The following is a 144,179-nucleotide window of genomic DNA, read 5'->3' as shown; positions in this document are numbered from 1 at the left end:
CTCAATTCATCAATAACACTGCCTTATTATAGGACTTTGACAGCGAGCTAGGGCTTTTGATAAATTATACATCTCAAGCCAGATTTAAAATTTGAAGCTCAAGTGCTAATTATCTGTACAGGCCTAGTTAATAACGAGATTTCTTGTTAAGTATCTGATCACAGCATGGGCATCATTTGTCAAGAACCTCAAGTCTACCTTGGAGACTAGCTCTTCGAATTCTCCCTTGCCTACCATATGTAAAATTGGGATCTTTGTTTCTATAATAACCTTTTATTAGGAAGCTGACATAATGATTAAGTTCGCTGTAGACACATACAATGAGTTAGACAATTACCCTTGCTGCTTTAAACTACTCAGGCTCCTAGCAAGACAAAATAATTAATATTGAATTTTAATTTGATGTGTTCCACATTTAAACCCCAATTTGCAAAGTACACCTGGAAGGCTGCTGCTGTTTCCTTGCAGTTTGTGCTGATGAAATAAAGGCTCCTGCAGTTTGAATGTAAAAGCACAGAAGGCATGATGCACCACAATCACTTCTCAGTGGAGCAAAGAATTTTCGAGCATTAATGGGAAAGGTAATTACCTAGGTCTAACTTTATAGCCTTTTCTCTAATGAAACTATAATCTCCCAGGCCTACATGGTTTAAGCATTTCACTGCCATAACAGTTGTCACACGTGGTAATTTAAAAACTCAGTGCCTTAAAACAAAGATGCTAATTATATTTCTATATTTTTATTATTGAAATAAAACTGGACTGTGTGAAGTGACAGAACCATAATAAAAACAACCATGCGCTGCATTGCCTAAGTGGGGGGAAGCAGGGGGAGGCATATTTGTTTGCAGGAAAAAAGGCGCCCGAGAGCTTTCACAACTGTACCTGTTAACTGTGCCGAGCGGTTTAATTCCCCTGAGTTTTGGCAGTGGGGCGAAGCACGCCATATGCTCTGAGGACCTTTAGTCACTCCGACTTCAGGCAAAACTCCCATTGTGCCAACCTGGGTAGTCGTTCCCTTAGTAAAATACAAATGGTTCTCAATGATAATTACCTAAAGACATATCATGTACATACAGTATTGCCATTGTGTATCGCCATTGTAAGGTGGAGTCTTGGAGCCCTTCCCCTGTACTAGTCCAGTGCTCTCCTACAAGCGTTACTGCGGTCCTGACAGCAAAGCCTCCACCGCAACTGGCAAGTGCTTTCTCCCACATACAGATGAATTTGAGCTTGAGACATGTGGGGAAATGGGCTTATTGCCTGGAGGACTGGATGGACCAGCCATTTGCAGGGTGTATCCTGAAACACGGTTCCAGCTTTTCAGAGCGGTGCCTCCTGTGTCTGCTGGGGTGGGATGGGGCTCCCACCCGGCTCACATCATCTGCTATTCGCAGCTTTTGCAGCATCCCCTCTGCATCTCTCTGCTAGCCTCTGCTTTTACCATACTAAGGCAGCTTGGCTACTACCTCACCTCTGTGTCAGACATGCAGGCTGGCAGGGGTGTAACACCACTAGTAAAATCAGCTTTCCCAATGACCTCAGCTCTGGGGCTGGGACCCCAGCAAGCACCCTGCCTTTACTCAGCTCTAGTAGGGCTGGATGACTTCCTCCAGCGTTGGCTTTTGTCTATACTTGAGAACCTCACGTCTCTAAATGAGCTGAAGTCATCAGTGCTACAATTTCCAGGATAATCTAATTTGATGTTCATCATTATGGCACAGCTTTATTTTCCAAAACCTGCTCACATCCTCTAGCTGTGGGCCTCAGGTGCAAAGTTTGGATCCATATCAAAATATGAATTTCCCAAAAAGGCAGGTGTGCTCATGCCTAATGGAGATACCTTCTGATTATTATCAGCTTACAAGTGACACAAAATGATACATTTAAACAGAAAAATCAGAAGCTGCTTTGCTGATAGGAAGGTGAGTCTGAATGCTCATTTAGAGTGTCAGTGGGGAACCAGAATTACCATTTTGTAGAAAATTCAGAAATTTCAGATTTTTTCAATTCTTTACTGGAATGAAAAGCCAGGAGGATAAAAAAATATTTATCAAGATTATTTTTCTGGCAGAGTCACTCTTACTGGTCTGAAGAAGTAAGTCAAGACTGTAAGTAGTGTCTTTTGGGTCACAAATTCAAGTGACAGACACTGTAGGACATCTGGTAGAACAATCTTAGAGACATAAGCCCTGAAAAATCCCCGGGGAGTAACGGGCCTGAAGGATGAAGCCATGGACAAAGAAACATGGACAACTTAATATGGTGACTAAACACAGACTTCTACTTTGGCCCCTGTAACTACTGTTTCCCTCTTTGTGTTGGTATATGAACCACCAGGGAAGACCCTTGGATGAAACAGTATCAATCCTTTTAGCCTGGGGAGGAAAATATCATTAGTCAGCTTTGCACCAAAGCAAGAAGCAAACGAGCTGTCAAGCTGGGGAGGGGCAAGGATGTAGTGCTGGACTGTGGGGGTTTTGAGGTTTCCTTTTTCCCCCTTAGGAAAAGGAAGAATTAACATCACCTTCTCTGCCTCAGCTCAAGGGGGATGCTGCAGACCAGAGAGAGATCATGTGGCATAACAATGTGTGATGACGGGAGGTAAAAGCTTCTTTTATCAAAAGCTTAAACTTATCAGTGTCTGTAGATCAGCATTTACCATTATACATAAATTCAGAAAGATAATTTCCCATCCTTTAGAGATTTAAAATCCAAAGGTCCTCTCTGATGACTGACAAGGAAAAACCTTTTTGTAACACTTTTGTGGTGACTTTTTCAGCATACCCAAAGTGTTAAAACTGCTTTTGCTCCATTTGCATCAGCAACAGGGTAGACCGACTAACAAGAGACGTGGGCTGGGTAAGGCTGTCAGCTGCTTGTGTTTTTGTTGGCTCTCTTCCATTAAGGAAGGTCATTTACTCATCTTCTTCAACTAATGGGCAAAGTACCTAGAGCTACCTTGCATTTACACCAGGGAAAGAGTACAATGAAGAAGGCAGGAGCAATGAAGGTGTGGTGGGTTGTCACCAGTGAAAGCCTGTGGGGTCCTGGTGCAGATCCCAAGGCAGCCAGGAGGTGCTTTAGCACAGCAAGGACACGTCTGTGGATCTGCTCCAAATCACCCGTGTCCCTGTGCCACAGGCCAGAGTAGCATCTCTCCCACCATGTGTTACCAGGCATGTGTCCCAGGACACCCACAGGCACATGTGCAGACAGGCTTATTTAATTATCTACTGCTACGCACCTTGCTCTCATAACCCACTCCAGGTGTGTCCAGCAAGGCTGTTTACTGTGAGAAGGATTGCTGTGTCCACAAGGCTTCATGGAGCACAGTACAACCCCAGTCTTCTACTGCACGTGTTTAGTGTCACTTTTTGTGTAATAGAACAAAATAGGTGTCTCTGGAAAGGAAGGCAGCTGAATGACCCTCACACGTTGCAAGATTAAGATCTACAAACTCCCGTAATTCCAACAAGCTACAGACTCCTGCACTTTCCCCACTAAATTGTTCACACCAGAAAGCATTCATGAGCTATTTTGGTCCCCAGAAGACAGGTCATCCACACAGATCCCTGTGTTTCCAGCTCCTAAACTGGGCTATATCATTCAAGGGGGAAGACCTGTTAGTCTCCTCATCTCTTAGCGCTGTGAAGGAATACACCAGGATGCTGGATACTGAGGGAGAAGACTGGTACCCCAGTTTTAAGGATGTCAGCACTGGGAAAATCAAGTGTTTTATCAGTTACATCATTAGATGAGATTTTATGTTACTGGATCATTTTTTAATTTGAAGGCATAGGTGTAGATTTACAGTAATGGGCAGATGTTAGAAAAGATAAAATAAGAAGGTGCGTTATTAAGACGGTAAGTAATGACAGGCATCTTCCTTAGTTACTCCAGTATAGCCATTCACTAGTGATGTTGCCTAATTAGCCTCCACCACTTACCCCAGGGAGGGGAAGCTCTGAGAGCTGCCACTCTCCTGTTCCGCCTCTTGAAGATGACAAACAAAAGCAGCCAAAGCAGCTGCTCTGAGCCACTGGCTCCTTCAAAGCTGAGGACAGAATGAACTCTTTCTACTGCTTACTTACTCCTAGCTTATATATAATATAGTTTATATTATAAAATATATATGTAATTTCCTCCTTAGTCGCTAAAACATCTCGATTACCATTGCTACTGAATACTTTAAATAGTAGATTCCTCTCTTTTGAAGATGCTTTGGAAACCTTATGCATCATGGTATGAGAACTATGAAAACTATTCTTAGTAGATTCATGACTCTGTCTTTCTATAGGTTTTGTAGAAAGAAGAAAAATATGATTCTTCTAATACTGAAATTCAGAATGGGTTATTCAGATTAGGATTTTTGTAACAAAAATTTCTTTCAGTTTTAGAAGGGTCTCCTTTCAGGGTTCCCATCACAATTAAAGATTTCTTCACAGCCACAGATCTTGCTGAACTGAAAGTCAAAACCAGCATTTTTTGGCATGTATAAATGATGTAATACTCAGGCTCAAGATGTTAGATATAAAACAACACTGGGATAAAGTCTGCTTTAACTATATGAAAAAAATAGTAGAATTTCAACACTATGCAGCAATTTATAAAGTTCACAAATGTTTACTAATGCACACAGGCAACACAAATCAAACATCCCTTTTTTTTTTCTTTAGACACGCATTGGGTTTTCCAGACATTATATTACCATGCAATAAAAAAGCCCAAATCACTTATCAAAAATACTGCCAATGAAAAAACAGGATTGCCACTTTGCTGGTGGTCTTAGCAGATAAAGCAAAATTGCCACTATACATCATCCTTAAAAGAAAGACAATACCAAAGGGGAAGCTGCCAGAAGGTGCCATTTTCAGATGTCAAGATAAGGGATGGACGTCTGGATTAATGCAAGACTTGTTGCATGTTGTCTGTAACAGGCAACCTGGTGCCCTGCTAAAGCAGACAGCGATGCTTGCGCTTGGATGCATTTCTAGGGTGTATAACTGAAGGAACCTAAAAGAAACTTGAGAAAACAAATATGAGTCTTCAGACTACTCCTGAAGGCAACTGCTATGGACTCTTGATGGTGCTGTATGGAGCCCTTTAGGAGCTGTATGGAGAAACAATGCTGAGATTGGATCCTGGGGGGAAAAACCCACTGGAAAAATTCACTAACCTGAAGGGCATAAATCGAGAAGCCACCTTTGGCCTTCCTGGGACAAGGGCTTCTAGGAAAGAATCACTGGTGTCTGTATTGTGAAAAGACTGTGTAAGTACCGTATTTCAGATACTGAGGATGGGAATGTTGATGCCATTATGCAGGACAAACAAGGTTAGTGGGCACTGCAAGAAGGAATGACAATGTTAACAGTAATGCTAAGAACTACAGTGACTGTAGTGATGGGTAAGTATTTCATTGGCAAACTGAGTGCCTGCCAGGGCTGGGGCAGGTTTTGGAAACTAAGGAAGCACAGTTTTGGAGGGTTGTTTTTGTATTATGTATAATTGTGATAAGCGTCAAGATTACAAGGAGTGGTTGTCTGCAAAGCTAGCTGTACTCCAAGACTATCTGAAATCTCAGCTGTGTTTAAGGGTACATTTGCACCTATTATGGACTTCTGAAAATGGATGGGAATTAATCAATTTCATTTTGACAGGAAAATATACTTGGCTCAGTGTCCGAGAAATTAAAATTAATATTCTTCTGGCCATTAACTTTTCAAAGAAGTTACTTTCCAGCAACCTAGAGCCTCTTGAATGTGTCATTCTTAAGCTGAAGAGCGTATCTATACACTTTGCTTTCCTACGTCTCTACCTCGTTATGTTTTCAAGTTGTTGCGCTTTCTTTCACTGCCAGAATTGTATTTCTGGCACAAGCACAAACCTGCTGCCAGCTCATCGCCTTGCACTGGAGCCTCCTCATGGCAGAGCTACCAGAACACGGTGCTTCATTAAGTTCTTTGCGTACCTCATCTTATTTAGACAGATGAAGGGTCCAGACCAGAGGTATCTGCGAATAGGGTGCTTTGGTACCCTGTAGCTCAGAGCTGCTCATGCACCCTCTGCTGTGTCATCGGACCACTGCAGAGCCGGGAGAGACCTGCATGCTATAATTCTAAAATCAGTTCTGTGATGTTCCTGCCAATATTAAAGCTGTTATTCCTATAACGCCCTGATACTTTAAAAAAAAAAAAAAAAAAAAAAAGGAAAATCTAAAGATTTAACATCTGTTCCCTAACACAAGTGTAAATCCAGAAAACTCCTCTGATACTGGGAGTTGGGGGTGAGGGTGTCTGTGTCTATGCTGAGACAACTGAAGGCAGAATCTAAACGTTAGTCGTATTCCTTCACCTGTAACATGACCATGCCTGAGTTGGCCCTAGAGATGGTTTTAAGAAAAGAGTGTTGTAGTGCTAAATGTATTTAACTGTTAAATCTTTAACTGAATTTTCACCGGTCATTTACAAAGCCAGAGTAATACCTGAGTTACATTTCTACTGACTTACACTCCTCACAAATGAAAGAAGGTGAGATGACTTGCTAACTGGTGCAGCAATTAATCTTCAAGAGGGTAGAAGACACAGCATTAAATTGGAGCTCAGGTTACAGAGATGAAATCAAATGAACAAGTTCAGTGTGTCTAATATCTTACCACTTATTCCACAAGCTGTCTAAGTACATCAAGAGATTTAATTAATTCTGAGATTCTCTGATCAGTTGCAGAAAAAAGAGAAAACACAGTGTATGGCAAAAGAGTCCTAATCAGACTGACCTGCTATGTGGTACCAGAATTATCGGTGTACCCTACGTGCACGCTGCAGATGATATACTCTCTGGGCGTCAGACTGTGCTGAAATGCAGAGCTACGTGGCAAGTTCCTGTGCTCAGAAGGGCATTTGGAAGAATCTGAGATGACCTTAACTGATCAATTTGTCAAGGAAGAAATTTGCACCGTTAAGCTTTAAATACAAAAGGAGTTTCTCGCAAAATGCAGGGCTCCCCCAACACATACAAGCTCTTTTTACAGATTAGCTAAGATTTCTGTGCTGCCCACCTACTTGCCCAGTATAAACCTTGCTGAGGACAAGCCCTACAGCTCAAGGCCCTGTGGAGGAATGAGTGAAGCTTGAAACTGCTCTGGGTGGGAAAGGGGGACCTTCTCCCCTCCATGGTATCTGACTAGACACACAGGTTTGCTCTCTCCTGAACCAACAGCTCAGCAGAGAGCAGTGCCACACAGGCTCTGCATCCGTCCTGCGCCAGGGGCAGCTGCCCGAGCACCACAGGAGCAGCAGAGTCAGGCCTGGCATGGGGCAACCCCTTCAGATTCTGGTTTAATTACCTGCTTTTTTGACTTCTGCAAAGGAATGGAAGCATTTTTTTGAAAGCTGCCATGTTCAGAGAGAAATCATGGTGTGTGGGGGAGTTTAAGTGGAGTATGGTTTATTTAATTCTCTCTTCTCTGCATAGCAGCTGGGCTTTGTAACCCAACTAATTTAGGTAGGAAGCTTGTTTTTATTCCCTTAACTTGCAGCATGAATGTCACTAGCCATAGCTGATAGCAGTGACCAGTACCAGAAAGCCATCAACACTTTTATGTTTGTAGATTCACAGTACTCCTTATTATGCCTGCAAAACACACGGTACTGGATCCGCACAATTTATTCTAGAGCAGCTTCTTAATACTCCACTATGTTAAAAATGCAAAGTGAAAAAACCTGATTCTGCCTCCATTGCTCAGACAGCTGCCGTCACTGGGGAAGGACCGAATTCAGAGCGTGTGACAGTGTTTTCTGATGAGATATTGGCACATTAGAGACTTACCAGGTTCACCTGGGGAGGAGCACACCTGTTCAGTCAACCCGTGTGCATGATAACGTATGATAATCGTGCATCAGTGCTTCTGGGGACTCTGTCTTTGCACCCAGACTGCTGAGAGATCATGCCATGTATAATGCCTACATGAGTAAGCAGGGTCCTATGCATTGAATAATGTTGGAGCTTGTTTGTTACTCTTTCACATGCTCGGTTTGGCAAGGAGAAGTTGACAAGAACTTGGTCTAAATTCTCATTGATCTTTTGATTTCAGAAGAGCTGTAACAATCTGCGGTAGCTGAGAATTTGGCCAGTTTTCTACATCATGTTGGTTAAGGATCAGGCAGAATATTGTTTTTTTCTTTAGAGGTTGATAAGTTCAGTCCTCTGAAGAAGCTGTTGACTACCATTAGTAGTGGGTTCATTTGTTCTCTGCTGGACACTGTCAGCCAGCAGGGGTTTAGGCTGTTGTGCAGCTCCCAGCTCAATTATTTCTCAGGGCTCTTTGTTTAATATAATGGGGTCAAATTCAGACTGTAGGTGGCTGATGATTTCTAGTCCAATTTACAATAGCCTGTCTGCAAGCCCACCTTGAATCCAGTTAATCTCTTTTGTGAAATAAAGTGAAAACTCTGCAAAGTGTTCAGTGTTTTGGTCCAATATTTAGTTTTTATAATGTGAGCTGATTAGCACTTTTTCCTGTTCAGAGTGGCTCTGACATATTTATGCAGCTGTGTTGATAATTATTTTTATCTTCCATATTCTAATGCACTGCAATAGGAAGTCTTTCTGCTGAAAGATGAAATGAAGAAATGAAAATAGGTTTATGACTACCAATATCTACCATTAACTGTTTTGTGAACCTTAAGTTTACAACTAATCAAATATTACTGATCATTGTTAAGAGTGTGATTTGGTCTTTAGGAGGCCACAGTACTCTGGTTTGTCAATATACAGGCATTGTAGCTGACCAGTTGGCTTTTTACAGCAGGTATTAAGTTGCCAGCTTGGCTGACTCACAAACACTGAAAAGGACTGTGAGCCTTAACTGTTCCAGCTCATCCCACATCTTTAGGATTGAAGGACACAACTTCTGGAACATTATGGTGGGGAGTAGGTGTGATGCTTACCCTGGGGATCATGCAGAAAGTTCTGGGTCTTCAAGGACCTTTGTGGAATAAACTGCTCCATTTATTTTCATGCTTTATGGGAGGGCTGAAACAAAAGGCCTCAATCTCACACTATCTAAACAGAGTAGCAATGAGACTACTTATCTTCTTCTGGATTAAGACTCTAACCCAGACTGTAACTCAGTGCACAGAGATCCAGAGAACACTTGACATTTCATGATTTTTACAATGAGGCAAATAGATAAGACATTAGGAAAGCTTTAGCAATGGTGATCCAGAATGGAGGGTACACGCCTGTACCAGGCTATTTCCATTAGGAGATAAAGTGATTCAGATGGTCCTGATATAGTGTGTTTCAGATATTAGTTTTGCTGAAACAACAACATCTAACTACAGAGACAATTTATGGCAGATTTTGTGTATAGACCTAGTGGTAGACATAGCCACCTGCTTGCAAAAGAGGACCAGGGAGGCTTTGCAGTTTTCTGGCATATACCACCTTTTCCTCTTAAACAAGTGTCTGTCTTTCTATAGCAGTCTAAGTAGTAGAGACAACGCTGCACCACAGCAGCATCTTCGTTTAACCTGAACCGTGTGTCATATTACTCTTTATACTGCATTCACTTCAATCCATGCATGTCTGTTTCTTTGATGCGTATGCAGATCTGAGCACTTGCTGTTTATTTCCGGGCAGCAGAAAGTGGCTGATGTTGCTTATATTGCAATTATCTGGTTTTATTTGCTTACAAATAGAGAGGCTTCATTTTAGTGGCTGTACCAGGAACTTTTCAACTTAGAGATGCTTTTCAAACATAAAAAAACAGTTACCGGAGTATGTGACTTAAAATGTAAACTAATATTTAAGTATAGAATTCTAAATATGTTTGATTTTGTGATAAAATAAAGTAAGGTCCATTTGCTGATTCCACAGTTGGTGGACGAGGGTAGAAAAAAATTCCCCTTTATTTCCCTTTGTAGGTAAAGACTTGAGTGTTGATTCTTTGCTCATGAGATAAATCTTCTTTGTGGCAGTAATGGATGCAGCTCACAAACAGGAAAGGAGGTAAGTAGGAAAAAAACCACAAAGCTTACTATTCAGAAGGAAAACTAAAATAGGTATTTTATCTTTGTAAGTTATCTCACTATTGGGTAAATAAGATGTCAAAACTAACTGTAGTTCTGGGTTGGTTTCTGTTCAGTTCATTCTCAGGAAAATTGAATAAAAAGTTGAAACTGAATAAAGACTATGAGGACGTGAACAGATTCTTTAAGCTGCTGGAGGGCAGCAAGCTTGGAAAGACACTGGAGAAGTTTCCAAGTGATTCTATATATAATATTTACATTTTACATGTTTTCATTTCTTATATTTATTGTTATCTTTATTCCTTACTTCTACAGTTCTACTTTGAGCATTCATATTTGAGTTAAGTTCTAAAAACTTTCAGAATTTTGAAGAAAAAATATTTCCTTCCTTTTCCTTCTCCTTTTTTTTTTTTTCAGATGAGCACACTTTTGTTGTCCTTTTACTCTCCTCCAGTTCCAGTTGCTAATGCACAAGAAGTAGAACACAGTCTTAAGAAAAATTGAGAACCCTGAAGGTAAAAAGCCTGAAAAGTCCAATGTGGGACTGTGAGTAAAATGTATTGAAGTAGCAGTTCAGTCAAGGCTTTGGTAAAGTGTCTCGTGTAAACATTAGTTAATAGAGCATTGGGAAAAGTATAAGATGAGCAGGAAACTGGCTAAACTGTAGATACTTAGCTGAGACGAACAGGAAAGTTATTAGAAAGAGGGTACTGGTTCAAAGGCTGATCAAATCTAAAGAGTTGAAAAAAAGTTTTCATGATTGCCTTGACACAAAACTGAGGTGTTAATGAAGGTGATGCAAATTTGGAAGGCACTGATAGTTTGGAACAGGTCTGGAATATTATATAGGCAGAACTTAGGGGAAAAAAGTTTGAAATTTAACAAAACCAATTGCAACATTAAAAAGAACTCTGGCTGTAATCTGGAATTTCATCAGAAACATCAGATGAAGTGAAAGTTGTCCTTTAATCAGCCAGCATGTACAACTCCAAGCCACCAATGCAATAGATCTGGTAAAGGTGTAAACATTTGGGCCTCCCTCTAGGTTTCTGCACATCAGCGTATTTCAGAACACAGGTATGCTCCAGGTGTACAAGGCTTGTCTAGCCTACTAATAATAAAGCTGAGGAGGATATATGATACTGGCTTTGCCTATAGCAAAGAAATAAAAACAGTGAGAAAGAAGATTCCATTTAAAAATTGATGCCAAATAGAAAAAGACCAATTTCAGGCCAATCTAAAATGCAAATGGAAAATTAGAAACACACCAGAAACCTGAGTTTTAAATAACATTCTGCCAAAGGGAAGCAGAGTGTGGGGAACATGCATGATTTTAAGGTGGATCAGTTACAATGACATGATTATTTGTGGTATCAGAGACCTGTCTTCAAAGCCCTCTCCAGCGATGTTTTCTTCATTCAACAGTTTGGCTAAATTACAGTAGCACCTTTTCCTTGAGTGCATCTTCAGTTCCTATCAGAAATCAAAACTGACCACTAAACTCAGTGTCCAGAAAAGATTGTCAAAACTCCTGCATCTGCACACTGTGGTATTAACTTTCTGCAGACTTGCAGTCTCACAAATGCAGTTCCCAAGATCTCTTTTTTACCTTTTGGATCCTCTATTTGCATATCTTGGCAGAGAAAAGAGGGCTTTCCTGACTTCTAGACCTCAGTGTACTTTTCATGAATCCTTAGGCAAACTATCTGCAAGCACGAAATGGTTGAGAAAGAGAGTACACCAGCACTGGAGAAGGAGAATGCATTGCCATTAGGAAGGATGAAGTGTCATTGTTTTGCTGTTTTTATCAATAGATATCCATGAGCTGCCAGACCCTGTTCCTGGTACCTAAGAATGGCTCTTGTACACTGTGATTTTCAGGCCTCAGGGTAGAAGACATTCCCCTGAGATTTTATGTGTTTTCCATCAGTTTCTTTCTAGCTCATCTGAAGAAGTGGCAATGTCAAACAGCCAAAGAAGTTCTTGATTCTCCAGGGCGACTATGGAGATAGTAGGCTGCACAAGGTGCCTTCAGCTTAGTAAAACCCTCATGCTGCTTAACTGCTGGGTATCCCCTTGAGGAACAAGCTTAGTTGTTGGGGTTTTTTAATTGTCAGCCACTAAAACCAAAAAGCCACTGTCCATCTGAAGCACTTTGTATGCATGAGTCACCCTTCAGGCACTTGGTGAAGATAAACTTCTCAACTGTCAGAAAAAACTGCTGGACCTTTTGGTACAAAAGATCATCCTCTTAAGGATACTTAATGGCTGGGTAGCAGTCTCCTGTGTGAATGTATCCAAGTAATTATAGCTTAAAGTTATAATAATCACTCCTAATAAAGATGGACTGTTCCTCCTGCTGTGTCCCTCACTGCTCCCAGATGAGAACTATCCCACCAATTTGGGATTAGCAAAAACACTTGTTACACTATTAGCTTCATAACTTTATTAACATCTTTGATTATAGAACAGATGGATGAATCTTAATCATTCTATAATGGAAGATTAAATAGCTTAAGTTATATCAATCATATTTAAGCCTTTGCTTAATAAAACAACAGTTTAAGTTGGGTCATCAGTAAGGTTTGAACCCAGAGCCTTCAGATTAGCATCCAAGACTTCCTCCATTAAAAGAGTAAACCCATTAGCTGCTTGCAGTTTTACACTTATATCTATGTATGCTGGCCATTAAAATATATGACACATGCTGTGCCAGCAGATTACACATTGAATTTTGAGATTAAGAATTCCTAGGTTCCTTTTGTGCCTCTCAGAAGGAGTTTTGCCCCCTGAATAGAGTAGGCAATGAGAAATGGGTCAGCTGGTGACAGTGTTCAGTTATATTTTTACATAAAGCTTGTGTAAGTGTTCAGGTATCAAAATACTTTAGAAAAATATCTGGTTCAGTTATCTTCAGTTCAGAGACATGTCAGAGCCAAACATGCATATTTGGTGCATGCACTTTGAGATCCAGACAAAAAAGAGAGTTACTGAATCCCCATCCTGTCATTATGAGCAGAATATAACTATGAGAATACAGTAAAAACTCTAGGGATTGATCACAGTATACTTTTTGTCATCTATTTCAGGTAAACTGGTTCACTGTAAACAAAAGGTTTTAGAGGATTTTTTTTTCCTCTACATCAGTTTTGCTGTGCTACCTAAACCTTAGGTAACCTCAGACACTCTTCATGACCTCCCCTGAGGTCAACGCTGATTTGCACTGACCCACAATCCTAACTGCAGCTTATTAAAGCCCTTTATCTGCCACTTTATCAGTCGCCTTATCAGAGACAACACACCAAACTTTACTGAAGGTGGCAAATGACACCACTGCTGGAGATAAGATGTATTATTCTCTGAATATCTAATGCAAGATCCGGTGGAAAGTGGCTCAACAAATCTCATGTGAAAAAGAGATCTTCAATCTTAACTGTAAATTTGAATGCAATATGTTTACAATGCCAGCCTTCAGCAAGCTTTGATTTCATGACTTTGTGCAGAGAACTGATTTGTTAATTTTTGTAAATAAAGTTGGACTAACAGAAAACACATGACTGTTGCTTGACACTGTTAACACAGAGCTGCAACTCCAAGACTGAAGGTGGAGCACGGTAAATTACAGATCAGCCATTGATGTGGAGTTTGAGAATATCACTTCCAAAAGCAAAAAGCCCAAGAACACAGTGAGGAATGTGTTTGGCTCCAGCTTAGTGGGAGAAGAAACTACTAATTCCTCATCAGAAACACTTCCTGCGGCATCATTTGGCTTCCCTGGGGGAGGTCTAAAAGCAGGTTGATCTCTAGTTAACTTTGGAAAACTCACAGTAAAAGGTACAATTGCACAGTACCTCCATAGCTGTATATTAAGTATTATAATTCTGCAAACTTTGCAAGTTTGCCCATCAGTCTTCCTCAAAACTTTACATACATACTTAAGATTAAAATTTTATTTGGAGATGTCATTTCACTTTACTGTGAATCAGTACATCAGGTCTTCTGTAAGTGCACTCAGTTGCTCCCTGAAGAGAGAGGAACTTAGCAATGGTATATATATTTCCTGCTCATTACACTGTAAAAACCCTTGGAGAACTGATACATTGATTAGCACAAGTCAGAAGTGCATCTTTGACTTGATCAATACATTTGTGTGTTGTGGACTGGCTAATAGCAAGTGTCAAAGTGCCCACCTGTTTGAAAGAATTGCAGGATGCAAGCATTAACCTATTGAAAGAGCACATTTATTGGGCACAAAGAAAAAATTATGATCTTCAACTATACAGCCTGTGCAATAACACTGACTGCCAAGTAGAGAAGAGATAGTTCAGCTATATTAAAATAGCAGGTAAATCTGGAGTCTGGGGTTTGCTCCAGGTATTTAAAGACCTGAGCAGAGCATAATGAAGGAACAGATGTACCACTTCAAGCCAGTATGGTGCATGAGTAGCCTCAGAGGAGCCTTGGAACACAAAATGAAAAAAGATACAACTCTGATCAAGGGTATATATACAAAGGTTCAGAAAATACACACACTTGTTTACAGAGATCCTCTGTATGGAGTCTTCAAAGTTTGATATAGATGTGCCATAACTGTAATTCACGTCTCTCCCTCAGGATAGGGTACTTTTTATCCTCTTGTAAACTATTTTATTTCTTAAAATAGTTTTTCCAGGTGAACTGAAACACTTTGCAGGTTGCTTTTAAGTACTCTGATACTTGTGACTGGCCATGGTTTTCATTTTAAGCTTACAAAATGGAGAAGGAGCTCCTCTTTTTTTGTTAATCCTATAAACCAGTAGATACAAAGTTCTTGCTTGAGATTAAGTTAGGTTCCCTTGTTGGCATGCAGGAATTAAATATTCCCAGGAAAGCACCTAACCACCATGGTAAGGTTATTCTAAGATGAGCTGCGTTCAATATTTTCTACTGCTGCTATTCTACTCCAAATGGCATATTTCCATACTCAGCAGGAGATAACTACCATCTGGTGGTTCCGCATCTCATTTGGTAAAGGCCATGTCTAACTTCTGGTACTCCAAGGCACAAATAAGCATGACTTTCCAAGCAGAACAGAGGAGACTCAGAGCAGCTGAGCTGCAGAGAGCCCTGGACCAGACCTGCCCACTGGCCTTTCTTGGAGGGGACCAGAGATGGCTAAATGTGTCCTGATGTATGGAGATGGAAAGGGAGTGACTTATGATAAGAGACAGCCTCGTGTTGGACTGAGATACCCTGGATATTTTGTACAGTTTTAGTGTTGAGTTCTGAAACTCTACAGCTGCCAAAGCTGAATCACTATGGTCAGGGAAACACAAAGTGCAGGAAACTAGTTACCTGAGGAAAGCATATAGTCAGGTGCTGGTGCCCTGAGTTGGCGTCCTGACTTTCCTCAAAAGAGCCTGACCCAGAAATGAAGAGCTGTTTGATTTGAAGCCAGCTTAATTTGTATTGCTGCAAGAGGATTCCTTTCCATGCTGGAGCAGCTAAACTAATATCGTTCCCTGGTCTGTTTAAGACAAACTGTTTCTACAGCCCTGTCTCAGAGGCCATAACATTGTGGCTTTCTCCTGGCCCAGTCAGCTAGATCATGCTATCGGCATAGAGCAGGAAGACTAGGACTTGCATATCAATCTCTGGTTTTAGCGTGATTAAGACTCAGGGCCTCTACTAAGTTTGTCATATGCCTTTGTACAGGTGACAAACATGGGTATTTGAGATCATTCTCTGAAACCTGATGCATTGAGGTTTTGCAGTAGTTCCAAGGAGATGGAGGTAAAACCTGGGCTTGGGAGGAACCCTCTTAATTACAGGTTAAGAGCTGCCACCTGAATTTAGACCCAGCACCTTGATTTATTCCTTGAAATAGGGGCAAACAGGTGATAGTAACCCAAAAAGCTCATATAAGAGAAGTTAGTGGGGTGACTGTTCCTCCTATTGAAGTAAGAAAAGAGTGATTAGGAAGTGTAATATTGAGTTTTTCCTCCTCAGTTTCTGCAGTGCTGAGTTTGCAGAAGAGAGAATGTGTGCTTCTCAGGTGTCTGGGAAGTGCTTTAGACTGGTAAGGGTTGGGTTTTTTTTGTTTTTAACTTCTATTAGTACTCTGATAGCCTTTTCTATTCTTTTTAGTTTCCTGCAGTCACAATGAGGTTAGCTGTATAAATGACAGAAATTTACTCACCCTAATATGTCTTTTAAGAGAATATCAGAGGATAAGGTACTATTGCTGTAACACAGAAAAAAATGTAATGTCATTGTTAACAAGACGTAGTGCTCCTGCAGTCCACAAAGGTACAGAAAAATAAGGTGGATTTTAAACAATGATTAAAGGGGAACACTGAATTGATAAAGCAGCAAAGTGACTCCTTTACCCCATAGTCTTGCTGTTTACGTGAGAAAGCTTTTAAATACTAGTGTTAATCTAGCTCTGTTTTCACTAGCTGTAGGCTGATGCATTCATTATGAAGCAAAAGCCATCCCTTTTGGAGTGCTGTGGCAAGTGCCTGTGCTAATTGAAAAGAACCCTCTGGGATTTGCTCTCAGAGTACAACAACTGGCACTCCCAGTAAAAAGGAGAGCTCTGGGCTTTGAGGCAGCCTTTAATTAAATGTAAAAATGTTTCAGGAAGGTGGTGATAAGCAGCCCAAAGCAACTATATCCTGGACTTCACCGCTGAGCTAGATCAACTCTCTGATACATGCTAAAAGGACTTCTTGTGAATCCAAGAGGAGCAGCATAAGGTAAGACACTGGTGACACAGGTTCTGGGAGGACATTTCAGATGCATGGATTTGTCTGTAGACTTGGTCAGGTGAAATATTAATCTTTTGTCTTTAGGCTTTCCATAGTAGCATATCTAACACAGAAACTGTAATACTGACTTAGTATGCAATTGTTCATATGAAATTCAATACTTCTGTTTGGATGTTCTGCTTTACAGTAATGAGTATCATTTCAGATAGGAACTACGCTGTCCAGGTGGATGTAGAATCTGTCATGCACCTTCTGCATCTTAGCAGTTGTCACAAACTTATAAAAACCCTCTCTGGTTATGGAGGTAGAAAGCTCTGAGTTAAGAAGATGGGATTTTAGCACTGGTGTTTAGTTACAATAGGCCCAGCTTTTCATCGGGTAGGAGGAGATGGCTGTTCAGTTTGTCATGTGCACATCCTTCCTTTAATTGCAATTCTGTGGTCACTTCTACAGTTTAGTCTGTGTGAACGGGAATCAGGTGGTGCCTGGTGAAGACACCAGCAGACCACACTTGGGAATCAGTTAAGTATCCAGGGAGATCTAGCTTAGAATCCAGGCGTGGACTAAGTGGGATGTCAAACACTGAGATGCCCATTTCGTTGGTGTCTGTGGGTGATACCTGCCCAGGGAGAAGGCAGTCCAGGGACACAGGCCCTGCAGCCTGAAGGAGGAAAGTGTACTTGCAACCTCTTCTCAAATGCGCAGGAAGATATTTCCTGCTTGATGAGTACTGGGCATGGAAAAGCCTATTGTATGTGATGAAATTCCTACGCAGGTATCTATACCCTTCATGTTTAGAGTGTTTGCCTGCAGTACTTAGCTGTTCGTATACACCTGAAGTTACTGTATGAAATTGGAATTTGACAATGTACCGTAAATTTGACCCTTTTTCAGCCTGTACAATGTAATACACTCATCTGTTCTGTTACATTTGATTACGTTTTCTTACATATCTTTTACACAAAACCCAAATTTCACTGGATGGATGGTTCCCAAGAACCAAGACAACTTTTTAGTGTGCTTTTATTCTTGTTTTTCACTGTGTGGGTCCATGCCAGTCTGCTTGGTGTTCACCTCCCAGCTGAATAAGGAATCATTGCCATAGGGATTTTATAGCATTAGAACTTACTACTGATAATTTATTCATATTCAAATCTGACCCTTTTGGGACATGTCCCGTGTAACAGAATCTTTCATTACATTGTCTTACATACTTTTTACACAGAATACCAGCCCCACTGGATGGATGTTTCCCAAGGACTGGGACAAGTGCTTAACGAAGGAATTGTTGCCATAGGGGTTTTACAGAGTTACAGCTTGCTGTTAATGTATTCAGCTTGGAAATTGCCTTTATACTGTACACGCAGATAGGTAAGCTGAAGAAGGGAGACTAAATCTCAATTAATTTTGGACACTTCTGAAACATTCTTCTTTGGAAATGTAGAGCACTTTTATCTAAGCAAACCTTTGGACAAACTGAGACTCTGTGTTTAAAGCACTGTTTGAGCATCAGTTATTTAAGCTGCAATATAGCTCTGAAGGACAGGCTCATAAGCTTTATTTTCATCAATTTATACATAAGAGTACAAAGAAAGCACTAAGTGACTTACTGAGAAGAACACAAAAAACACATAGCAAAAAATCCCTCAAATTTAAACTTGGGGCTTCCTGTTCCTGGCAAGCCCTGCCCTTCCTTTTAAAGATCTTTTTACTCCAACTGCATGTATGTCTAACACATTCGGAATCTGCATGGTTCCCAAACTGGGAAAAATGAGAAATTGTGATCAGCAATTTGTGTTTTCTTGTGGAAACTTTTTTTTTTTCAAATGAGTTACTCAACACTTGCACTGTTGCTGAGACAACCATCAAACTGAGATGGAATATGCCATATGCAACTGTCTTAATTGTGAGACCATTCTCTTCAACATACGTTTAGAAAAACTGAATTCAGACTTTGTAGTAAATGAGCTATTCTCTGAATGTTGTCTACAGTGCAGTTCTGCAAAGATATCTTAGCATAGGGTATGTTTGTATGAATACATGCATACATACAAGTTAAAAATTCTTTTCTTAATTTTAAGATGAACTCAAACAATATTTCACAGCTTTTCTCTGTAATATTCTCCAAAACACTCTGGGCAGGAGTGGGAGGAAAATAAAAATACAGGAACTGCCAAATGAATGACTGTCCAACCTACCTCTGACAGTGGCCAATAATAGATGCTCAAGTGAGAATTAAAAGAAAAAGGACAGAAGTAATCCTGTCTAACAAATGAAGCAGCACAGGGACTCTTTGTGACAGATGTTTCTCTGATTAAAACATCAAATACTGTAAGATGCAAAAGAAAAATTTGGTGCAGTCAGTGATACTCTTTCACTAATGTGTACAGAAATAGATACATCATGTACAGTTTCTCTCTCCTGATTTCCATGGATTTTTAGCTTCTGAGCCTACAGTTGACAGATGCCCAGACTAATGTGAGGCATGTGGTCTTGCTCAGGCTTCTAGATCTGAGGGGACTGCAATAGTTAAAAGTCCAGAGTGCCAAGCTGTCATGAAGTTGGAAGGATGCTCTCACCTTCCCACTCAACATCATCTACGAGACACAAGGGGCTTATGCTGTTTGGGTCCAGGCAGGTCTGGAAATGCTGGAAGCTTGAAACGAAGAGGGCCACTGGAGGTCTATGCCCTCTCTGTCACCAGGTGACCTGCTCTGTCGAGGCTAGTAGAAGTTTTTAACATGGATGAGCATACTCTTCCTCAAAGCTGTAGAGTAAAGGGAATGGGAGGATTTTGTTTTGTAGGTGATGGAGTTGACTTGTTAACAAGGTCTTAATAGTTAAATCCTGTTTTGAAAATATTCATACCCATTCCCATGTCATCTGCTGACTTTCTTTCCACCTTCCATTCTTTGTTGACCAGAGTACTTTTTCCATTATTTATAGCCATGGCTAGCAAGCAACCATATCTGACAAGCAGTGGATAGAGGATCCCCCTACATACTAGCACAGAGAAAGGCCACTTTGAATGAGGGCACCAGTCACCCAACAGAGTATCAGCCTGTAGAGGAGCTGGGTTGGACACTGTTGAGCATGAGCACCCAGAGAACCCACAAGAGTGGTGACTCCAGAGTCTGCAAATGCATATACACTTTAGTCTGGTCACGCAGCCTTGCTGGAAGAGCTTGGTTCTGTCCTCAGGACAACTGTCTGCCAAGAGGATGATGCGATTCCTTAGGAAAACTCCTTTTTCGAGCTAAGATCTCTTTTAGGTCTGCCCCCTATTTTTTTTTTTTTTCCCCATACAAGGCTGTTTTCAGTCTAACCATAGCAAGTCTCAAGTAAGCTGTTTAGCAAATGGATGATAGTAAATGTTCTCCTGGATAACCCTGGTTAGAGATACAAAGTGGCAGTGCTGTTCACATAGGCAGGATTTCAAGTTGGTTCCAGCTATTGCGGGGAATTTTCCTCTCTGCCGTATTCCAGTGTTATGTTTCATGCAGCGGTACGGCTCTAGGTTGCAATACTATTTCCATTTCTCCCCCGCGTGAGAGAAACAACTAGAATCCTGGCTTGCAATCTGTCTCAGTAATGCCTAAGCTGGTGTTCACGGCCCTAAGGGCTTGTAGGCAATTTAATTACATTCATTTCGTAATTTCAAGTGATGGTATTTTGTAAACATTTTTAATGTATCATCATTAATATGCTAAAGAAAGAAATCTATTTCTGCCAGGAAAGAGGAAATAAATCTTCACTATCTCTTTGGTCCACTAGTTTACATTTAGAATAGAACACCTTTCCTGAAAAGCTGTTGGAGACATATGCTCCCATTATTATCTCACAGTGATTTATCACTAACTCTAAAATAAACATTATATCCAAGTTTCCTGCTTGCTACTGCCCTTACTATGCCATTTCAGAATGTCTTAAAGAACCAGTCTACAAACATTGATATGGGTTGGCTGTTCTGGGTTTTTTTCGCCTGCACTCAGTTTTTGTATTGTTGCCACCCTTATTTTTTCAAATTGTATGAAGTAAGAGGGAGAGAAGCAAATAAAAACAAAATTGCCAGCTGAAATCCTAGGTAGGGAAGGCAAACTCCCACATAGAAACCAATACTGAAATGTCCTCATTGGAAGGATGCAGAGTCGAAAAATTTTTGTATTCTAGGTGAAAGGGAAAACTCACTAAAATGTAAGGTATGCTATACCCTTAAGGCTGAGAGGATCTTTTCACCTACCGATTTGGGGCTGGGTGAGTCAGTGCAGCCCTCAATAGCCTGAAACAGGCACAGACCATGGTCTAAGCTGTAATTCTGCTATCAGCTGCCCAGCATCTCTCTGTTTGTGAAATGGGACATCTAGTCTCTGCTTTCCAGCCACTTTTGCAAGTAACGAATAGCACTATTTTCAGTAGAGTTGAGAAGAAGATATTTTCTTGTAGCTAGAAGATCAAGGTGACCCAGGGCATAAGACAAGTGGAACCTGTAGTTTTCTGCCTTAGCACGTGGGGCCTGCCTCTTGGCTAACAAATCACAGGCTGCACGTACTTCAGAGGAACAATTCCATTAAATTATGGATATTTACTTACATTTCAGATGAGATTCCAGTGTCCCTCTCGGTATAAGGGGTCCTATTATGCCAGAGCTGCATGAACCAAGAATAACTGACAATTCCAAAACAACTTACCTTGAGTTGAGGTTAAGGAAGAGAGTGTAACAAGGAATAGGGTGAGATTGGGGGAAGTAACACAGTTGTGTGGCTACACTTTAAAAGAAAAAAGATGACTAGAAGTCACTGGAGTGCTTCCTGAAGGTTAATCTTATTTATTTTGTTTCTGCAAGTTTGATCTATGTTGCAAATCCTCTAGTTCTAGCACTCTGTACAGAATTAGAGCTCAATTAAGGAACTTGGTCACAAGATGCATCATTGACCCAACTTGAAAGAGGAGGGGAAGGAGAGAGAAAGGTCACTACACAGCCCTTCATTACTGTACCATTTTCTCCTTTGTTTCTGGTGATCACTGCTGCAGTAAAATTTGTTAATAACTATGTGAGGAAAGGTAGCTGAGCTGAAGTATCTCTGCTCTTTCACTAAAAACTTCACCCAGCATCAGTAATTTTCCCTTTAAGCCTTTTTGTTAAATGTCTTGAGCAGTGGATTAATCCTGAACATGTAAGATACTTGTCTCCCTTTTGGAAAGGCTGTTTTAGACCCATAAATGTTTGTCACTGCAGGAAACTACTAAATCCTGCTCCATTCTGTGCTTCCTGCTTGTTCTGAGGTTGTGTGGTGGCAAAACTGTACAGAAATTCTGCGCCAGTTATTTTTTAAAATAATAATAAATAAATAAATAATCACTATCAAGTATAAAACTTTCATTGAGTGCAGTGGAGACTACTGCTTTGGGATTATTAGAATAGCACTTCTTGGTTTTAAAGCATTGAGAAGAATTTATTTAGTACCATGTTTATGAACTGATGTATGCAAATTCAAAACGTGAAGGATTGCCTATAGATATTTGCCAAATACAGTATAACTAACGTTAAGTTAGAGCAATGTTGCAGTTTATTCTGCAGAAGTAAGACCTGCATTACATATTTATTTTCTTCAAATGTTTTATATTTTTCAACATCATCTCTCCAGTTATTTTATCTGGTAGATTTTTAGTATAAAATATAGACATGCAGTGCAGAATACCACAGTAGGTTTTCCTGGCAAAAATGCATGTAGCCTGCTAGAAGACAGGGGCTGAGGTTAAAAATAGTTAGCATGTGGCAGTGCAAGATGGGGGTTTGGGACTTTAAGATCCACTCTAATTATTCACTAGACCAGTATGCTTCTGTCATCTTCACCAATTCAGAATAACACTTGGAAAAAACAAGTGACCCTCACTATCATACATAATGTGGCAGCTTAATTGGCAAGAAGAGGGTGAAAAGTAGGCTAGGAAAACCCTTTGAGACTGATGGAGCATATTTCAGTGGCTTCATCAAGGTAATGTTCCCCAGGTGATTGGAGGCAGCAAATATTTCATCAGGAAAAATATAAAGGTGCTTCAACTGCAGAACCCCAAACAAATTATTACAAACACATTTTTTTTTAAAGAGCCTTTCATATACTATGTATCTAGAGGAGAAGTAGAAGAAAATGATAAATTTTAATACTCATAAATTATGGTGTTAGTGCACCTGAAAATAACTTGCATTTGCAGTGAGGTTTAACTCAAATAGGTTTTCAGTTGTAATACGTTTGCTTTCATCAAAGGAGGGAAGCAGTCAATATGTATTTTTGTGCAGGGTAGCACATAGCATGCTCTTTTGCACATGTGCCTAGAACAGAAGTAATACCGAAGTGCCCTTAGTTTCATGGTCACAGAGCCTATTTAGACCCATCAGGCTCACAAAAGCTCACACTTATTCAATATTCAATTTATGGTCAGATTTTATAAAGATCCTTTTAAGTGAAAACAATGTAGCTACTATAAAAAGAATTTCAGAAAAAAAAATCTCAAATTAAATGAAGACTTTTTTTGTGTGTGTGTGTATTATGACTTTCTAGATAGCATAATAAAACTACAAAGAAAGGAACTTCTGGAGTTTCCAGGACAAGTATCCTGATTATGTTAAACCCAGATTTAAATAAATAGTCAAAACTTCAAATATCTATTTTAAACAAAATTCATAGCCCCATTATTAGAAGAGGTATGTGTCCCCACATCAATAGAAGGTTAATTATTTATATTTTCTCATTAATCTTTTCTGTCAAAAAGACATCATCCTGTGATTTTGCTTTTTTAACATTGCTAATGTGTACCATGGTAACTAACATAAGCTCCTGTTTTGACCTAACAAAATGCATGGGAAACTGGAAAACACTTTCTCATATTGTTATCTGTACACATAATGTATGTTGTTATCACCAAGGGTCCTGTGTTCAGATGAGCAGACTAGATCCTCTAGAAAGTCTAGATTAACTTCTGTACAGCTTTAAATGACTTAATCATATTTGAAATAGCAATGTGCTGCCTAGTTGTTAATTGCCAGTTAAAATAACTCCTGATCAGCAGAGACTAAAAATATGTGAGGGTAATGGTGTTAGTTCCAGTCTTTCAGATCATGTCTGTGGATCACAAAATCAGATATCCTTACATACACCCTAAGCAGAGGGAGTCAAGTAGCTGAATGGGCCCGGCCACAGTACTTCTTATTTTTAAGACAGGTCTACAGAAGATCTAAGCATGGATATTGTCTATGCTACTGGAAAAAGAGGAATTTGACTTCACATCCAGGAAAGAAAATTAAACAAGAGTTTTGTCTGATACCGAACTACAGATATTTATGATCAGCATGCCCAGTACTGAGATACAGTCAAGGATTTAGTACTTATACCTTACATACTTTCTCTAATGCCTACAGCTTCGATCTGAAAGAAAAGTGTCATTATAATGGGCCACACGCAATCAGAGATATCTCTTCCCAGTTAATTCTTCCAACAATTTTCAAGGCTGATAAAATTTTCATTCCTGAATCCAATAAACAAATAAAAAGTACAAGGGAATGTTTTAATTACACAAGTCTGTCAGCCTATACAAAGAACATAACATTTCTTAAACTGTCTGCTGTGCTATATATTAATTACTCATCACCAGAGATTGAAGGGCTCCATTAGCCGGCAGGTGCATGTGAGACGATGCTAAAGGAATATATATGCACAGATTCTCAAATCTAACCATCTTATTTGCAATCTGTTACTGAGCTGGAATTTAGTTAAACATCTTGAAGATGTACAAAATAGCTTGTAGAGGAGGCACTGGCTCTTAAGTAATTGGCAGCAGCTCTAGCTCATTAGAATAGCCTCTCATCTGACATGCCAAATGTGCCCTGTGTTGAGCTGTTCAATAATCAGCAACCAATCGTTCCTCTTTTCACATCACTCAGCATGACAAATCAGTGATATTAACCACATGGGTTAAGGCCAATGCCAGTCATTGTTTACATCTCAGGTTAGCCAATTCTCTTCCAATCAATACAATGTCTCTAAAAATACAATACGAATAGACTGGTGGTGTAGTCTTCATAAAAATCACATGACTTCCCCACGTTTTAAAAAGAAAACAATAAATTATAGATGTGCAATACAAACAGTGGTATGAAACTGGCTATATTTAACCTTAAGAATATAGGGACCATGTTGCTGAAAGGAAAGGGTTGCTGCATTTGCTAATACCCAACTTGTAGGAGATACCAAAACCTAGAGTTTCAGAGGAACACGTGATAAAAAGCCTATCTGGAGGAAGTCCCTTAGCTTTTCTCACACTGAATTGGCCTCTCAGTAGTGCGTTCACACTGATAATGCCCAAGCCCTTCTAAGTGATGGGAGTTAAATGATGAGAAGCCCAGGGTATCCTTTTCTGTGTGCATTACTTCCCATTGGTCAGCACTGAAATTCAACTGCTGCTGCACATCTCTTAGTCAGTTTAGTTAGGTTCCTCTCAACCTCACAGCCTTCCCTAGTCTTTACCAAGCTGAATAATTTAGTAATCTGTGCATTTTATCACCTCAGTGTTCACCTGTGGTCAAAGATCACTGATAAATAAGGAAAGCAATACAATATGGTCTTCAGACAGTACTATTTGCTGCCTTATTGTACTACCATTAGCCATGAGAGCAAGTGCCTGTTCACTCTTATCCACAGCATATTGCTGGTCATCCCTCAGTTCTGATGTAGAACAGCGCTGTGCTTTTCACTCTTTCACTTCCTAACTTGAGCATCTCATAAAAATGTAGCAATGAATCAGTGAGTCTAATATTTACTTGAGGCCAATTAAGCCCCGTATTCTCCTTATCTCATCACTAGTTTTGTAAGCAATAGCGATAGAAATCCACAAAGTACTGTGACTGTCACAAATTTTAAATGCTGATAATATGCCTGTACATGCTAAGCATACCAAGTCCTGCTGATTCTGCCAGTTTGGAAAGAGCTGCAGGCTAAGTGGAGCAGGGTGATGTGCTCTGAAGGTAGCTGAAAGGACATGAGTCATAATTCTAAAGAGGGAGGCTGAAGAAAAGGATAAGGAAAAGTAGCTGGTAATATTAGAAATTTCTTGAGCTCTCTGTTCCTAAATAATGTGTAAGATCTAACAAAGAGGTGTTTCTCTCGTTCTGCACATGACTTTTGTGATCTGCGGATCTTGTCCCTGCAGCCAAGGACACAGCAACATTTCAGCCTGCCTATTTTGATCCCTGGCTTTCCACTTTTAGCAGAAGTCCTGCAGCTGGTTACCTCCTGAAATGAGCACCTGCCAAAATTTTTTCTCCAGCTTTAATTTCACTGATAACAGAGCAACACATGAACAATGGAGGGCTCCTCAAGCAGTGCCTATGCATGAGGTCTGAGCGGTAAGACAGCACTGGTTACCCAGTGGGACACTCTCACTGCGGCTCCTTGTCTCTCCATTTTCTCCCTCTCCTCCCCCCCATTATGTATAAACATAGTAACTTGATTTCAAAAGTTTTGATAACATTGTGTTTTGTCTGAATTTTGGTTTTATTTCCCGTTTCATTTCTGGCATCCAAAGGTTTTGTTACACTGCTTTTGGTTATGCTTTCTTTTACATAGAAGGTGGTAAAAATCTATACACCATATTAAAATACATATTTCTATAGTATAGACACTAGAGAAATTAAAAGGCTGAACAAGGGATGCTCAAAAGATCCAGTAAATATGCATAGCAGCTATCATTGAATGTATGTTTATCCAGACTCCCACTGGTCTATCTGGGCGTAGCTAGGCTCCCTTGTGCAGTACACACTGTACCACTGTGGGAAAATATGGGGGGGGGGGGGGGGGGCGTTATTTGCTTATGATGGGAATCACATAATAAATATATCCTGAGATGGTCAGGATAGCTATTACTGTGCCTTGGAGAGCTTGGGCTTTTAAATGTCTAGCCATTTTTCTTTTTTTAACAGCTCATTCTATATACAGTACATCATTGTACCACTGACCTTTTCTCTTCTGACTTGTGCTGATGACATCATGAAAATGACAAGATTACTAGAAGCGATGGAAATAGGTGCTTATCATTGTACAAATTAGCAAAGAGCTGGCAGCAACGGGAACATGATAGGCTACTGCGTCTGCTCAGGTGCAGACAAAAAGACCACATCCCAGCCATCTAAAATCGGCAACTGGAATTAAGTCAGGGACAAAAGCTCCTGTTTGCCCAGGAGCTTCCCTCCATGTGGGAGCATCCAGATGAAAATGTCTGATTACCATCTATTAAAACATGGAGTTAAAGCTATTAAAAAGCCAATATTTACCAACATCAATAGATAAATAGCACACTTGCTATAAATATCTCCTATTTTAAGTGTGGAGCTTAGTCATGTTTTCTGGGCTGAATTTCAGTAATTACTTCCACATAACAACCTCTCCGCTCATTTTAATATCCTTATTCAGTTTTACAGTTATAGTAGGCACTGACATGCTTTAGCTGTATTTCATAAAGTTCTCATAAGAATATAGTGTTCTTGTACTATCATTTGAAATGCATTGGTATTCCTGAGATGTTAGTCTTGACTCAGTATAGTAATATTATTAGGTCTGTAGCAAAGCTTATTTAGTAGATTCACAGTCATGTTTGAAGTTAAGCATGTTCTTAGTACCATACTGGACTGGGGTCTTGGAAACATAACTATGCACGCTGATTTACTAGGATAGCACTGTAGAGTGAGTAAAATAGTTATATGGATGTCAGCTAGGGAAGAGATATGGAAGATCACATAGAAATGAATACTTGTGTAATCACACTCTGGCTACGATGGGAATGAAAAGGATATTTTGAGTTGTGTTACTTAGGTGATCTGCCAGCCCAACAGACCTCCTCTGGCTTCTATTCCTATCACCACCATCCCCCCAAAAAACCCAAACAAAAACCAAGAAAAACAAAACTGGACTGGATGCTGCTGTTTTCTGTTTACAAATTAGTTTTCTGTGCATTATCAGAAGTTGCAGATAACTATGAAATAGATGAGGTGAGGATTAGACTGCAGTGGGGGCCACTCAGGTGCAGCAGGTATTGGCAGGGGCCACTCAGGTGCAGGGGCCATGCAGGTGCAGCAGGTATTGGCACAGTGTTGTGATAACTGTAGGTGAAAAAGGAGATTTCTGTTTTCTTAACAACATTGCAATGGTTTTTTTTGTGGTGGTCGTCTTATACCGGCTGAGAATGTTGGCTTTTTATCATTCATGAACAAGTAAACATTTCTGTAAGAAAAGGCTTTTCCTTTATGCTCAAGAATGTAATAGTTTTTATTACCTTGAGACCCAGATTGAGGGAGGAAGTGAGGGCACAATCAAATACACAGGAAAAAGAATATTACCCTGGGAAGGTCACAATGTAGTAATAAGGCATGTCCTTCAATAATCATCATGACTTTAAGGGGAATAATGATTTAGGGTCATCCTTATTTGCTTTGTTGAATTTCCTGTAGCATTCTTTTGCCCTGTGTTCTCACCACTCTTGTGGCTCGTGCATGTGGTGTTAGCGAGATTGAATGAGCTGTACTGGATAGCCTGGTGCTCTATGTCTTTATCATCAGAAAAAGATGGCAGAACAGCATCTGTTTCCCTGACTGCAGGCATTCTGGTACTTTATCTGTATGTGCATAGCTGGAGGCTATACTAGATCTCTTTGCCTTTGTGGTTTGGTAATTCCAGTAGCAGGTAGCTTTGGCAGCATTTCATATCCGTAATGGTATCCGTGACTGTCTCTCAGTGAAGCGGATGTGCTCATTTCTATCCATGATTCTTTTATCCTAATTGAATTACTGGAGCACACTAATGTCAAACATGACTAAAACTACAGACTAGGTGATGGCCTTCATACCACTGTGCCATGTCATGGTTTTCCTACTGCTTCTAGATCTCCCTGTGGATAGCAAAAGAAATCTATAGGCTCCCTGCCTGGGTTGGCACCTCCCTGGGAAGTGGCTCCATGCAGCTGCTCAAATTAATTGGCATATACAGGGAGGGACAGAGCAAGGGATTTTTGGAGAGACACCAGCTTTAATGTAGGTAGGCTCATCTTTCTCTGCAGTCAGTGAAAAGGGAAAGGTGTTCTCTATATTCAGTTCCTGTTTCTCAAACTATTAAGTGACTACTCCAGGAGTCTCAATTCCCCTTGAGTTTTCAATCTTTTTTTTATCAAGTAGCTAAAAATTAGCTAGCTATGACTATGCAAACAACAATGAATATCAGCAGTCTTATTGCAAACAAGACTAGTAAGACCAAACAGGGAATTACCAAGAATTATCAGAGTACTGTAGTTAAATGCAAGGTAATCCCCAAATCCCCCAATACATGAAAGTCAGTAACTTTCAGAAAATGTGTCCAAATCCCTGGTCCACTCCCAACTTTCTGAACTCAGTCAAACCTGCTGTTGATTAAAGCGCTTAGAATAGCACATGTGGAAATTTTAATGCAGAGCACTTCAGCCTTTCATTCTGTATCATCTGACAGGAGATGCTTCAGTTTGTGCTCTTCATCTGTCTTCGGAAAAGTGTGGGTGTGAGTCTCTTCCCATCACACCCTGGATAGGCAGCCTGACCAGACTCACTTCCCAGGCTAGCATTAGGCTTTTGGAGATCCCTCACTGTATTTATGTCTTGTAAAGATCCTATTGCATTGTCAGCACTTAACACCAGATAATAATTCTGGAGCCAGACACTCCCATCACAGGCCACAAGTCACTTCTATTGATTTCAAATACAATGCTGCTTTTATCTCCACTCCATTCAGGAAAGAGTGTGGTTGGGTCACCCTCACTATATATATCATTTGAGTAATACAAGAAAAGTAACGTACTGGAGAAAACTCTTGTACGAAGGCAATGCATCTTTATACCAATTCCTAGAATGGTGCACATAAAAAGAAGGATATTTTTTTTCTTTGAAACTGAGATAATAATCCCAATAAAATGATGGGGGTATTATCACCACCTTCAATATGGGTATGAGAGAATAAATTTTCCTCTTCAATTTGTAAGTCTTTTGAGCAGCTGGTTAATATTTGCTAGCCTTCATTAGTGGCAAGTAACCAATAGTTAAGTCTTAACCCCAAATTAACTGTATAGAAAATAAACAATTTCAGTGAAGAAGATTGTCTTGAAGTCTAGTTTGATCAGGTTCCTTCACCACAATCAGAAGAAAAAGAAAAATGTATATGGAGTTAGCAACAGATACCACAGGTACCACACCACCACATGAGTCAATGAGGCTATTGAGGAGGGTAGATATTAGGACTTGGCACCTGGCTTGCTTTTGAAGCAATCTGAATGACTACATTGGGGGGGTGGGGGGGGGGTAGAAGGAACTTTTTATATATATGTATTTTACCAAAATAAAAATTGCTATTAATGCAGCAGTAGAACCTTAAGTCACAGACATTAGGCATGGCTGCTCATAGCAGGACCCAGATGCCAAACTAGAAAAGATACATAATGCTTCCCATAGCAGCATCTGGCTTTTTGGCAGAGTCTACACACTTGGGCATTGATGACTCTGGATTTGCTTCATAGTCTTTCAAACAGTTGGATTGCAGTGGCCCTGGGCAAAACTGCAGAACCTTTTCCTCCATCGTACATAATTTCACGTAGCATTTCCATTTTCCTAAATAAATTTTACAAGCAAAAAGTGAACTGCCCAGTCCTTTAATACAAGAATATTTTAGTGTTGGAAAAAAGCAGGCTCTTAAATGCTCACTCTTGTAGTTTTGGGGGTTTTTTGGGGGGTTGGGGTTTTTTTGCGGGGGTTGGGTTTTGGGTTTTTTTTGTTGTTGTTGCAGATCAATCACTGATCATGACTGTATGGAAAGACTTGGGAAATATCTAATGCGAGTATGCCCTGCCTGCAAATGAGAAAAGAGCTCAAAGTGCATACATATTCTTGCATGTTCTTAATGGATTTAAGCTAGTAGTATGTCAAACTAAAGTACACTATACTGATATATAATGAAGCTATCTCTTAAAGCAAGTTACGGTAAAGGATGGAATCACTATATTTTCATTCTATACCTTTCACCAAAGGCTTTTACAATTATATTAAAATATTAACTCTGTATAGGTTTAATCCCAAGCCACAGCAGCAGCCTTAAGGTTAATAGTCCTTTTAATTAAAGGATAAGTCAGTTATTGAACACAGAAGCTAATCACAAAAGGATTACCACTGAAAATTAACATAGTCTGTGCAATTAGTCTGATAATTAAGACTTAAGTACTGGACAGAGATCAAAGTGCTTGTAATCTGCAATAAAGTTCCTAGAGTTGTAAGGATTTTCAAAATGTTAGCTTGTGCTTTATTGCACCTTCCATTTATTGTGTACCCAAGATAGCAGCAAACACGTTTTCCCAATGGATATCAGCATGTATAACTGCAACAGCTGTTACTACATAAGCCTGGTGTTTCTCACAATATGATTACTCTGTCAACGACTACCATAAAAGGTGGCATCTGTATTCATCAAACAGAGTTATCAATAAATGTAAAGCCATACAACAATTAGAGATCTCCACGGAAGAACAAATCCAACCAAAAAAATGTCAACTACAGTATTTAATTACTAAGATTGTTAATCAATAAAATGCCTTCATAACTTTTAATTAAATTTTTATTTGAACTGGATGTTTAGAGAATCTGATTCTTTGTTTTCGTTTCATTTAACAGTTGCACTACTAAAGTACTGGTGGCATCTGTGAACAACCATCCTCGGGGGGACACTTCATGTCTGTAATTGCATTTTGTCACCTACAGAGGGTGTTAAGAATCTTGTTAAAAATAAAGGAAATAGTTAGGAGACATCTCACTGTAGCCATTATTACAGTGCAAATTACCAGGTAGAGCAATCCAGGAGCTGTCAGGAAAGGTTAGTAAGAAAGAGTGTCAGGAAATCAACCATTCAGCAATTCATCATGGCCTAATGCTAGCTCTAAAATGAAAGCTTTAAAAAAGGCATTGTTTTAGGAAGTAAGGGATTTTTTTTTTTTACAGCAGTGAATAAAGATAACAAGGAGAGTGGTTCTCTTATGAAAGATATAAAGACATAATGATGAAAAAATGTCGATTATTTTATCGCACAAATTTGCAGGCAAGGTAAAAACAAGAGAGAGGTTGTTAACAGTTGAAGGAGGCCATTGCTGTATATTACCTCACCTTTATTTTTATTTTAATTTTGGAATATGCAGTCTGGTTTTTGCAATCCTTGTTCAGGAAAAAAAATGACAGGCTTTCCAGGTCACTAGTCTGGTCCCTAAAGGCTCTGTAAGATGTCTTGAAAACATAAAATTTGGTTTTCAGGAAGTTTTCACAAGTACAGCCTTGATACTGATTGTAACACAGATTACCTTTGTTCTATTAAGGGATATTGGAAGAGTTTGTTGCCATTTGTCTCACTAGCAAATAAATGTTATCTGCCTCTTCCTTTGACTTTCGGATTTAGCTAGTCAGTAAGAACCTTCTGATGTTGACTATCAGTGATGATTCTCCACTGCTGTAATGCCACTGATGTGGCCATATCTGTTCTCTGTTATAGACTGCCGTTGTTATGGTGCACTCTCTGAGGAATGCCATCGCTGTTGTTTTGAGTTTTGTTGGTTCACATTCATAATTATGGCAAAGCACTGGACACAAAACTCAGTCTTCTATAAAGCAGCTAAAATTGTACTCTCTGGGGACAGGGTGAGAAAGAAAAAAAAAAAAAACCACACACCCCCCCAAACCACCAAAAGACTGAACTAGTACAATGTCAAGAAAGAACAGTTTGCACAGGATAGTAGCGTTTTCCTGGTTAATTCTGTCCAGGTGAAGTGGAAGAAAGGGAATACAGTTTGCTGGTGGGAGGGGAGAGCTCCCACAGGGCATGCAAAGAATAGAATCATAGAATCCTACAATTGTTTAGGTTGGAAAAGACCTTTAAGATCATCCAGTCCAACCATTAACCTAACAAAGAAATATATTATACATGTACTACAAATTCAAGTTACTGGAACAGCCTATCAGCATCAGAGGCATAAGGAAGGCATGTTTTATTTCATTATGTTGCTAAAGGGCCTGAAAAAGAAGATAGATGTAGTCAAGAAATGCCTGTGAACCAATGGGTTGCACGTGTAGATGTCTTCTGGTTCCAGTCCTAGGAATACATGAACAGTCATCAAACCACCCATCCTCCTGCAGGACCTGAATGGTGTTTGAAGGGGAAAAGCAGAGCATTCTGGATCACGTGATGATCCATAGGGTTACCTAGGAAAAAATCAAATATACCTAATTCAACCAGTGATAATGATGGCAAAATAAAGTATGAGGGAAGCAATTACAGATTACAAGTGTCACATGAAAATTCTGAAGGAAAGAAAGAGTCTTTAGCTGAACTGGGGGAGAAAGAAATCAAAAGTCAATAGTCAGTGAAGTATTTTAATGTTAATTGCTGCTTATGCCCTCTCTTTTCTAATTCTGTTGCTGTCATAACCATGATACCTTCTTGCCTAATGTAAAGGATAAACATAAAAATCTGAACCTTCAGTGACTAGAATTTTCTAAACAAATTTTATAAACATCTGAATTGTTAGTAAACCTTTTTTTTTCCTCAGCCTCTACATACAGACACCAAAAGGTAAGAAGATATTTAAAGCATGAAGACAGCAATCTCATAATTTAAATATCATGTTTTCTTGTATTTCTGAGGATCTATTCGCTTACATTCAATATTGTATAAAAAAATCAGCAGTTGCTTGGCAATTTCTTAGTCCTTTCTCAAAAACAAATCCCAGCACCCAGCTAATTTCTAGTGTTTTTAAATGGAAAAAATATTTGTAAAACTATAAAAACATCAAAAAAGGCTTTGTTTCACTATTAGTAGTAGAAAATTAATCAAATCCAAAAAGCAAAAGTATGAGGTCAACCACCTGAATTGCTCAAATTAAATGAATTATTTATCTCCTGATAAATAATTAAAAAGTACTCCTAAACTGACATATACATAAACACACATGTATCTTGATACTTTGGGGAAAAATATGTTTCAGGATCTCTTATTTTAACTTCACTGACACTGGAATATCTATAGGCTGCTTTGTGGAGTTTTCTGGAGTTACAATGATGTGAAAAAAAGCAAAATTGCATACCTTGTTTATGATCTTGTTTTACTGTTTCTGTGAAACAGGGAGGGCATCAACTTAAAGATGTTAGACTTCAATCCACTCTCTATTGACAAGAATGGCAAAATGACCATTCATTTCAGTGGTGGAGGACTGGGCTCTTTGCCAACAATTATGTTTTGATATTTTGGCCAAATCCTGGTACCACTAAAGTTGATGGCAACATTTGTATTGACATCTATAGGAGCAGAAGTTTAGGCAACATAATAATATTAATTTAATAGCCATGCTTAAAATTTCCTTTTGCTAAGAGAAAAAGTAGACAAAGGCATACTGTAAACGTGCTGTTCAGAGACCTGGTTACCTGCTAGCATCCACACAGTTCTAAAATAGTTTTGTAATACATTGCTTAAGAAGCAGAAATCCTGGCAGAAAAGAAGGTGACCAAAAAATCTGTCCTTGTGTTCCATATAAAAATGTCACAAGAACTACCAGTAGCAAGGGATTGCATTGGAGTTAATAAATAAATGTTAAAAGAAAGTTGCCTCAGACTGAGGGCATCCTGTAAGTGTAAGTGATAGCTGGAAGATCTGTGAAGATAATAACCAGGGATAGTAACAAGCAGAAGACTGTATAAGATGGAAAGTTGAAGCATACTGCACTTTACTGAAGTTTCTGAAAGCTCTTGGTGTGCTGTACTCTCCTATCTAAAATCATGTGGAAGAGTAATGCAATTATAAATTAATAATTTTTTAAATTGAGTTGATTGATGATTAAGTGGCAGAAAGTTTAACTACAAGCACAAACTCACATTAAGTTTGCATTCATGAAAAAGGGTTGTATTTTTATCCAGCCTTAATGCACTACCAAGAGCTAGTCTTCATTTGCAATGTTAGTGATATTTACTGAAGCCTTGTCAGAATGGAGCACTCGCTTTTCATAGATATAAAAATACCCTTATGAACAGATAATAGCATCAATCACTTTTAGTATTTGGATGTCAGACATGTATGAAAACCCTGCTAACTACCTTCAATAAAGAATTTTTAAAATTACTCCTCAAAATATATATACATGTATTTTAATTCACAGGAGAACAGATTAGGAGAACGCTCCTTCCATGACACATTGGATGAGAATCTGTCTTGTTGCAATGCTAAAAATTCTCAATCCATCAATTAAATGCAGATTCAGGGCACCATCTCATATTTCCTTGTCAAATAAATTATGTCTTACATCAAAGACCACACAGATTCCTACTTAACAAAACCAGGGGTATGTCTGAACATATCATAAATGTGAAATATGAAAGAGAACAAAATGAGACAGCCAATAAAATGTAAGATTTGTTAGTCAGATAGCATATACCTTAGAAACAGTGTTACCAGTACTCAGAATTTGTGATTAAAGAAATATTCATAATCTGTCACTAATTTTCCCCACGGATTGAAACTTTCTTATAATACAAACCAGCAAAAATCTGAGAGAAATTAAAAGAGGAAAAGTAGCAGATGAAATGGTGTTTAAATCTATACATTTCTATTTTTGCATATATATATATAAAAAAAGATATTTATCTTTTTCTCTCTTTTTTTCAATTAAACACTAAGCTGTAAAAAGGATGTGTATTGTCAAAGGACAAAGTCTGAAGATATAAAATCATTGAGGGTAGCCAAATGTAAAACCATAAGTAGAAATTGCCTACGGCTTTCATAATAGCTGTCTGGGCAATAAAATGGTAGCCGAAATTCATGTCAATAAGGGCAAAATAACATGGTAAAAAGAAGTATATGGAGAAATCAGCTCTAAGCAAGCTACTGCTCTCAAGAAGGAGATCTCAGATTGGGTTGCTTTATAAAACCATGAACTTGGTACTCCTCAGTTTTCATAAAGCAAATACTATCAGGAATAATTTGGAAAAAACTTTCAAAGAAAACACTGAACTGATGAGATCTCCAATGTGCCCATATCTTGGATACAGCTTATTGTTCTTGTCAGAGTATAATAGAAAGTTACAGCAAAGCTAGGAAAAATTCAAGGAAGTACAACAGGATGATCAGATATAGAGCAGTTCCATGCAAATAACAACTGAACAGATGGGGACTTGTTAAGTTTTTAAAAACTGCCTTAAAAGATGGCTGAAGGAGATCCAGTAGTAATCAATGATATTGTGAAGAAAGCAAAGCTTGTTCATATTGCTCATAACAGGAAGACTAGGCAGCATCCATTGAAATAAGGAGATGGTGCATTTAAAATAGACAATTAGACATCTTTGCAAAGTATAAATCTACTGCTGACTAGGAAATACATCCACCCAGATGCAACCTCCCTGGACATACCACGTGACAAATCACACTGTGCATGCCAGGCATCTGCTGCAAACAACTGTCTAGACTAGTAGGATGGGTGAACCTTTGGTCTGACCCAGGATGGAAACGGAAGTTTCACTGACAACCCTGATCTCCAAGGAAATGACTGCTCAGGGAATGCATCCCTGGGTTCCAATCAACATAAAAATACATTACTAATCTGTACTTTCTTTGCAGAACGAATGTTCCTCATTTTGTTTCCATTTTTTAAGAGCTCAGCGTACTGAAACAACTTTCGCAGATGAAGGTTCTGAAGAAACTCTGGCCAAAACAGAGAACCAGCTAGGAGGTAAGAATTCTAAAGTACGTAAGTAATTAGATCATTTTTTTTTTTTTTAGTGGTGTCGTGGTTTAACCCAGCAGGCAGCTAAACACCACACAGTCATTTGCTCACTCCTCCCCCTCCAGTGGGATGGGGGAGAGAATGGGGGGGAAAAAAAAGTAAGATTCATGGGTTGAGATAAAGACAATTTAATAGGACAGAAGAGGAAGGGAAAATAATAATAATAATGATAAAAGAATATATGAAATAAGTGATGCATAATGCAGTTGATCACGACCTGCTGACTGATGCCCAGCCAGTCCGTGAGCAGCGGCCCCCCAGCCAGCTTTCCCCCAGTTTATATACTGAGCATGATGTCATATGGTATGGAATAACCCTTTGGCCAGTTTGGGTCAGCTGTCTTGGCTGTGCCCCCTCCCAGTTTCTCAGCGGCAGGGCACGAGAAGCTGAGAAGTCCTTGCCTAGTGTAAGCACTACCTGGCAACAACTAAAACATCAGTGTGTTATCAACATTCTTCTCCTCCTAAATCCAAACCCCAGCACTATGCCAGCTACTAGGAAGAAAATTAACTCTATCCCAGCTGAAACCAGGACAAGTGGTCTAGGTAATATGGTGTACTTTATGGACATTGGCTCCTGCCAATAGACTTTCACACTGACATTAAAAATAGGCCTTGTTTTCTGATTCAAAAGGAAGCTTTATGGTCTATAACTGACCAACAGTTCATTCAGACAAGCCAATAAACATTCTCAAAATTTCTTTTTTTAATCTTGGTATGGATGGACAGTCACCAACTCATTCTCTAGGAGCTCATTTTTATCAGCAATGATCACAAGCTGCTATTAATCCTACATCAACCCTGCATTGATCTTATATCACCTGACCTCCTGTATAAAACAGGCAGTAGAAATTCACCTCACGATCAAGCCTCTAAGTTCTTGGCGAGATAGCCTGTTTCTTCAGACTGACATTAAGCTTGATATAAAATCTTCAGATGAAAATGAATCTGCCATGTGGAAATAGTTCCAGTGTTTAAGTACCCTTTGCACTTTATTCTCACTCTATGCTTCACTGTCTTTATTCCAGTCATTAGATCTTCCTATGCTTGTGTCACTAGCTTAACTGTTTTGTAAGTATTAAATGTCTTCATCTGTCCATAATTATGGACCGTGATCAAACTATCTCTTAATTAACTGTGGATGAACTGAATAGATTGAGCTTATTCCAAATCTCTATGGAAAGGTAGGTTCCTACTTCTCAGGGTTTTTTCTCAGAGGTTTCTGATATGTCAACATACTTTCAAAGGCGGTACATCCCATACTGAACCTCAGAAATAGACTTCATGCCACGTGTATCACTATTATTACCATCCTCCACATTTTTCTCAGTATTTCCATCTACATCTTGAAGAATCACATTAGGTCTTTCTTTGTCATTCTGAGACATCTTTTCCAGCTGCTTTTCAGCCACGACTTCCAAATCTTCATAGCCCCTACTTTCCAAGACATTGTTCTCCATCCTTATAACAACTGGTGCATTACCCATAGCTCTTCATTATTTCCTTTGGTTTGCTTTCCTATTATTCCTTATAACCAAGTAAATATTTGTATGAAAAAAATACCTTCCTGCAAATTAAAATAAATGAATATGTGAATATATGATATTTGCCCTCATTTGTTGAAAAGCAATCACAATTTCTGTCTATGTCCACCACTACAACAATATCTTTCAGTTGAGAAGGAGGAATATATCCCTCCCATACAAGGAATATATCATGAGATGGAAAAAATACTTCATTTTTTAATTGTGCTGTGAACTTTTTCTGTATTTGACAATTTCCCTCCCAAGAGAAATATTCAGCGTATGACATGCTGTGTCTAGCTAGATGAGCAAACACAGCATAGATATATTCACAAACATAAAAGAAGCTATGAATTGTAATAATTATAGTGGCGGTGGGAATATAAAGGGGATGGCAGTTCATGACATAGGTTCATTAATCAAAACTGTTTGAGCACATGTCCATGGGATCTTGCAGAATGTAGGCCTCTTTTGGCAACCTGACTTTTACTATAAGCTTCATGTAAGAAATGGGTGATTTTTTTTTTTTTCCCCCAATTTGAGATCAGATATCAGTGATAAGGATTTTACAGCCTTTGACCAAAGTTATTAAATTAATAGCAGTAATACTGTGCCTCATATTCACGAGAATGAATGCATGAATCAAGTTGGCTAAATTGTTCAGCAGTGTGCTACATCAGTGTGGCATTTCCAATCATATCAAAGTCAAAAATTTTTGCTCGGAAAGGCAGCAATGCACGCTCCTACATCGTGGAGATGAAAGTGGTGGGTATGTAACTTCCAATTTAGTTTATGGTATAATGCACGTACAATTTTAGGAGCTGTCTGTTTGCAGTTTGGTCAGCTGCAGCCTCTTACAGGAAGGAGGGAGACAGGGTGCTCTTTCACAGAGGCTTAGTTTCTGCTCTTTTGCTTTATCTTTAATCTGGGGTTACAATCCTTGGGCTGAAAGTGAGAGGTGTTTTTCCTCTGTGGGGAAAAATATGACCAAAATCATAACAACCTTATCATGACTTCGTGACAGATCGATCTCATCAGCTGCAAGAGAAGTGAAACTGATAAAGGAGGATATATATAAAATGAACTTTTTTCCAGCTGTATACAACATCTCTTTAGACAACATGTCCTGTGCTCAGCAGCTACTAAAGCTCTGAAAGTGTTTTCTTTCTCTCTTTCTCTCTGTCTCTATGCCTGTTTTTACAAGATTAAACACAAAGGTAATCTGTTTTATATGCTCACAGTTGTTCAGGAGGGATGAAAAGCTGAAAGCCACAGCAAAACCCTCACCGATGCCGATGGCACCGCGTTTTACCTCTCACTCTGTGAAGATCAGCATCTCCCATTCATGAGGCTGTTCGAGACTTTAAGGGTAATACATATTGTCACAAAGGAGACTGTAACACTCAAGAGGAAAGGTCTCTATTTTTTTATTTTTAAAACAGAATTGTAACCACCAATTAGCTTTTATCAATACTCATTTGTGAAGTAGTACAAAACCCTTCATTAATGCTGGGGTTGCTAGGCCAGCACGCACGCGTCCCAGCAGCAGTGGCCGGCACGGGGCCCGGCCTGTGGGAGGGCTGGGGCAGCGGGAGCTGGCGAGGGCATGGCGCACCGAAGCCAGGCCTGGCCTTTACAGCTCTTTGTTAGCTTTAACAAGGGGAAGGTACTTAAGACTCACATCCATCTATAACGACCACATTTTCCCTATGCCATAGCCTCCGACATGTATTTATTTTGTTTCGTTTGTTTTGCATTTGGGGCCGGTCCTGAGAAAAGAAAGGTACCAAGGTATGGCTGCTGTCCTGGCTCCTTTGGTTTTGCACCAAGGTCTGTAAGCCTCTCTTTCTGCATATCCCTTAATTGCTAAATGTCATATTAATGCTAATCATTCCACTCAAGTCTTAACTACAGAAATAACAGAGAAATTAGAAAAATAACCCAAACACTTTCTCTTTTATTTAATCCCATTTATTCCTTCTCTACCCCGTATATTGGGTGATGGTACATGGGCCAAGAAGAATGAATTTCCATAAAAGTCTGCTGAAATTCTAGCCCAGAACAACCCAGATGGAGGACCTGGCTAAGTCGCAGATGTGACTACAGTCTTTCACAGCATACTCTCTTTCTCTTTTTAAGTTGTCTGAAAAGAAGAGCATGAGCCATGAACACACGAAGGTGAGAAGGGGTACCCAATAAAGTGGAATAAATGCTCTTTCTTGCTCAGTAGGCCTCCATAAAAATATATCTTTACGGTTGGAAATCCTTCTTTTGGTTGTGTTTCCTCTTTTAGTCTATGTTTCTTTTCAAAGACTGAAAGTGAAAAATAATGTAATATTGTATTCCCATCATATAATGCTGAATTGTTGAATAGCAGGAATAGGAATTGAATATTTGGATCATCCTTGCTGCTGTTACTGAATCCTGACTACTGCTGTTTGCTTCCTTATCATTAATAAAAGATCAAGGAGATGACAAAGAGACTGGTGAGAAACAGTAACTCTGTTTTGGCATCAATTTCCCAGAATAACTCTCTCTCTGTACTCATGCTAAGGTATCACATAGGGAGGTTTTCTTTTGGTGGAGTACGCCCCAAAGAATGTTAACCAAGGAGACAGCTGAGTTAGTAATTCCCCTTCAGACCTTCTTTGGGAGTGTGTACCATTGGGGTTTTATGGATTGGTATATAGAGTATGAGCATGATGGACTGTGATTATCCGTATTGCTGAAAAATAACTAAAAGTGTAGGTCTGTGGTGGACTGCCACATTCTTGCATGAGTGCAACCAGCAGTGCAAGACAACCATGTGCTCTCTTAATCTCTACCAGTGAGTGAGAAACTTAAAACTGTGAAGAGAATGAGGAGTAAAAAGTATAGGGCTGAGGATTACCTGAGTATTTGTAAAAGGTATTGGTATCCCAGCTTTACCCAGAGATCTTAAAGGGACAAGATGGACCTATACAATTCAGGGACTCCAAGATTTAGATTTCCAAAGATGCCAAACCTCATTAATGCCTATCTCTTTTGAAATTCCAGACCTAGGAAAAGGTGCAGTTTCCATTTCTTGGTACCTCTGTTAAGACTATATACAAGGTTGCTTGCTTGATTTGATCATCACCGAAACGTGGACATACCTACAGGCCAGTGCAATGGAATATTCATCAAAAAAATAGGTAAGCACTAATCTGTTTACATTTCAAGCAGCCACACTGAAAAATATATCTGAAGGCGCTCACAGCCTACCGCAGTCTACTGAACTCATCACTTTCTAATTGAATTTTCCATAGCTTGTCTTTGGAAAACTATCAACAAGCATCTTTCAGCATTTAAGGCATTTTTTTGGTTTTGCTTTGAAGTCTGATAAGGGGATTAAGTGGTATTTCAATAAATCATTTTAGTAAGTGGAGATTGCTAGGAGTAGAATTTGCAAAGCAGCTTTCTCATATTACTCACCTTGCTGTTACAGAGCTGTTCCCACAATATTTTGTGTTAGTTCGGATTTTTCTGCATATTGACAATTAATGACAATATACCTATGTTACCTGACTTTAAGACTGTAAGTAGTTTGACATCTATGCCATCTTAGCTGTATTAACCAGGAGTAATACTATGTTAAAGAATCTCCATCACCTGTGGATTCACTGTAGACCACTGTCCCCACAGACATTGAAGACAGTGAGCCACAAAACTAATAATAATTAGGACTCCTAGCCGAGGTGAAAAGCTATTGCCTCATGGAACTATTTTCCAATCGTCCTCTTTCCAGCTGAGCTGGACTAGTGACACTATAAACTGGCAATTAAAAGACTCAAGTTTAAAAATACCTTCAGCTTCCCAGGTCCCACAATGGCAAAGGTTAAGTGGATTATGTGGAGATAATTCACTCAGCTCCGGGGGGAGGGTGCTGATTGCCTGGGCTGTTGGTTACCTCCCTCTCCCTTCCTCACTTGCTGAAGCAATGATTGTTCCAGTAGTGTCAACGTTGCCAATGTAAAACAAGGTGGGGACAGAAAAGGCCTGGAAAACTTTCCCAAGGGATGCTGCAATCGCTAATGGGCACTGACTGATACTTGCAAACTTTCCTTTGATACAGCCTTGAAAACTAAGCCAGGAAGTGGTCACTACTTCTTTGCTAATGTTTTAATGCTGCTAAATATTGACCATTCATGCAAGTCTTCCAGAAAATACACCATGTTTGCTCAAGGGAAAAGAAATATGAAAAAAATTGCTGGCCTTACATGAACAGCTACTTCCCCCCCGTGCTCTAACTGAATTAAAACCACCAGTTACACCTCTAGTTGTGTGGCAACACCTACACAGTGTTTCCAATTAACTTTGTAAGTTTTTAATCAGTGACAAATGCATTTTTGTAAATTCAATTTGCCTTTTATTGCAGCACCTATAAAATGTCTTGCAGCATTCCGGAACTTTGTGAAGGTTTTACTTGCTACTGACATAACGCAGCTGTCGGACCTACAACAAAGGCTAAGGTTTATGAGCAACTTGAATTAGGATGTAGGTTAAGCAATTAAAGTTCAAGGAGGGGGAGGGAGGAGATGGCTTTCCAAAATTTGCACTTGCCAATGTGAAAAAGCACACCAAAAACATGCTGTGTACTGGCATGGGCAAAGCTAAAGCACCTAAGGAGGCCATACTCCGTTTTAAACTCACTATTTTGAGAGAATTCCATATGTGAAAAGGTCATGCAGATTTCATTAATAAATCTGCACTGCTATTTGTTTTCTTTTTTAATCAAACTCAAATGCATCCTGTTAAAGGGCTGAGTGATTAGATTGTAAATCTGGATGTCCTTGAAGATGATGAAGAAAATGCTTATCTGTAAAGCAATCATCATAATGCCAGTTCTATCATTTGCACGTTCTTACAGGTGCTGGAAAAATGGTTTAATTTTAAATCATTTGCTTGAATTGCTAGGTAAGAAAACAAATGCTTGCAGAAATTTACAGTTAAAGGAGCAACTGGGTTACTTGTGACATATGGAAACAACCCATTACATCTAATCTTCTGTATCTAAATTCAGGGTATTAAACCAATCAACATTCAGAATAAACATGAATTAATATTTCATCTCAGTGAAACTCAACACTCCGTACATTAACTTCTGCTTCTAGTTATACGATACAATGCTCCCAAATTCAACAGCTCTGAAATTAGTCAGTTTTAATGCGGCCTGAGTATAAATTTGCCTCACTAGGTTTTAAAAGTAGAGCCAGTCCAAATAACGTTGCTAACTCTGTTTTTTGTATGGAATGTTTTTTGTATGCATGGAAATCCTTATTCTGTGGGGTCCAGACCAGTACATACTGTGCTGGATTTCTAATTGCTTCTTTTTTGTTATTTTTTATTTTCCTTATATCATGATTTTTCCTTTGGTTGTCAAGTATTTATTCAATACTTTTGACAGTGTATTTTTCTGTTGTAAGCATGGTTAAGATATTGCTGCAACTTCTCCTTTGTGCATTTGGGTCTTACAGCTGATTTGTCACTTTGTCTGAACCCAGGTTGTGGACATGGCTATGGCTAACACCAGCAGTGTATTTTGCTATTGCAGCACTAGAAGGAAGTTGGGAAATTAATGTCTCTTTGGAACTTTATTAAAACAATGGATGTGGAAAATAAGTTTTTGGATTTATAGGCATGCTTACAAAAGGAATGAGATCTGGAGCAATATTTTGAGGTGGGTAAACACATTTTGCAATTTCTTAGCTGACTGCATGACCTGTTTCCACTTTAACTTAAATCCCATCTAGTTTGATTCAACAGAGCCGTTTTGACTTCTGGAGACTTTTGATCCATAGAAGTTAAGAGGTACAAGATACACCTATCTGGCACTGACGCTAGTGCCAAAATCTGGCTCGGTGGAAGTTAGCACAGTGCATGTTATCTGATGAGAGTGGAAGTGTTGCATTATTTACTGTGTAGAATGTCCACCCTGCAAAGATTTATGTGTTTGTTTAACTTTGTTCTGTCTGGTTAATTGGTTCTAGTCGCTGAAGATCCTCACCTGCATAGAGTGAAACATCAATCTGGTTTATTTTCAACATATTTTTAAAATTACTTGCTAGATTGTTCACTAGTTGAAAAGGCATTATGGTAAAAGCTTATTGTACTTTACAAAGGTCTTAGGTTTCTAATATATTAGAATTCTTACATTTTTCCCACAGATCATAGTAAGCAGAGGGAGTAACAGCACCATTCAATCACATGCATCTAACTTTACTTCACACAATTTTCTTTAACTGACATTTATAAACATTTTTATTTGTTTTGTTGTAGATCCTGCAATCTTTTGCTCATAAATGTAAACACTAACTTAAAATTGAGTTCAGTGAGCCAGTTTTGAACTGCATGCAGAGAAGATTAAAAGAAATAGTACAAAATCCTCTCCTGGGAAAGATCAAATGGTTACTAAAATGAAAGCAACCTAAAACTGTAGTGTTTAGCCCAGAGGGGGGGAGGGGAATTGGGCATTTAGCTATAATTAACACCTTCTACTTACACTCTCCAGTGTTTCAAACGGATTTTTTCCTATTATAGGTAGTTGCTCAGAAATTTGAAATCACTTTGATTTAAAAAAAAAAAAATCAAAAATTATCAACTAATATGGCTAGATTCAAGGGTTCACTCTTCAGGCAATAGTTCTGTAATATTCTATAGTCAGCCATAAATCCATCAAGCATTAACTACATATACAAATACATTATTTCTGTGGGAATATGTGATTGCAGAGAAAATAAAACTTTTCCCCACTTTCTAAGGAACTTGTACTGAAGTTTTGCTTGGGCAAGCACTGTGTTAATCTGAAGCTTGAGAATAGCAACTTTATCCAGGATAAATATCTTAAAGATTCTTGGTGTTATTTCTTCATTCCTCCATTATTTCAGCCAATGTTGCTCAAAATATCCCAGACAGCTACCTAGAACATTTCAAATGAACGTATTGTAGCTCTTCCTTTTTTCAGTTTGTCTTGATAGATAAAGTGCCCAAAGAAACAGAAAACCCGACAAGCTTCCTTACTTGGCTTTCAGAGGCCTTGCTCAGTGTTTTTGGTGTGTTGCACGCTGGAATCTGAAATACAGCTTATTTTCTCTCCTTCTCTTCTATCATGTATTAATCCTTCTCAGGGCATTGCCTACTGATCATTCAGTCCCTCAGTCTGGTCCCACAAAAGTGCTTGTTTTTGCCCCTAAACAATAAATATGTTGCTGCATAGTATCAGCTGATCTAAAGTAAGGTATTTCCTGGCTTTATGAACTTTGATTTACACATTGCTACTACTACACTCCTTTAGCATTTATAAATTCATACCCTGTGTACGTTCATATCCTTCCCTTCTAATGTACTGCAGGCTGTTAACATACTTCTTAAACTGGTGGAGATAAATGCCGGTGGTACACCAGTAAAAATAAATTCTGGTTCATATGTGTATTAAAGAAAATATAATCTGTGTATTCCAAGATAACAAGCCAGTGGAATTTGTTTTGAAATCCTTTCCTATCTGCAGAAATGCCTCAAAATCATCACCTCTCCTTTTGCCCTCTCCCACTGTGCTGTACAAGGAACTCGAAAAGCGTGAACAGAATGCAGATGTATCCTGCTGAGTTCACTGTTCACCACCAACCTACCCCTGCACAACATACCTGGTGATTCTGATAAATTTATGCATGAATTTATGCACATAGCCACAAAAGATTATTAATGTTTTCTCTGTGCTAGGCCAAGAAGACCCTGAATACCAGGCGTTTTGGGGTTATACAGTGGGTATGGAGATAGCAGACAGCAGTTTACGTATTGATTTCAGTGGTCTGTGGTAGCACGTCACCAAGTATTTGAGCGTGTAAGAGGAGATACGGTGTTTAAGAAAGAAGCTAATGAATCTGAGATTGTAAGATTGACTCCTTTCTTCTCTGGCTGACATCTACGAGATATGTAGATTTGTTTCCAGTTTTTCTTGTTCCGTTCCTAAAGAAAGGCTGTTTTGACTATAAACTTATTTGAAATAATTTCTTCTTCTGTAGATAAGGTTAATGCTTTCTGCCTAACTTGCTCTTTCGTGCCTAAGGGGTGTAATACATATGGTAAGTAACAATAAAATACTGATCTGACTGTACAACTTTATGTACGGCATGTGTGACTAAAACCTGAGCAATAAAATTTCCTTTCCTGCTCAGACAGAATTGTATATGCCTGTCATATTTTATTGGTTCTTAAATGGCACATACAGTTATGGATCACAACCAAAAGCAGACAGACTACAGTATCATTGCATATTTGTCATTTTCAATGAAAACATTGTAGCTGATTTCTCTATACTTGCAAAACTAAGCTATAGGAAAGTAAACAGTCACGTTGCCTAGGAATATGTATGCACTTAAAGCATGTAGAAACTTTAACCATTCAGTATTCATGGCAAAAGATGTTTCTGATTTAACTAAGTAGTGACACACCCAGCGACCAGAAAGCAACATTGTAGAGCAATAATTTTTTTAAGAGAAATAGTCACCTTTTCAGAATGCAGACAAAAGTAGCTTACGGATCTAACAACTCAGACCCATTTTAGCTACCTTAGCAAATATCATGCAATTCATTAACATCGAGTGACTAGAGCTATCTGAAAGAGAAATACCCCGTATTTAAGTTGCTGAGTTACAGTAGTGATCCACTCAGCCTTCCGATTTCTGAATTTGTTGGTTGTTTTCCTACATGGTAAACAATTCTGGTAAATTATAAAAAATGGTAAATAATTTTCAAAAAGAATCAGATATAACAAAATGGAAAAACTGAATGTGTTAAATATACAGTGAAGGTATGCTCCAAATTCCCTTTCAAAGAATCCAATGACAGAAATTAATGTCAGCGATTTTGAATATGCATTATGAATATGAGTGCATATGAATTAATAATATCACATGCTGCAAACCAAACTGCACTGCTGTTTTCAGGAATTTCTTTTTGAAAAAGTGTGAACATTTCATTAGCCTAAGAATTAAAACTTATTGTAAAGGTGGTAAACAGAAGACATGATCCAGTTACACTGGTGATCCATCCTCTGCCCTTTCTTTGAAGCTGGCTAATATGATATTTGTTTAACAAAATAAAGCCTTATGACTTTTGCTTAGCCCATATGGCTGTACAGCACGCTGAATAAGCCATTTGGACACAGCAACATTGACCTTTATCAGTAAAACTTTTGGTCAGGAAAGACGAAAGTTTGAGTTCTTTCTTTGCAGGTACTAAAAAAATGTTTGCTCGATGCCCAGCCCTCAACCAAATGAGTAACTGGGAGGACCACGCTGATCTGGATACTGAAGAGTGGTTTGTCATTATTCTAATGCCACCTGAGGTAAGAAGATTTAATTTTGTCATATTCTTGACACCAATCACTAAGTACATACTATAGGAATGAGAGTGACATGTAAGCAGAGAGTGGCTACATGAAATGGATTTTGGTGACTAAGTATAATTTACTTATACAATGCTGTGAATGCTTCAGATGTCCACCTCGCACATGCCAGGCATTTTAACTGGATCCTTAGCAGGTCATATAGGCTTAGAGGAGCTTGCAGTAATGCTTCCCTAGGAACTTTCTCCAACAGATAGATATGTGTTCCCCCCCATAGTGATGGGGAACCCACAGAGACTCTGAGATCACTCACTTCTTTTCTTGCAAGACCACCAGCGAAACTCATGATGTTTTCTCTACCTGTAATATGAAGTGTCCCTAAATGCCATTTTCCCCAATTTTACCACTGCTTCACATTCATTAGAAATAACGTAGTAAGAGTCAGGCTGATGATCATAGTTAGGTTTTCAGTTTTATGAACTGAACTGAGATGATCCTGGGCAGGAACTGAGCTGCTAGGGTTTTTTTGCCTGTGTTTATAAGCACGTAAGGTTGTAGTGAGAGAGAGTATCTTCCATTAGAGGGGCTGACAGGGTTTAAGGAAAAAAGGTTTCATGTGCACAGCCTCTTCATCAAGTCTAAAATGTCTTTGTTAGGGTGATGTTGGTTGACCATATACATTGGCTTAACTCTCAAATTAAGTGCTTTTGCTGTTGTGAGAAAATATGGGAGAATAAGCTTAAATCCAAGCTGATACAAGATTTTTTGTGCAGCTTTATATTACTTTATATGAAGTGACAACAATATAGGTGTTCATATCCGATAAAGATAATTACTGAAATAGGTGAAATGTCACATAGCCAGCTAACATGTTCACTGGCATATTAGAACTCAATTAGGAGTTGTTTAACAGAGGTTCTCTATATCGCTTTCCCCCAGAAAAAGTTTTAAAGAAAATCTAGAGCTTTGGAGATGAGCTATACTGCTTTATATCCAATCTTCTCTTATGTGTTTTTTCAACAGCTGTGAAGTTCCATTTTTCTGCTTGAATTGAGGGTTGAATGAAAATGCTAAAATATCTGTTGAGGACTGATTTAATAATTCTGACACTTTTAAACGCTGTCTGAAAGTCAACTGCAATGAATGGTAACTTTGAAATGCATGCCAACATCTTTCAAAATCTTAGGCTTTGAGTAATTACAGTTTTCATATTTGAAATGTGTTTTCCCACAGAACTGTGGTTTAAGTTGCAAAATCAGAAATGGAGTTTGCTAAACATCTTTGGAGTATGCCTTCAGCTTACAAGATGTGATGGCCATGGTCTGTGTAGTCAGGTCTCAGATCTTATTCCAAATACCACTCATGTGTGCCATGTATTTTTCACAAAGCTGTAAATATGATGCTACTCATTTAATTGGGGGAGAGACAAGAGTTTATTCTGAAAAAAACATGAATATTTGAACGCGTTCAAGGATCAGTCCTACCCTCAAATATTTTTCCTCAGTTCTTGCTGACAGCACTAGAAGTTTTGTCTGGTTGTTTGCAGACAGAATTTGGCTGATGGAGGATGTGCAGTGTATCAGTGTACAAAAACGCCAAGGTTTGTGCAGCTTAATCGCTGGTGCTCCCTCTGCTGGTAGTGAAATATAAAAATAAAATTACAATCAGCATCATGGATTTGTAACTGTTTCATAATACAAATTAAAACATTCCCAGTTTATGTGAGTAAATTAGCTAATATCCACATTGTTTGTGTAAAACTGAGCTCTGTTTCATCTGACTTGCTCAGTGTGGCCTAGCTACTGCAGTGTCATGTATTTTCAACCATGATTCTTTTTATAAAGAACCATACTACATCATGTAAAAACACACATTTTGAAGCAACCACTAAACCAAAATCAGGATGCAAACTAGCATCCAGGAAGGACTCTGCCCAACTCTCTGAATGTATGGCCAATATCTTGTTCCCAACACAAATTGTTCAGGGGTACCATAAGTGAAACAATAAACAGCTTACTCAGGAGATGTATGTGCATAGCCTTTGTATGTTTTCCCATCTAAGACCACTCCACACCTCCTACTAAATCTTTGTTTAACACCATGTGAGTGAAAGGTTGTCTTATTTTCACAATATAAATATGGTAAAGAGCTAAAGCAGTGCATTACAGTTTGTTGACAATTCTCTGAACTAAAATTCACAGCCAAGGCAAATTGATGCAATGCCATATTATTTTAGCATTTAATCTGTGTATGCGCCTTCCACTGACTGCTACAGAACTTGCACATGTGCATCTGAAGGAAGAATCTGAGCCTGAATTTAGTGTTTAGCACACAGCTTGTACCTTTACTCATGCAGGAAAGCACATCGCAATGTAAGTTTTGATCATTCAGATGCAAGGAAGGTATGTTCCCCGCTCATTATTCTCTAAACGGAAGAAGATAAATACCAACAGCCAAATGCCTTTAGGTCGCAAGAAAATGTGTTTCCACTCTTACTTTGTTTTTTATGGATAAGCGAGCTTTCAGGAAAATGTAACAGCACGGCTACAATGAAAGACCTGAGTCTACTTAAGGCACCTAAGTGAAAAAGGTTTGTTGGTCTCACATCAGTGCATATCGCAAAAACATTTTAACTCAATTGATAGTCTCTATTTAAGCTGAGCTTTTTGGACTGAAATAATAAAGAGATCTACATGACTAAATTACTTTCACCTCAAGAGATATTTATTGCTGTGATCTGTCAAGGATACACTTGGAAGCAGTGACATGATAATAGGAGTGCTGACTACATGGTTGCATGCAGGTACATAAGGAGCCAGGCTTAGATTAGTGATCTGAGCTACTAACATTAAAATATAGTTTTCTGAGAAATACAAAAAGATTTTCCAATGACTTGTAATTCTTACATCAGTAGTCCAGCACAAAAACACCAGCAGCAGCAGCAACAGTGTTTTTGAGAGGAATACAATGAAAGCTATAGAATAGTTCCAGTTTCTTGACTTTTTCTCTTATAAGAAAGAGCTACTTTAACCTAATTCCAATGCAATTTCCATGTGGACAGTGATCCTCCAAGGAAGCACCACATTTTCACAATCACAGAAGAATGACAGACATTAAAGAAACAGTAAGTTTAACTGGGGTTAAACATTTAGCATAATGAAAGCCACTTCACATGTTTTTCCAGGAGAAAATATTTATCAACAACAATTCAAGACCACTAGCCCCATATCAGTTTTAAAGTAAAATAATAAAAGCTTGAAGACCATCAGTTTTCTACACAGTATTTACGAGTGGAATTTAGCACAACCTTGCTCAATCTGATTTCTTGTGTAATAGAAAGAAAGATAGGATACTATGAACGTGATGTTTTCTCTGTTGCACTCTGGACTAAGACACTGCTTTACTACAATTTCTGTTAGGTAGAGTTTGTATTTTTGTCAATCCATTACTTTATCTCACCAGGCAAGAAATTTCCAAAGTGTGTCTAAGGCACCAGGGGAAAAAGCTCCCCAAAGCTCTTCCTGTCATGCAGCTTTGCACACTTGAATTAGTGTCAACCTTCTGGGTATTTTTTGTAAATGAATAAATAAAACCAACTTCTTTTCCTCACCACACTAAACAGTCCACTTCATGGTAGGAGACCACCTTACCTCTTACCTCTGGAGATATCTTATCACTTCTTACAGGGGAGGCCGTAAGTAACTGCATGGAATTTTCTCCTGTGGACAAAAGAGTGAAGTATTTTAATATTGGAGACAGGATTTTCAGGTGTAGGGAAATCCCACACTTCAATGAAAGCTGAATTCCTTGGACTCTTAACCCTTAATGATGTAAAATTAACATTTTATGCAGTTCTTGAACAGCAAAATGACTTGAGCAAATTGCAGTTTGTGATATACAGAAATGTGAATTACTAACAGAACCCTATTCTTAGGACTGGGAGGTACAGGATATTTTGCACTCCAAGAATGATGTTTTTGAAGATGAATCCTAAGGTTGAAAATGTTTCAGCTATAATCCCACTGAGTAATGCTTTCTGAGTGAAGTAATGGTATTACTTCTGGGAATAATTCAGCCCTGGAACTTGGTCATTTTACTATTTGAAATTAGACGAGCCAATTTCTTTAACACACTTTTACTATAACTGCTGTTTACTTGTTTCCAAACTTTTAGTGTTCCATTATTTCTGGCATTTACTAAATGCCTGTTTGTAGTTAAAACCAAATTTTATATTTTATATTTACTCTGTGTCAAGTTATCATGGGAACATATAGGAAACATAAGAGAAAAATTCAAGGACATAGACTCCTCTGTAAAGAAACAAATAGTTTTATGCAATCAAAAAGAGAAGGCTGGCTCTGTTCTAACTCCTGCAGAAAGGCTAGCTTGTTGTGTCAGTCCTTCCCACAGCCTATGGGGCAGGTGAAGCCAGCACCTGTACCTGCTCCATCATGACAGGTCTTCCTACATGCACTGTGCCTGCCTGCGCTCAGACATCCTATGTGCTGGTGGCCACCTACGCCAAGCAGCACTCTTACTGCACACTCCTCTGTGGAGAAAACAAGGGAGGCTAATTTCTCAAAATGGAAGAAAAACTTGGCTTCCCTCTAGGCAGGCACCTGGGCCAAATTTAGTAATTGCTTTAGAAATCTAGTAATTAAATGCAAGATGATTCTGTTGTACAACATGCAGTTTAATGACTTCAGCTTTTTCCATGCTGCATGGATACATTTGGTGAAGATTTTTAAATACCAACAGCTTCCGCTCAGCATTAAAAATGCAAAGCATAATAGAAGGATAACAGGTGCAAAAGCAGTTCTTTAATGTTCATATGCTTTCCTCATGAGTTAGGTGGATACAGTATAATCAAAGGGGGTAAGTTGCCAGTTTAATATACCAGTGTAACTTCCACTTACGAACTCTGACAGAAGCAGTGATACATTATACAGCTACTCATTTTTCTTTAATGTTATTTCTTCTGAGAAGGATGGATTTGCTTTGCTGTATTTCTCTCAGCTAACACTATAGTTTGTGTTTCTGTTTCTTGGAAAAGCCTTCTGCATGAAAACCAAATGCAAATGTCATTTTGATAAAACTATTTCTCACTGTTACCACAAGGTAAAAAGATACTAGATATCATGGAAGATTCTTTGATGTTAGACTTGTTAGTCTACTTCCACTAGTAGTTAAAGTATCATTTAGTACTATCTCCTTTTTCTTGGGGTTTTTTTGTTTGTTTGTTTTGGGTTTTGTGTGTGTGGTTTGGTTTTGGTTTTTTTTTTTAATTCTAGCAGTGTACTCTTTTTTGTATGATTCAAAGAATCATTACTGATAAACAGAGAAATGAATTATGTGGTGTCCTTAAGTAGTTATGGACAGCCAAAGGAGGTCCTTCCCATAACTCGGCTAGCAACTATATGCACTGTCCTGTAACCAAAATAGTGTATTTAATGTCACTTATTAAATATGTGTCTTCCCAGACCAATGTCAGCAGTGACAGAGACAGCAGTTTGCCTCATCCTTGCAGGTGTGTAATCAAGTGTAGTGCTTTGGCCAGTCTGGTTTTCAATGATTGAATCACAGGGGTTTCAATTTCCAGTTTCAAATTAAATTAACAGTTCCTCCCTTTCATTATACTACATCACTGAACTCCCAGGGGGGAAAAAAAAAAAAAAAAATTACATAGAACTATCAGCAAACAATTTTTGCATTACAGTTATCCGTAAACCTGCATGTTCTCCACAGCTTCAATAATTATTTTGCTTATCTTTCTGATTATACGTTCAGTGCTTCCCAGGATTACTACCTTATCTTTAAAAGTTTTGGAATGTTTTCCCTAAGTGGACATTTCTGAAGGATGCTTCTGAACTCAGATGCCCCATACCTAAACCATAAAATGAAAACATTAAAAAATAGGTTTGATTATTTAGGCAGCACACAATTGTCCCAGGTCCCCTGCCAAAAGTAGAAGCAAGTGTTCATCCTAAACAGTTTGTAACTGAAGTAAAAACATGCAAAAAAAGACAGAATGTGGAAGTTGAGGAAAGCTAAGTGACAACTATGTGACTTTAATGAGATTGCCAAATTTGTTAATCTTTGATTTCTCAGTCTGACTATTTTCTCAAGTATAGATTATCCTGTACTGACAGAGAAATAAAAAAAAATTTTCAGCACCACAGAGTAGCCACCAACTCCTTGAAATTCAATATTGCAGGTGAGAAGGAGCTCACTAGGATAAAAAAAGCTAAAATCTATTATTCAGGAATAAGATTAGAATGTCTTATAACCACTCCTTATCTGTGAATACATTAGAAGCTGGTTAAAGAAAACGAAATAGCCTATTGTTAAAACTGATGGAGAGTACAGACTGATGGAGAATTTTCCTGGATGGCTATTATTTGTCTTTTTTTTTTTTTTCTAATACTCTATAGAAATATTTTTAAATATAAATTGTAAAAAATGCAATGAAGACACTTCAATATACATTTTGTGATACGTACTAATAACATAAATATGTAAACACACATATGGTTTTCTATTCATCTTGCAGCACACATAAAAATCACTTTCTAAATTAAAATCAAAACCTCACTTAGGAATTTCACTTTCTTTGAAAACTATTAAGAATACTCATGAGTCATGTCCATAGCTTGCTTCTAGCACAGAGCTATAATGTAAAGAATATTTTCTCCACTCTTTAGGGACTGGTTCTCCCTTGAAGCCTGGATAAAATCATTCCGATAGCACCTGAAGGATCAGTAGAGGATAGGGCTTCAATTACAGGCAAGAACCTGGGCCAAAAAGAAGCTCTCACAATTCTCACAGTGCTCATTACCTTTGGCTTTCTGCCTTAACAACTGGCATATACTATATCAGGTGTATAAATGTTCTGTGTGGTTCTTACATATTCTCCACGCTTAGACTCACTTGGCAGTGCTCTGCACCTTCTCTGCTGCCTTTCACCTTGTGAAAGCATTGTCATTTACAGTTACGTAAAGCACATCCAAACCGCTTCTGAATTGCAAGTCTTCGCATAGCACCCTCTTTGCAAAGGTGCGAGTGGCCACACTAAGGGCAAGAAAAGAAAATTCCTTGCCCAGAATTAGGATTTCTGAGCTGCAGTTGTCTCAATTTTTATAGCGTGAATGCTTTAACAGAAGTTGAGCAGCTGAAAAAAATGCCAGTGAGTGCTTTCCAATGCACTCTTCATATGAGCTTATAAAAATGACCTTTGTGTCAGTTTGCCAGTGAAAAACATTTCTATCTATAGGGTGCACAAATCTGGAGAAGTCCAGAGGATAAACTCAAACAACATTCTGGTTTTGCATCTGGCTTATATTAGTCAATAGTATATAATGTGATAGTATAATAGAAATGAAGAGCGTATGGAGGGATTCTAACACTCAGTTACCACATCTGCCTCTCTACATTATCATCATTAGAGTGTTTAGATGCAATTTATCTCCCTTTCCATTTGAAAGATGCATGTTCCCTCCTATGAACTGGGCATCAGCCCAACCGTGATGGGTTGTGTCTGTAGGGGAATGCCTTCACTTCGACACCTGCTATTAGCCATCATCAGCCCAGCAAGCTCTATTTTGATCGTTTATATGTTTGCAATCTTTAGCCAAGTAGGGAAGGAACCAGTGTGTGTTTCTCTGATATGGAAACAGGAGAGGAAACTAGAGGAGAGAAAAATAAAGGTATGTCCACTTTTTCACAGCTGACAGATTTTACAGCTCAGACATATGGAAATTTAGCAAAGCTGCCATTTTAATTAAATATAAATAGAGAAGAAGGATGCTGCTGGGGTTAAGGCCATTGGCTAAGGCACAGGAGATCAAGAGCAAATCACTAGCAACTGCCACAGTCTGACACTGGGCAAATCAGCCTCTGTGTCCCAGATTTACAAAGTAGCTTGTGTACTTAGACTCCGTGTTCCTTTGGGCAGGGATTGGCTTTTATTGCATTTTTCCCAGCATCCAGTACCCTGAGGCCCTGATCTCAATGAGGTCATCTGGTTATTATCATAATACAAACAGTCCCATCTATGTCTCTGTTCTCTGGCCTAGGTCTTACCCAAAAAAGCTGCATGTAAAAAGGAACCGAGGAAAAATACCTAAATGAAGCACAGAAAATTTTCCTTTCAAAATCTTAAGCAAAATATCATAGCTATTTCTGATATGTCAGAAACAAATCACTTATCACTAATTAAGGCATAACGGGAAAAATTGGAACTGGAGCAACTCCCTTTATTGTCCAGCTCCCAGGCTTTCATGGCAAAATCAAAAAGCACTAAGGTGATCCGAAGTTCTGTATAATTGAGTTCCATCACTGTAATTTAAAACAAAAAAAATTGGGGCAGGGAGTACTGTTGCAGTGCACACTTTGTCATATCTGGTAACTTGTTTTGGAGATGGTTGTTAAAACATGCTTTGGCGGAAGGCACAAGGATCCCTGTTTTCTCAGTCTTCCACCAGGGGAGAATAATGTAGGATGGTCTGCACTTCCGCTAGCCTCATCTTACCGGGATGTGTAGGTGGGTGTGATGCCTGCAGTATGCATAGGCATTCTCACGCGAGCTTTAATCTAGAATCTAGCCTGCGTAGGCTGCAATGACACATCCAGTTGCAGTGTACACAGATGTTGGATACAAAAGAAGTCTAATTTGAATCAGGAGATCTGGGTTCTGTTAGTGACTCTGCTATATATTTCCTGTATTGCTCTAGGCAAGGCATTCAGGGCCTGATCCAGCCTCCATTTAATTCCACAGCAATCTTTTCTCTGGCAGCACTGTGAGCTGGATTAGACTGCTAGTCTATCACTTTCCCAGGCTTTCCATATTCCTCAATGGTACAATAATACCTGCTCACTCCATAGGTGTCTGATATGGCTTAAACCATTTGCCTCTAAAGTGATTTGCTACTTAGGCATAGCATGAATATGCAATTGAATTAAATTCTTGATTCAGCAAAATCCTCAAACCTCTAATAAGCTTCAGTCAAGTAAACACATATCGGAGAATTTTAGGTTCTGTGTCATTAGGTGTCGATATGTAGTCTTAAACATGCAAGAAGGTAAATAACTTCAGTGGAACTTCTTAGGAGCCTAACATTAAGCATATGCCAAAGCACCTTGCTCAGGGCTGTATTATCTATCATTAGCCATACACATATGCTTAAAGTTAAGCATCTGCCTAAGTGTATTGCTTAATTCATCCCTAAAAGAATAATACTCATACGCTTTCTGGCATAGCGCACACAAGCATTTGAGCCTAGAAGATACTAAAAATAATCTATGCTTGATTATATGAAATGTCACAAAGTATTACTTTTATATTTCTAATACACCGAAAGAAACACAGAAAATTTAAGGTTGTGTAGCCCATGCTAATTTCCAGGAATCTTGCTCACCCTATAACCCTTTACTTTTACATAACACTGAAATCACAATACGGATGTGTATTTTGAAGTAATTGTGTTGGTGGTCCCTTCATGCTTTCTGAACATCTAACAGTTAGCTAAACAAACACACGTGACTGATTAAAAGAAGAAAGGGAACTATTTTTACAGGGACCATTAAACTTTAACTGCCATCTGGCAGGGAATGATTAGAGAAGATCAAAATTAAGGCAGTCAACACAAATACTGTGTGGATACCTCAGGGAATTAATGTGGATAGAAGACGGTGGACTTGTGGCTATGTTAAGAGACAGACAGAGAAGGAAGTGGTGAACACATCCTTTATGACTGGTGCCCTAATGGCCACAATCATAGCAACAGGAGCAGAGAAAGAAGAAATCAAGAACACCTGGGAATAATCAGACACTTGCTGTCATAAAAAAGAAAGTTAAAGCATTATACAAGAGCCACACCATCCTTGTTCCCCAACAAGTCAGGAAGGAAATTTTTATTGTGGAGGTGTGTTGAAGTTGGCAGGTAATTAATATTCAAATTAGCTTACTATCTTTACACAGGCATTTTAAATAGGGTCTGTAATAAATCTTTTAATTGAATGACCTTACAGAACACGGACCTGTGGTTGATCTAACTGAACACTGGATGTCACTATTTATACACACTATTAGTCATTTTAGAGGCATTAAAAACACAATCCAGCCATGAATCGGAACAATCCAGCCATGGCTTTTTCAAATTAGCTAGCATAGGTATCTTTAATTATCGGTATTCTTGAGATAGCAGTTTCAATGAGCCAAAGCTTCCAAGCTGCCTAAACAAACACAGGTCACTTTTTACAACTACTCCACTGCCTGCCCTGGCTATGCTGCTGTTAGGTGCTCCCTAACAAGAGTACCATGGCCGATTTCATATTTTATGGGAAAGATTAGAGGTTTGCATAGGGAGATAATGGATGGCTGCTCACTGCAACATCTCACAGCTGAGACTCTTACCAGGCAGCCAGATTATCGTCTTGTAACTCTGCTGTTGTGACTGGTGAGGAACAATCAAAATACAGCTCGCTCAAAACCGTAACAGCCCCCACATGAGGCAGCTCCTGGTCTGACTGCTGGAGTAGAACCTTCTTTTCACCCCTCAAGGGCTATTGGGTTGGAAAACCCCTGGTCCCTCAAGCATCTGTCCTGAGGTTTTTCATTCTATGGCACTAATAACATACAGTTCTTCTGCCACTCTGCTCCCCTTCCCTGAGGGACAAGTGATTTCCAAGGAATACAGTTATTAAGAGGGAGTACTTTTAGGAGCCAGGGGAAGGGGGAAAAAAAGAAAAAAAAAAGTATCTCTGAGTCCGAGTGGTATGCAAAAAAAACTAGTGCGAACACTCCAGAAGGTCAGGTTAGCTGCCAAAAAGACTAAGGACAGAAGACAGGTGAGAGGAGGTAAAGATTAGGAACAATTGATACAGTAATGTAGTGTGAAATGAGACTGGTTATTTTTGTTTCTTGAGCTCAACACAGTATTTTGAAGTTTGACTTTTCAATAACATAGGAGAAGCACATTAAGTATGCTTCAAAGCCTATAAAATCTTGTCAACTGTACCTGATTTCATGAACTTATGCTAAGCAACAACAACAAAAAATTACCAGAAACGTACACATTACTGCTCTGAAATATACAGTCAGTACAAATGTTTGGTAATTTTAGACCTGGATTCCCAACAGAATTTTCCAATATATTCATGTGTCTACTTGTTACTCTGCATCCTTGAAAATGCTCGGACCTTTAAAAATTTGACTCTTCTGCACATTCTTAAATTCAATATTCTTTCTGGAAGATGTAAAATATAATTAAAAACAGCCATAGGTGTTTTGCTAGTAAAGAACACAACTGAAAATATCTTTCATGATTTGCAAAAATACATTTCTATGCAGGACATGTGAACATGGTCTTTCCTAGAGCTATACTGCAAGCATACTACTGTAAAAACACTACAAGTGTCAAGGGGGATTGCATTTTTTGGTTTCTTTTCCACAGATCCTGGCTGGATGGCGAAATATCTAAAAGTCAGTAATCATGACTGGAAATGTATGGCTGGAAATTATCTGCCCTGAATCTTATTTTATTCCAAATATTCTTTTTGGAGAAATATTCTGGGAAAAATATTCTTTTGCTTAACTACAAAAATTATATTTGTAATTTGAGCATAGTGGGCTGTCCAGGTGAGGCTCATGAACAGGTTTTGCTCTTTCCTAAGCCATTTCTAGCCTTATACAGCACAGAGTAATTCTGCTAACACAAGTAATCCGCTCAGTGGGGCAAAACAGGAGTCAAGTGCAGCTGTAATATATTAATATGATACTAATGCTATACGTATAATGTATTATTATAATATTTATGTATCTTACATAGAGCATTACATAGAGTATTAAGTTTAATAAGCAGTATTAATTTTGCTGTACATATATGCCACTTTACAACTGGGTGGGGGCAGAATATGCCTTATACACAAATCTGTTCGGAATCTGGAAAGGCAAAAGCTGTGGTGCAAGAAGGCAATGCTCTGGCATTCTCTCCTCAGAATACACCATAGACACAAAGCAATCAAGGGCCACCTGAAAAAGCAGCACAGCTCTGGTAAACTTCTGCAGTTTGTTGGCCCCAGCTTTGATGCAGAAACCTGTTAAGACTGCTCAGAGCATTTAACAGCCTACGGCTCTCTCATGTTAACAAGGTACAGAGCATCCATTCTCCACATGCAAAATTCCAAGCACTCCGCCAAACTGAAAGAGAAATACAGTAGACATTTGTTGATTTTTTTATAATGCCCACAAGCATCTACAGATGTGATCCCCTGTAATGAAGCATGTGGCCTTAAGCTGAAATTATTTGCAAACAGCAGGATCTCCTGGCAAAAGAGATGGCACTTGCTGTGTTATGAAAGCTGTCCCTCTAAAACCATGTTTGGTTAGCACCTATGCCCTGTTGAAATTGGCATAGATAATTCCAAGCAGGAACAAAGCCAGCATGACAGATGGGAGTGAATGCAGGCATGCCAGAGAACCAGTATGTTCATCAAGTCTGAATATTAGGGACAGAGTCCTTTCCAAGAATTTAGAAATGGCAGGCTGTCCATAGTTTCTGTACTTTAGGTACGGAATATAAGAATATACAAGCTCTTTTGTAACTATGAGCAAAATTAATTCTAGTAATTTAAAAATAGCTCATCTGAGCCACAGAAAGCATGACAGTAGTCAGATGAATTAGAACAACTGTTTCTCCAGATTCAGACTGGCACCAGGTCCTAGAGGGCAGAACCTGTGCACCGGAGTCAAAATGATTCCACAGGTTTTCTGCTAAGTGGTTCAGACTGAAGAGCTTTTGGACGATAATGAATATTCTTCATTTACACAGTGCCTTTCGGGCAGTGATCCCAAAGCAATTTGCAAGTGTATGAGAATTTAAACTCATAGTTGGAAGGTATGTCATTTACAATTAAGCAAATGAATCTTGCATGTATTAATGGGCTATAGTCCCATCTCCTGTCCCACCAGGGGTTATAAACTGGAACTATACTCTCTGTGGAGAGGGTGAAGGAAGACCAAATCCTCCTGCCACAGTCCTGGCAGATAGATGTGTACCCTGCTTTTGCTCTTTACATGGCACAAATAGCCATAACAGATCAGTTATCCAGAACACTAATTTAATCTCCAAACAGGAATTAGTAATTCCTATAGCACCAGACAGCTACCTTTCCTATTTCTCTTTTCAGATTGTGAACAGCCAAAATATATTGCCCCAAAAGACTTGCCTAGGATCATTTACATGATTCTGAGAAACAGGAAAAAGAAAAATCTAACAAAAATAGCTTAGGTACTATTGTTTAAGAATCTGGCACTGCAATTCCCCCTAAAGAAAAAGCCTGTACTTTCAGAAGAGCCTCCTAACAAAACATCCTTCCATTTTGGGTTTCTTCAACTTCAGCAACCAAAATTTAAGGATACTTTTGGAAACACTGGCTCTATTATGGCCACAGTCTTGGCTGTCTGTGCTGTACTCTGGATCTGTGTTTTATCAGAAAGTGTGTATCATATGAAAGACATTGTAATTGGTTTGCTGACGTGTTCTAACCAGTGCAGCTAATAGTGTCAACTTACAGCTGAACTCTGTTTTCTGTTAAAAAGGTGTTTAATACTATTGGTAGGAACAAAAAGCATTGCTGACTTTATTTTCATTTAATCCAGTGATATTCTGTAAACTAGAAATCTGTGTGTGTGTTATCCAGTCAACTGACTGACCATTTCAGGTGTCAGCTGTTTTTTGCAACACAGCAAAGAGGAAGCCTGAAACAGCCTTGGGAAACAGGTGAGTCATCTGAGTAAGACACCTCAGTTAAGGGAGTTCATGTTCTATAGCAGTACATGAAGAGCTACTTTCATTCCAAAGGTTCTGAATTTTCTGTGTATTTATAATAATTACTTTGATTAAACATCCGTGGATTGTTTTATTACTGCTTCTCCTCAAAAATCAATTTCCAAAAAATACTGGGTAGATACATAATAATGACTTTTTAAATACATGAAAGCTCACCCTGAAGGTGGCGATCCTGATACACACGGTGTAATTGATGTGAAGCATAAAGCAAAACTATTCATGAAACTAATATTTCCTTTCACTTTGAATTATACCACATAAACAAATAAATATTACATGAAAATATAGAATCAGAATTTTTTAGACAATTTATAATTTTTGCTGACATATAAAGTGAATTTTAAAAAAACAGAATCATCTTCCACTTTGTGACATGCTGTTTTACAAAAGGGTGGTTGTATTTTTACATATTTACACTGTTGGACAGCATCCTGAAGCTAACCAGCAGAACCTGAATGCTGGACCATAGGGCTTGTTATCCAGAGCGAGAGCAGCTCTACCAGTCTTTTCTGGCAAGGACACCTTGGAGCCTTGATCTCACTTTCCACAAGAATCCAGGACCTAGGATGAAGATGAGAACAACTCTTTTCCATGCTGAATTTCTGCTGTAGCAGAATGGTTTTCCTCTCGACAACATCCCATTTAGATGTATAATGGCTATGGTAGTAGTAGACCCTATGTATATAATCATTGTGCCATTTAAAGCAGATCTTAGAGACCCAAAAATGGCATGACAATGATTATCATGATTTTCGATTCAAATTGCATCAATGGTCTCAACAGTATTAGCATACTTTCAGAATCTTGCTAAGTCTGAACATGGTATGATGTTTGCAGTCCATTTCTAGGACTCAGGTGTTAAAATAATCAATGGACTGTTGAGCAGAATGCTCTACTGCCTAATTTAGCCCTACTTTGTTAATTGCCTTCAGCTCTCTACTAAAAGGAGCTGTTGAGATGAAGAGAAAACTAACTTTAGCAAAAAATAGCTTGGGTAAGTACTCTGGGAGACAAAGATCACTCAAGAAACAGATTGTCCTTTTCCCCTGTAAAGAAGTTTACAATGATGAGAAAAAACTTTTATCATCTGCTTTCCTATAAAGCATCACTTCCAATCCAGCCAACTGAGCAATTAAAACTCCCAACGTTACTTATGTCAAGATTTGCTAACTACTAATAATCAATAAGGTAAACAGGTATTAAGAGTGTGTTACCAAGAGGATTTCTACTTAAAGCAGAGCCATCTAATAATGGTTTCACTCCTTCTTCCCACAGCTAAATTGGTTTAAATATTCTGAAGCATATTAATTCTGCTCTATATACCTTCTTTCTGCAAGCCATTGCTCCAGTTATCTGAGAGGACCTATGCAGTTCTGAATGGGAAGATTCAACCACACAGCTGTGAATGGAAGAAGCAGGAGTGCAAGATACTCTCCGGACTGAAACATGGCCCAGGCTGTGAAAAACACTGAAAAACCCTGACTTTGTAAATCAATATCAATCAATGCCCTGCAAAGTACATCATAAATCTGGAAGTTCTAAGAGCTAACCCCGAGGTAATAACACCACTTTACATTTTAAAACATTTCACAAACATTAGGACAATGTCAGGAGGCCTTTGATCCAGTTTCATCCTTTGGGGCTCTTCCAACAATTAAGGGTTATTGGAATATATTGGTTTTCCAGACACATCTCCTCTTCAAAAGAGATTTAAAAAAAAAAAAAAGACTAGTGTGAGTGTGTGACACACTTTGAGGTAATAATCTTCTGCTGGGAGTAAAATTTAACCTGAAGGAATATGTTTCGATCTAGAAGAACTTTTTATTTAGGCTTTGGACAATGGGATTTCTCCTGGCTAGCCAAGATTTCTCCTTCAGCAAATATAGAACAGCCATTCATCTTTTATAAGTTATTAATAATAAATGTTGAATACTGACAGACCCTTTGGTGCAAAGCACTCTGGACATACTAATTTGTTCAACATTGTACAGGATTTTACTTGTTCAATTGAACCCCTCTGCAATTGCCAAAATTCGACTGTACCTGGAGGAAAACCAACCTGTATCTACCAGGCAGACATGCCAGTTTATGGGTACTGTGCCCAGTTTCTTTATTACCTGATTTCTGGATGTCTAGAAGAACTGAACAGGTACAACATCTCTTTAGGAAGTCACCGGAAAAATGCCATTTGTATGCAATGTCTGTTCTGCTGATACTCATGTGTTGTAACAATCAGAGTCTGACATGTGTAGATACCAATTCATTTCAGGGTTGCAGAGTGAAACTGCATGTCACTGTAGGACTGTTCCACTACATGGTGTACCTAGGAAATGAGCTGCTCAGCAGCAAAGGTGAAATCGACTGCTGCTTTTCTAAAAATAAGGACAAAATGACTGGGAGAATCTTTATGATTTCAGGGGATGGTTTCAGGGGGAACACTTCAGGAGGAAATCTGGGATGATCCTTCTCTTTCCTTTTTGGGAAAGGAGAAGGCCATGCTAGTGAACCACCGTTAGTGGTTACCTGCTGTTCTTAGTGCCCTGACATAAACCCAGCTCAGCAGTAGGGAACTGTGGGAGAGAGTGGAACAGCTCTTTAGGCACCATGTACTGCTCAAACAGAAGATACAGCTGCACTGTCTCTTCCTTGACAGAGGCAAAGTGGGGATGAACCGCCTCTGGCAGCCTTGGCTACTGCCCACATGCATAACTGGTCCTGTCTGGGAGAGACAGTTGGAAAACTGGGAATCTTTCTAAGAGATTTTGGGAGTTTAGGGTAAGATTCCCAGCAGAATAGACTTTCAGAAATGTGGTGAGCAATTAGAAATTACACTGCCCTTTAGTGCACCAATGCACTTCCTTGGGGAGCTAGCAGCTGGTCAACCAGATAGGAAATGGCACGAGATTAACAGAAGTCTTTTTTTTTTTTTATGAAGATCTGCTTGAATTAAACTGAACATGGTCCCCAGAGATCAATAATTGCTCTTCTAACTCCTCCTGAAAGCACCAGCTGAGTTGCATGTAAAATATAGTATCAGCTGTTATGCCTTAAAAGCAACAATAAACAAGTGTTTAATGGTGGTTTTGACGTTGTTCAGATCAAACAGCTTGTGAATGCATCTTTTGCAAAACATTCCAGGGTGGGAATCGTGACAGAACAGGGCACTTTAAAGAAGAGGGTTTCCACTTAACACTTTTTTGAATCCATGTGACTGTGCATATACAGAAGTGTAATGTCCACTTTCTTCTCCATTCAGGAGAGCTGTGGGAAGATCCATTTCATGCCTACAGGTCCACACCACTAGATTCCCATGAAGAAAACATGTCTCTAACTGCTGTGCTTCCTCCCATGAACAAGCGAATTTCTTTGTTGCAAACGGCCTGCTCGCTGCTATGCTTCTTAAGGGAAGTATGCTACTTCATAAACGGTTTTTGCCATTGATACTTATTTCTCACTTAGCATTTGTCTATGGAAGACCCACTTGACAGGCACTGCAGATCTGCCTGTTCACCTCAGTTCCCAAACAATGGGTGTGAGATGTGAGAAGAAAAAAAGAAAATAAACAAAAAAATTGGCAACTTACAATCTCTTCTGCTGGCCTTCATAGACTCCCTTCTTGCTGCTCTATTACTAAGACTCTGGAAGGACCACAGAACCAAGCCAAGCTTGCTGTTGGGATTGAGGTAGAGAGATGGAAAATTCAAACTGTACCATTGTCTCTCACCTTAGGACCTACAACTGAGTACAACTCCACTGTACCTAAGGATCAGAAAACACTGCACTGTAGGTTATAAAAGCAACATTATCATTAACATTAGTATGCCGCTGTTGAAAGTGCCTATTGATCATGTTGGCTGGTGGGTGCTTAAGTTGTTGACGTGACGTATGTCTCAGCTGTGTGGCACCTGTGGTTTAATCAGTGACAGCAACATCAATAGTCCATGTAAGTTTGCAGGAGGCCAGCAGCTAACTCCGAAGACACTGTGCTATGTTCCCATCCCTAAATATAATGTACATATCCTCTTACTCGTCCTCCTTTTCTGTCTGTGAATCTTGGCCCGATGGGACCTGAGGCGTTTTGTGTACGTTTCTGCCGTTTGTGAAGGTCCCGCACCCTGACAAAAGCAGCAGCTCCAGCCCGGCACTAGCGTTCCTGGACGGGCTTTGCTCTGCCTTTCTTCACCGGGCTGGGAGGCCTCCCGGCGCCGGCTGCTCCCCGCCAATTAGGCGCTGCGGCGGCACCACGCCTCCTTCCCCTCAGCGGAACGCGCCGCAGCTCCTTCACGCCCTCCCCGTTAACGGCCTTTCTCCACGGCGCGAATCGCTGCCCCGCCGGGGCCGACCGACCTCGCCCCCCGCCGCTCCCCTTCCGCAGGCCCTCAGGCTGCCCGCCCGCGCCGCCCCCAAACGCAGGGATACAGCGGCGGCGAGGCGGCCGGGCTGGGTCTACCGTGTGGTGCGCCGCTCTGGCTAACGGCCCTAACGGGCGCATCAACGGTCCTAACTGCCAGGCTCGCGGCCTCGCCCCCAGCGAGCGGCCACGGCGGGGGCGGGGCCACCGCCGCCACCACCCCCACGTCACCCCCGGCGCCGGCAGCGCTCGCCCCGCCCCCCGGCTGCGTCAGGGCGGGCCTAGCGCGAGGCGCCGCCCGCCGCTGCCAAGCGAGTCGGCACAAAGTGACCTTGGCGCCGCGCCACGCCCCCTTCCGTCGCGCTGCATCCGGGCGCTCGCTGCCGGCCCCGCCGCGCCTGCGCAGACAGCCCCAGCCCCAGCCCGTCGGCTCTGAGGTGCGGCAGCCGGAGCGGGTGAGTGGCGGCGCCCCGCCATCCGCCCCCATCGCCGCCCCCGCGGCCCCTTCACTCTTTCCCTCTCTCCGCAGAGACGCCGGATTGTGGCCCCCGGGACGCCGGCCGCCAAGATGTTCGCCTGCGCCAAGCTCGCCACCTCGCCCTCCCTGGTGAGTGGGGGCGCCCGGGCCCGCGGGGGGCGCCTGGGCCTCTTCGCCGGCCGCGTCCCGGGCTGCAGCGGGGGCGGCGGCGGCCGTCGGTCGCGGGACGCCCGAGGGTCGGGCGGGCCTCAGAGCCCCGCGGCAGGCCCCTAGGACGAGCCCGTACCGGGGGCTGCCCGCCCGAGCGGGAACGGTGAGGAGGGGGGGCGAGCTGCGGCAGGGCCGGGTTCTCCTTCCCGCCTCCTTGGCGTGGGCCAGGGCCCTTTGCCAAGGTGAGGGGCCTTCCCATACGAGCGTGGAAGGGGGAGGGCAGCGCAGTGAAAAGCTCTTGGGCCTGCTGCGCTCTGCTCTTTGCTGTAGGTCAAACTCCAGCCTGTTGCTTGTCCTACACAAGGCCGGGATTTCTTGCCCTTGCAGAAACAAGGAGCTATCCTGCTTCAAAATGTTCCCTCTAGCCTGCAGAACGTCTTCGTTTTGCATGGTGTAGGCACAGGTTTCCCCTGCAGGAAGAGCTTTTTGCAGGAGCCGCTATGACCTTAGACTGCTGGAAGCCCAAGGACACATGCAGGCCGCTTGTGAAAGAGGATTCATTCATTTATGCCTGGCTAGATTTAGAAGTCTAGGTTATGTTTATGTATTTAACAACTTTGGAATTCATTTTGTTGGGCTTTATTTTTTCATTTCAAAATGTTTGTTACTGCGTGCTGGTCTGTCTGGCTTCTTTGTCGCTGTTTTGCTACGTTTTCTGTCAGTATAACGCATGTACATGTCCATTGAATGATGTAGCTATTCACCATAACGTCTCCTGAAAACAGTGCTATCAAATTGCATGGCAGTGTTTGTTTCTGTGTCGTTCATTGTATATTCAGCTATGCAAAGATTGCTGTTTTTCGAGTAAGACAAATGGCTTAGTAGATAATAGCATTATAATCTTACAGCCTATTGTACGGGAACAGCTGTGATTGAATGTTTCCTTTTTTTATAGCATTTTTCCTCCTCTTTCAGATCCGTGCTGGATCAAGAGTCTTGTACAGACCAATTTCAGCATCTGTGTTGTCTAGGCCAGAGGTCAAGACTGGAGAGGTACCTTATAAACAAAATTCTGTATCTTCCTAAATTACCTGGTGAGCCTAAATGTCCTCAACCTAGAGTTCACTTGTACTAACTCAAACATCTATAGTGTGAAACTTAGCTTTAAGTCAAACACCTAATAATACTTGTTGCTGCCTTGCTGTTTCCCCTGAGAAGTCTTTTACATTTAGAGCTGATTGCTTTCAGTTGGAATGGGTAACATTCTGAAGTTTTTAACTCTTCGTTATAGTCTCCTCACTTGGAAGAGGAACTAGACATTGGATCTAACACAACTTTTAAAACTGCGGAATAACACTATCAAAGTGGTCATAGAAAGTGGTCTGTGTCTGAATATAATGCTTTTTCATCTTTTGTTTTCCTAGGGCAACTCAACACTTAATGGGGCCCAAAATACTGTCTCCCGACTAGCACTTAGAGAATTCCAGACTAGTGCTATCAGCAGGGACATTGACACTGCTGCCAAATTTATTGGTGCTGGTGCTGCCACAGTAGGTGTGGCTGGTTCTGGTGCTGGTATTGGAACAGTCTTCGGTAGTCTAATCATTGGTTATGCCAGGTAATCAATCTATTATAAAACTCTTGAATTGCATGCAGATGTGTCTTGAGACAGCACCCCCAGATAAGCTAAGCTGTAGTAGGGGTGATGGCACTGTAATAAATTATGTTAACAATTAATATTAATGATAAACATGGCTAAAGAGAATCATACAAAACTGTAGTATATTCATCAAGATGGCTGTATTGTTGAATTCAGAACTTTGTACATTCTACCTGGAGAAGAGATGTGAAAGAATTGAGATCATTAGCTTTGGTCAGTGTTTTGGTCACTGAAGTCCAATGTTTCAGCATTCAGTTGCAGAACTGAATTAAAAATCTAGCCTGGGTCTTTTCCCATAGGGGGAAAAGAGGAAGAGTCCTCCAGCGGAGGAGGAGTCCTAAAGAGAAACTGTATGAAAACTGATAAGAAATAATGTGAGCTTGTATGCTTCAGACTAGTAATCAGGATTGTTATTTAGAAATGGATGCTTAATTCATTTTTTCTAACACGTTCAGCTTTGCATCACAAAATATGTAATTGTTGAATGAGTAATCATTCCTTCTAGAAATCTGAAAGGGGCGAGGGTGGGCATTTTATAGCAGAGATGAACTTCTTCCAGATAAGTTTACAATGTTCCTGTAGTAGGAATAGTTCACATGGTATTATGGAAGAGCAGAACTGATATAGGCATAAAAAAGTTTTACTGAAGGTTTCATGTTCTTCATTACTCTTTCAAGCAGTTAAGACTTAATTAAGTCTTATTTCTTAAAGATTTTTAATCCTTACTGAAGACAAGTTCACTTTCCACTTGAAGAAGCAGAAGTGTTTTTAGTACAAAACTAATGTCTCCTTTTTTGAATTTGGCATGAACATGCCAATAAGAGATTGTAAAACGTTACTTCATGGTATGTTGAAGGTTTTTTTTTTTTTCATTTCCCACACACTTCTTGGAGGGATAATTCATTGCATTTTTGCAACAAACTGCTGTGTATTTCTTTTTTTGCTCTAGGTGGTTTCAGTTCCTGTATTTGTCTGAGCGCTACTTAAAACGTTATACACAGAATTCCTTGGAATATACTTATAATGTCACAGATGTGAAATAAATTTATAAAGCATAGTGCTGATAGTTCCTGCATGGGAGGATGTAGAGAAGTCAATTTCAAAAGCATATATGAATGTAGTCACAAAAACTGTGCTCATTTGGAAAAGCCATATACAATCTGCATAACCTGAATCTAGTCTTAATTGCCTAGTCATTTGTCTTCAGTGAAATCCTTACTAAAAATTGCTTATGCTTGGATTTATTGGATTTTCCTGTTAGGGAATCTGTGGCAAGGAAGTATGAGGTTCTGAATCTGTCAGATGCATTAAACTGTATGAAAAATGTATTCATTGTAAAGATAAAAAGGTCTTACTCCTTCACTTTCTTTTAGAAATCCTTCTCTGAAGCAGCAGCTGTTCTCATATGCTATCCTGGGATTCGCCCTGTCTGAAGCTATGGGTCTCTTTTGTCTGATGGTTGCTTTCTTGATCCTATTTGCCATGTAAAAGGAGATCTGCCTGTAGTACTGGCATTGGAATGTAACTCTGCATTTTATGGGACTCCCAAAATGTTGGTGTCATGGAAATTGATGCTATTTCCAAAGTCATTTCATTAAAGATAACAACTTTAACTGTCAACCTGTTGCCTGCATTTATTATCTTTCTCACCAGGATATCTGGAAGACAGCATCTTGTCATTCAGTCACCATGCATTTCTCTTGATAGTGACCTATCACATAGGACCCTTCAAACAGTGACTTCAAGTCAAATGTTTTGTTTATTTATATCTATATAGGAGTGTCACTTGTTTGTTAACGTTGGCATATCTTTGAAAGATCAAAGGATACACAGATTAAATGTGAAAGGCTATACTGCTGGCCTTGTTCCTTCACTTACTTCAAACATCCAGAGCTGTTTCTGTGCAAAATTTGTTTTTTCCCAGGCTAGCTGGCACATAAGGTGTTCTGGCATCTCTTGATAGAAGGAGCTAAACACAAATCTGTGAACAGTGATAGGAGAGTTGTCTTTGCATAAGTTTGCAGTTACACTATAAATTTTGATCACCTTGGTAAAAAATTTTCCACTTGGTTCTGAGCAGTGTCCCAGTTGAACTAACCTAACTACTGCTTTAGATTGGTCTAAGGCATTTAATTGTGGCATGTTGCTATTACATGCTTACTTAGTTACTGCATTTTTGGCATCACCTAATTAAAAGGGAGAACTTCCAGCTTCCTGATTTTTGTAAAGTCAGCCTTGCATTATCTCCCAAATTCTTTTAAGAGCAGTAGGATCAAAGCATTTTTAACAACAAAGTATCTGCAGTATCAAGCTTTGCTTCTCACAGTATCTGTCTTTTAACACTCTAGATGCATTTATGGTGTCTACATTTACAGCTCTGCTACTGTATACTAATCTGGTGTGGGGGGCTGACAGCATCTCAAACTTTAGTCAGAATATTCAATAATAGATCTGATCATTCAACAAACATAAGCTGAACTTCGGAAGAAGGTGAGCAAGCTTGTAACAAGCTCTGTCATCTTGCTGTTAAATGGGTAATTACTGAATTAAATCTAGGAAACTTTACTGGAAGCTGCCTATCCCTAGGGAAATGGAGAAATGACTAGTGGCTCTCAGATCACTGCAAGGTGCAGGTAAGACCTTTGTTTTCATCTGAATTCAAGTACCAATTTAGAGTTCATGTAGTCTAACCTGGACCTAGCATGAGAATCTACTTTCCCGATATGTTCCTAGAAGAAAATGGTCATCTCAAAAGGATTAAAAGTTGCCATGTAGACCATTTTATATATCTGAGGTTTAGGAGTGTAGAATATGTAGCATCTTTAAATAGTCATCTCTAGCACAGTATTAATAGTGCCCTATATGTCTAGGTCTGGAAGTGGGGGTTTTTTGGGGGGTGAGGGAGGAGTTAGGAGGTAAAGCATATTGCAGCTATCTTCCACGTGGTCTGTGCTCACACTGGGGTGTTTTGTGAACTTAGCATTTTCCTGTCTCGTAAGCTATTCTGTCACAGAGCTGACATACAATGCATTTGCCCTGGATGAAAGGCAGATAATGATTACTAGAATTCTAGGTTGATAATGATTACTAGAATTCTAGGTTAAAGCTCATCTGTGTACTGCTGTCCTTCTGGTGGGTGATGAACTTTGTTCTGTTCATTCAGTGCTCTGGAGATCTGTGCAGGCATCTGAGGTGGCAAGCTGTATTTCCTAATATCGTGGACTAGTCTAGTGGGCTAGCTTAATTCAAGCTTCCGATTTCCATACCACTGGGTTTTGGCTAAACAAGGATCTTCAAACTTGTTTTGGTCAAGCATAGCTCCAGCTCTCTTAATCATACTTATCGATTTGTTTACGTGTAAAATGGTTCTGCTGAGTTATAATTGCGTGTTTGGTGTAGAGAGAAGTTCTGGCTAAGATGTTGCTCCATAACCTCAATAAGAAAGCCACCTGAGTCACCATGAGCTACATGAATCAGCTTTGAATAATGATTTCTGGATTTCCATCCCATCTTTTCCCATGTGGTTCACCCTGTCAACATGTGTCCTTTTCCCTATGATCAGCCTTGTCTGAAAGGCAGCAGACATCTCAGGTGACCCTGTATATAGATGTAAAGCCTGTCTATTTTAGTAGTGGCATCTCTCCAAGCTTGTTACCTTTTGACTCGCTCTTAGACTGGTGAACGTGGGCCAAACCCAAGCAAAATTTCTATTAGGTTATGCCAATCTTGAAAGAATCGGATTTCAGTGTTACAGATAAAGACTAAGCAAGGTTTTTCAAAACATGGCAACAGACCTTCATGTAGGGGATTATCTTTCTTATAGACAATAAGGGGCTTATGAGCGATGGGCAGATTTTCACATCTGAACGATCACAGGGCACACTGACTCCCTTTCTCTATTGCTCTGTTTTCGCTGGTCTTGAAAAACAGAGGGTGGTTTCAGTGGTTACTTGAGCACTTCAACAGCTCAGTCAATTCGAGTGGTCTTACAAAAAATTCTCCGTTTTCCTAAAATGCCCACAACAACTAGTTGCATTTAAAAAAAAAATTATGGCAGTGATTGGGCAGCAGCAAGCTATCTAAAAGGACTCTTGATCTTCTGCATAAGAGTTTACATCAAGAAATCTTTTTCATAGGTCAGAGAAACCAGATAGGAAGTTCTATGAGGTGATACTGTAGGCTTCAGTTTCCTGAAACCTTTGTCAGTTTTTCTGACATGGCCCATGCTGAGCTTAGAGATTGTCAACTCAGGAAGATTGATGTTGTAGATTCTCCAGATCCAAAGACTGTGTTCATGTTTCAGTGTTGAAGATGGAGCCAGCTGGAGCAGAGATCCTTGTTGCTGAACAACTACTCTGCCTGCTGTCCCAGTAGATCCAACATCATTCCACTTGTGATAGTGATGTACACAACAGTGTTATCCTAATGTATAATGAATGAAACGTTTGTGTTACCAATTATGTTCTTAAATTATTGCTGCAGGTGAAAGTGATCCATCCTTTCCATCCTGCTGCTTTCCCTCTGTTTATGTTTTTTGCATCAATTTCAGACTGAGGAAAGGCAGAGAACTTGCAGTTCAGTTCTCTGTTCAGGACTGATGCTGCCATGTGATGGTAGATCTAAACCACTGAAAAAATACTTGTTTCCAATACAGCTCTTAGTTGTTCTGTGAAGATCATCTCTGTTCCTCTCTTCTCTTTTTACTGTCTCACATCTGAGCCCTTTTCAACACGGTTACGGTGAAGAATAATTCCACCTCTAAGTAAACTGCACTTTTATGCAGTGTTTTTTATCCTGCCTTATCTCAAAGAACTTTCCTAAAGGGCTGTACAGTGCCCACTGAAACAATTTACAAGAAATGAAACATACCATATTGTCTCTTGCAAGTTCAGGGAAACTTGGACATAATGTAATTTACTGGAATTAATACTTCTTTTGTAGAATTTTTTTTTTGTTATTCATAGTCTCATACTCTCAGGTCAGTCTCGGAACAAGACAAATGATACACAGAATTAAAACTTCGTCTGTGATTCAGAGCACATACTAGCTGAAGTGTGTTGCCATATATGATGATGATATTTTTTAACTCATCCAAAATGCTAATTACTTCTGTGTTACATTTAGGTAGAGATGCTTCCCTTCCTTGCACAGCGCTGCAGCATTTTTGGTACAGTGTTAAATAAGGTGAACGTTCAGTGCAAGTATGACTTCAGGCATGCATCCAGAGATGCGGTGTGGAGGGAGACTGGGAAACCGAAGGAGTACAGCCAGTGCACGGTTTTGGAGGGCCGATTATTCCAAAGCTTCGATGTGACGATCACATCAAGCGCTGCCACTGAGCAAAGCCTTGCAGCGGTTCGGTCTCTACCCGCTCCTGCTGCCTTCCCCTCGCAGCAGCCCCCACCTCCTGCGGAGCCATGGGCAGCGGGTGGGCGCTTCGCCGCCCGCGCCCCCCGCCCGCCATGGCCGCGTCCGCCACCGACCGCAGCGTTACCCAGCAGCCGCGGGGTCGCGCACCGGCACGGTTTGGCTTGGCTCTCCTGGCAGATGTGTTGTCCAGATGTGGTCCCTGGCAGGGGCACCCTGCTCTGAACACTGGGTAGCGGTTTATCGCGACTGACGAAGCTCCTCGCCGACCGAGGCGTGGGAGCTGCCGTTGGCACCGTGCGCTGGTCGCTATGGAAGGCGGCGCCTCGGTCGCCCATCCGCGCGCGGACGGAGCAGCCCCTGCTTAGCTTCAGCCGCGTCGCGACCCCGCCCGGCCACGCCCAGGCACTTGGCGCTTCCGGCCACACCGTCCCCAACCGCCCCGCCGGCGCCGCCCAACCAGCGGCGCGCGCCGTCCTCCGCCCCGCCCCTCCCCGCCGCCCGCGGATATGTCAGAGGAGCTATCGCGAGAAGTGACGGAAGCCTGTAGGGGACCCGGCCTTTAATGTGCGGTTCGGCCCGCGTTCCCGGGGTGAGTTTGTAAACAGGAGCGCGGCGCGGCCCGGCCCGGCGCGGCGGCGGCTCCTCCCTCCGCGCTGCGGCGGCGCCCAGGCGGGCGAGCGCACCGGGGGCGGAAGGGAGGGAGCGGCCCCGCTCGGCAGTAGGCGGGGGATACCCGGGAGGCAGTAACATGGCGCCGCCGCTCCTTTCCACGGCAGCCCCCTCCCCCACCGCGGCCTGCGGCTCCCGCCGCCCCTAGAGCCGGGGCGGGGCGGCCCGGCCGGCGCCGCGGAGACCGTTACCCGCCCGGAGGTAGGGGTCCTGGCGGGCGCCCTGAGGGAGCGGGGCGGGGCGGGGCGGGGAGGCGAGTGGATGAAGGGGGCTGCAGCTCCCCGCGCCCCGCATCCGGAAGCGGGCTGCCCCGCGGGGGCATCGCCGGTACCTGCCCCGGGCCCGGCCTGCGGCGGGGGCGGGGGGTGAAAGGCCTGGGGAAGGGCGGGAGGAAGGGGGCGGCCAGGCCCGGCCTTTCCGCCTCAGCTCAGCTCCAAGGAGGCCTCTCCCTGCATCCATCTTCTGCTCTGAAGGGAGATCTTGGTCCGTACCCGGTGCTGAGAGCGGTACGGTGGGTACGGGGCGGGGGGGTGGGGAGGGTGAGATCGGCTGTTCTGCACCAGAGGGAGGTGTTGGCCTGCCTGGGGTCTGGCAAGGGATGTGGACCTTCTGGACCAGTTGTCCTGTTGACTTTGCTTGTTATTGTGCATTATGCCTCTCGAGTTGCCTTAGCAAAAGGTCTCTGAAGCTTTCACGTTGAAAAAGGCATCACAGACCCTCAAGCAGCGATGGCTGCACGATGTTTCAGGCACAAACGTTTTATGCTACAATGCAACTTGATGTTTGGAGTTAGGGAATATGTGTGCTGCCATGTTGCAGGCCGATTCATTCTACAATCTTTTTGCATCCCTGTTCTTGGAGTGACATCCATGAGTGTGTTTCCATGTCCCATCCACGCACTCTGTGTCACTCATTTGCTTTTCATTATGTTGCTTTCTCCCAGAGATGTTTATCTTCAAGAAGTGATAGTATCACCTGTTTCCTTGCACTAGAATGAGAAATTCTAATAAAGCTGAAAATTCTGAATCATCTGCTACTTTCCAGATAGTGACACCGAATATGGCCAAAGTGGGTTTTTTTTTTTTTTTTTTTTGCACCTTTTAAAATAATAGTTTTCATCTTGTCATGTTTCACTCATGGCAGTGAATGCCATGTCCCAAGCTCTTGCTGAGTGTGAAGCTATATAGAGTTAATAAAAACAAATGTTCCTGAAGTTAAGGTCGTAAGACTGCTAGGTCTATGTTAGATGCTAAATTCAGTGCTAGCTGAAGGAGGACCCTTCCTTGTGGTCCTAGTCTTCCGTAAGTGTTCTAGACGTGATTTCTTCAGCCTTCCGTTGAAACATGAGTTACTGTCTGCTAATGGACATGCAGTTGCAGACATAATTTCAGAGGGACAAACTATAGTCAAGTTAGGCGTTCACTTGAATTCTCTTAGTGTTTATAATTCTGCATTCCAGAATCCAAGTTGGAAAGTTGTCTATTAAAAACCAAAACAATAACTTTGTCAGGGACTGCTTGTTATATAATACATCATAAGAAATCTGAAATAATAAAAAAAACTTAATGTGTTCATGGCGTGAAGCAGCATCAAACATAAGGTGCTTTCAGGTGTTAAATTCGATCATACATAATTCTATAAATAATTTTGGTTTTCATGCTACTTCTGTTTTGTGACAAAGTGTTGAGCAGCCTGAAATATGGTATTATTTTGGGTCTTGTTTAATTAAATTTTGGGTGTATCTAGTGCCTAAAATTCCTTTTCTGTCATCAGCTATTCTTTTTTTCCTTCCACTATTAATTAGTTTAAACTTACAAATGCACATTTTTAGCTCCAAGAAGCTTTACTAACTTTAAAAGTGTATATGTTATTTCTAATCTCAACATTTTTTTATGGTTTCTTAGGATAATTGTGAATTTCTGTATAAAAATAATGCATTAACTGTTTTCAAAGGAGCAAACTTGATTCAATACTATTAACTTCTCTTGGAATAATGAATAGATTTCAAGTTATCATTGTCCTCCTGCATAACTTAACTACATTTGTTTCAAATCAATAATGTGTACTCTAAGGAGGCATTGAATATAGTTAGTGACAGAAATATGAGTCAATATTTAATAATTATGCAGTAAATATTTTTTTCAAGTTTATGCTGTACTGTTTCCAACTTTGTTCTCTGTCAGTTTCAGTTCATGGAGAACTTTTCCATTAGCTTCAGTTCAGATAGGAGCTTCTCTTCAGTAAGTTATTCCAAGCAATATAGTATATTTCCTTTTCTAGGTAAATGCCAATGGTCATTTATATTATTGTTTACAGGAAAGAAAAAGGTCATTCTGTTTTAATGAGCAATGGGAGTCCTGTAGTGGGATATTTATGATATATTTAAAGATTTTTTTAAAAATTCTTAGTTATTGTATTCAAATTTATATTCAGGGATGCAATCTGAAAAAAATGTAAAAATGAAATAGCTTTTTGTTAAGCTTTTTTAATTTGTTGAAAATAATGTAGCAAAAGGAGATTGAATTTCTAATGTTTGTTGTGTTGATGGGCAGTATGGAGATGTTCAAACCTAGATAAATGAGCTGGGGAAGGGAAGTCCTAATATCTCTCTGAACAAATTGTGAAAAGATCAGTGGAATATTAACTCCTGTGTATTTCTTCTCTGAGGTTCATTGGCCTTTCACTTATCTCCAAGATCTGTATTCACACAGCATGAATTTACACTAAGTCAAAGAAAGATCAAGGCACCTCTGAAAAATACTAAGCCAGAGGGTTGGCTTAGGAGCTGCCCTATTTAGCCAACAGGAAGCGTTAGGCCTAAAGACCTTTCTTTATTCCATTAACGCTCTCCGTTTACCAGAAATGTACCTTCGTATGCGAAAAGCCTGCTCCTTCAGCAAAACTGAAGTAACTTCATTGCTTTGTTTCTGTACATGTGGCTCTGTCCACCTGGCTTTCTTGTTCTTACTTGAACTTTTTAAGTCAATTGTCCTCACTTCTTGCATCTTTTATTGTTGTCCAGATGCTCTCCCCTTTATAGAATCTTAGACAAACCATGGAAGCTATGGAATTAACTTTAGATATCAGTTATGAGCAGTTAACGAATAACATCAGCAAAAAATGCCCAACATTTGACTTTTTTAAAGAAAAAATCCGAGCATTATGCTACAGGCATTACATTCTTCATTATTCTTCTCCAGAACTCTCTGAAACAGATCATGTGTCTTCGAGGAAATAGCACAACCATTCTGTTAAGCACTGAAGTGTGAAGAAGGAGCTTCTGTTTTCCTGTTCGCCAGTTTTTGAGGTTTACAACCTTTAAATATTCTGGACTATACTATACTTATAGTTTTCTTCTAGAATCTACTGAGCTACTTTCTGGTGATCCCACTTTCTTTATGAGGAGGAATGTTCTTGTTTTTCAAATTTTTTCTTCTCTGTTCTCTTTATCGTTCAGTTTTATTTTTTTAGGAATGCTAAATTCTACAGCATTACACAAATACAGTCAGTCAGAAAACTTTCTTGAAAGTGGACTGTAATCGTCAAGTATTAATTACACGACTTTTGCTTCACCTTTCTTCTTTTGCTTTATAGGAAACTGAAAAAATAGCTGTTCCGGTCCCTCCAGGTAAGTGCAGTAACGATTTTTTCATTTAAAATATAAATTTTATTTATTTATGTTACTTGTTATTAAGTGATGTATTCTGCATACTAACATCTGATTTTTACTGAAAGCAAAACTTGCAAGTCTGCCTCTATAGAAAATTGTGGAAATGATAGGCCCAAATGTGGGAGGTGATTAAAATTTATGCTGTGCAATGCTGTATGCAAGTATTGAAAGTATAAAAGGTGCCCTGTTCATTTTGATTTGCATCGATTTGTTTGGTTGCATGAGAAAGCCATCTTTCTTAATTTTAAAGTGTTTAAATTTGGAAAACAAAAATAGCTACTTTTTTTTTTTCCTCATCTAAAGTAGTATGTCTGTTAAAATTCTTGTATGGAGTCAAGCAGAACAGTGATTCAGCTTTTCAGGTAACCATTAAGAGAATGTTATTCTTTACTGTGGCAAACATATTCAGTCCACTTTACTTTGACGAAGTATGCACCTCAACTAGAACTCTTGATAAAGACTGAAAAATTTTGACCTTGCCCTCTTATGCTTCAGTTTCCTATTATAAAATTAAGCTTTAAAGTAAAATCTTAAAAATCTTATACTACCTAAAGCAATTACACACTATGATGAGATCTGCAGAAAAGCTTACTAAGAGTTAATAGTTCTGTATACAGTAAGGGTTTGTGTCTTGCAGTAAAAAGGGACACAATCCCAGATCAAATGTGAAGAATAAAAGGAAATGTTGAATATATGTGATTGGTCTTGAGGAAATGCAAACATCCGTAGGAAAATACATCACTGATACTGTAACTTCAGCACTTTGTAGTATAGACCCAGGGGAGACTTGGTGCAGATCCACTACTAGAATTCTCATTTGTCTCAATGGCCTAATACAGTTTTTATCCAACTTTCATTTTTTTCAAACCAGAATGTACAGATGTTTCTTGAGTTGAGGCCACATGCGGGTGGTCAGTCTAGCTGCAAAACTTGGGTTTGCGTCACATGTGAGCAGTAGTAGATAAATCAGCTACTACTGTAGCTGGCAGACTGTCAGGTTGTCCTCTATGGACTGTCCAGTTTAGGGAGGTGACACACTTGTGAGAATGTGCATCTCTTCTTGCTTGCTAGCCAGTAGAGGGATGCTGACATTGAAAAGTTTTAAGGTGGGGTGGTTTTTTTGTGTGTGTGTGTATGTTTATAGTTGTCTGTCTTTTCTATGTTCAGTTCAGGCTGTTTTCTTCCATGCTGTTTGTGTCAGCCCTGACGTTACAGGAGGGCAGTCTCTGTATTGCCACAGTGCTTCGAATAAGTAATTACAGGGTAAGACTGCACAGCCCGTGAGCAGGTTAGTGCATAGAGGTCTTTTGGCATACAGCATGCTTTACACAGGTAAAGTGTTCAGAAGCTTCAGCTACAAGCCTGATGAATCTTTACTAGGTACGTGTGAAGAATGATTTTTCTCAGCAAATTTGGAGAGGTTTTTGCAAGGATTATCAATAGGTATACATTTTTAAACAGCTATTTAAATATTTAATAGAAAAAATGAAATGAGGTGTTGGTTGTGTTTTCCATGCTCCTGTATGTAGGGAAACAAGAGTAAAGAGAAGAACCTTTACCAGTAAAATAAGCCAACAAGACATTGCTTAAGTCAGTGTATGATTCTATTCTTTTACAAAATGTCTGTAGGAAGGTACTTTAGAAGCAAGCCTTGGAGTGTGTAGTAATAGTTTCCAGAAAGTGTACCTAAGATGTTTAATTAAAATATTACAAAAAATATACAAATAATTGTTGAAGCTATTTTTGTAGCACATTTAGATAAACATTAGTGTGACGTTTTATAGAAATACCTTTATTTTTTAAATAAGCACACTGTCCTAAATGTTAGTAAATTAGTTGCAAACCTGGTTTTATTTCTCTGTATTGTATATATTTTAAACATGTATATATACTTATTTATACATTTTACTCTAACTGTTTGCTTTCAAAAAGTGGTAAAAGAGACTTAGGATATTTTAAATAGCCATGATGTGAAAGTATTTTGCCTTTGCATTCGAAGTATGGAGGAAACACCAAAAAAATGAGATTACTTTCTGATTTAAGTACCAAAGTTGATTATACTGCCAAGATTATTTCATGGTTTTCCCATGTTCAGCTCTGATCCTATTTCTCAGTGTAACTCAAAGGAATTCTATGTATGGGTTTCTTTATGCTACTGAAAGGAATTTAGGGTTGGAAGGCTTACAGAAGAAAGTTGCAGTTCAGTGGACTGTAGTAAGAATCATTTCACTGAACTGTTCAGTTTATCTGAAGAGATAAGTTAAGGCTGGAGTTCCACATTGAGATTGGATTGCTTCAGAAACCATCTTTTTTCTATGGGACAAGGTGTTTGCTGTTGCCTGGGTAACAGTCCAAGGTGGCTATAATTCATCTGTAGTGATTGGGTTAGCAGTTTACATACTTTATTTCTCATTTGAGAGAGTTAACATTTTTGTCAAGATGGCATTTCAGTTGCTATTTTGGTTTTCAGGGGAAGAGTGTTTTCTAAGTTCTTCTTTCTTACTGTGATATTCTTTCTTAGAGCAGTCAATCTCCAATAGCCTTTTGAAATCAGAGTGGCAATCACAAACTTATTTTCTGAAAATTTGCCTTCTATGTGTTAGTCGTCTTATTCCTGTCAGGCAACAAACAATCCAGAAGGAAAAGAGGAGGCAAAGGATGGGGTTGGTTGGTTTGTTTGTTTTCCCTAGAAGCAACAGTTTTTGTTGTTGGGCTGTAAAGTTAACCATGCTAAGTCTTCTAAGGCTATCAGAACATTACCCAAGTTTGGATTGTCTTTTGCTGTTGTTCACCTCTGTTTCTAGCTATGACATCTTTATGGTATACTTCAAATTTCAGAGTTATCTTGGATTGCTCAGAATTTCATCTGCTCAAATTTTGAATATCTCCCAAGGATGGAGATTCTACAGCCCTACTGGGCAACCTGTTCCAGTGTTCAGCTGCCCTCACTGTGTGTGTTTTGTTTTGGGTTTTTTTTAAATAATTTTTTTCCCTTCCCCTTATACTTGCTTTTACCTTTCTTGGTGTGGCTTGTGAATGTTGCATCTCATTGTTTTGTTGTATGCTACTCAGAGTCTGGATCTGTCTTCTCTATAACAATACATTAGGTAGTGTGAGACAATAAGTAGATCCTTCCTTAGCCTTCCTTCTCCATACTGAACAACTTTGCTTCCTGACGTTCCTGTTGTATGTAATAGTCCTGACTATTTTGGTGGGGCCCCTGCTCGTCTCTCTCCAGTTTGTCATCTGTCTTGAGGGGCTCAAAACTGGGCACAGCACTCCAGCTGTAGCCTCATGAGTACCAGATAAAGGAGAATAATCGCTTCCCTTCGTCTGGTTGCTATGCTCTTGCTAACTCAGCCCAGTAGGCTGTTAGTTTTCAGTGCTGCAAGCAACATGGTGCTGAATGGTGTTCAGTTTGTTGTCCACCAGGAATTACAGGTTCTGCCCCAAAGCTGCTTGACAGCCACTTGGCCCTCAGCCTGCACTGTTGCATGGGGTTATTTTGTTCTAGGTGCAAGCTTTGCATTTGCCTTTGTAATAGGTAAATACAATCCTTACTGATTTGGCTACACTAATGAACATGAGCCCTTTGATTTCCCATCCTGTCACGTCCAGTTTCTGTTTAGACTTACAATGTCTGAGGTCTTGCTGGAATGCATGAGTTAACTTCTTCTCTCTTTCAAGTGCAAAAATTTCAGTGCTTCAAGATACTTTTTTTTTTTTTCCTCTGATGTTAGCTGGCTGGAATCCCTTTACAAGGCATTACCTCACAAAATTCCTCGTGGCCTGCAGTCAAATAATATTACAAAGATCAGGAAATGAATTTATCTCCAATGTTTTTCCAGTAGGTTTGCCAGGAGGATGACACTTTTTTCTTTTTCACAAGGATTGATTTTTAGTTTATAAATCAGGCATTCAAAATTCACAGGCTTCACAAACCAAAACATGGAAGCAGATAACGACTTCATATGCAAATACATGTTTTTCTAATACTCCTTTAAAAGAGAAAATGAGCAGGCTTGAAAAATTTATCTTTGCAGCTTATGACCTAAGAAAAACACTTAATGGTGTGGATGGAGTAGATTTTGTGTCTGATACTGTGCGCTTGTCAAAGACTGACAACACGCTATAGTGACAGTGGACAAAATGCCCTACATGCACTTTTGCTAGTCAGAATCGTCATCCTTTGGATAAAAAAACCCAGAATTGTTTCTTACACCTTCAGACATTTCTGATATGGATATAACTCTTCTGTTCATAATATATATCCATATGTGCATATTGTGGCCATATATATGTGGTGCCCCATGATCAAGATTTAACAAAACAAATTCCTTTTGAGATCTAAATGAGACTGACTCTCTTGGTTTTGAACCTGCATTTCAAAAAATCTGACTGTTGCATAGCTGAACAAGCTCATGGGATAGCTTTTAAGTGCCTATTGAAGTTCCAAATAATATAAGGATAATATAAGGATGTAATCCTAAAGCTTCATTGATAAGGGCCTTATTTTTTACCCTGAAGCCTTAGTCATGAATATTCAAACTTGCCCATAATCTTGTTAATACTCTTTATTGGTGACTACCCATTTTGTAGTTAGAACAGTTCAAGAAATATTTCATCCCTTCAGAAACTTGAGACAGGTTATGAACTCTTTGCAAAGAACATCAGAACAATCTCCATCCCCGATTTGCTTTGGCATCCTTTCTTTGGGACATAAATGTTTCCCCGAGCTGTCAGTGCCAAAGACTCTAAAGTGTCTGGCAGCCATTCATCTCTTCTTGGCTTGTGATCTCAGCTCAGTATCCTCGTTCTGTTGAACGTATATATTTAGAAGTGACACGTTGGAATCTCCTCCACTCCATGTTCGCTTCTCTGCTATTCAGTGCCCATGACCAAGGACACCAGGATCTCCTTCTCCTTGAAGTAATATCCAAAAAGTCTATACAATAGTTTTTCACTGTACAGGTACAGGCACAGGCAAAAGGATCAAGTAATGTGTTCCCTATAGATCTCTGAGGTATTAAATCTTAAATTATGTGCTTACATTGATCTGTCTTGTGTCTAGTGCTAAATGGTGTACCAGAAGTATACATTCTTAGGATGGTTAGACGGTTTCAGAAGCCTTGCAACTTTCCATGACCAGCCTGTTGGGGGAGAGATGAATTTATTCTGCTTATGATCTTTAATCTTAAAGACATCTTTATTCATCTCTGTTTGCTTCATCGAGCTAAGCAGTGTTCAGAACTAACATTGTTAGATCTCCATACAAAACTTCATATTTAAAGATGAATGTATTTCCTCCAGGGTAAAGGCACAGATAGGTTGAGAGTACTTATCATCTCCTGGCTAATTAGCTAATTTGGTACATTCATTTTTTCCCCCCGCCTGCCCTGTTACTTGACCTTAAAATGAGGTAACTTTAGTTAGTGTTGAGAGTAGTTACTCCTCACTATTGGGTTTAGTGATGTGTCCACAATATCTTGATTTTATATGTTCATCGTACCAGAACTTTATTATTTTTTTTGTCATTGATGTCACAGCATCCACATACTAGTTTTATACATCATCTGGCACAGGTCGGCTCAATCCCATCTGTGTCCCTGTTTCTCTTCCTGAAGTGGAGTGATGCTACCTTGTGATGTTTGTTCTGTGCTTGCAGGGTGAAAGAGTAGAAGCATCTCTTTCTGTCTGAGAGAAGGCATAACTAATTAGAGGATGTATTGAAGTAAACCATTTCTTTGAAAAACTGTTGTTTCATGAGTGAATAGCGGGCATTATATAATTTATCTTTACAAAATCACATATTATTACGTTTGACATGCATAGTAATTAATATCTTCTTTCAGTTACAGTTCATTGCCATGAAAAGGAGGATATGATAGTTTGCCCTATGAAACAGGTTTATATGTGAAATCTGGCAGGTATGTGTATTGGTATGCGTGGTGAGTATGCAAAACAGCACAAAATATAATTAACATTTATTACTTTCTTAAATATTTTTAACCTGTTGGTAATTCAGTTGTATAGCTGAAACATTACTAAAGTACATGTTTTTCTGGTTAAATTTGTAACAGTTTACATAAAGGGCTATCTGCTAACTTGCCTTTAAAGATGAGCTTTAAAGATTATGAAAAGACTTAAGGAATCAACCACTTTTTTTCTTGTCTGTTGGCACTGTATCCTTGGCTACTCAGTATTGTCTGCTGCTTTGCTCCTTTTCTAATTGTGGGAATTGGATCATTATTACAGTGTATTTTTATTTCAGCAACAAGTTGTCTTACTATGTTTTCAGATACTTTTTGCAATTAGTCATGTTACATACAAATACTTGCCTTTCTGATTGAGATCTATGTTCAAAACCTACTATGTCTGTATTGGGTTTTGTGTACCTTCCTGACAGAGCTTGGAATCCAGACTCTACTTGAATCCTGGGTATTTAGATTCTCAGTGTAGCCAGAAGGCAGAAGTTCTTGCCCTTGGATTATTAAAATATCCTGTGGATGTTGATGTATTGATAATTTGTGGCAATATTTGTAAAATTTGTTCCATTCTCACTTTAAAACAGGTAGCACAACGACCTGTGGAATATGAGTGATGACAAACCCTTTTTATGCACTGCCCCTGGATGTGGCCAGGTAATGGTCTGACTTGGAAGTTACTAACATTGATCGGATAAAAGTAAAACAGTGAAATGTAGGGATCAAAGAAAAGGGGATTTATGATATTTGGTAGAAAGTATCTATGTTTTGCTGAAAAGCAGGTGACAGCAAGAACTTCCAGCATTTTGTGTGTTTATTAAGAAAATGCTATCCGTAGAAGAAAAAAAACTAATTAAATTACTCTCCTTGAGCTGAAAACAATTTCATTTGTCAGCCCTGCTTTATTTGCTTTCATTAAAAAAAATAAATAGATGAAGAAACATCCTAATTTGTATCAGGTAACCTGTATTTTTCAGAATATTTCAATGTTAGTGGGGATCTTGTTGTGAAGCTTGCTTGTCACTCATCTTCACAACTATGGTGACTGCAAATCTTTAATGGCATAATTTTTATTTATGTATACTTTTGTATATAGGAAGATGCTAACAGTATGCATGCCACAAAATGTATTTCAATTCCTACTGTAGTTTTAATGTATTCTATTACATAGCATTAGTAGATATGGAGCTGAATATAAGCAGAAAAGTAAAAATATTATTGAGTGTTTTAGCAGATAATTGCTTAAAAGGAAGCTGTCTTAACGCTTTAATTTAGTAACCTGAAAATAAATGAATCTGCATTCTCTGCTGCATGAGATGGACATCCCTGCATCCTTTATATAGAATTAATTTCTTAAACAAGCTGTATTTTTTCATTGTATTAATGCACTTGGATTTATTTGGATTTTTAGTTCAAAATAGTTTCATTTTTATTCTGAAAACTTAGTTTTTATGATGAATGACAGCATTAATGTTATATTAATGGAGCCTTCTGTATTTAAAGTGGGAAAGGACTAAGATTTCTTATTATGTCTAATATGTTCAGAGACATCAAAAGTAACAGGACTGCCTTCTCCTAAGCAACATGTTTGTCCCTATCCTATTTAAATCTTGTTTTGATGTAAGCTCTGTCAGAAGTGTGTTGGCAACTAAATCTTACAGAAGGTGCATCATTGGGGCTACAGCAATCCTTGATTCTAGTGAAGGAGGAGAGAGAAGTTCATGTCCCTGAAAATAGGCAAGGCTTCTCCAGATGCCAGCTCATACTATAGAACAGAGAGAGGGAGTCAGGATCTGGAGACCCTATTCCCTCTGAAGGAGCCTGTCCATCACATAGTGGGGGCAGAAAGACATACTTTAGTCTTCCAGCGTGATAGAACACCAAAGTTGCTGGCTTATGCTTTATCTAGAGATAAGGCACAGCAGCGATGGAGAGCTGGTTGGAACACTTGACAACAGAGTTCTAACAAAAAAAGTGTCTGGTCTGTATCACCCTGTCTTTCAGTGATCATACATTTCTAATTTCCCTCTCAGCTCCACACATATGTGTCCTTTCTCACAGAAATATTCTGGATGACTGTACCCTGAGGTCAACTGAGCTTTCTATATTGTTTTCTGAGAGATGACACTTGGTGTGTATCTGTTACAAGATATATGTGGAGTGACTTAAATTATTGAGGAATAATGAGAAACATAATTTGGGGCTCAAATGTTCACAAAGAAAAGTAAGAATTTGAATATTTTGTAAAACATGTGATTTTTAGAAACCTGCATCTTGGGAATCATTTTCTTAAATTATCTCAATTGAAACACTAATTTTACCCACTATTACAGATGCGTAGCAAATTTCAAGTTAGTAAAAGTAAGGAAAAAAAAAAGTTTTGTGTTCAAAAAATGGGTAGACGTGGCACTTTGGGACATGGTTTAGTCTAGTCTACCCTTGGTTGGCTTAGAGTAGACTTGGTAGTGTAGGTTAATGGTTGGACTGGATGATCTTAAAGGTCTTTTCCAACCTAAACGATTCTATGATTCTATGATTCTAAGATATATTTTACAAGCACCATAGTTTGTCTACTTAATGCTTTTTTATAGAATGTACCCCAAATTTGGGGGGAAGTATGCACAAAACTGTCATGCTTCTGAAAACTTCGAGATTTTTAAAATGCTGGTAATTTTAGTTCATTCACAGCTCTTCAGTTGTCTGACGTTGTTCCAGTGTTTCCCATTCTATCTGCCTCATATAGTAAATGGTCAGGGGCAGGAGCTATACTTTATTTTATTTTTATGCTATTAAATACAGTGAAGTCTGTGTTTGTGATTACACATCAGTTCTCATTATTGTGATAACGCACACAATACAGAAATCAAATAGGGGTAATCAATTACTAAATATTGTCAAGATCCGTTAGTATAGCAAATGGCTGTTTGCTAACGGTTGATGAAGTCTGCAGCACTCTGAAATTTTATCTTGGGCTTTGATGAATGCAGGTACTTATACTACCATTTCCCTGATACTACTATTTAGTTACTATGAACATCATTTGAGTTTTACAATATTTCTGCTTGGTACTGTTGACCAAGGAGCAAGATATATCTGCCTAAGAGGGTTGTCTGTTAACGTAGTAATGATAGTTTTACATGTTGTAAAAATTACTTTCTGTAGAATTGCATTTACGTTGTTCACACTCAAAGTTACAACTATTTCTTAAAACTTTCTGCTGCAGCGTTTTACCAATGAGGATCATTTGGCTGTCCATAAACATAAACATGAGATGACACTGAAATTTGGTCCGGCTCGTAATGATAGTGTCATTGTGGCTGGTTAGTATATACTTTTATAACTAGTTTATTCCCTTTTCTGCTGGAATGGGCATACATTTTATGTATTTTCTGTACGTAATGCGTATACTTATGTTAAGAGGATATGAAACATTTGCTTCACTGTAGATGTCTGCAATGTGTGCTTAGGCAATATTTTCACACATAATTAGCTTTTGTCAGAATTTGAAGCCAATATTATTCTCCGTAGTAACTCTTATTTGGCTCTGATATATAATCAAAATATTTTTCAATTATTGATACTTTAATACTTGGTTAAATTATGTAATAAGCATTCAGTAAGAACACACACTAAGAAAGTCTATGCTTAACAGAATCTGTAACTAGATTAAACTGTATTTAAGTTTTAATTATTCATTGATATTTTAAAATATGTAGTGTTTTTTAGATACTGTGGTGACATTAGAAGAATGAATTGGTAATTACTATTCTTTAAATGGGATAGTAGAAGAAAGATAATTTTTTTTTGTTTGTTTTAATTTTAGCTTAAATTCAAAATACTTTACTGTATTTCCACTTCTTAATTCATGGTATACCCTTGGTCAGTTATAACTAACTTTTTTGTTTGTCCGGGATCAGAAGTAATCACCAATGGATGATTGATTGCATTATAAATTTTAAAGTTCTTGAATGAAGATAGCAAATGCTAATTATTCTAAAGTTATAGTTGCACTGGGTTTTTTTCAGTGGTGAAACAACCTAAGTGAACTTCACAAAGACTTTCAAAAATTTTCAGAATTTTTTTTTGTTGTAAGTGGCTAATTTGTTAGGACAAGCAGACAAAAAAAAAATTGTTACTCTTAAACCAGCAGTTACACATTTTAAAATTCTAAACGTGATCACACTGTAAGAAAGGGGACCTGTCAAATAATCAGGTGTTTGAGAATGAAACCATGGCAGTGTCTGTCTCTTCGCAGCCACATTCCAGTGTATGAACTGTTAGTCGTAAACACCAGCTTACATTAATAAGGTGCACATAATACCGCTCTACAATATTTTAAATGCAGGTAACTTTGTAGCAAATGTGGTTAATTTTGACGTGATAATAATAGTGAAATAAGGGGAATTTACACAGTAACCAAAACTTTATGGAAAGACTTTTTTGAAACTGCTTCATGCAGTAGTCAGCCAGATACCAGAATTCTTATGATTCCAGCTGACTATGCAGGCATCATAGGAGTCAGTATGATCTTGTATACAATATCACACTTCCTTTTGGAAGTTCCGTGTGCTTGAAAGTAATCACTACAGTTTTCAGGAGTGAAGAAGAGAAGAAACAACTGTCCATGAGCTGTGCGCTTTTCTCTCTTTTACTTAATTAAAGCCTTCATGTAGGCCTTATCTTTATTTGAAAATAGAGCCTGCTTGCTCACTGAAGTGATCTGCTAGGCTAGGCACTTGAGAATAGCTCCCTCTGGTTTCTGGACACAGACAGAAAAAAATGCTTTGATACGCTCCCAAAACTGTAAGGGGCTTGCTGATTTGTAAAGTTCAGTTGCTGGTCTCCAGCAGGTGGAGTATGCCTTCTGGTTGGCCTCACTGCAAGGCAGAAAGGAGCTTGCTTGCAAGGCATAAGAGAGTTCTTAACTGCATCATCTCTTTCTGTTTGCTTTTATTCTGAAAAATATTCACGATAAGTAGGTTCATAAATGGTATTTTAAAATAAAATTAAAAAGAAAATTGTTCATTTCAGATCAGACACCAACACCAACTCGATTCTTGAAGAACTGTGAAGAAGTGGGCTTATTCAATGAATTAGCAAGTCCTTTTGAAAATGAGTTTAAAAAGGCGTCTGAAGATGACATTAAGAAAGTATGTTCAAAAACTTTTTCTTCTCAGAGCTTCTGCTTTTTTCATATCAGACATTCCATTAAAAAAAGCAAACTGTATATATTGCCTTCTAAACTATACCAATAATCATTTGCCAGCTGCTTATATATGTTGTATGGAGAGAACATAAATCTAAGATTACACTTCTGATGATTAGTTTACCTGATTAATTTTATGTAGTTACCGTGGACAATGGGACATATTACCTTTGTCTTAATTCTGTAAGTATCTAGTCTCTATATGTTGAAGCTAATCATTAGTTTTGACTGAAATTTCATTAGGCCTTGAATAAGCAAAAAATAAGTCTGAAAAGTAGAGTTTTTACAGAAAGAAAAATATTTGCAAGAAACCTATGTAAAAAGAATAGTACGTGAACACTGATTATTTTGATTTAGTTTTAAAATACTGATGATGTTCTAAGAAACAATAGTAATGGTAATGAGAGTTAAATACTGACTACATTTAGAGAAGTTTAATGCACAGATTGAAATATAACAAAAATTTGGACTGTATCTGTCTAGCAACTTCATGCTGTTATGAGGAACTTCCCATACATTTAAATGTGGTTTCTTCTATTTATTTTAGTACTTCCCAGTCATAACTGGTTAGGGTCCTGTTGTGGTTTAGCCCCTGTTGGCAACCAAGCACCACACAGCTGCTAGCTCACCCTGCCGCTCCCCCCGCCACCCCTACCCCCCGGTGGGATGGGGGAGAGAATCAGAAGGGCAAAATTAAGAAAGCTGATGGGTTGAGGTAAGAACAGTTTAGTAGTTGAAATAATAATAATAATAGTAATAAAAATGGTAATGAAAAGGAGAACAACGAGAGAGAGAGAGAAACAAACCCCAGGGGAAAAAAAAAAAAAAAAGTAATGCAATTGCTTACCACCTGCCAACCAACGCCCAGCCAGTCCCTGAGCAGCGATCATTGCCCCCTGGCCAACCCTCCCCAGTTTATATACTGGGCATGACATCATATGGTATGGAATAGCTCTTTGGCCAGTTTGGGTCAGCTGTCCTGGCTGTGCCCCCTCCCAGCTTCTTGTGCACCTGGCAGAGCATGAGAAGCTGAAAAGTCCTTGACTAGTGCAAGCACTACTTAGCAACAACTAAAACATCAGTGTGTTATCAGCATTCTTCTCATACTGAATCCAAAACACAGCACTATGCCAGCTACTAGGAAGAAAATTAACTCTATCCCAGCTGAAACCAGGACAGGGCCCAAACGTTTAAACACTTCTGCAAATGAAAAATTTTGTTCAATTCCCCCTTTGAATAATTTTGCCTTTGGTTGATTACCTGGTTCACTTTCATAGGCAGTGATAAAAAAATATCTTTTTATACTCATATATACGGATTTTGCAGAATCAGTGCCCACATTTTCTTTCTTTCAGTAAAGATTTTAATAGGTACTTGTGAATAGGATGGGTTATTATCTATTCCTGACAAAGCCTCACCCTTGCTTTCTTACTGCAATTATACCAGATCGTGACTTTTTAAAAATTTTTTCTAATTGGTGTATGCTAACTGTTCTTAAAACACTACATATGATAATACTGATTCTGGATTTACTAATACCGTACTTTCAGTGTAATTCACCACTACCTTGGAGGAGGTTACAGGTATTGCAAAATATTTTAAACATTTTAACAATTTTTTTAATTGATATTAATTTTCCAAGCTGCCCTCTGTGTAATGAGAAGAAACACAGTCCTGCCATATCTCTGGTTCATTAGTATGCATAGACAATCATGGCAATCATGGAAAAATTTACCATAATAGTATACTTTCTAGGGGGTTGATAGTTCAGGATTTTTCTGCAGTATTTCGTGTTCAGATGTGGTATGAAAAGAGATTCCACTACTAACAGTCTTACCTGCCCATTAGTAATATATTCCATAGGAGAACTAGGAATTTAATTGAAAAAAAGCATCTGGAAGAACATAAATAGAAGATGAGCTGTGGGGGAAATTTCTTCCAAAAGTATTTAGATAGCAGACTAGACAGGAGCATAGGCTTTCAAATCTGTAGCATTGCTTTAAGTAGTTTTGTAATGTAATTTCTTTGTGGCATTTCAGATATCCTGGTGGTTATATCTGTGTGGTAATATAAAACTTGCTTTTTCAATAATTATTTGCTGCAATAAGTTTGAAATTAGTTGTCCACAGTAGCTTTATTAATTTGGAAATGTAGTTAGGATTTTGTGCTTTGTGGCATGTGATACAATAATTTATAGAAGGATAATACCTTCCTTTAACTGTAATTTTTATGTGTAGCACAGTCCTTCCTCAGCTGTAATTTTCCTGTGACTCTTGGGAAAAGTAAACTTTAAGAGTGTTTTTAATTCCCAAGAAGAAAATACTTAGTGTGACATTGGTGTTGAAAGACAAAGTGTTACTGAAGATTGGTATTCATGCAGATGCTGGAAAAATAGCCTTGACTGTTAATGCATCTGCGTCAAGATCTTCCAAACATCAGCACCTCCCTGTTGTTTTAAGGCTGATATTTCTCTGTAGTTGTTTACATTTTCTTGTGTATTTTAATTTTTAGAGATTGAGTAATTTTGTTTTACACTGTTGTTCTTAGATGCCTCTAGATCTGTCTCCTCTTGCCACACCAATTATAAGAAATAAAATTGAAGAACCTTCTGTTGTAGAGACAACTCATCAAGATAGTCCTTTACCTCATCCAGAGTCTACTACCAATGATGAAAAGGTCAGAACCCTTTTTTTTTTTTTTAATTTTTGGAGTTAATTTTTTTAATTTTTTGATGATCTGTACGTTTGTTGTACATAATGATAGCCACACTACTTAGCTGGTTGAAATGAAAATAATTTTCATGCCATATTCCTGTGGATATATACTTAATTTGTTCAACTTTTTAGTTAGCTTTGCTGACGGCAATTATTTCTTTGCCTCACACTGACCATCCAGTAAAGCCAGAAAGGAAATGAAATTTAATATTCATGCTATGTTAGAAAAGGCTACAGGGGCTCTTTATTCTGTTTTATGCATCATCATTCATTAAAAAGCAAAGAAAGTTCAGGGCTTTTGATTTTTTTTTTTTTTTAATAATGTCAACAGTTTGAGACTCTTCATGTGCATTTTTATGTTTTTCCTATGTTTTACCATAAATTTTGTAGAACAGCAGGGGATCTTCTACAAAAATGTACAGGGCTGAATGGGCTGTCTTTCAAAGCTAAGCACCAGATAATTTTCTTTCAAATTTTATGGTCTTTAGGCTATTGCAGTATGTTTAAAAGTGGTGATCTCAGGCATTTGCTTGTTTAGTGTTTACTCATAGAAGACTGAGGTATTGTCTGTCACTAGAGGATGTTGCAGTCAAATCAGTTTCAGAAATATTGCTCTGAAGAAGTAGTAAATGGTTTCATAGTAATGATAACTTCAGTATGTGACTTGCAGTATTCTCAACATGTGGAGTTCTTGAAGAACACAAAATGAAGCAAAACCAGTGAAATGAATTAATTATTTTTACTCCTACTTCAATAAATAAAAATATTAGGAGCAGAACATAATAAAGCAATATGGTTTCTCTAGTCAGTCTTTTTTCTATGTGCATCTTCAGTGGGCAGTCTGCATTTGAAGGACTTAGCTACCTTATTCCCAAAAGTCAGCACGACTTTTTAGGATTGCAGGGTGATTCAGGTTGGAAGGAACGGCACAAGTTCCTGGTCCAACTTCCTCCTCAAAGCAGGGGTTAGCTCTGAGATCAGACCAAGTTATGCCACGCTTTATGCAGTCTGGTCTTGAAATCTCTGAGGAGGGAGGCTGCGCAACCTCTCGGTGCAACCTGTTTCAGTGCCAGGCTGTCCTTGTGGTGAAAGTGTTTTTCTTTGGATCCAGTCTGAACCTCTCTGGTTTCAACTTGCACCCCTTGTCTTACCCTGCCAACAGGCACCAGTGTGAGAAGAGCCTTAAGTGTGTGACAGAAATTTAAGAGAGTTTCAATTCAGATTTGTCTTTACAAAGGTTCGCTCAGTTTTGTTAGTTAGCAAGGATGAGTAATCATAGGTAATCAAGGCAAGCATGTAGTCTCAAAAATAGTAAAAGTTTAAAGGAATACATGTAAAGAGCTGCTTAAATTAAGCTAATGATAGCCTAAATCTTACGTCTTTTAAATTTCATTTCTTCTTTATTTCAGAGGTTAGTTTGGTTTTTTGCTGCAAATACTTACTCTAAGTACTCTAATTTTGGCAGGAGATAATATCTTTGTAGAGGTGTGGTTCAGTATCTCATTAGCATTATTGCAAGTGAAAACTATATCTCAATGCTTGGCAGTACTTATAAACTTGTCTCATTAATGATGTAATTTCAGTGTTGTCACTGTAACAGTGCTGAAGTGAAATGCTGCTGCTGCTCAATGCTGTTCTGATGTCTGATTGTAGAGACAAGCTGAGCAAGGATGAGGGTGCTGCTTGGAGTGTGCTGCTGCTGAATGTGGCCTGCAGAAGTTGGGAAATGTGAGCAGAGTGTTGCTGTTTTCTCAGTTAGATTTTTATATTCTTCTTCTGTAGCTGTATTGAAGGAGGGAAGGTTTGGGTTTTGTTTTTTCAGGGCATAGCTGGTTTTAAAATATGTATGCCACTGTAACCATTTCATTGGCTGAATATATTTTAGTAGCCTTAAATGATTACAGCCTGTTAATGTTAATGTATGTGCAAGAGAGTTCTAATTTCCCTTGTAGTTGTCAAAGGAATTTCTTAGAGACTCTTAAAAGATTATGCTTATTTCTTTTCCTAGTTTTCTGAGAGTGCCCTGAGTTCTGCTAGGCTTCAGTAAGAGTTGATACTCTGCTTTGAGTAGACCAAGGTATCATTAGAAGTATATAAAGCCTTTTAGCCTCAAAATACTAAGCAAATAAAACCTAATTTATTCTTTGGGAGCTTTCTAATGAGTTTGAAAAAAAAGCTCCTTATTAACAGTACTTTAAAGGGTGACTCTCAACAAGAGTTTCACAAGTTGCTTAGTTGTCAGATAGCTAATTGCCTAACTTAAACAATTGGTTTTAAAATAATTTCTTACAGTAAAAATCAATTACAGTATTAGTTCTGGCCATCTACATTTCTGTATAAAGAATTGTGTGTATTCATTGATAGCATTAGGATGTTATTGCATGATGTTTGCTTTTAGATACAAAATACTTGCAAATACGCATCTCTGAAAACACTTCTTAAATAAAGTAACTATCCTCTTCTGTAAAATGTTTTCCAATTCAGTGGTTTTTAGTTTCAAGAATAAAAGGGTTGGAGAGGTCCTTTCAATAAGTGTCTAATATCTTTGAATAGGCTTAAACTTCTTTCTTGTAAAGGTAAGATCACTTTGGCTTAATCTCATGATTGCAAATTCATCGCTATTTTTCTTGTTCTTTAGCTGAATATATTTCAAACTATTTTATTTCAGACAAAACTTATACTTCATTAGTGCAATGCTTTGATGACCAATTAGTATCTTGTATTAGACTGGTGCGCCTATGGTTTTGTTTTTATATGCTAATGAATGTCAGTTTCCTTTAGATCCACACTTCTTAAGTCTGCAGCTTGTGTTATTGCCATATTGTTGCAGTAACTAGCACATGCATGCATTTTTCAGAGTGTAGCGTAGGGCAAATTAGTATAAGTAGTAGAGAGGAAGTTGAAAATACTTTGTTTTCAACTGTATAAACTCATCAGTAAATGTGTTATTCTTTTAATGGTTGAGGATCATTTCTGATCTTTTAAATAAAGCACAAATGCTGTCTTTAACACAGAGAAATCACTGGGTGCACGAGAATTTCATAGATTTATTTCAGAATTTTATACATTAATCTTCTGACCATTGCTGAAATCTGGTTTCCATAGAGCAGTGTCTAAAAGTTACAAATTGCCTTTTTCCTAGTAGGGGGTCAAGCCAAGGAGAGACCTGGTTTTACAGTCAGTATTTATTAGAACACCCATTAATTAAGCTATTGTTATTAATAGCCAATAGGTATTCACGAAGTGCCATAACTTACTCGCTCACTTGTGTATATATGTATGTGTGTGTATATATATACACACCTGGTTGCAGCAACAGTTGGGAGGCCAATCCCAGCTGCTTGCTCAGAGGTGGAAGGTTGTACTGACATGCCAGTGACTCCTAGGTCGGTGTTCAGAAAGTGTTCAGGGTCAGATTGGATGGGGGTCTGAGCAACCTGATCTCGTGAAAGATGTCCCTGCCCATGGCAGAAGGGTTGGACTAGATGGTCTTCAAAGGTCACTTCGAAATCCAACCATTCTGTAATTCTATGAAAGTCCTTCAAGGGGTCCAGTCTTTCATCGAGTGTATATATAATCCTGTAGTCTTTGTTGGCATATAGCAGCCTCTGTGGTTTTGGATGTTGTCTGAATTGTACAGCACATTCATGCCCATGTACAGATTCAGCTGGTGTTCTGAGTTTATGAATCATTGCAAATTCAACAGGGCTGTTTTTTTGTTTGTTTGTTTGTTTTTTTTCTTGGGAGACATCACACATTGCCTCTCAGCACTTCTCTTCTTGGCCTTTCTGTATTTTGGTAGCTATTTCCCCATCCACACACACAGGTACTTACAGAAGCCAGTCGCACAAATGTGTCCAGAAGGGGCTGTTACAGCATTACTGTTGTTGAGAATGTGTGAATAGTTTACATTTTTTTGTTAAAGCTATATACATGGCTCCATGGCTGCTGTTAGCCAACTGTGTTTCCCCTTTTTTGTATGGAAATTAGAATTACTTTGCCATAGCTATTTATTCTGTGGTGTTCATCTATATATATATGTGTGTGTGTGTATATATATATATGTGTGTATATATATATAAATCTACATTTATATTTATACATATACTTCTTTATACATGTGGTTGCCATATATGTATGAAGATGTTTCAGGCGAAAGGAAGAACAAGAAAAAGAGCTCTTACACCTCTGTTGGCTGTTAGGGGCAAACATGGGTGTTCCTGTGTCAGATCCCTACAATGGCAATGGACTTTCTAGTGGCTCCTTGCTCACAGTAATGAGACAGGTAATAGTGGCAAACAGCAGGCAAGAAAGGGTGAAGCTGAAAACAGTGAAGAATGGCGCAGTATTAATTTCTGAACTGACCATTGCCAAAAGATTATCAGGGCAAGTATTCTGCCCTTATGCCTTCCTCTAATTTCCCACAGCCAAGCAGTTCAGTCTCCTTTATATTTTCCCTGTGGCTCTTCTCCCTGAGTAAGATCTGTATAGCTGTTATACCAAATGCCTTATTTGCAAAGGAGTGTTTAGTCCTGTCCTAAGAATATGCATTAGTCAGCTCTTTCCAATTTTATTTCTGTTTCTGCAATTCCATGCTGGATGTTTTCTTCTTTTGACTGAATACTCATCTGTAACTCTAGGTACTGCGTTCAAATATTATAACATTTGTAAGTACACTAGATTGATACTAAAGAAAAAATTCTTGCTTTCCTCAATGCAGCTCACTGTTATTCTTCAAAAACTGTCATTCACTGTAAATAGTCTTTTAGGTCCCTTGGGCAAAAACCTGAACAAACTAATGAACCCTGATGACAAATCAACCCTCTGAGCTTTTGAAGGGAGCAAATTTCGTCACCTAAAGTCCTTTCTTTTTTAAAGCCCACAGTTTGCCAGCCCACTTACAGTTCTATGAAGTGCTCAGAGGAGCACACACATTTTGCAGTGGATATATAAGAAGAACAACAATCTGTAACGCAGCTAAGACCTTGCTACTTAAAGCTTTGTGGATTAATTTTAAAAACTTAAGCTTAATTCAGCACAAATGGTAATCAGTGTAGCCTCTATGACACAGGTATGAGATGTTCTCTTTGAATTATGGTTTAGCAGTGGAGCAACTAAAGTCTGCTGGTCCTAAGAGTGTAGTTTTACGTGCCATCGATTGCAGTAGCTAGTGTCAAAAGAATAAATAACTTGGAAAAAATCCTGTCTGAAGGTAAATATGAAGTCTGACAATATCAAGGGTTTCCTGAGAAGGGTGGCATTTGTTACAATAAGGCATTTCTAGGTTTTGAAACAGCAAATACAGGTACTACATTATAATTGATAATGTGCTTTACCTGATTGCTAAGCTAAGAGCTATAGTCAATTCTGTCTACTATTTACTTGCAACTAAGAAAATTTAATTTCTGTGCTCAAATAATTTCTTCTACATCAGGATATGGATATATTTTGCAAAGCTATGAATGTAACACTCCAAGTTTTTTTAATTTAGTAGCACTCTAGTTAAGATAAGTACATGGGTAAGGGATAGAAGCTTAAAAAAAAAAGGTTTTTTTTTTTTTTTCCTTTTTACTGAACCATGAAACTCTTTTGTTTCTCTTGTTTAAATCCGGAACAGTGGGCTGAAACTGAAATGTACGTAAGGACACCATAAAATGTTTTCCTTATTCAGAGTGTGGGTAGACATGATGGTGCTGATAACACCATGGGTTTCTTCACAAAAAAAAAAAAAAAACCTTAATACCTGATCAAAACTGAATTATAAGTAATAGTAGCCGTAGCATAAATTGGCCAGGGTTTGTCATAAAACTAAAATCACTGTTGTTGGAGCGATTTCACTTTGATGGTTTAACTGATTCATCCAAAGGGATTTGGTTTTGAATGTTTTTTAATTGTATAACTGATTCTACTTGCATAATGTTATAGAAATTCTGATTTGCTCCATCAAACTGTGTTCAAGTAACAGTTGGAATTAATGGTCTATAATTGTATTTTACAAACTGATTAATCTTTGTTTTTCTTCAGGAAGTGTCACTGCAGCAGACCGCACAGCCTACATCAACAATAGTTCGTCCAGCATCGCTACAGGTTCCTAATGTACTGCTTACGAGTTCTGACTCAAGTGTTATTATTCAGCAGGCAATACCATCACCAACTTCAAGTACTGTTATTACCCAGGCTCCATCCTCTAACAGACCAATAGTGTAAGTTATGTAAATCTTAGTAAAATGTTTTCTTACAGAATTTGAAAATATTTTGTCTTGTTTACTTTCAGTTACTGTTTCTGCAGTTAATGTACAAATTTGAGATGCTTTGGTGTAATGTGGTGCTTTACTACATATGAAACATACAACTTTCACTACATGTGAAATATAATTCCATGTTCTCCACATCACTAAGTTCATATTTTTGATCTCCAAATAAATATTACATTACAACTGTAAACAAACTGATTTAAAATAATGTGTAAACTTGTTCTCTTCTCTGGATAAGTTTTCTTTTATATAGTTCATTCCTTTTTCAGTCCAGTTCCAGGTCCTTTTCCTCTGCTGTTACATCTTCCTAATGGACAAACCATGCCTGTTGCTATTCCTGCATCTATCACAAATTCTAATGTGCATGTCCCTGCTGCAGTTCCAGTAAGTAAGCATGATGCTATATTAATTTGAAAGTGGAACAGATTTGCATAAGTGCAGCACAGAACTTAGTTTTAAGCAGCTTGATAGCTGTTCTGGCTTCAGAGAGTAGTGCTGTCATATGCTCTCTATTATGATAACATACTCAGGCTTTCTTCATTTTTATACTTTATCTGGTCAGCTTGTTAGACCTGTCACCATGGTGCCTAGTATCCCAGGAATCCCAGGGCCTTCCTCCCCACAGCCAGTGCAGTCTGAGGCTAAATTGGTAAGTGAAAAACTCCATTATTCCTCAAGAAGAATAACTTGAGAAATTAATTAAATACTATTGCTTTTTAAAACAGCTTTAGTTTTCTTTTGTTAGTCTAAATTCTGCAAGTAGAGATTTAATAAAAACAGAAAAATAACGGCTGCGTTTATTTTACAGTTATTTCAAATTTCAGTCTGTTAGTTCTGTTGTTAATGGTCATTTTGATCTTATTTTCAATCATTCTTTAAAATGAACTAGTTTTTTAACTAAACTCCTTTCTCCTTGTATTGGTGGTTAGGAAATGTTAGTTGGAAGAAAGAGAAGATTAGTAGCATGTGATTATTATGTGATAATTATTAGCATTAGTAGCAGTGAACATCACCTTCAGAGAAGAAGAATATGTTTCCTCCCAAAGGATATGATATTTCTTAAAAAAACTAGGAAAAGGAAACGTGTTTTTTTAACAATGTTTTCAGAATCTCAACTGAATATACTCCGTTTGGCAAGAGTTTTGTAATTAGATACGTATTACTGACATACTTAGGAAGTTGTTTTGTGTGGAGGTTGTTTCTGTTCTGTCAGGGCAGTTTTGGGGGTTTGGGGATTATTTGGGAAAATCATGAGTAAAACAGGCAGAACAAAGTTTATTTTGGTTATGATCCAGTTATGGTGGTAGTTTGAATTAATCAATTTCTTGAAAAATTTTCTGCAGCATTAGGTAGTTGCTTCTCTTGTTTTTGCTGTCTGGTTTGTTCCAACTGTTCTAAAGCAATAGAAAATCTATTATTAAACAATACTTAAGCCATTTATGTATTTACAAGAGGCCTTGTGAAGTAGTATTCCTCTTCTGACTGACTTTGTGCTAAAAAAGAATCAGGAACACCTGCTAGATAAAATGTATTTTTGTACATCAGTATTGATATGTGGGAGGATGCCCTTAACATCCTTTCATATCTCATTTCTCTGAATGACCTGAACATGTGAGCTTTCTTTCCTTACCCATTTTCTCTCCTCAGACCACAATATGAAAAACAGTGAGTCTGGGAACACTGATTATTCTGTTGTCTGGAGTAATGGGATTCCAATATAGAGGGCACGCTAGAGCACGTTCACCAAATACTGAAACCATTGTGGAGAGCTGGTCACCAGTGTACTGACTTCTCCTAATGCTGTCAGGTCTTCTTTCATTTTCCTCCTCTATTGAACACGATGACTTTTAAAATAGTGTAGAGAGGGATGGAAAGGAAGATGGTCTGTTTCTGTGCATCCTTGTCCCCCTAGGAATGGGAAAAGGAGTCTTTTAATACCTGAGGAAATACTTAAATGTAACCAGCTCTGGTGAAATGAATTTATCTTAAATCCAGGAGAGAAGAATGTAAGAAAGTGAAAACAAGAGCTGTTTTCTCAGAAATTGCACATTCCTTAGAGTCAGGAGACCTATGCACTAAATTCTTTGTGGAATCTAGGAGGAATTGGTTCCAAATAATTTTTTAGATGGGCAAGAAATTAGGTTTTTAGCATATTACTGAGTGATTTGCTCTTACAAAGCTTTATAGGGGTGGAACGGAATACATGTATGTGGTGAAGACTCTGATCTCATGTTGGAAGAAGCAATCACTCGGGTGCAAAGAAGAACAAAGATCATTAGACTTAAAATTTAACAGTCTCATTAGTTTTCTCGTTAGAATTTAGCTAATATATGCACTTCAGTGATTGCCTTTTTTTTAAGTGAGACTGTAAAAAGGGTATTTGCAGTATTTCTTCTTTTCTTTCTTGTTGCTTAATATAAAGCATGAGCAGAATTCAGGAATATCAGAATTATGTATATTTGTTATGCTCATTTACTTTTATATAGTGCCTATTCACAAAAATAAAAAACTTAATTTCTTATCACTCCTAAAGTAAAAGCAATTTAATGAGAAACTTAATGTTTATGTAGAAAAGCTTCCGACAGGAAGACTAACTCACTGTGCCATGTGATGCCTTGTTGGCAGATATGTGATGGTTTATTAACTGTAAAGGTCCATTTAATTTTTAAAATTTAAGTCTTTGTGATGCCAAATCCTTTCTTTTTCATGTATCTCTTGAAAATAATTTTGCTTGCTACATGCCAAATTCTGCAAAGTTATGGCAATCAGGTTTATTTTTCACTTGTATTCCTGGTTAAGCCAACAGAAGACTTAATATTTAGTTTTACAGCTACTTGTTTGCTTTTATTTCATTAATTGTTCACATTTAAAGTTGAAATATAACCTACTACACTGAATTAAATTTAAAAAGTGCACACCATATGTTTCATCACAGTATATGTTTCATCTATTAACAGTATACTGCAATTTGTGGATTTATTGGTATGTTTAAGTTAACAGAACACTGGGAACACTTCTTGTGTCCTTTTGCCTACCATAGCCACATTTCTGCTTCATATCAGGGTGAAGTTTATCAGCCTAATATTCTTAGTGTCTTTTGGACAGAAAGCTGGATGAAGGGGCGAAGCTGTGATCTTCCCTTCTCAACAGTCAAGGCCCAGGACTCAGGATTTTTATAGATCTTTGGAATTTTCTTGGCTGTTGCTTTATTTTATTTGTTGTTTATTATTTGGAGAATTCTGTTCTTTATAGACAGACCTTGCAATCTCATGGATTTTTTCATACTGCATTATAAAATGTAGAAATAGAATATGCAGCAAATATAAAAACCATGCTCGATAGTTTCCTAACATTGTAACTATTCCTCAGATATTAAGCTAAGTTTGGTAGTGTATGGGATGCAAAATTTGGAAGGTTAACGTGTTTTTTCATATCTCCAAAGGGTTTTGGGTATATGCTTTTGGCCATCGTTGTTTGAATCTTTCTTGTATTGAAAGACTATACTTTCCTAATATGGTATTCTGCATTTTCTGCTATCATATGTATGACAATACTATTTCAAGGTATTCTTAACTGACACAGATCTACCTACTTCAGAAATTGAGTAAAATTCTTGAAGAACTGTTTGCAGTAACTTTGTCACTTTAAGATACTATATCCTCAAAATGTTGAATTGTTATCAGATATAGATCTGTCCTGTGTAGAAGGCACAACTCCTTATGTTTTGGATGAAATACCTGCCACAAACGAAGGCAGGAACCAGGCACTTCTCTTTCTTTGTGCTTTGTGCCTTTCTTTACAGACACTATTTCTGCAGTTCGTTTCTTGCATGACATTTCAAGGAACTAACGTATTTTAGAGTTTTGTCATAAGAAAAGCACTTTGTGCTCTGATTTCATTCCTCAATCATTCATTTCTCTCTTTGCCTGTTTACAAAAGGCTACTGTTGTGTAGACTTCCTTTCTTTTTTTTTTTTGAGGAAGGTAAGAACTAATTTGATAAAAAATCAAATTAGAGATTGCAGTGCCATTATTTCCTAATGCTATGGAGTTTAATTATTTAAATACGGATTTGCAAAACAATTTTTATATTTCTATTAATGTGAAAACGACACACTTTTCTTCCATTTTAATGAATAGAAACCTGTTGTTTCCTTATGAGTTGCATATACCAAATTGTACATAGAGCATCATACATTTCTTTATATAAAATCATGAATGAACTTTAGTAAAACAAACTGACATTTTGATTTCTAAAAGCTAAAGTTTAAAATAACTGGCAGAAGATGTCTTTGGTAATGGGTATAGGATGCCTTCCTATAACACAATTAAAATTTTTCTTCAGCTATCCCAGAAATCTTAAACCCCTTTAAAGATAAGGGAACTAATATACTTGCTGGGTATTTTTTTCCCCACTATGGACAGCTTTTAGAGACTTTTCAGTTTGTAAATGGGCTCTCTTACAACATTTGAAAGTGTTTTTATATTAGAATGTCCAAGCTTAATGCATAATAATCAGGATTCTGTATTTATTTCTATATCTGATAAAGTTTTCAGTCTGAAGTAGCAAAACTCCTTCAACATGGCAGTTTTATTTATTCATGTGAAGTGAGTTACTGAGATGTCACTTCCAGAAATCTGTTCGTTCTTTGCTGAAACCATCTTTTCTCTGGTTACCATTAAAGTTGCCTGATACTAAATGATCACATGGATTCCATAGAGGGACAGTTGCATGTGAGAACAGGTTCAATGAGTGAAATAGCAAATAGAAAGTTGTATACCAACTGCAAGGAATAATGACTGGGAGGAAAAAAAAAAAAAGAAAAAAATACAAAAGCCATGAGAGACAAAAATTTAAAAATTGGCTATGCAGCGAGCCAAATCCTTATGATTGGTGACATTATTGCAAGAGGCTCTTGACTGAAACAGCTGAAATTTAGTGGAAGAGTGTGTAAGCACAATCATATATGTCTGCTTCAGCACTGGAACATATACAGTGCTATATGTGTTTCAGTGCTATGGGATAATTACATGAAATTAGATTGCATTTTAATTTTATTGTCCAATATTGAAGTTATTGTAGTGAATATAGCTGCTCCATTCACACCTGTGAAAGGCACTGTTACTATAGTTTTGAACGTTCTTGGATCCTTTTTCTCCTATTGCTTGTAGAACTGAAGTGAAGTATGACTTGAGATTTTACTCAGACACAAGCTGTCTTTTACTGCTATTCTTTTGAAAATATCCTTGTATCTTGTACTGAGAATGACATTCAATAGGAGTGAAAATTAGTTTCAGATTTCTGTGTCACACTTAATATAAATTGTTAGTTTTTTCTGATGTGACACCCTATTTGTTGTTATGCTAAAGAAACTAACTTCCACATACTTAAGTAAAATCAAATGCATAAGTCAGTTTTGTGGTATTTTAGAGAGGCTCAGAAGTAGATGCAATAGCTGTGTTTTTTTAAAAAAAACCCACAACAAAAAAAACCCCTTCCATACTAAGGTAAGGATGCATGAATCTAAATATTACAGAATTGCTTCTGATCTCTTTGTGAGAAGATCTGTAATTGTATGCTTTCTGTATGTGAAATGTGAGCCATGAGCTACCCCTAGTTGTAAAACATCCTTTTTTTGAGTGTACAGCTTGTGGATGCAAACTTAATGTTCAGATCCTTCTGCGTGGATTGCAGAAGTTTCCAAACAACTTTAACAATTGCTTTAACACTGAATGTTTCCCTCCGTCTCCTCGTACCATATAAAACCTTTTGTCACAATCTGAGAAATACCTTGCACACAGTGGGCAACCAGTAGCGTTTCTGCAGGAGGTTTCTACTGAGAAATGACAGAGGGCAGCTTGGCAAATGTTCAGAAACCGACATTAACTTGCTGGAGCCCGGCATGGGACCTTGTGTTCAGCAGAATTCTTCTGACCTGTCTCTCTGCATGCCGAGCTAATCAGCAAACACCTAATGAGCCTACTCTAAAGAAACAGACCCTCTCACAACCTACTTCATTTTCATATGTTCTCTGGGGGTGGAGAGACAAGACTTCATAACGACTGATGATGCTGCAAAGACCACAATAATGATAATTAACTTGCTGAATTTAGAAGATTATGCTGTTAATTAGTTGCAAAATAAAGATAAGTAATAGAGCAGCAGATGGTAGGATAACACCCAGGAGAAGGAGGGTTATTACTCTGATGAGCTTTTGTGGCAGATATGAAATATGGATCTGAGTTTTTCACAAATCGTTTCTGGAGAATATTATCTTGTTTCTTTGAGCTCTTGGTGGAATGATCTAGTCCTAACAAATTTTGACAGATGTGGTGAGGATTTGTTTTCAAGGATATACACGAACAATAAAACCTTGCTAATAAAGACTTTAAAAGCTATTAAGCTATTTGGAAATACCACTTTTAGTTTGCCTCTAATAACCAAGTAATATCAAACCTTGGTTGTCATTGGGTTTCCCCACATAGTAATGGTTATATACATTTATTCTAATATTTGTTTCAATATACTTGATTTTAAAAACTGAGATTCTCATCGTATTTGGGGTAACTATCTTGCTACTCACAGGAAGCACAACATCCATATAGTATTTCACTCCAACATTACTGAGTAAAATATGAAACCTTTTAAATATATGAGCTGGATATCTTCTTGTGAGAATCTGTAGATACTCCTTAGATTTTCACAATATTTCTGCCTTTGTGGATAATTTTAATCATAATTATTTGAATTCCAACTTTTAAACTCTGTAATATAAAACTAAAACCAATTATTTCCTATTTGTGTTTCCATAGTACATTGCATTTAACAATGTAATTTTCAAAAGGAGTTTGTTTACTTATGAATTTACAAAATTATAATGTTGAAATGTTAGCATTACAATAGGGAAAGTTAAGTCCTACTTTGACTGTTTGCACATCCGTTGTGCCTGATGATAGATCTTTTACAATGTAGATAGGATTGTGCCATTTCCTTCACTTTCTACTGCCATTTTCAAATTAAATACAAAATGCACAAATTTAATAGCATGAACTTCCTTTCTTTTTAGGTTAACTTTGCAAATATTTCTTTAACACAGAAATGCAGAAGTAGAAAGAATGGAGTTAGACAATAATAAGTTACTTGCCTGATGTGCACATTAAAAAAATAAACCAAATCCTAATTAGTCTTGTTTCATCTCCCAAATCTTCTGAACTTGGGCTCTTTTGCACTAAGGAAATGGATATGCTAGTGAAACTTTTTCTTTAAGTAACCGACTTTAAGCAAACACTACAAAGCATTTTTAGGAGTTTATAGACTCTATTGTTTTGGGGTATTTTTGTGGAGGATGCTTACATCAGGATTTGCTCATGCAAATGAGACACTCTGTCCATGCTCATACTAACTGTATAAATGTTTATGCCCCACTGCCATGAAAATTAGAAGTTAGGTTGTTATCACTGAATTTGCATATTCAGACACTTGAGTTAGATGAGAGGTAATAATTACTAGATTTTGTGGCAGTGGAAGAGGAGTATCAATATGGTAAGTTGCTATGTCTTGGTTGAGTAATTTTTGAGACAGTAACTTTTAAAAACCTCCTAGTAGAATGGCTTGAAATAAGAGCGCATACCCTTTAAAACCTCAGCAGAAGTTAAAATAGACACATTGTAACTAATTTGCTACAGCTAATTTGTCCTGTCACTACTACTGTCTTGATTTTGACTCCTGAAAGTTTGTTACTTCCTGCTAAACATCAAGTTATGATTAAAAAAAAATTCTGAAGTAATTCCGGTAATAAATTAAAATACATTGTGAAAAATCAGATGTTAATAACTTATGGGAAGGATATTGGATAAAATTGTCATATTAACATTAAATACTTGCTTTAAAAAACAGTTTTGCAGAGTGATTTGGAAGTGATGTGTTTCCCTGGTGGTCCTTGTGGAAGCTCAGAAAATTTTACCATTTAATGACCCAGATTAGTTAGAATTAAAGGGGGGTGGTGTGGAAATTATCTTATCAACCTTTCAATTGTTGTAATTAGATCATAGAGTTTGCTTTTAGTAATTTTTGTTAGGAAACACTGAGGTCTTTCTGCACTTGTTTAGCTGGAGACAGGGATTTTTTGGTTAGCTTGTTTTTCCCAGGTGAATTAGGAAGGTACAAGTTGATTCTTGAGTTTGTTTTAATGCTGTAAAGAAAGAGTTAAAACAACTACTGAAGGGCTTAGGATTTTCAGAGTACTGTACGTATACTAAGAATTATAGACATATTATCTTAAAAATTTTTGTCATCCTGCCCTAATGCCTGCAGCTACCCTAAATTCTTGTTGTTAGAGCTGAGCACTGGGGAATTTACTGTAAATTTGTCTTGTGTACTTTTCTGAAAGCACCTTTTATTCCAGGAAACTTACAAAGTTGATACAAAAATGAGGTGTGGAACAGGACTAAGTTAACACTGAATTTTTATGTACACTTTAACAGTCCCTATCTGGGGTAACATGCTGTTACATTCAGTCTAGAGCAGTCACTATGGAAGAGACTTACTACAGAAGTCACTGGCCAAATATTCCATAAGAGCAAGCCAGCAGAGGCATGTTGGAGTTTTCTCAGTTCTCTTTGTAGTCCTCAGATGGGATATCTACTGGTGGTGGTTAGATGCTACAGCCAACTGTATGGATTTGATAGTTGATGTAACTTGCCATATTGCAGACCTGAAGATTTTTTGGAGTTCTGAGAGAGGTAATCTGCAATCTGTTGTTCTAGTTGTAAAATAGGATCCAGGAAAGCCTGTCATCATGCAAGGTAGGAGAGAGCTGTCCCCACATTCCAATGACTTAATTATTGAGAGACATTGGATACTACAGTTTACAGAGCATATCTACATACATAGGTGCAAAGTCTTCTATTTATTTTGAGCTGGCCAAATGCAGCCTAGCTCCAGCATTTTTAAGACATTCCATTAACATTAGCTCTTTTGCAATACTTTGTTCATATTCCAAAATATGATGATACAAGTTATCAGAATTTTCATAAACTGTCATGCATTAAGTCATTAATCTTTTCTTAAACGTGTATTAGATTCTTTAAAAATCCAGTGCTCAGTAGAAAAACATTCTTTAATACCATTTGTCTAGTAAGGTAAATTCTTAAGTAACACAGAAAATTTCATGATAAATAACACAATGTTAATGAAATTTTAAGAAAGCATCTGGAATTACAAGCTGTGTCTACTGAAAGTTAGTATGACCTTTTATCACTGAAGATTAAGAATTTGTTGTAAATAGAATATATTATCTGTTATAGTTTTAATAGATTCCACCAAAAGTTGAGCAGAATAAGTTTCAAAAGGTAGTCAATCAAATGCTTTAAAATACTCTATCAAGTTGTCAGTAACTCTTGAATGTGTTATATACAGATGAAATTTGAAGTTACTGTTTTTTATAGTGACTGTGTGCAATAAAGGAAGAACTTGAAACATTTTAGGAAATTTTTAATGTAAAATAGCATGCCATAACAGTTACCTTGCATATTTCTATATAAATAAAGGCTAATCTTTACATACAACCTGAAGCTTGTTATTGTTTTGTGCATTACTGAGATATTTCAGCAAAGGCCTTGGCTGCTATATAATAATTACTCATAGGAAGGATTGTAGAGGTATTTGTAAAGACCATGAAAAAGTAAAGTCATAACAAACTTTTAAAATGAATAGAGAATGCCAGAATTTTTAAAATGGAAAGAAGTTTGTGTTCTGTTTTCACCTGTTTTCCCTCACGTGTAGTTGCTTTCTTTCTGATCTGTGCCTTGTGTAATACCAGTGTCAGCAACTGTTCATGGCCTTCCGGTCATCTCTTTGTGGGCACAGTTCATCACAAAGGAGCCTTTCGGTTTACTGCTCCATACAGCTTACCATCCTTCTCTTTCTGAGATCCTATGTAAAGCCTCGTTGCTATTGTCATGCTTGCAAGAAATTGTCACCTATTAGTAGGTATATGCCTAGATCACTGTTGAAAGCTTATAAAAAGAAACAGCTAATTGAGAGCTGGAGCTCCTGTTTCTAAAATGGAAGTAACTACTGAGATAAATCATTAATAACTCCTCAAGTTAGCATGACAGAATATTTCCTTTTTCTTTTTCCATCTTTTTTTTTTTTCTTTTTTTTTTTTTTTTTTTCCTGCTTGCAGAGATTGAAAGCAGCCTTGACCCAGCAGCACCCTCAGGTAACAAATGGAGATACTGCCAAGGGACATCCAAGTGGGTTGGTTAGGACTCAGTCAGAGGAACCACGACCACAATCACTACAACAACCTGCAACTTCAACAACTGAAACACCGGTATGACAACAGAGTGGACATGTACTTTCAGCCCCCTTTACTGTTATGCAAGAAAAAAAAAAAATCTTTTCTTTACTCTTGATTTGTGAAATAGAGGTTAATGTGAGCTACAGACTCCCTTTGTAGTAAATAGCTCTGTAGCAGTAAAATGTTTATAGTTCTTACGTGTTCTTAAATGCTTCTAAAATGTATTATCCAAGATGAAATAAGTATTACCTACCTGCTCAAATTTAGCACTAAGTCCTCCTGATTACTGGAGTGCGTTAACAGGAAATTCTGTGGTAACTGAAAATTGTACAACTGGTTAATATGTATTTGAAAAAAATAAGTTGTTTTAATTTTTATTTCTATTGCATGTTTAATATTCTAGATCATAAACACTTGAAAATTTTTTTTAACTGCATCAGGTATCATGCTTACCTTAATTTGCTTGAAGGGCCTCTACTGGGCTGCCACAAGAAGAGTCTCAGCTGTGTGATTAAGTGTACTGTGTAATCCCAGGTGCTGAAAGGGGGCCTCTGAGTTTAGGAATGGTGTGCTGTCCCTTTGGGATGGTAGATGAGAACAGGAGAATAAAGGACTCTTGAGTCAGACTGGAAGCGGGAGTGACGCTGGAGGAAAGAGATGCTTCCATGGGTGCATCCTGGAGGATTGCTGCTGTTCTACTTCAAAAAAACTTGTTGGAATGTGTTTTCAAAATGCTTTTAAAAATCTCATAAGAGTATTTTCAGAATTCATAGCATAATACCAACTTTATAAAAGCTACATCCTTGGCCCAGAACCAGAAGGACCTGCATCTGCAGTGAAAGCTGTCAGATTCTGAGACTGGCCAGTGAAATCAAATAATGTATCAAACCAAATATGTTCGGAGCGAAAAGAGGAAAAAAGTTACCCATTATAAAATGATCTCCTCCTTAAGGCTGCTGTTCTCCCATACTACCTTAAGTTTTTTAAAAGAATATTTTCATAATACAACATAGCAGGATTTTCAAGATGAAAGGCTTGCTGTTTGGTTATTTTGTGGTTACTTTATAATTAGGATTTAAAAAAAATTGCAAGTGTTTCATTCCTAAAAGGCTGATTTGAGTACCCAGGGTTTTTTTATTATTAGCTATCCAGAATTTATGCCAAATCGATATGCCAACTGATACGTGTTTGCAGTCTTTAATTGAACAATAAAACTTTCTTACTGTGCCAGACTGAATGTGTAGGTGCACCGGTGAATATGTCGTGGAGACAGTTATAGTCTGTCTGTCCTATTACTTCAAAGGATCTTTGCCTAGGGTCTGTAAACAGCTATGAAAGGAGTATAATGTATAATTTAAAATATTGAAATATTTTGATCCTGTCATAATATGTGGGTGGATATAAGGGAAATCGGTATGCAGTGGTGGGGAAACGCGTCAACAAGTAGGAAATTGCTATCTGGAGTCAGGGATCAGTGAGTGTCAGCACTGACAGCATTTGTCAAACAGCTTGTATATGTTGGGTGTAAACAATTGTGTAGTATTTCAGTTGTGACTAGGTTTGTGGGAAGGGTTGAAAGCAGAAAATTTATTTCCTGCTAAATGTAACTTTTAAAAGCTACTTTGGGTGAAAGAGGTTTCTTTTAAAGTTTACCTTTTGTAAATACTTGTGTCACCAGAATTGGTAAAAGAATGTCTGAGAGTCCATCTAAAGAAGTATTGCTTCCAGGGTTTATTCAGTTGCCAAATGTAAATGTCACATGAATTTAACTCTTTGAAGTGAGTGGCTTCTTTTAGTGCAATTTTAAACCAAAGCTAGAGCCATGATTAGATGTTACATATTAATGTAACATGGTAAGGAGTGTAAATACAGTAAAATATTTTAAAACATAGCTGTAGAGTTAAATGATATAGCTTTCCACAAAAGAGGTGTGTATAACCTGAATGTATTCAGAAATGTTGTGAATACCCTTCTCAAGATGTGACATGTACTTACACTAGTGCTGTAGCTTAAGTCATTAATAGTATTATACTGATAACTTTAAGACTTTTTACTGTTTTCAGGCATCACCAGCTCAGCCTACACCACAAACGCCAAATACAGGTGGTCGGCGAAGAAGAGCTGCCAATGAAGACCCTGATGAGAAAAGAAGGAAGTTCCTGGAGCGAAACCGGGCTGCTGCTTCTAGGTGCCGACAGAAACGGAAAGTCTGGGTGCAGTCATTGGAGAAAAAAGCCGAGGACCTGAGCTCACTAAATGGGCAGTTACAGGTATACTTTTTATTTCAAGTAAAAATGTATACGTTTTTTGATTCTTAAGACAGTGGTCCTGGATCAATGGAACTTAAACTTTGCATGAAATCTGAAATAGAAATGGTTTTGTAACTGGTGGCTCAGGTCAGAATTGAAAATTCAGCATTAATTACATATACAAGTAAAATAACAATATAAGAGAAAGCTCAGATTTCAAGATGTGTAAGCTTTAGGATTGTGCCCTTTTGTCCTTTGTCCATTTTAAATAACTTTCAGACTGTGATACTAAACAAGGATGACAAGATACATTGGAGTAAAGTCTCATTAGCAAAGTAGTAGCCTTACCTTAAAAACATCTCGCTCTTAATAATTTGTATCACAGCCTGAGTTATTTAAATAAGATTTGGTTTGATTTCCTTTGGTTCTTTTTAACTTCACTTTTTTTCCTTTAAAGTGAATGTAGTGCTCGTGAAAGGTGCCAGATTGACATCACTGGAAACTGAAGGCCTCTTTTGTCCACAGAACAGGTACAGCACAGGCAGTGGCAGTGCAAATTTCACCACGCTGCCCTCCCAGTGTGCATAAATCCTATAGTGAGGGAAGTATACTGTAAGAGGGTAGTCTAGTGTATGTTGCCAGTCGTTTTTCCACCTCATCTGAGGTCGTCAGTTGTTGGAAAGTTGTCATGTGGGCACACTTCTCCCCCTGTAGAACAATCCATGACCCTTTTGTTTAAACTGCTATTAAATGTTAAAGCATACTTTTTTAATGTTTTCCAGCAGCACATGAGGATTGGCATAAAGTAGTGCTTCAAAATAAAAGGTCTCAAAGCTTTATTTTGAGAATTACAGAAAGCAAAAATTATGTAATTTCCGAAATGAAGCATTCATTTAGAAAATGCAATAGAAAGTATTTTGATATTTTAAAGTTTCACTTCTTGGTCTTTCATCAGAGCTGTTCACTGAGTCAAATTCACAGATTTTGTCCTTCTTATTAAAACTCCTTTTTCATGCTGTTTGATAAAGAAAATGTCCCAGCTTGACCAACAGAGAAGCAGGACATGTTGAGATTACTTTTTGTCATGTAATCAAAATTACAGTGTATCAGTCATCGTCGTGTTCATGTCTGTAAAAATACTCGGCATTCCAGACTGTAAAATGTAAGAAATTCCTACCTAAGCACACAACATGAAATAATTTCCTCTGTTCCAAGAGTCATGACACTGTGCACCAGCAATAGTTAAATTTCCTGCAAATATATAGTCTTCTCATACCTGTTCACAGTCTTTAGACACGTTCCTTTAATGCAGTCACAGTCCTCACTGTAAATCCATTGATTACAAAATGGTTTGTAGCACTATAGCTTAAATAATCTAAGAAACAAGTGAAGGTAGACCTACAGGAAGGAAAACAAGAACAAAAAAGATTGGCTGTATATCAGTTTTCTTAGTGAAAGTAATTTTTGGTATTATGTGAACTGCCTTTAACTTATACTAATTTTTATAACTGAAAATGATGTAAGTAACCATAACCAAAATTTTTCCAGATTTCCAAGAGTTAACTCGGTAATAGTGAATTCAAGAAAAAGAATTTTCTTACGCTCTGCCAAAAGCAAAACCGTTAACTGTGAAGAACAGAATGACTTGTAAAGAAAATTGAATGTCAGAGAAATAATTAAACTGTACTTTATGTGAAAACATTAATCAATCCTATATTTCCATAATAATTCTTCACTTGACAGGCTAACACAGCTGATCAGCATAGTGGGCAGTAATGACCCACGATTACTTACTTTAATAGTAAATTTAATAAGTTTGGAGTTTTGCCTTAGTACAGTTTTATAGAGTGAGTGTTAGGGTTTCGTAGTTCATATTTTGTTTAATATCTAAATGACCTGCTCAGCTGAATTTACCGAGATGTCACATTTCCAAAAGTAGGTTAATACCAAAATTACTACATTGCATTGCTTCACGTAACAATTCTGACTTCTTTCAACGCTGTTAGTAGCTTTCTTGTAATGTCTGTGTCAAAGCTTCTAATGTCAATGTGAAGGTTTTTAAGACTGGAACTCTCGAACTGTACATACAGATTTTGAAGAGGTTTACTTGATTTATGTATATTCTCCATAGTTTTCAGCTTTCTGTAGATTAACTCCTGCCTACTTTCTTCTTTTAAATGTTTTAATGTAACTTCCTTTTTAAGCATCATTTTTCAAATATTTGCTTAAGGGAAAATTTCCACCTATTATATCATGCCAGTAATATACTTGAGTTAGATTGGCTGTCTTTTATTATAGGCTTCGCTATGTAAGGTTTTTTTTCATGCTTCCAACCTTTTAAAGTTTATTTACTGTTTTATTTTTGTGGACTGTGTTTTCTACTAATATGTTGACTTGTTTATTGATCTTAAATTTTATATACCGCATTGTGTTGCCTCTGTGCCTTGCACAATACAGCAGGGTATGGTATGCTATGTAACGTGTTAAGGAAGTATTGACAGTGTGTCCCTAGTGGCCACTCATTTGCATTGCAGGATCAGATGCCAATGTTCATTGGTCTCGATTTGGTCCCTGTTGCTTTAATAATCTTAGAGGGCAAAGTATTAGAAGAATGGCCTGTCTTCCTCACGAGATCATTGTAGGTTTTAAAGGATCAGAATCAGCAGTTCATATTAGTGCTGCAGAAGCTGCTTTAGGAAAGCTAAATTATGAAAGAAATGCCGGTAAGTAAAGATCCTTATCCCTACAGGGCTATCTTGTTGAAGTGATCCAAAAAGAAACAGGAAGAGCGGTGTTTAACTTGGCTACAGACAATCCCCTATCCCCATAAATCACATCTACCTGTCTCTGATGATAGTTTTGGTAAATAATACCTCACAAACATTGTCCCATGCCTTGCTGAGTAAGGATTAGTCACCGGGTCCCACTATTACATTAAAAGTATTAAAAGATCCACATTTTGGATCCAGGGAGGAATAGGCAGATACAAAAGAGCATATTGTACACCGTGTGGTATACCCGCGTAAGAATACAGAAGGCAAAGTATCTTTTGAAAAATGGAGTGCAGGTAAAAATAGATATGCTTTCCTCCAGAAACCTGCTTTCTAATATTAGCACATTTTTGAAATGTGGGAATGTAAAAATTCTTCTACACAGCATGTGAGGTATATTTCATGCTTATTTAAAGAAATGTTGATGCCTATGCTTGACTTGATATCTCATTGCTGAGCAGGACCTTTCCAGTGTGAAAACTCGAAATAATCTTCCTTCATGCCAGTGGCTGAAGTGTTTATTCCATGTGTTTCTTCTTGTTGGCCTGTTTTCTGTGAAGACCACCACATGTTAATGTTATTTCAAATGAGATGGAAAGACTTGCTGTTGTCACATACATGATAAGAAAACTACAATGTGCATAGGAGCTGGTTCTAACAACCCCCTTTTATTACCAGTCAGAAGTGGTTCTTACTGGTAATATGTAAATGGCAACCATGGATTGCCTTTCTGTGACATTCCACATGTCCAGCAGACATACTCTATTCTGCTTTCAAGAATGATTTGTGTATCGCATATAGCAGTGTTGGCAGTGTTCATGTTATTAACAATGCTAGTATGTATTCAATGAGAATACCTCAACTTTTTTAGTATAGGAATGTTGTTCCATTTTTGTCAAATCTGCTTTAATGGAAGATAATATATTTGCTTTTTCTATTTCTGTTAGCAAAAGTCTTAGTATTTATAATACAACTGACATTAACCTATAAACTTACTTTTCAAAAATTTTTCATAAATGTTACTTTTACTTACACTGATAAACAGTGACTTCATACTTACATGTGCTGTTTGTGTATAAAATTCTTCCTTAAAATGCAGGAGGTGAAGGTAGAAAACTTCTGAAAACCTTTTCCCAATTTGATCACTTATTTTGCCAGTATTCCTTTAAATTAACAGAAGTACATTTCATGTTCTTGGACATTGCTGCTTCTGTGGATTATCAAGAAGTGTCTCAAAACTACATCAGCACTTTCTTTTTTTTCCCCCCAACTATGTCAGTTCTGTGCAGCTGCCTGCTTGGCATCCAGATTTGTGGCTCCTCAGTAAATAACATGGTGAACTAAGAGGAGACTGAGAGCTGGAGGCAGAATTAGTGTGATTGCTTAACAGCCCAAGATTTCAGGGCATGTAATGCCAGCTGGTAGAGATTTTGTGGGGGTTTTGGTTGGGTTTTTTTCATTACAGCCTTTTTTTTGTTTGCAGTCACATTTTTCTTTCATTAGAAACGTCCATGAAGTCAGATTTTGGCTTTGCTTCAGCTCTTGTTTTTGTTTTAAATATAAAGTTTCTAAAAGGGATATTTGGCACAATAAAATGACTGAATAGAAGAGTAGTCCTTAATAGTTTAAGAGGATTTTGCAAGTATAAAGGCTTGAAATTTTTTGTCTCTTAAATGGAGAGAGGACACAGAGGAGCTTTTCTTTTAAAAATCTAGTATTTTAGTTAACAGTATTTATAAACTATGTTACTTAGTGTAATTAAACCTAATAAATTCGGGGTTTAAAAATTGTTTTCCTTATTTTAGAATCCTTTTACAATTCATCTCTTCTCTGACTGCATTGCCTTACTTCTAGCTTGCAAGTAACAAGATTAACTTTCTTGTGGTTTTTTTTCCCCCCACATAATTTTATTTGCAATCCAATTTTCCTGTGATTGTTTTTTCTTTAACTTGCTCTCAAATGCATAAACATACACATTTACCAAACAGTTGCGTCATGTGTGTGGTATATTATGCTAATGTGCCAAGGTTCTTATAGTTTAAGTATCTTCAAGTATCAATGGAAAGGTTGTATATTTAAAAGATATTAACCCATGAAAAGCATATATCGTGGCAAGATACAGGTATCGCAAAGCATTACAGATAACTCGATTCTGTAGTTATAGAAACATTTTTCTACTATTTTAAGTGAAAATTGATCTATCAAAATGCCATATTGTTCTCAATTTGGATTGTCACATATACTGCACTTATGTAGTGCTTCTCATCTGTAGATATCAAACTGCTTTACAGAGAAGGTAAGTATCACTGTCCTCCATTTTACAAATGGGGAAATTGAAGCACAAAGAAGTTAGATGACCTTGCTGAAGGTCACCCAATAATGGAAAGGCACAGCCTGGAAATGAACCCAGTCGCTAGATTCTGCAAGTGCTGTCTCCTAGATTACACTCCAGTTTAGTAACATAAGCTGACACTTCAGGATTTTGTCATTATTATCAATTATTCCTTCATACAGCACATTTATATATGGTTGCCAAAGAGAAAATTAATATGGAAATCAACAGACATTTACTAAACTATTTACCATTACGTGAGATTTTCTTTTTCAATGTCCAAGTACAAATATAGTCACCAAAAATCATTCTGCATTGCCTGATTTTTTTTTTTTTTTTTTTTAATGTTGGCTGTGGCATCTGTTAAAATGTGGGTAGTTAAATGTAGGTTTACTCTGATTAGAATTCATCACAAAACCTTGCAGAAGAGTCTTACAGTAGCTGGATCATGTGAATGAGACTATATGTAGGCTCTGCATCTGCAAACTGGAAAACATAGGTTGTATTTTCCAAAAAAAGCATTTCCTAGTTTAAGAAAATCATAAAATAAAGTTAGCCAAGTTTCAGCTAATATTTACATATTCTGAGATAAAAGAAATGTACATATTTTTGCAATATATACTAAATGGAAACTTCTTGTATTTTATCTACCCCTAAATGAACAACTGAAAATGCTATAAAACTTAATACTTACCTTCAAAATGTGTGTAGTTTGAACCTGGTAAAGTACATAACTTTCTTCTCCTTTAGAATGAAGTCACCCTGCTGAGAAATGAAGTGGCACAGCTGAAACAGCTTCTTCTGGCTCATAAAGATTGCCCTGTAACCGCCATGCAGAAGAAATCTGGCTATCATAGTGAGTAATGTTCCATTACCTATAGCCTTAGGCTGCATCAATGAAATACTGCCAAAGTGAACTGAATGAACATTAAAATTGAGAAGTGCAGTTCTAAAATTACATTAAAGATTTAAAAAAAAAAAATCTCAAAGGTTATTGGAAGACAGGAGTGAATATGTGATATTTAGAAACACATTTTTAAGTCTGTTCAGTTGAAGTGTTGCATAACGTTAAAGGTATTATGTTGGTTTAATAAATGCATATGATAATTAGCATTTAAAGACTATCAGTTATTACACCTGCTTTGGAAAATGTAATTAAAGTATTAAGAGCACATGATAAACCATTTTTTATACTTTATCTTAGCCTAGTACAGTGAAAGGTCCTTGTGGGTTTTTTCCTTCATCATAATGAGATTTCAGTAGAGGTAATACAACAGCTGTCCTCATTTACCATAACATCCAGGATCAGTCAAGCCGTTAAAATAATCAGATGCAGGTTCATGGCTCTTACTGTACAATGTCTTCTAGATTGTTTTGATTTCCACATTAAGTAACTACTTTTCTATAAACAGGGTATTTTAAAAAGCAGTTCTAGTACTGAAGGGAATACTGAGAGTTTCAGCAGCATTTTTTCTCTACTACATATTTTTACTTAAAGGTGCTCATCTGATTTTCATCCTTCCAGCACTTTAAAGGTTAATTATGCTTTCCTGACTTGTAACTTCATTTTTGGATGTGATACACAGTGCCAGAACCAGCTGCTGCTGCTGTAGAATAAATGGCCAATTTTGTCCATTGTACACAAATTTGTTACAAATAACTGAGCTGGGAATGCATTAGGCAACATTCATAATATATAACCCACAGCTTTCGTTTTTATGATTTAGTGATATTTCAGGATATTTGTAAATGTGAAGATTGTTTCTGCCATATGTAGCCACTTCATTTTAATTTGCCGGTGTCAGTAATTCAGGAGAATAAAGGAACATTTTGTATTGCATGCAAACAGATCCTCAGGTGCTTGCGATAAAACTTAATGGCCACCATCTTTACTTGTAGTCATTGTAAGCAATTTCATCAGAATGGGCAATATTTTTTAATTTAAAAGATTCAGGAGATTTAGCAACTCTGTATTGCCATATATATTTAGAATACTGATTTTGTCAGTTTTGAGCTTATAAATCTTGGTCCTTTGATCTCCAGTCATTTTGACAAGACAGAAAATAGCATCTTGGAGTAAATTGGAACAGTATAGAAATATGTTTGGGATTTATATTAACAATGATTGCTGCAGGGATGAGGCCATTATGGCTCCCATCTGACAGAACAACATAATTTCATACGGAAGCTACTAGGGGATAACATTATGCATGCAAGGTTTTTCGAAAAACCAAAAAAAAAATGTAGGTTTCTTGAATTTTGATGTTTTGAGGATGTGTGTTCCTGAATTGGCCTGAAAAAATATTTAAACATAAATCTTAAACTGGTAAGCCAATTACATGCTAAGGATTTCTTTGTTGAAGAATTAATGAACGACCTGTTTAGTAATGCTTATTTTCTGCCCTCAGAAAAGGACTATAAGGTTCCTAATTTACTAAAGAATGAAAAATGAGTAAGAACTAATACTAGTAAGTGGAAAAAGCCTACATTTTAGAAAAAAATAAAACAATAGTAAGCAAGGAGATTGGAAGTATAGCTCACCTAGTTTCTTGAAAGTCAAAGTTCAGCATGAATGATAGTTGCAATACCATCCCTCTGAAAGGATTTTTTCACATTATCTCTGTGTGAATATTGGTAGGAGAGCATGTTGGCCAAGTTACTTACCTGCAGTATAATTTGAGAGGAAAAAATGCTTTCAGCTAGTAAGTTCAAGAAAATGGTGTTCATAGAAAGTATTTTTAAATAAACATATTATGTTCATCAAGTAATCTAAGTTGAATTGCTTCAAAAACGTATTGGGGTGGTTTAACAGTCTGTGGAAGAAATTGAAGACACCAGATTACAGAGCTCCTGCAGTGCTGAATATTGTGCACTGCCTGAGACAGTGCTATTTTATACCTTGCAGACCGTGTTTCAACAGCTAAGTCCACTATTTAATGGGGTTTCATGTATGATGCATTTAAATAGGCACAAATAATCTGTTGCTTTTCAGGGTATTTTTGGAACACGCTTCTATCTTTTAAGATCTTTTGGATTTCCCGGGCACATTTTTGACTTGGGCTAAGTGAAAAGCATGATGCTACAGATACTACTTTCTTCTTCTAAGGTTGTTCTTGGCATCGTATTTTCCTTATTTAAAAAGTCTTGTTGCCTGCTTCAAAAGAGGGTGTCATCAGGGCAGAGAAACAAGAAAAATGGTTATTGCACTTTGAGGCAGTATGGATGAATTTCTGTTGCAGTGTTTGAGTTTTCAACCAGTTTAAACTTTTTTATTTCCCAAAGAAGGATGCTGTGGGTTCTGAATGCATCTTTAAACATTGGGGGAAGGGGGGAAGTGCCGTGTATAGGAGAAATCTAAATGCTGTTAATTTATTTTTCATTTTAGCTCTTCTATACCAGATTATTTCTAAAAGCCTTCTGCAATACTCCTATATTTTCTCAAGCTTTTTCTGGACTTGGAGCAGGAAAAAGGTGAAAACTTATGAGAACAAAATGTGTTGTGAAAAGTAGAGTTGTCAAAAAAAAAAGGGGGGTGTTCTAGGTATTTTTCATATTTTTCAAAAGAGCATCGTGATATTCAAGAGCACTTGTACAAAACTGAATATAAGGGAAGATAAATAGACACTGCCATGTAGGTGGTATTAAATGGGTGTTTTTGTCATCTTTCTCTAGTTAGTTTTAAAGAAATGGTAGAAGGTGACTAACCAGTTTCAGACCTTGAATAATTTGAATCACTGAAACCACTATGTTCCTACAGCCTGTTCTGGACAGACGCAGTTCTTCAGTGACTGCAGGGGGTGTTCACAAAGGCCATCTCACTGGAAGTGAGCATTTCCCTATAGTCCATGGATGGCCTGATGAGAATTATCATGAGGCTTCCTTTCTAGTGATTATCAGGGGACCAAAAGGAGTTCTGGATCATATGTCAATGCTTGCATACTCATTCCCGTTTTGGTGGGGTTTTTTCTTCTGAAGACTGAAGTCCCTCTTTGTTTGCTTACCTTACTGAAAGCTATTGGTAAGCAATGCTAAGAAGCAAATAATAACAGTGTTTGATGATTCTAAAAGGTTACTTTTTAGTACATCCTCAAAAGTCTCCTCTGTGCTTTGTTTGCTATTTTTAAATCTTTTCTATAGCTCAGTATAGCCCACGTTGTGTTCCATTACCAAAATGGCTTGCTCCTTCTCATGACGCAGCCTGTGTAGGAACTATGTAGCCTTCAGGAAGGTTCATGAGATGTAGGTCTGTAAATTGCCAGCCTTCTAATGTAAAGCACACATTAACTTCTGTTGATTCATTTCTAATTTGGACTGTGCATTTTCCTTGGTTTGAGGCAAAGCTGGGGGAGCCATTAAAAACCTAAAATGCCTAGGCTTTTTTCTACATTGTTGGCTGCATTATGATTCTGGCATGTATCACTTGCACTCTTGAAACCACAGTCCTGTGCCTGGCAATTCTCTGGTCAACTAAGAAAAAAGAAGAAAATCTGTAGGAATTTAAATATGACTTTCCTGTGTTCTTCTGAAAGCCTTTGTTCTTTATTCCCAGTCTTCAGGCTTAAGAAAACAAGTCACCTTTGTAATGAGGTGACTTTAAGTATCTTCTATATTCATCGAGTAGATTTTCTTGTTTGGTTTTAATTCTTCAAATGGAGTTCTGTATTCTGGTTTTGGCCACTATTCCTGTAAAGTTAGGGCTACGTAAGGAAGGGTTTTGAAGGAAATCTAACTAGCTGTTCTTTAGGGTGGCACCTCATTTCTAAATATTACTTTGTAGTTATTGCATGGATTTACACTTCCAGTCAAATTTACTACCATAAACTAGTGTTAGGTCTGTATCTTACATAATCACCTGTCTGCTGTAAGCTCCCCCCGCTCTAGCCCCTAGCATCTGAAAATGCCTGAATTACGTGCGTTTGTCTCTTCAGCACAGTATGTTTGTTCATCTGATCAATGGTATGAAAACTTCTATTGTACATTGGTGATCATAAATATTCTCATAACTGTTTCTTCCATTGCATATATGGTCTTCCTGAGCCCATCAAAATCAGAAAATCAAGCCTTTGTCATGTTCTTTACCACTGTGATATTATTACAGACATTTCTTTTGAGTTAACAACATATATGTTAAGGGATACAGAACAATGGAAGACCTTCCTTCTCTGGCTGAAAGATAATGATCTAGAATCATAGAGTGCTTTGGGTTGGAAGGGACCTTTAGAGATCATCCAGCCCACACACACACACACTCACCCCCCGCAGTGAGCAGGGACATCTTTAACTAGATCAGGTTGCTCAGAGCCCCATCCAACCTGACCTTGAATGTTTCTAGGGATGGGGACGCCACTACCTCTTTGGGCAACCTGTTCCAGTGCTTCACCTCCCTCATTGTAAAAAATTTCTTCCTTATATCCAGTCTAAATCTATTCTTTTTTAGCTTAAAACCATTACTTCTTGTCCTGTCACAACAGGCCTTGCTGAAAAGATTGTCCCCATCCTTTCTGTGGGCCCCCTTTAAGTACTGAAAGGCTGCAATAAGGTCTCCCCGTAGCCTGCTCTTCTCCAGGCTGAAAAACCCCAACTCGCTCAGCCTGTCCTCGTAGGAGAGGTGCTCCAGCCCTCAGAACATTTTTGTAGCCCTCCTCTAGGACCTGCTCCAACACTCCCATGTCCTTCTTGTGCTGAGGGCTCCAGAGCTGGACACAGTACTCCAGGCGAGGCCTCACCAAAGCAGAGTAGAGGGGCAGAATCACCTCCCTCGACCTGCTGGTCACGCTTCTTTTGATGCAGCCCAGGATACAGTTGGCTTTCTGGGCTGTGGACGCAAATTGTTGGTTCATGTCCAGCTTTTCATCCCCCAGTACCCCCAAGTCCTTCTCTGCAGGGCTGCTCTCAATCCCTTCATCCCCCAGCCTGTATTGATATCGGGGGTTGCCCCATCCCAGGTGCAGGACTTTGCACTTGGCCTTGTTGAACCTCATGAGGTTCACACAGGCTTACCCCTCCAGCTTGTCCGGGTCCCTTTGGATGACATCTCATCCTTTTGCCATGTCAGCTGCACCACTCAGCTTGGTGTCGTCTGCAAACTTGCTGAGGGTGCACTCGATCCCACTGTCTATGTCATTGATGAAGATATTAAACAGCACTGGTCCCAGTATGGACCCCTGAGGGACCACACTTGTCACCAGTCTCCATGTGGACATCAAGCTGTTGACCATGACCCTCTGGATGTGACCATCCAACCAATTCTTTATCCACCAAAGAGTCCACCCATCAAATCCGTATCTCCCCAATTTAGAGAGAAGGATGTTGTGGGGGACTGTGTCAAAGGCTTTACAGAAGTCCAAATAGATGACATCCATTGCTTTTCCCTTGTCCACTGATGCAGTCACTCCTTCACAGAAAGCCACTAGGTTGGTCAGGTGGGACATGCCCTTGGTGAATCCATGCTGGCTGTCTCAAATCACCTCCCTGTCCTCCATGTGCTTGAGCATAGCTTCTAGGAGGATCTGCTCCATGATCTTCCCAGGCTCAGAGGTGAGGCTGACAGGTCAGTAGTTCCCAGGGTCCTCCTTTCTTCCCTTTTTAAAAATGGGCACAACGTTTCCCTTCTTCCAGTCACCAGGGACTTCACCTGACTGCCATGACTGTTCAAATATCATGGAGAGTGGCTTGGCAACTATATCAGCCAATTCCCTCAGGACTCTGGGATGCATCTCATCAGGCCCCATAGACTTGTGTACATTCAGGTTCCTCAGGTGGTCTCGAACCTGATCTTCCCTTACAGTGGGAGGGGCTTTACCCCCCTGGTCCCCTATCTTGCGGTCCGTCGACTCGGAAGGGGTGAGGAGAGAGGTTGCTGGTGAAGACTGAGGCAAAGAAGTTGTTGAGTACCTCAGCCTTCTCCTCGTCTGTTGATACTAGGTCACCATTCTTGTTCATCAGGGGGGTGTGCTTTCTTTAACCTTGCTTTTCTGGTTGACATACCTGTAGAAGCCCCTCTGGTTATTCTTTACATCCCTTGCCAAATTCAACTCCAGCTGCGCCTTGGCCTTCCTGACCCCCTCCCTACACAACTGGGCAGCTTCTGTGTACTCTTCCCACGACACCTGTTCCTGCTTCCACTGCCTGTGCAGTTCCCTTTTGCTCTTTAGTTTGACCAGCATGTCTTGACTCAGCCATGCTGGTCTCTTCCCTTCCTTGCCTCATTTCTTACGCTTGCGGACTGATAGCTCTTGTGCTTTATGGAAGGTGTCCTTAAAGATCTGCCAGCTCTGTTCCATTCCCGTGTCCCTGAGGACCATTTCCCAGGGGGTGTTTCTGACTAACTCCCTGAAGAGCTGGAATTTTGCTTTCCTAAAATTTAGGGTCCTGACTATACTCCTCGCTTTTCCCATATCCCTGAGGAGTGGTAACTCCACCAATGTGTGATCACTGCAGCCCAGGCTGCCTCCAGTCTTGACATCACCAATGAGCTCGCTCACACTGGTGACCGTCAGGTCCAGTATTGCATCCCCTTAGGTAGGGGTGTCTATCACCTGGCTTAGGAAGTTGTCCTCAATGCATTCTAGGAATCTCCTGGATTGCCTACAGCTTGCTGTGTTGCTTTTTCAGCAAAAAGGGGTGGTCGTTGGGGTGGTTGAAGTCCCCCAGTAGGATGAGAGTCTGCAAGCACGAAGCCTTCCGGAGCTGGAGGAAGAAGGCTTTGTCAGTAGGCTCCCCTTGATGAGGTGGCCTGTAGTAGACACCAGCCACAAGGTTCCCTTTGTCGCCTCTGTCTCTGATTCTTACCCATAAACTTTTGACCTGCTCATGGCTATTCTTCAGGGACAGCTCTTCACACTGTATCAATTCCTTTATGTAGAGGGCAACGCCTCTGCCCCTCCTTCCTTGCCTGTCCCTTCTGAACAGCCTGTAGCCATCCATAGCCACATTCCAGTCATGGGATTCGTCCCACCAAGTTTCAGTTATGGCAATCAGGTCATAGCTTTCTAGCAGCACAGTAGCTTCCAACTTGTCCTGTTTGTTCCCCATGCTGTGTGCGTTCATGTAGAGGCATTTCATCTGGGCTGTTGGCTGTGCCACCTTCTTAGCAGAACATCCCTTGTTTCCCTTGAGGTGTTTCACAGAAGTTTCCTTGTTGGCTCCTCGGGAGCCCCCAGCTCATCTCCGCAAGACTTTGTGCTGCAGCGTCTCCAGCATGCCTCTGGGCAACAGGTTGAGGGCTCATAGTAGCACCTTGCCCCTCTAACCATTGTGTACCATCCCACAGCTTGTCACAGGCAAGCCCGATATGTTCCCCCTCCCCCTTCACATCTAGTTTAAAGCCCTGTCAATGAGCCCCACAAGCTCCTGAGCAAAGAACCCTCTTTCCCCTTTGAGAAAGGTGGCTCCCATTTGACGCCAGCAAGCCTGGTGCTGTGTAGGCCATCCCATTGTCAAAAAACCCAAAGTTGCGACGGTGGCACCAGCCACGGAGCCATGTATTAAGAGATTGGGTCTGCCTGTTCCTTCCAGCGGCACCGCCCACAACTGGAAGGAGGAAGGAGAAAATAACCTGTGCCCCAGATTCCCTCACTAACCGTTCCAAGGCCCTGAAGTCTCTTCCAATCACTCTTGGGCTATGTATTGCAACTTCCTCACCACCCACGTGGAAGAGCAGTAATGGGTAGTAGTAGTCCGAGGGCTGTACCAGGCTGGGAAGTCTCCTAGTGGTCTGCTTTACTTCCTCTCTGTCTCTGGCTTGTAGCATTTAAAACTAACCCTTTTTCTTGAGGATAAGGAGGATTTGGCCAACAAGGAAATCGGGGATCAGCAAAAGAAGCATAATAGGAATACTGAGATTCGTAGGAGAATAACAGCTCTGAAGAGGAGGAGCAGGTGTTACAGCAGGGAGACTATTCGATACATGTTGTCCCACTTGCTGCCATTTCATTGTGTCTGAGGGGAAGAATATGCTACTCTCATAATTAGTAATTCAGTATTTTTCAGGAAGTGGCACTAGAGTTTCTGTTTTTAACAAAGTTTGCATGTTTTCCTTACTTATTTTTACATGAGGTCTTGTAGGTCTTGATAGAGGTGTAGGAAAGATGAAATCCTGTTGAGTAGTGTTAACTGAATTGGCACTCATTCATGTTCTTTCTCTTCTTGAATGGGCAAATCCTACTAAGGATCACAAACATCTTTCAGAAGTATTTTAATTTGCTGTATACAGTTACCATGTAACCTTAGGATATGTGGTAACTGTCAGCAAACCTAGCTCAATATCATCTGTCTGTATCTCCTTTAATGCCTGAAAGATCTGTTTTTTAAAAAATGCAGTATTTGTAAAATAGTTGGCCTCATGGATAAGAACATTATGATACTTTCAAACAATTATGTCCATGCTCTTGTGGTAGAAGTAGAAGAGAAATTGCTACCTTGTTCATGTAGACAGTATTTCTTGTAAAGAAATAATAGCAGTTTTGCTTGCTTAGCCATCCTTTTTGACCCTGCCACTCTTTTCCAGAAGCAATCGATAATAGAACTGTTGTTTTCAGGCTTTGAAGACAAGTGTGTTCTTAGTATGCGTGGGGTTGCTCAAAGACCTTTATGTTTGGGACTTGACTTGCTAATTTAGTGAATTTTCTTACCCATAGCTAGTATGTCATATAAACATCAGTACATCATAAACCACTTCATCATCGTTTGTTCATGTGTAGTGTTCCTTTTAGTTGCTGCTATTAGCCTGATTTTCTATGGAAACAAGGCTATGATACCACAGTGGTGTTCATCTTCTAGTTTTAGTGTCATCCTTTCCCATCCCTTCGCTTTCCCTGGGTAACTTTCGAATTTGTAGGCAAATCTGAACGGGATTGCAAAAACAAGTCTAGAGAAAATCAAGCTTTGTTCCATTGCTGTGTCACAGGCAGCTTCTGTTCATGCTTCTTCTGGCTATTATTGTGTGTGTCTTTCTGTATTGTTATGTTATACAACAGTCAGTAGTGTTTTAAAAGGGACTTCCAGTATTCCATCGGTATACTGGGTTTAAGTCAGTGTATAAAACTATTGTGAAAAATAGTTTAAAACAAAGTAGCACAAAGTGATACAAAGAAGTTATCATTAAATTTGGTGTTCATACTTTTAATTTTGAGGGGAAAACAGTAGGCTTATTTTCTTTTTTGGTCCTTTAGTCTTTAACTCAGCTTTTTGCTTGATAGTGCATAATACCTGGGCTAACCTTTGCAACTCTGGAAAAAAAGGACGATTTTAGCACGACTAGGATGTCTGTGCAAGAAAGACATTTTAAATGATGCTCATTTGTAAATTCTAGTTTTGCACAATAAGAATTATATTTTAATCTGTTTACCCTTTGTCATGAGAAAAAATGATGCAACTGTGTGGCTAATTCACTTCAGTTTTGTGGAGAACACCTGAAGTATTGTTGAAGATATTTTTTAAATCAGTTTTAACAATTTTAAATCTGAGAGGCATTTGTATACTAAAGAAGTTACTGAACTTCACTGTGTTAAAAGAATGTGGGTTGAAAACTTGTGAAAGTACTGTCCAATTAATATAGCGCTGTAAATAATTTTTTCAGATATATTCATGATCACAAGTATTAATTACTGAACATAGAATTATTCTTGTTTGATTACTAAGCAAACGTAGTAAATTGCATATGTTAAAAATCTAAAGCCAATTCATATAGCACCAAGGGATCTGGTAGCACTTTTAAGTTATAAATATTGTGTATTGACATGAGCGTTCATCATTAGAATTAGGCGTGGTACCCCCAGCTGATTTACTAGGCGGGAAATCAGACGATTTTAATCGTGACTTTGAATATGTTCTTGTTTCCTCAACATTCCATACTGCAGTCCATATTTTTTGCTTACAAAGTAGTATTTTCTTTAAAAAGTGAAAATAAGATTGTTTTGCAATTTGTGCTGTGTTACACCATGAGTTTTAATTATTTAGGGGATGCTTGCTGTTACCTGGCACATGGTAGCGTGCATTCCGGGTGAAAAAAAAATTAATTTTTCTTCTTCAGCTGCAGATAAAGATGACAGTTCGGAAGACATATCAGTGCCAAGCAGTCCACACACGGAAGCTATTCAGCACAGTTCTGTCAGCACTTCCAATGGCGTAAGCTCAACTTCCAAGGCCGAAGCGGTGGCCACCTCCGTTCTCACCCAGATGGCGGACCAGAGCACAGAGCCGGTGCTTTCCCAGATTGTCATGGCGCCTCCCTCCCAGTCACAGCCTTCAGGAAGTTGATTAAAAACTTGCGTTGCATCAGTTTCTTAGACATACATTTGTGACTTTAAAGGGAAATCGACAAAAGACCAGTCTCCATCTAGGAGAAATTGTAGCTTAAAATTATTCCTTTTTAAAAATCCAACTTAAATTTGGCTTTAACGATTGGCAGGTGAAGATGAGACAGAACACCAGTTCTAGTCTCTTTGCAAAAGACTTCTTTTTTTCTTAAGTATTAGTTTTACTAGTTATTTTTTGTGCTTAATGTGTAAAGTGTGTGTACAGTACAATGTGGTTTATTTCATTTTTAATTTGGTATTATTTCAACAAACATTGGGGTGAATTACTAAAGGTCATCCCCAAGACTGTGATAGTAATATTATGTGACATTTTTATACCAAAGTTCTGCATAGTCCCTATTGACTTTGTAACATTAGCAAGGTCATAAAGCACTAGGCAAGAGAAAGACAGTAACAGTAAATTTGCTTTTAGTCTTTTTGCCTTTTTGTTGTTTTGCACATTATGAGAGGAAGAACATTGGGAGAAAAACATTTGGGTTGGTTTACATATAGCATTTTGGTTGGCTTTTTACCTTGTTGGGGTTTTTAATTTGTTTAATAGGGCCAGTACAGTATATGAGATACAGTACTCTTATGCACATACTTATCCTAGATGAGGATCATTACTAAACAGATTTGAGTTTTTTTAATTTTAAATTGATGTCAGGTGGTGGTTTTTTCCCCGCCAACACTTTCATTCTGGGGGGAGGAGAGCTTTATTTCTCCAGTCAGAATAGATATCTATAACTACCCTTTGTTGCTAGGCTGAAACCAGTAAGCATATTGTAAAATACAGGGTTATCAAATATGGAATATTTAGTATTCCAGAGTAGGTTGATATTTTGTGGTTTTTTGAGTCGCAGACTAAGGAGTTTACTTATGGTTTTGGATGCCAGAAAAGCCTAAAATCCTTCTTCAGACAACTCAAGACTTTTTTTTGTCATTGTCTTGTATTTGCAAGCTAACTTGTACTTAATTCTTGTGTAAGCACTGTCATCTTTTAGTAGCAAAAATTTTGATACCTTTCTTGTGGAAAAAAAAAAAAAAAATCAGTATCTACCGTATCTTGGAAACAATGTAATTATAATGTGGTGTGTGTGGTGTGTGCGTGAGAATGGTTCAGTAGTTAATGCCAGCAGTCTTTTGCTTGAATGTTTAAAGATGCCTTCAATGTGATGCTGGCTGATAGGTGATTGCAGTTTTAAAATGTTATTTACTGTGCGAACTCGGATAACTAACATTCCATGATGTAGTTTGTTTCTGATGAGATGATTGTAGGTACACTTTTTCTCATTATCCAATCATCTGTAGGATACTGAGTTTTTTAAATGTGCCATTATCTATTTTGATTCTGTACTCATGTTCAAAATACAGTACAATATTTTACAATAGATTAAGTTGTTTAAAAAAAGTAGATGTGTGCTTTCAGGTCGGAAAACTTTGTATAATAGCAAAAACAGATGCATAGTAGCAACTGGCAGTAAAGCAGGATTCCATTATGTATATAACAAAGATTTAATGCATTTATAATGGGTTGTGTAGTTCATTTGCTCTTCCTTCTCCACACTATACTATGTGTTTTTAAGTGTCAGTGCCATCAAGTTTCTATTTGATTCAGTTTTAAATCTAAAATTGTAATTGATCCACAGGAAAATCATAATTTCTACAATATATATACAACCATACTATAATGAAAACTGGACAAAGAAGTATCTAAGTCATATATGTATCATTGCAGGGCTTTAAGCATGAAAATAATAGGGATTCTAAATATTTTGTATTTTAAAACTAAGAAAGTTGAGTTGATAACCTCATGCGTTTAAAAGTCTTACTTTCCCAATTTCAAGATAAAAAGCTGTAACAGTTATTGAACATTTCCAGGGTGGTAAAATACAATGCACCTCTTGTGAGAAGGAAATTAATTGCAAAGGCACAAAATGTGAATTCTGCAAGAAAGCTATACAGTCACTTTTCATTGTAGTTTTGGTGGACTAGATAAGGCCTCATTGATTATGCTATAATTTGCTCTCCTAAACACAAAGGCTTTTAAATCATATTTATATAAGTGGAGTTTTTTTATAACAAAACTGTCGCGCTTGTAAAATAAGTCTACATAAGTGTATAGGAGACGTGTAAACAGTGAATGAATTTAACAGTGGGGCTGGAAAAAGAACCATTAAAATCCGTGTTCAGCAAATAGAGAAAAGTTATTTGTCGTACTACCATGGATTCCGTTTTGAGATGTATGTCACACTACTTCTGTACTTAGCATTTTGGGTCTTTACATTTGACATGTTTCACAAACTGTACTGTTTTCTTTTATGTGCAGTTTGCATGAGTAAATCATCAAAGAGAATAAAATCTATCTTTAAGTTATGTTCCTATTTTAATGAAATTATAATTGTTCTAAAAGGCAGCGCTGTCTTCAGACTTATTTCTTCACCCTTGCAATTATCAGCATTTTTCTGGAAGTCATTACTGTAATGTCAAAGTTAATGTTATGTAAATAAGAACACATGTTTCCCTAGAAAATAAGCCAAATTCCAGTGCTCTGCAGCTGAGTTCCAGCAGCTTCTGAGGAATCAGCCTTGTATCGTTAGTTCCAGGAGCCCAAGGTAATCTGCAGATAAAGGAGTTCATAAACACAGCTTGGTGATCCCAGATGTTGCTCAGCCATTTTTGGTTGCTGTGAGTTCCACAGAAAAGCGTTGTGTGTAATCAGAATTTCCAGCTAACTTTAAGATATTTTAATATACGTGAAGCTAGGAAATAACAGCTATAGTCAGATGAACTAGTCACAATTTTGTTGTGAAAGGTTGAGAAAAGATCATGCCCTCCTGTTTGACTTTTAGAATATTAAAAATGGTTTGGGCTTATTTATGAATGTTGGAAACATGATATATGGCATGGCACATCCTGTTACATCATTGTTTGAAAAGCTCTCGACAGAACTCTGATACAGAGGCTTTGGAGGGGTAAAGAAAAAGTAAAGTTGCTGTGTACTTGCATTTATTGCATGTGTTGAGCACACATGGAATTAAAGGAAATTAAATTTAAACTGCACACAACTTTGAGCCCGATATGAGAATAATGCCCAAGGCCTCTGTTGCTTCATTGTGTTATTTTTCTGACTATACGAGCTACGCTTCTCACTGCAAGGAAAAAAACCATGAAGGCCGTATAACAGGGCAAACGGGGGGTGGGGGACCAACCCACTTTTTATTGTCTACACTGTAAAAAGACCCAGGTTTATACCTAACTATCCAATCCAAGTAAGCTTTTTCTCTTTAAAATGCTAATAGAGGCTGGGCAAAGTAAGATATTACACTGATGGAACGAAATGACAGAAGTGTTGGATGAGTGGTGCTTTCAGCTACCAGAATTACAGAAGTAATTTGCTTAGAGACAGACACAAACGTTTTAATTGGTCATCATAAATGATAATGAGGAGAAAACATAGTGAAATTAAGTGCATCCTAATAAAGTAAGGTATGTTAAATTGCACTGAAGGAAACTTCAGCAATGCTTCTTGACATGATTAATATACTCATGACAATGTGTCTAATGAAGGTTGTTTGCATTTATATGCTGCCTGTTGCTTCCCTCAGTAGAGAAATAATTTGAACTCTCATCTACATTGCAGAACAGTGCATGTAAGATGGGCTTACAGTAGTCTTTTCCTTTACATTTATTTTTAACCATCGTTATCAACAGTAATACAGGTATGATTTATTTAACCTGTGTCTTGTATACCACTGTGTAGGCTAGGTCCAGATGGCAGTGTCATAAAATAATTTTGATTTTCAAAGTTTTAGATTCTTTAATAGTAAGTCTCCTGTCCTTTTAATTTAATTTCAGGTTTTAATATGACTTTTTTTTTTTTTCTTCATGGAATTTAAGATCATGACCTTTCTTGTTCTTCACTTTCTTATTCTTCAAAATATTTTTTTCTTTCTCTGTGATGAGCCCCTGGAAGTGTTTGTATGTTTAGTGTGGAATTTCTTCTTTTTGCATATTGCTTCCTCCTAGGTTGTGTTAACTATAGGAAACTTTCATTTCAAGAAGTTAGTAGTCAGGAAAGGAATTTCTGCATGCTGTATATCTTCTTCAGCTAAAATAGATAGGAGAAGCTTATAAAATCCTTGACATTGACATCTTCCTGGAACAAGATATATTACAAAATACATATTTAGTTCTGGAAGGATGTCCTGAATCCCCAGTATGGAATTCTTAGTGTTGCAAAAAATTCCATTACAGATGCTCTGCACAACTAATGAGAGCAGGTTGTATGCTGATGGCTTCATAATTGTGCAAAGTGCAACTATCTTCAAAAAGAGTTTCTAACTTGCTAGGTGTGGGGTTAGTTATAATCTAATTAAATGGCTGTCAATAGAATAACAAGACACATAAACGATCCAATTTATGTAATTATTTTATTTTAAACCTTGGCAAAGTCTGTATCCTTCTTCTATTACCATTTTTATAATGATGTATGTTGTTTGAAGCACTTTTTTCCTCTTCATTTTGGGGAAGAGGAGGGAGGGGAGAGAAGGTTCTTAAATTTTTAAATAAACTACCTATAACAGAATTTAATCTGGGAATGAATACTTAATCAGAAAAGTGTTGTGAAATCATTATGCAAGTATATTTATTATTTTTAATCTATAAGTAAAGAGACAGTAGCTTAAGCTGTGTAGACTGATTGGAAATGGTAACAAGCCTGAAAGGTACAAGACAGCTTGAAGCAAAGAAAAGGAGTCATGCTTCTAGGAACTTTTGTTTGTTTGGTTTTAATACCAATTGCAGAAATGGAGTAGAGTAGGGAGTGGGCAGTATTTGTAACCGCTTTGGACAGCAGGGCCTGGTGATATTCCAGCTTCCAATTAATGAGCTTAGAGGATAGAACTCTGTAGCTAAGGGAGATCTGTCAGTGCTAGACTGAGAAGATGAGCTTCAGGAATGAGCACGCTGTCACATAGTTACTTTCAGAGGAACGGAATTGCAGGTGACCAGGTTTTCCTCGCCTAACTCTCGCCTAGGGCTAGCTTAATACATCAAAGTACAAACATGAGCTATTACAATTCCATTTAATACCATCTGTCCCCAGGTGGATTGAATGCAATGAATGCAAGTCTGATGGGTGTGTTTATCTGCCAGTAAGACAAAAGTTAAGGTCTATTTTTTTCCACTGCCTAAAATGTCCCTGCTCTTGTTTTGCTGCAAGCTAGTATTGGCATGGTACATAAATAGTATTTCCCTCCCTTTAGATGAATTACTTGTTCTAGACCATTGCAGAAGGCAAAAATACTGTCCTTGATAAATCACTGGACTGATGCATTTTAGAAATGGAATGATTTTAAAGTCTACTAATTTGTTTATGTTTAAAAATAAAACGGGAAATTACATCCACGTCCGACATCTAAGATTCTAATCAGGGGAGAAGGGAGACAAGTAAAAAGAGAACGAGCCCTCTGCTTTAGCAGCAAAATAAATTGCCTTTCTGAGTAAATTAAGAAAATGAAACGGAGGAAAAAAAGTCCACACCATTTGCCAACTATTCCCTCTGAACAAGAAGGTGCTCTGTTTCACTGCTCAATTATGCCAGCCCTTTTCTCTGACATGCTCACTGACACAGAGATGCATTCTGTGGTGATCCATTTCTTCAAAATGTTTACAGTGATGTTAGGAATGTTTTGATCTCACTTGAGGTAAGTAGTATAAACATCCTGTTATTCATGACTGCGTGTTGAGAAAGATACTCTTAAAGGCGATATAACATATAGTACAGTCATTCCAGTTGTCTATAAAATGCCAACAAACTTTATAGTCAGCATGGTTATGATTTCAGAACAAGCAAAAGGCTAATATTTCAGTTTTCTTGTTTTCTGTCCTCCCTTTCAGCAGAATTGCTTTAAAGGGCTAACGATTTTTCCTGGAAAAAATAGATAATCCTTGTAAATGACGAACAGATGCTGTATATTTCACTGGATGAGAGGACTGTTTTGAACACTTGATCATTTTGTTGAATATTTAATGAATCTCCAGCTAGTAAATTTACAAGTTATGACTTTCACATATGTGTGAATATGTAAAAGATTTCTTTACACTGTCTCTAACAGTTTACCCAAACTTTTTAGAGCTCTGATTCTAATAGGACATAACTCTTTTTTCTTCTGTAAATTATGCAGCACTCTCTTGAGTGCTGTGTAAGAAGGTTGCTGGCCATAGATCTCTGAGCTCTGTTTCCAGTCACCACACAACCAGAATGCTGTTTCTGAGTTGTCAGCATAGTTGTATTTGTCGCTTCTGCCTGTCGTATGGCACAGCATTGGCTTCCTTGGGATGGAAACACGTTATACTGACGTGGATGCTTCCCCCCTATGGTCTCTTGAAATCATAAGTACCAGTTTGTTATAAACTCTGGCCTTTTCCTTGTTCCAAAGGTCTGGCAAAGTCATTTTGTTTGGGGAAAGAAATACGTGATCTTTACCTGCTCTTGTAATTTTGCGTCTAGTTTAGATTTTGTTGTTGTTGTTTTCATCTATCGGATAAGGGCACACACCCCCACTTAACGTAACTGCCCTTTTTAATATGCTAGGCACCCAGACATGTTCGTTAGGGTGCATAAAATCCTGTGGGTCTTGTCTACCTCAGAAAATGTCATCACTTTGGCGGAGCTAGGTTGTTATAAACTTTTAGAGAGTGTAAAGTTTTGTTTTGACATGTCTATTCATTTATTTCAGTCCAGCTCATGTTGCTGGAGAATAGTATTAAGCTAAATTAAAAAAAAAAAAAACAACCCCAAAAAAGTGCCTGTGTATATTTTCTAAACCAATATAAAGCCACATAAAATTTTGCACTACACCATTTCTTAAAATATTTGGCTTAAACGAAATCAGCTTTCCTACAATGATCATTTAAAAGAAACTTGTGCCTGTTTTATGAAGAAGTAAAGATTAATTTTACCCTAGTGAAGTTAGATTCCTTCTATAAGGAGGCTGTTTTTTTCTAACTCAATATTGAATTTCTTTCTAAGGCCTACAGTTACTCTTCAGAAGTCACTGTCATACCTAGAGCCTTACACTAGCTTAGTCTAAGCAGGAAAGCTTTTTTCCTGAGTATTTTCTCAATTTTACTCTTCAAGTGCTCAGAAATCTATGATGTTAGTGTTTATGGCTTATTTGAATGCTGCCATAAGCCTCCACCCTGAAAGATTTTGGTAATTTGTCTAATCTACCAACAGCCATTCAGCCCCTTGCCTGCGGCTAGCAGCAATTACCACTGCTGTTGCCACTGGAGCTGAAGACCTGTTAAGAGCAAGAGACCTTGGTGTGAGACCTGTACTTTAGATACATTGAGTATATATTAAAAAACGCTTGAAAGTGAGGTATTTCTGAAGTGTGTTGGTATGCAGTTTTATACTACACAGAAAACTTAATTGTTTTTCAAAGAGCATACTTGGAAGATCTTTTGGGTTCTGTTCTGGGTTTTTTTTTTCTTTGAGAATTTCAGTGGGAAATGAAGTTATGTCAATATTCTGATCACTGAATTTTGCTGTGACGAACTGTTAAACAGGCTGCTATATGCTCAGACCAGCAGTACTTATGATAATCTAATGAAAAACCATCCTCATAAGCTTGTGTATATTTGCATACATGCAAACTTAAGTACATTTATGGAAGGTGTTTTGACTTTCTGTAAGTTAGAGTTAACTGTACTCTAGTCTCTTTTAAGGAAAAATTTAATAGCTCACTCTGCAGCAAAAGGGGAGACTAAGGGAAATCCTCTTGCTTGGTTTTAATCAGATATTGAGGGCTTATGGATGTTAAACAAGCTACCAACGTGTCACCCCAGGATGTGCCCACTAGAACTTCATTGCACCTCTGGGTACCATACATTGTACCCTGCAAAGATTAAGACTGGAAATACCATCTTGTACATCACAGCTTGTACAAGCTGAAATCAAAATGAACTGGTGCAAAGTATAATCTTAATAAGTGAATATTATGAATTTTTTTCATAATAATAAAATTGTAACTGCTCTATTCCTGAACTGGAACTATTTTTTGTACTGCAATCTGTGTTAAAGGTTTATCCAAAAATAACACAGGAAATACTGTGTACAGTTACTGGAGCAAGGCATTTCTGGCAGATTTCCATGGCATGCTCAAAGTCTGTGAACTGGCCTACATTTGTCTTTCATTTTAAAATGTGGAAAAGATTTTTGGTAAGTGCTGACTACAGCTTAAAACTCTACCTACTGAGCAGAGGGCTGAAGAGGAGTCACAAGCTGTGGTTAAATAAAGGGGATTTATAAATTTGCAAGAAAAAGGGTCTTGTGTTAGTGATGTCTTGCTTACACAAGACAATGGATAATAAATTATTAACTGAATGAGGTAAGTAATTCCATTTCCTACTGTTTCCTGCTGTCTGTAAGAAGTCATTTGAAACCTGGGAGTTTCTAATTTCTCGGGAACAAAATGCCATCTAGTGGTAACTGCTAAATATTTTGAGCAATTACATTCTTTATATTGTCATAAAGTTTGGGGTTTGGTAGGGTTTTTTTTTTCCCCTCATATTCTACATTTTACAGCACATTACGCTCTTGAGAGAGGAAGACAGAGGGGTTAGGGAAAGCTACAGCTTCCCCAAGTCCGTGCTGGAGCGGCTGGGATGCCGCGCTGCCTGCTGCCCCACTGCTTGAGAACTCCCTCCCTTGCTCTGCTGCCAGCCTCGGGCAGGTAGTGGAGTTTTCCCCTGCTAAGGGTTAAATAAACTTTCAAACAGAGTTGGCAGGCTTCGCCTTACTGTTACGTGATAATAAAATACAAACATGTTAATTTGGCCAGTGCTGTATGAAGAGAAGCTGAAAGCTACCTCTGCTTCACTGACTTTTCATCTGTCTCTCTTCTGGTAGGAGGCTTTTCTCTTTAGTTCACCATTCTCCAAGGAGATAAGGGGAAACCATTCCCTCTGCTTTTCTGATGAATGACCAAGGAATGATACAAGCCTCTTCATAGCACAATTTGCCTGCTCAACTCCTTAGAGAAGAACATAAACTCAAAAAGAAAAAAGAAAAAAAAAAATTTGGCCTCTAGAGTAGACTCCTGAAAAGTAACTGCCATGAACTGGTTTCTAGAATAGCAGAACAGACTTTGCTTGTACAGCAAGAGCAAATAATAATGCACACACACCCCCTCCCCCCGTAATTATATTTAAATGTATTCATCAATGTAAATTGGGGAGAGGAGACAGCAGTCACACCCTGCATGTGATTTGAGCCCACTAATGGAGATACTCCTGCTTCATAAACAGAGCTGACTGAAGAGAGCTTTGCAGTGTCTCATCTTTATATGGTTTTGCACTCCATTGTGATAGGGGGGTTTTGTTGTTGTTTATGGGTCTGCTTTTTCCATGCACTATTTGAATTTCTCCATCTGCTCGTCCCTGTCACCCTGTTCCGTTGCAAGATGCTCACAGCCGCGGTCGCCAGGGCTGTAATTAGACGAAGGGTCTCGGACAGGTATTCCGCAGGCTGGTGCAGAAATCTAATCTGCCCTGCTGACGTTATTGTAGAAGTCAGTGAAGATGGCATGACATCGGTTTGATGGGCTGTGAAGGAGTTTGTGGATGGATAAAGAAATCCTTCATTTTGATTCTTGTTTTGTATGATATTTGAAGTAAACTGCAGCAGACTAAAGAGTCTGATTAACAAGGGCACTCACAGCACAGCTCACCAAGAGGGTCATTTGAGAGTTCACGCTGCTGTGGGCTCACCGCCCTTGCTGTGATGCCAGCACTCGCACTCCTGCACTCGTCTGACCCTCTAGGAAGCTGCTGGCTATGGCATGGTCTCCCGAGACAGTGCAGCTGCAAAAAAAAGAGGAGGGAGCAGAAACAGGACTAGAGCAGCACACCAGTTTAGGTGAGAATAAATTGTCATGGAAGCGCGTTTCTGTAGACAGAACAGGAAGAGTTTGGGGAGTGTTGGCAAATGCAGTCTGAAAAGCGTTGAGAAATCTGTCTTGTTTGTCCTAGCTAAAAATACATGAGGAAATCCCTAGATCTAGGACAATTTCTTAAAGCTAGAATAGTGGCTTTCTCTGAGTAACAACTGTGGTCTTGCAGGTGTTGTGGCTGCATCTGCCCTTCATTGTCAAGTTTTCAGAGCAGCGGGATGCTTTGAAGAGGACATGCTTTTTCACAGGCAGAAGCAAGGTGTTCTGTTGTGCGCACAAGAAAGAAAAGAAATCTTGAGAGCAAATGGCCATGCGACCAAACCTTGAAATAAAGGGGAAAGAATAGTGAAAGCAATCTGATTAGTAGTGATCCAGCTGAACTTTGCATCTATGTTTTCTGAAGCTATCAAGCTAAATACAAATGTAAGTGAATCAGTATATAGTGCCTACACAATGTTTTTCATTCCTTCAAAGAACTGGACAGACCATAGGCAATGTTACTTTTAATGTTTTTTGGTCTTTATGTGGGTAATGATCGTATGCTATAAAGAGGAAATTAATTTTAGTGCTCTAATCCAGATTATCATGTTATAATGCTTTTGATTGTGATGCTCTCAGAGAATAAACTAATTGGATTTCTTTGTCCAATGTTCCCTTAAAACAGTTTAAGACACATTCTTAAAAATATGCCTATCTGAGAGCAGAAAGGAGAGCAGTTTTCCCTTGGTGGACCAAAGAAGCTGTTTTCTAAGAACAAGCAGCAAATTGGCAGTTGAAACCGCTGCAGCCAACACTGGAATGGCGAGGGCCTGGGTCCCCCCGCTCATGCGCTACTGTACAGTGTTTGCCCAAGAGCTTTGCTTGGTTACATCTTTTCAACACGTATTTCCTTGACTTACTGGGAGTTGGGGAGGGGAAGCTCTTTGGAAACTGTTCCTCTTACTAGTGACTTGTTGCTGCACATAAACTCTGAATTCTGAAGTCATTGTATTTGCACAGGCTGAAAGCATTGGTGTCATATCTCTACTGTGTGTAGAAAACCACTAGGAACTGAATTTTGGAAGGACTAAACCAGGAATTAGTTTCCTGTATATCTGTTTGCCTGGGGATTGCGTGAGTTTACAATTGAACTTGTGAGGTTGAATTCCAGATCTGAGGTTGGCGTGGTGATGTGCAAGTCAGATTACAAGATCAGTTGTGTGATCTCTGATTTTGCTTAAAACAAAACTGCTGCATGCACAGCTGAAAAGTCACCAAGTCTTAGTAATTGCCTCTGGCACTGCCAATTTAGGACCTGGATATCTGCTAATTTAGTTTTGCTTTGTTGAGGGGCTTTCCATGTGTCTTGGTTAACAATAAGCAAAATGTGCACAACCATGGGACATACTTATTTTATTATTAAAGGAAGGGGAAATAACACCCTTTTTTTTTTTTCTCCGTTTTCCCTCCCCACATCCCTCAGAAAAGACAGTGACATCAGGTACAGAAAGGAGAAAATTCTCTCTGTGGAGACCACATAATAAAATATGCTTTTTGGCGCACAGATAAAAGGGCTCACGTCAGGACTAGAAGTATCTGGCAGACTTTTTTTTTGCTGGCTAGCTTGTTCTTAGTTTTTAGTGTTTATAGATGAAATTATACTCATAACAGTTTATTCCTAAGACTATTTTGCCAATGGCTTGCCTTCTGTTTTTTTTACTTGCAATTTCCAAATTTTTTTCAAATATATAGAAGCACCACTTCAACTAATGCCTTAATATGTATTTCTAAGCATGGTATAAAAAGGAAATATTATGAAAGTTAAATAGAAGCTATAAGCTGCATTTTACAGCCAGTATAAACACACTTGGGTGTTTTACAGCCATCAGTATTATCTCCTTTGACACTTGAGGCTTGTCCCTAGGAGACAGAAAGCAGAAACTTCCTGGAATTTCTTTAATTAGCCTGTTCGTTTCACTTAATAAAACAAGCAATCAAAAACATATTGTGTTTCATACCCAGGACTCTTAAAAATGTAACTTAGACTATGTATATCTTACATCTGAGCAAAAGTGCAAGCAATTTTGAGATTTCCTAATATTTGAATAATTTTGTTAATAACTGATCTCACATTAGAAGTCTGTGCTGATAGGATATGCTGATAAGTGTGCACACGAGTACTAAGAAAGCTCATAAAAAGTCTGGTGTTAAAGTATATTCAGACTGGCTGCAAATAAAATGCCCTTTTGCAGCTATAAAGAGTTTAGTCACTCACCTATTTGATATTGCTTGCTCTAAACATCACCTGGAACGTGTTGCAAGGGAAAAGCTCCAAGTGTCAGCATAAACCCCAACACACTGAGTGACCACAATCCACAGTGAGCATTAGGGCAAGCAACAACTTGTTTGTGTCCTTGCACCCTCAGGAAGCTCACACCCTAACGGAAGATAAGTCTCACTTAGTTTTGGTCAAATCTAGCAATTTATGTGATAGTGATTATAAAAGACATTTGGATAGCTCTGGGTTTTCCCTTTCCATATAGCACACTTCATTTTCTAATTCTTTTCCAGCCTCCATCCTTAGACATGCGGGAGACAGGAAGGCCAGACCTTCCTCGGCACAACTGTACTGCTGGAAGTACCTGTAAATTTGTGTTTGAAAGTATTAGAGGAGTTTGTCAATGTTCATTAAATAAATAATAAGGTAAAGGTGAAATCTTGGAAGAAAATAGGAATGAGGTAGTTCTTGACGTGAAAGACAGGGCAGGATACCTGTCAGAGAACCTGGAAGTAGCCACCTAATTCAGAGGAAAAGAAGGTGTACTTCAGATGTACCTAGACCAGCATTTTCCTTTCTCTAGCCTACTTAACGTCAGCAGTGTTAGAGCAGAGATGTTACTAAGAGGGGCGAAGATGGATGTTCTTGGAAAGTGCGTCTGATTTTATCTGTTGCATGGGAAAAGCTGGCTATGAAGAGTAATTCAGGTGCAGGTTTTCTTTTTACTGGAAATTACATCAAAGGTTAAGATCCTACGATTTTGCCAAGATACATAGATAGCACCTACTATATCCTATCCATAGTACCTGTTTGTGATGTAATTCTCATCACATTCATGCACAAGTCTTGGAAATCCAATTAAGAGGGAACCATAATGTAAAAGTCATTAAGACTTATCTTGGAAAGAACTTTGCTCAGGAAGCATAAACAAGAATGAGCTTTATTCAAAAATGGCATAATGTCTCATAACATCAGTCCAAACACAGCAAGTTGTTTAGATGTTAAGCAAACAGCTTTAGCTTAGTATTAAAATTAAGATTGTGCTCCTGTGCTGCTTCCCCTTAGAACTTGAGGCATTTATTCTAGTGTAAACCAGAAGAAAATCTAGCTCTAAAGGCTGTTGTTGTCACCTATGTCTGTTAAACATTTTTTTGTGACCCAGAGAGCCAAAAGCAGGCATGTTAAGCCCATTTTTCATTTCATTTCATTGGTGTACATCACCTACTGTGTACTAAACTGCTCCAAGTTGTTATGGGATATAGTGCAATTCCTATTGATCAGGGTAGGATGCCAAATGTGAGTTTATAATGTGGTAGTTGTGATTTAAAACAGAAGGTACGGTGGATATGCTACACATATCTCACTTTCTTTGGCAACAATCATAAAATCCAACATGCAAGTTCCTCCTAGTAACTGTTACTTTGCTAGTCTGTACCCTGTAGATAAAAGAAAAAAAAATTACCACCAAAACCTACAGACTAGCATAGATCCCAGTAAAATACTGATTATGTCTGGTTTGCAAATGTTGTTCATAGATGCTGTACTTGATGCAGGGATTCTGTCTCCCTCTATGCCTGTACAGTGTTGGGTAATATTGTGTTTAAATGACTTCACCATTAATAATGAACAAGAACAGTATCCAAAAGATAAGCTCAAATGCCAGTTCTCTCAACAAAGGGAGAAAGATTATCCAAAATGTTGGTAATGTGCAATGACAATTCCAGATTTGGTGGTAGGCTTGATGTTAAGTTCAAATAGCTGTCATCTATACACACATTAATTTTAATTAGCAAGCTTGGTAGTCAGTCTTCAAACTTTTTATTGATGACTTTTAAATTAGACAGAACAATTGAATTTATCTTACTGAAGAAGTGGTAGAAATCTGCCTTGCCGTCTTCCAAGGAGGAAATGTTCCGTTGCAAATAATGTGAACTGCGAATCTGCTCAGTAAGGCAGCCCTTGGCCACCTCCTTGCCTGCCCCACAAACTCCCAGCAATTACACATTAGAAGCTAAATTAAATTCTGCACGTGACAAGGCTTCTACAGTGCAGTTCTCCTGCTGTCAAGGGGGTCTGTTGCAGGAAGACACTAACTGTGATAAGATGCTACCCCATTCATCAGGGAACATCTCACCGTGTCTTCACTTTTACTGCTTCCCATTAATACAGTACAGCTTTAATTTATGGGGTTTTTTTCTTCACACAACATTTTATTTACTAGCTGGGAACCTTGCTTTACAGTTGTGTATAAATCTTTAAAAATGTCAGTGATTAATTTTAAAATCTCATTTATCACTATATGATTAGTGAATTAGTTAAGGTTTGAAGAATAAATGCCTGGTAATTAGAAGCAATTTTGTAGCAAACCCTCAGACAAGGTGATGGATCAAAGAAAGGCCAGTGTGGAAAATGGGCCATTGCTCCTGCGGTGCTCAGCACCCAGAGTGAGGGGGCAAAAGGAGAGAAGCCAAAAGAAAAAAACCCTAAACACTGGAAACCAACCCCAAATCCTAGTAGTGAAATTTTACATGAAGAATGAAGCAGTAGTAACTGACCGCAGTATTTAAAGAGCCTTGAGGCTTGGGAGACGAGGCAAGAAACCTACTGAAGGACATCGAGCAGGCCAGAAAATAGCATGTTATGTCTGTATTTATCTTCTGGAGACACTGTCTTGAGGTACGCTTTGTAAATGCACCTCCAAATACTCCTCCTGGGTGGCAAGTATAATAGTGCTTTTTCTACAGAATGTGATGCTAACGATGCAATTTTGAAAAGGAGGGCTTTTCAAGGGCTGAAGATCCAGGGGAACGAGACACCAAGCTCATCCTTGCTGCCATTTAAATCAAGCTCATGCAAAACAGGGTCCTCTTTTGTGCTCTCCCCTGCAAAAGAACAAACGTACGAGCCGGGGTCTCTCCGAAGGAGCAGCCCCTCTGGCTGAACGGGGCCAGGCTGGGGCTTTGTGCGAGCTGCTCCTGAGCATCTGCGTTTCCTCCCCTCGCCCCCGCGCAAGGCGGCCGAGGGTTAGCGCTCGGTAAGCTCCAGCTCTCTTCTAACGAAATTCCCAGAGTTGTAGTTAAATCATTGTTATTGCTGGTGTGCTAAGATGTGCTGGCCTGATAAGGCATTACGTAATTTTAAGATAATGTTGTTGTTAGATAGAAATCGCCATGAGGATTTCAGGTCCATTCAAAAAGCAGGGTGTGGGGGAAGAGACCTTCACCTGGTGAACTTTGGGCTAATCTTTTTTCTGATTTGCACCTTTGACTTCTTCCCCCTGCGTCAAGGCTACCAGCCTTTGTAAAAGCCAGAGTTGCCATCGGGTAAGATAGTACATACCATGCACGGCCACTCTCCTTGCTACCCCCAGCGCCTTTCTTGTGCCAACACCTGCGAGGGCCAGTCAAGAGCTCCGGGTATGAGCCTGCCCCGGGAAGTCCTTCCCAAAGCTGCTGCTATTCTCTGCAGGCTGCTGGAGCCCTGGGCAAAACATCCTCCCAAACCAAGCAAATAATCTAATCAGAAATAATGATTTAGCTCAATTTGTTTTGAAGACTCCAGTCAGCTGCAGAACTCTTCCTGGCACAGTAAAATACGACTCTAGTAACTAACTGTGAAACGACCAACACACCTCCCTAGGTTTTAGCCAGAACTGCATTAATAGCAAAGGCATTATTAGACAACTTGAAATGACTAATCAAATTACTCAGGCTGATCTTAACAACTCTAGTAGTGATAATGCCTATTATGAAAAATAGCATTACTCTCTCTGGACAGGAAAACATTTCTAATGTAAACGTGCGGTTCAGTAGATAGCGGTAAAGATTTTGGAGTAGTGGAAAAGTAAAAGCTGGCTATTTAATTGAAGGAAGTTGGAGTGAAAGCTTGGGATTTAATTCCAGGAAATGTAAGAGAAAAAAAAAATCTGTATGAAGATCCAACTTATTTCCATAAAGCAAAGCAAAACACCCTTTACACAAAGGTCAAATCACATAGGCAGAATGGCAAAGATTTTTTTGTGTCGCTTTTTTCCAAATAATTTTCATCTATTTTTAACCTTCTTTCAGCCCTGCAATTAAAATATTATTTCTCAGTAGTCCAGCTGCTCAATAAACTTTTGCACCTTATACTTGCAAAATGAAAATGCTCTGTGAAATCAGGTCTATCATGCCAGAATTCATTTGGGAAGGAATAAAATAAAGGAAAAGATCACTCTGGGATAAAATGTTTATTATTTTAACTTTGCACACTAAACAAAATATATCAACATAAAAACCTATGTTTTGAAATATGACAGACATAACAAAACCCCATGTTTTTCTTGTTGTATTAAACAAGATTTAAAGATATTTAAAACTTTCCCACAGATCTTTCCCTTTTGTTCTCTACCAAAAGATTAGGTAGATTTCAGACTATGAAAACCCGCGCGAGGCTAGCTGCATGAAACACCCATTTTTCAGACAGACCTTTATGTTTTAGCTGCCTTGTTGAAAGAAAATGTATTTTATGTACTTGCTGACCCTGAGCTGCATTCACGCAATTGGAACCATTAATTGCAGCGGCGGCAGATGCAGCCTGTGTACGTGCTCTTCCTCCTTCAGACTGTCCTATGTCAGAAACCTTGTCCTGAAGGCCACCAGCGTCCCAAGCGAAGGTGGGACAGGCTGTACGATGCTCATAAGAACACCTGCACCATCTGCTTGCCCTGGCTGATGCCTCCGAAGCCTCCGCTGAAGGTTGCGGATTTGCACAGCTGTAATGGATTAAATGTGAGTAAACAATGTGTGTGTGGGTCGTGCTCAGGCTGGATATGAATTCGCAGCACACACAGCTTGCATCTGAGAGGCGAAGAAATACTTGCAAGTGAGAAAGTACTGTATCACTAAACGAGGCGGGTCTGATTATCCTACCTATGCTGGGGAAGATCTGCTGAGTACTAACTAACCTCTGTTTTAAATATCTGTTTGCAGGTTAAAAATGCGAACTGTATAAGTGAGTTACACCGGGCACGATGCTGTCGTAATGCTTTTAGCTCTGAAATTTAAAGTCCTGAACGGGAAAAAAAATGATGGCAGCCGGGCTGGCTGAAATTTCTCACACCAAAACATTTTGAGGGGGAATTCCACAGT

At 38.6% G+C, this 144,179-nt stretch overlaps 2 protein-coding genes and 1 long non-coding RNA gene across 6 annotated transcripts; all 3 read left to right on the top strand.

The window, feature by feature from the left end:
• The first annotated feature begins 66,159 nt into the window (after positions 1–66,159).
• On the top strand, positions 66,160–69,635 carry ATP5MC3 (ATP synthase membrane subunit c locus 3). The gene is made up of 5 exons (XM_075711439.1): positions 66,160–66,182; positions 66,257–66,334; positions 67,331–67,408; positions 67,780–67,973; positions 69,389–69,635. Exons 2-5 carry the CDS (start codon positions 66,296–66,298, stop codon positions 69,501–69,503), a joined length of 426 nt encoding a protein of 141 aa, XP_075567554.1. The 5' UTR covers positions 66,160–66,182; positions 66,257–66,295; the 3' UTR covers positions 69,504–69,635.
• Positions 69,636–73,901: 4,266 nt separating this feature from the next.
• On the top strand, positions 73,902–83,611 carry LOC142593586 (uncharacterized). The gene is made up of 4 exons (XR_012831075.1): positions 73,902–73,974; positions 77,649–77,682; positions 78,892–78,987; positions 83,577–83,611. It is a non-coding gene; the product is annotated as an uncharacterized LOC142593586 (long non-coding RNA).
• On the top strand, positions 83,606–129,331 carry ATF2 (activating transcription factor 2). Of its 4 annotated transcripts, XM_075711435.1 has the most exons (13): positions 83,606–83,651; positions 84,296–84,365; positions 86,932–87,028; positions 88,740–88,858; positions 91,462–91,590; positions 97,653–97,831; positions 98,152–98,266; positions 98,445–98,531; positions 108,069–108,218; positions 110,249–110,455; positions 116,288–116,393; positions 118,923–119,008; positions 126,570–126,712. In XM_075711435.1, exons 2-13 carry the CDS (start codon positions 84,318–84,320, stop codon positions 126,666–126,668), a joined length of 1,422 nt encoding a protein of 473 aa, XP_075567550.1. In that variant the 5' UTR covers positions 83,606–83,651; positions 84,296–84,317; the 3' UTR covers positions 126,669–126,712. The 4 variants fall into 4 exon arrangements, with proteins under 4 accessions (XP_075567550.1, XP_075567549.1, XP_075567551.1 ...); XM_075711434.1 differs by lacking the exon at positions 118,923–119,008 and having other exon boundaries at positions 126,570–129,331; XM_075711436.1 differs by lacking the exons at positions 98,445–98,531; positions 118,923–119,008 and having other exon boundaries at positions 126,570–129,331.
• Positions 129,332–144,179: the final 14,848 nt, after the last annotated feature.

The sequence above is a fragment of the Pelecanus crispus genome, chromosome 5 (assembly GCF_030463565.1).
Source record: "Pelecanus crispus isolate bPelCri1 chromosome 5, bPelCri1.pri, whole genome shotgun sequence".
Classification (NCBI taxonomy): domain Eukaryota; kingdom Metazoa; phylum Chordata; class Aves; order Pelecaniformes; family Pelecanidae; genus Pelecanus; species Pelecanus crispus.
This window is presented reverse-complemented; position numbering and strand designations above follow the sequence as displayed.

Excerpts from the sequence above, each read along its gene's own strand:
- ATP5MC3 (XM_075711439.1), top strand. The coding sequence starts at position 66,296 with ATGTTCGCCTGCGCCAAGCTCGCCACCTCGCCCTCCCTG. Across the intron at positions 66,335-67,330 it reads TCGCCACCTCGCCCTCCCTG|ATCCGTGCTGGATCAAGAGT; the intron begins GTGAGTGGGGGC and ends CTCCTCTTTCAG. Across the intron at positions 67,409-67,779 it reads CAGAGGTCAAGACTGGAGAG|GGCAACTCAACACTTAATGG; the intron begins GTACCTTATAAA and ends TTGTTTTCCTAG.
- ATF2 (XM_075711434.1), top strand. The coding sequence starts at position 84,318 with ATGAGTGATGACAAACCCTTTTTATGCACTGCCCCTGGATGTGGCCAG. Across the intron at positions 97,832-98,151 it reads TCCTCTAACAGACCAATAGT|TCCAGTTCCAGGTCCTTTTC; the intron begins GTAAGTTATGTA and ends TTCCTTTTTCAG. Across the intron at positions 98,267-98,444 it reads ATGTCCCTGCTGCAGTTCCA|CTTGTTAGACCTGTCACCAT; the intron begins GTAAGTAAGCAT and ends TTATCTGGTCAG.